Source organism: Sciurus carolinensis, chromosome 3 (assembly GCF_902686445.1).
Source record: "Sciurus carolinensis chromosome 3, mSciCar1.2, whole genome shotgun sequence".
NCBI lineage: Eukaryota > Metazoa > Chordata > Mammalia > Rodentia > Sciuridae > Sciurus > Sciurus carolinensis.
In genome coordinates this window covers 164925270-165056902 of record NC_062215.1, presented here as the reverse complement: position 1 = coordinate 165056902, position 131633 = coordinate 164925270, and the positions used below count along the sequence as shown (strand labels likewise).

Genomic DNA, 131633 nt, shown 5'->3' with positions numbered 1-131633 from the left:
TCCCCATTCCACAGATTTGTTCACAGTCCAATTCTCCACCTCCAGGCTTTGTGACGGTGAGAGGCAGAGGTTAGATGAGGCGGCTGGGAATGGGGGCAGAGGAGGGAGGAGTAGCAGGGACGGCAGGAGGGTTCTGGCTCAATGAACCTGGGAGGAGACAGGGGTTTCATTTGAGCAAAATACCCCAAATGGAGACCTGGGGACATCCCAGGACTCAACTTCGGGGGGCTTCCAGGGGGCCTCTTCACAGGACAGGGACCCCCAAGCTAAGCTGCATTTGCCCCTTCCTACCATTTGTGGGTCCCAGACTCCATCTGCTGCCATTCATAAATGACATGACCCTCGAACTCTTAGCATTCTCCAGAGAGACCCCAGCCTCCCCCTACTCTCAGGAGACACCCCCTCACCATCCTCCCCAGTCCAGAAACCTGCCTCTGGTGTGGACCAGGGGATGAGCCAGTGTGGGACAGACATGGGCGGGAAGGGACAAGGAAGGGGAGGCCGGGCTGGGCCAGGCCTGGCTAGTGAGCGAGCAGCGGTGACAAACGGGCTGTGCGGGGGTGAGGGGCGGGGGGCGGACGGCGGCTGATTTATCTGGGTTATTTATGCCGCGGACGAGGCAGGAGAAGCGGTTAATGAGAGTCCCGGCGAAAGGGGGTGGGGAGGCCGGGACGTGATCTGAGAGGACTGAAGAGGGTTAGCGTCCCACCGCCAGGCCCTGCCCCCACTGTCACCAGTACTTTTTACACCCCCACCCAGTCCTCTGGAGGCCAGCACAGCACAGCACCCTTTCCTGTGTCTTGTACCAACACCCTCCATCCCTGTGCAGTTACTCCCACTCTGAGACCAGGGGACCCAGGACTGCGGCAGACCCGCTCCAAGTTGGGGGGTGGGGGGGTTCTCTGAGGAACTGAGGTGGGGGCCAGGCAAGGGAAGGGCAGGAAGAAGAAAGATGACAAATCCTGGCTGGCCAGAAACTCACAAAATCTGTGGGGCCTGTGGGGAGGGCCAGGGTGGCAGAGGCCGGCTTGGGAGGTGGTGGGCAGCCCGCAGCCTCAGAGCTAAGGTGGAGAGCAGGCACCAGGCACCAGGGCACTGATCTGGTGTCAGCCCGGAGCCACGATGGGGGCCCGAGTGGCAGAGAGGCTGGGGGGGTGGGTGGCACAGGCTGGTCAGAGAGCAGCAGCGAGAGCTGGGAAGGAGGGGAGAAGATCCAGAGGAGGAGGGGAGAGGGCTTTGCAGCAGGGAAAGCTGCTGGGAGTAGATAAGGCAGCACAGCAGCAGGAGGGATTAAAGCTCCGAGGGGCATGGGGGGGCGGCGTGGGAGGAGGCGGGAGGCAGGAGAGGGCTGAGGGCAAGACACCAGGGCCAAGGAGATGAGTAGGAAAATGCGAGCTGTGAGGGGGTAGGATTTAATCAGGGGCCACAAGATGACCATTAACTGGAAAAGAAGTGACTTTTGATCATCCATTCTGGGGAGAAAGACTCGTGCCCCTGATGGAGCCCCCACACTAGGAACAGCAGAGTTAAGAACTGAGGGATGCAATGCTGAGGCTAGGGTGCTGGAAATTAGGGTGGGGTAGGGGTGAGGGGATGAGGCAGAGGCTGGCCCTGGGAGCCCTGGAGCGGCGAGTTGGAGACTGAGGGCACATAGCGCCTCCTTGAGGCAACTGATGGAACATGGGAGGGCCACAGGAGATGATCAAGGATGCCAGTCCACTGGCCTGGCATGGAGACCCCATCATGCCCAGGCTGTGGCAGGGACCAGAGTTTCAGAAGGGGCTTCTTTGTGGGGAGAGGTATAAGCTCGGAAGGAGGGTGGGCATCTTCTCAGGGTGGGCCTTGAAGTCCCTTACCCCCCCCCCCAGAAGGGTGTTTGGGGCAGGTGAGACCCCTGCTCCCTTCAGACCGGAGTGCAGGGCAGTTCAGAGGTGGTCTGGGTGGTGAAAGGGAGCCTGGGGGAAGAGGAGGGGTTGGGGGAGGGAGCGGGGGTGGCAGGCGGGGCTGGGTAATTGCATGTTTGCCAGTTCTCCGTCTCTGCACACGAGGGAGCGTGTGTTGGTGGGTGTAGATTCGCTTTGAAGAGTGTCTGTTGGCAGAGGTGTCGGTATGTCTGTCTCGGGGGTCTGGACTCTTCTTGGCCCCCCGCCCCGCTTTGTGTTTTGGGGAGTGAGGCTGTGGGCACACCCAGCTGTGCTCTGTGCTGATGCGGCAGATGTGGCGGGGCCCCAGCTGTGCCTGCTTCCCGGAGAGGGGGAGGGGGCTGCAATCTGCTCCCCCGATAATGACTGCTAAGTGCCAGAGGGAGGGGATCGAGATGGAGGTGGGACAGGGTCCCTAGACAGCCCCACCAAAGGGACAGGAGGGAGATGAAGGTGTTGCCCCACCCCACCCCACCCTGCCCAGCTTCCCCCCAGTTTGTTCTTGGCTCATCCTCTTCCCCTCCGCTGGCTCCTGAAGCCCATCCAAATTTCTCTCCACACTCAGTCCCTGTCCCCAGCTCTCTTCCCCTGTCGCCCCATCCAGCTTGGTGCCAGGGACCCACCCCCTTCCCCGGCCCCCATCTTGCTCCCCCTCGCTGATTTTACAGAATAATCTTTTTATGGAAACCAAAAAAGCGCTAATGGCAGGAGCGCACCCCTCCCCCGCATCCCTCCCCGTTCACCCCCCACTTCCCACCCCAGTTCCCTTGTTTCTCTCTTCTCGAACCCTCTTGGGGCCAGCACCCTTTTATTCCTACAGGGCCAATGAAGGTTGGGTGCTGGGTCCCAGAGGGGGTGGACAAGGGGGTACTCCCACCTCTTGGGCCCTGAGTGGCCCCCTAATAGATGCACGAGGCTTTAGGCCCATCCCACCACAGAAAAGGGCTGCAAGGGGGTACATTACAATACCTCCCCTTAGACACCCCCCTGCATACTCTCGGCCTGGGGGCGGCAGCCTCAGCTTCACTAGCATCCCCGTTTCAAACACTGACCTGTTCCCCTTCCAGTACCTCTACCCACCATGTCCCCACCCCCACTGGGTCTAGAAGGGGGGTCCCGGGGGCCAGGGCCTGACACAGACTTATTGGATTTCACGGTGTTTTGCTGAGAAAATAATTAAATTATCATATTTATGATGGAGCTGCCATGGCCTCTGCCAACCACTCGGAACAGAAGGGTCAGGACAGGGCGGGGGTGGAGAAGGAAGGACCCAGAGCCTGGCCCCACAGCCCAGCCCTCTCCCAGCCCTTCCTCAGGGAGATGACCCCAGGCAGAGTGGCCTCTGCAGTTCCCTGAAGGCAAAGAGATGATTGAAGGTCTGGGCTGGAGGCAAGGACCAAAGGAAGCAGGGAAGGGGGCTGAGTAAGTTAGGTCACAGGTCAGGACTGCTAAACCCGGTCATTTCCCAGGGCTCTCACGGGCGAAGGAGCCTGAAGGGGTTGGGTTGGGACACCTCAGCACAGCTCCTGTGCAGCTTCCTCAGTCCCCACCTATGGAGTTATGAAAAGCTAGGCTGTCCCCGATACTGGTGCTGATAACAAGGCCCCAGCACCCTGCCGCCTGCCATCCAAGCCTGCTGCCAGGACCCCCTCCTCCCTCCCACCCACACCCTGCCCCCCCCATTCTTTTTGGGTAATTAGATTCCTCTCAATTAGCAGATTACGATCATTACCAGCTCATCTGGCAACTAAGCTCTGCACCCACAGCTGGGGAAAGGGGGGCACTGAGAGGGGCACATGGGGGTCATGGGCAAACATGAGATGGTGCGAGAGCAGGGCTGAGACCTGCCAAAGGGCAGTACCAGGCTGGCAGGAAGTGGCCAGAGCTCCTCCCAGAACAGGACACCTCTCCCTGCACTTCCAGAGAGAACATGATTGGCTCAGGCCTGCTCTGCCTGCCCTGCCTGCCAGGGGAGTAGGAGACAGAGACACTAAGCCTCAGGCGGGGGCAAACCTCCCTACATCTCACCAAAAGCCAGGCTGGGAGCAGATGGGGCTGGCAAAGCAGAAAAACAGGCCAGGGCCGGGCTCTGCAGGAGCTGAGGAGAGCGGGCTGCTGGGTGATCGGCCTCCAGGCCTGTGGACCCCAGCTCTTATGCCCAGCTGAAATCCTTCACCCTTCCCCTGAATCCTACATTTGGAGCCTAAGCCAGGCCCAGTGAGAAGCAGGGGCAAAGGTGGGGGCCAGCAGACAGGGGAGGCTGGAGGCCCTTCCTCCAGAGCAGGACCAGAGGCTGAGGCAGTGGGAGGGGGAGATTTACCAGGGCTCCAGATTCATTATTCATGAGCCCGCAGCAACGACTCCAATTTAAATGCTAATGTGGGGGGGCCTGACTCAGCTGCCCACCTTCTGCCCCCACCCCCAGCCCAGGCACAAGTGGAGTCTACGCAGGCTCCAAGGTTCACTGGGGTTTATTTGGGAGTGGAGAGGGAGACCCAGCCACCCACACTGCCCCAGCAGGTGAAGATCCTGCCAGGCTTCATCTGGTCCTTTCTGGATAGGGACTAGCTAAGCAGGCAGCAGCCTCCAGGGAGCAGGAAGGAGTCGGGGCCCTTCTGCAGCCCCGTCAGAGGTTAGAGGATGATCTCGTTGGTGAAACTGCGGCTCAATTCCTTGTGTGGCAGAACAATCGAGTTCAGGATGAGCACCTCGGCGGGGATCCGGACACGGCAGCCTGCAGCAGGGGTGAGGGCACCAGGGGGAGGCCATGGGAGAAGAGAAAGGGGCAGGGAGCTGGGGCTCAAGGCCATCTGGGAGGGATCCCTCCCTGCCCATCTGTGTGGTCCTGGCCCAATGCCCCCAGAAACTCACACAGGGCCTGGCGCCCAGCAGGCACTTGGTAAATGTTTGCTAAAGGAGGCACACATGCATGCGCACACACGCATAGGAAGGAATATTCCCATGACCTATGGCATCATCCGTGGTGCTTCTCGAAGCCCCAGGCCCCAGTAAGTCATACCCAGGATGGTGATAGCAGGCAGCAGCTTGCCATCTTTGAAGAGGCTCTCGCTGTCCATGCGGGCTCGGGGGTCGTTGGGATTGGGGTCATTGGGGGTCCCCTCCACACGAGCCCAGCGACCGACAGTGCTCCCCCAGCCCACGATACTGTGCAGAACACACGTGTGCTCCTGCCAAACAGGATGGTGCGAGGTGAGCAGGCTGGGAGGCAGGAACTGGAGGGTGTGAGAGGGAGAGCCCAGTGGCTCACCCTTCTCTGCTTTGGGGGGATACCTGAGTCCACCCCTCAGCCTCCTGGGTACCACACACTGCTGTAGGACCTGGTGCCTACCTGCAACGTGGCTCCATGGAGGACAATGCTCTCTCGGAGCCGCACGCCTTCACCCACAGTCACCCCCTTCCCGATGGAGACATTGGGGCCGAGCTGTGGAAAGAAGCACATAGCATGGGTCCTGAGAGAACCTACAGGGGCCCACATCCAATCCCATCCTAGAACAGAGGAGGTGGAGGCAACCTGCTCAAGGACACACTATGGGATCAGCAGGAGAGGGGCACCCTGCCCCCCAACCCAAACCCACAGCTACCTTCCTCTCTCTGGGGCTGGCCCACCACTCACCACAGCTGACGGGGCCACTTTAGCAGTGGGGTGGATGTAAACGTTTCCTAGAAGCAGAAGAGAGGACCTGGGGGCAAATACCCCAAACCTTATCTGGATGGGAAGGGGCAGGTACTGAGACTAACCTCTGGACCTGAGGTCAGGAGTGGAGGCAACAGGGGACAGGGAGGGGCAAAGGTTAACAACTGGGGCTGGGTGGGTACCTCGGATTCTTGGACCCCCTGGTGTATGCTTGGCCAGTCGTTCTGGGTGAGTGATCTGGTATCGGCCCAGATAGAGGCGGGAGGCATAGAGGGCTGAGCTAGAGGCCACAGAGGGGAGGAGCTCAGGGGCCAGCAGGGCCACCACCCCAAAGTCTCAAAACCACCCCTTTCTCTCGTTCCCAGCCTCCAGATCTGAGGCCCAGACACCCTACCCGGCATACCCTGCGGACTTGATCTGACTCCAGATACCATCAGTGAGGTGCACATAGATCTGGCCCTGTCCAGCCAGGGCTGAGAACACATCCTGCTCCAAACGGATGGTCCCTGCCCCAGGCCAAGAGCCTGGAGAGTCCTCCCTGGCAGAGAAAGGATGCTGACATCAGTCCCCCAGCTGAGCCTAGAGGTGGGCCAATGTGTCTTTCCCAGAAGAAAATGGAGGGACTCCCATCACCTTTCCAAGCCCCTCTCCAGGTCCGGTGGGGTCCTCTGCAAAGCGTGCTTATGTTCAGGCAGCTGTCTCACCCGCCCTAGACTGGCTGCTCTTGCAGAGGAGCCCCTGGCATAGACCCGCTTCCTCTCTCTACCCCATGTCTAGAAGGATTCCCCCGAATTTTCACATCCTCCTCCCCACTCACCCCTCCTTTCACCCTCCCCTCACAGGATGGACTGAAACACAGGCAGACTCACCCCAGAGCAAGGCAGCTGGTGAGGGCAGAGACAGTCACAGAGAGAGAGGGAGAAAGAGATGGTAGATGCCAGCTCAGAGACAGAGAGGCCAGGAGAGATGGAGAGAAGCAGAGACACAGTGCGGTGAGAAATAGCTATGAGCAAATGATGTGAGATGGGAGGTAGCAGTAAAGACGGGGGACCCTAGAAGGAAACAGCTTTTAGGCAAGGAGGGTACCCTGGGATTGGTAGGCTCTGGGATACTGCATTCCAAGGAGAGCCAGCCTGAGAATATACATGCACATATGTGTGCTTGTATGTTTGTGTGTCTGCACTGGAGCACACGTGGGCCTGAATGTGTTGCCATTTGCTCTGAAAGGTGTCTCTGGGACACTCAGCACTTGAGAGAAATGGACCAGAAGGGGAGCGGGCAGGTGGTGACAGAAGAGGAAGTAGGATGGATAAGGAAGAGGGACAGAATGAGGTTAGAAGGGGAGGGACTCGGAGGGAGGTTTGGCTGGAGGTGACAAGTGGGAAAGGGAGAAGGGAGGAAGAGGGTGAGCAGGATGAGATGGAGCCTGAGAGCCTGGCATGTGCCAGAGGTCTGTGACTCGGGTACTTGGGGTTACAGGGCGATGGGGCCTCACAGTTGCCCATCCTGCTGATTACGCTGGAAGACGTCCCGAAGAGGCTTCAGGGCTTCCGGGGAAAAGAGATAGATGCCACAGTTGATGATGTCACTAATAAATGTGCTGGGTTTCTCCACATAGTGCAGGACCTAAGGACAGTAAGGGCAGGGTCCAGTAGTGGAGAGGACTGCTGCTCAGCATGATCCCTAAGGCCCTCTCATCTGCAGGCCCTCCTCCCTGCTGCCAGAGTGGACTTGCTAACATGCAGCATGCATCCTGCTCCCACCTGGCTTTACACCCGCGATGACTGTCCTTCACCTTCACCTTCAAGATAAATTTGAACTCCAGGCCTTTCCCTGCTCCACCCTCCCCGCCTCCTAGAGCTTTAGGACCACAGCTCCATGCCATTGCATGTCTGCCCTGGGATGCTCTTTCCAGCTCTTCCTCTGGAAAAAACACCTTCAGAAATGCAGTTGACATTGTCAGTCCCTCCATGAGTCCTCTCCTGCCAGTCCCGGAGTTAGTTATTCAGGCCTCACCCCAACCACAACTCTCTGGTGGCACTGTGCCTTCTCCACAGATTGACCTGGACTCTGTCTTTCCCACTGGACTGAGGGTTCCTGAGAGGCAGGGACTGTGCCTTTTGGTTCTGTTTCTCTCACACCTGGCTGGTGCCTGGCACAAAACTAGGTGACATGCTATAGTGTATGTTCATATGCATGTTTCACATTAAAACAAGTTCAAGGGCTGGGGCTGGGGCTCCGTGGTAGAGCGCTAGACTGGGTTTGAGTCTCAGCATGACATATAAATAAGTAAAATATAGGTCCATTGACAACTAAGAAAATACTAATATATAAAAATAATATAATATAAAAATAACAATAATACGGTCAAATAAAAGGGGTGTGTGAAAGTGAAGCTCAGGGGCAGAGAGATTCATAAACAGGGCTCTTTGCCTGGCTGACTATCTCTCACCTCCTTAGAGGTGGAGCCACCACACTGTTCCCTGCCTCTGCCTTTGCACACACCATTCCCTCTGCCTGCAATGCCTTCCTGTGTCTTCCTTCACCTGGACAAATCGAACTCAGCTCACGCCTTGCTTCTTCCAGGCAGCCCTCCTCACCTCCCACCCAGGTAAGACTCAGTAGGGCCCCTTTTTGTGCTCCTCAGCACCTCGTGCAAACATTGATTTCAGCATGGCACCCATGGTAAGTAACTGTCACCCCTTCCCCCTAGCCAGCCTCTCTGAAAGGGATACAAGATGATTAGTCAGGGGACTGCCCATTGTTTGGAAAGATTGGGGCCTGCCTCACAGTGATCTAGCATCCTCTAGAGTCAGGAGTAGACACCACCCAGCCCCTTCTCTGCTCTCACCTCATGTGTCTGTGGATTCTCAACGATGCAGCCATAGTTGAGGGACTGTGTTCTGTTAGCCTGGAAGACAAACACATCCCAGACAGTGACCTGCTGCTCCAGAGGGGCCAGGGCTGTTTTCTTATTCTTTCTTTCCTTCACCTAAAGCCCTGGCACGCAGCTCCACCACTGACAGGCCTTCAGCAGGGTGAGAGCTGACAGCTGCCCTCCCCCTCCCTGTTTCTGAGCAGCCAAAGGGCCCAGGGTCACCCGTGATACCTTCATTACTGCTGGGACAGTACACCTCCCTCCCAACACACATTCCCATTTCAACTGCTGGGACTGCCCCTGCCTCCCCAACATCCTCTGGCCCTACCAGCTCCCTCACCGTGGTGCCAAGGAGTAAGAAAGGGTGGCGCTCGCATCTGTGAGCATCCAACATAGCACTCAAGGGGAAGTCAGAGCAGACGTCAGCGTTGAGCACGAAGAATGCTTCAGGGCCTCCAGCCAGGATCTGGTCCCGAAAATGGTAGAGACCACCCCCTGTGCCCAAGGGGGCAAATTCCTGAAGGTACCTATTCCCAGGGACCCCAAAGCCAGTTCAGTGATATCTGAGAAGACATATACCATGACCCAGGAAAGCTAATCTCCCCGCCACCCCCAGCTCCTGGGAGTACCCCTCCCCACAGAGAAACTCCATATATCAGAGATTCAGAGATGCCCACATAAGAAGCCTTCTAGCGTGTGATGGTGAACTCTGGCAAATACCAACTCAACCCACTCTCCAAACTCAGCGACCCAGAGTACCCCTTCTGCGTGTACAAACACCTGACTGGAAGGTTGAATTCCTGTTGGGCAGCTTCTAGGAACTGGGTAAGGGCCTCATCAGGCTGGTAGAAGCCAATGAGCAGAATCTCCTGCATCCCAGGGACCTGAGGACAAGGCAAGAGGTGGGAGAGAGAACAGCTGAGAGGAGGGACTGCTGGGGAAACCCCTGGTGCTAGTCCAGAAGTCCAGAGACCACAGTTTCAGCTTCAGCTGGAGGTCCCTGGGCAATCACTTTACCACTCTTTTCTGTCTTCTCCTCTGTACAATGAGGAAGTTAGAGGAAGTTTCAGTTCAGATCTCTCACTCCTTTACAATCCCACACACACCTGAACTGGACTCACTCTTGGAAAGATTTTGCCTGTCAAGCTAATGCGAAGGATAATCCATTCACCACCACCCCCTTTTTATTATCTGTTAGTCTAAACTTGACATCAGCGTGAGTTAAGGGTACCATTTATCAAAGATCAGCATTGAACTAGGCACTTTACAGCTTTGCCACCCCACAACAGTCTAATCTCTATTTTACAGATAAGGAAACTGTTAAGATCAGAGAGGGTACAAAGCTTGCTTGCTCCAGGTCAGGTCTTACAGCAGAGACTAGATTTCAACCAAAACCTTGCCTGTATCAATACTAAAATAAAGAAATGAGCTCTGTGGTGAGCAAGGTGATAAATTCTGTGCTTTGTCATCATTAAGGGACCCTATGTTATGACTTTAAATTGTCTGTAAGATCCCTGTCTGATCTCACACTCCAAACTTTAAAAATAGGTGTGAAATCTGAGCAGAAGAGGCCAGATGAGAGACTAGAGTAGGAAAAAACAGGGCAGCTACACTGTATAACTTGAGGGGACACCTTTCACATTCTTCCCTGGTGGGAAAAATTTATGGTTGGGAAAGGGGGAAATACAGCACAAGGGAGATCAGCAGGCAGAGTGGTGGGAAAGGGGAGCTTATGTGGTTACCTGGGCACAGGCCTCAATATGGTGCTGGATCATAGGGACCCCAGCCACAGGAAACAATGGTTTGGGCACCTCAAAAGACAAAGGCCTGAACCGAGTTCCTGGGAGAGCAGAGAGAACATTTCAGCCTCCTGCCCGGCTCTGTCCCACCCACCAACCACTCCAGCCCAACCCCCTCCCCACAGGCCCCTGGCTCCTCACCCTTTTGAGGGCCTCCAATCAGGATCACAGCTTTCAGCATGATGGTGAGTGCTACCTAAATCTCAAACCCCAACAGACAAATCAGGTCCCTTTCTCACACCCCAAGTAAACCCAAAACAAAATAGCAACACTTAGTTCCCTCCCAGGATGTAAACCCAAAGTTCAGCTTAGTCCCTTCCTGGACACATCTCACAAATGCCACCTAGATTCCAGGGGGCCTTGAAACTTCACAGTGATTCCTCACAAATTCTGAAATCCACATCTCACAATTTGATCTCTAAAAGATTTCCTTTTGGCTATGAACAAACTATGCAAACTCAGAAACTCATCAGATCTCCTTCTCAGACCCCAAACTTTAAAATACTGAAAACTCCATCCCAATGATTCTCAAATTGTTGTATGCTCATTTCAGATGTTCAGCCCTAAGTCCCAACAGCGCACCGTGAATACTGAGTCACAAACCCTGAGTGGGACTGATATTTAACTTCAATCCTAAGCATGAACCCCAAGTACTGATCCAACACTGACCTGCATTTGATGAACCCCCAATACTAGCAAAAAACATGAATCCTAAAACTAACCTCTATATGCTGAAACCCAAATCAAAAGACAAGTTTTCTTGGCATCACAAACACTGAACCTACTAGCCCCCAGAGTCCCAATATAGACGACTGGTGCTGAATCTCTGGATTTGGAGGACTGACTGCTGACCCTCTGAACTCCACAACCGACTATGTTCAATAAACCTAGCTTCTCGTAGCTAGGGGTTGTGAGATCAACATAGGCGCCGACTGCAGAGAGCCCGCCAGGACCTCCGAGCCGGCGCTCGGCCTAGTCCCCTGTCCCAACCCTTCGCGCCACCCCTCCACCAGCTCCCTTTACCACTAGCTCCCTTTATTTCAGCTCTGTCGCCCGCTACTGCTTGCTCCTTCCGTGCACGTGTCTTCTCGCAACTCGCGAGAACTCCTTCCCAGGGCCTGCCGGGAATTGTAGTTTTGTAGATCCCTCCCCTTTCTAACTTTGTGGGATGGAAGGACAGCGGTGGTAGAAGTCGGGGGTGTAGCCAAGGGATCGAGGGGCGGCCTAAATGAGAAGGAGGAGGGGACCTGAGAAGCAGAGACTGGAACCTAAGATTGGGACCCGAGCTATCCCAGAATGGACCCAGGAACTGCGGCCAAAGTGGAGAACTACGGGAAGTGGGACTGGAGACCACCGAAGGTGCCACCTGTCTTGGATGGGGCGGGACCAGACTGCAAGCAGCCACGAGAGGGTGGGGCTTGAGCCAAGCCAAAGAAGGGAGGGCGGAGTCACAGCTCCACTGCGGGTCCCGCTGGGAAGTCCTATGGTGAGAGAAATTCTATTTCGGGTTTTCTTTCGGTAAAATGAGGCATGGACTAAGCACTCTCCAAACTTCCGTTTGACTCCAATATTTTGTGACCTTGACCTGTAGTTCTGGAATAAGTGTGAGGGCGGGGACAGAGGAAGGGAATGGCGACGCTGAAGAACAGAATAGACACGGAGGGTCAGGGAGCAGCTTTATTAAGCAGGAAGAGGAGGGCTGTCGGTCCCCACCCACCCCTAGGCTTGGAGCCAGGGCGAAAGGTCTGAGGGTCCCTTTCAGGCCACGTCCACGCGAGCGAAGCTCTGGTCCATGCCCAGGCTGTTCTCCACGTACACTTCGTACTTGCCGCTGTCCTGAGGCGTGGCCCGGCGAATGGTCAGAGTCGTGGTAGTGGTACCGATCTCGAAGAACACCCTGGGGAAGGAGTGGAGAGGGGAGGACGGAGCTGCGGGTCAGTTTACAGGAGCACTGGGTCCGGCTAATTAGCCAACTCTGTTCTTTGCCTCCCAGTTCCTCGCCCTCATCCCTCTCCCGCCCAGTTTCTGGGCACAGTTCCGCCCAGATTTCAGCCCCAGCCTTGTCCGCAGGTCCTGGCCCTTGCCTGTCGTCCTCCTCGATGTCCTCCCCGTCCTTGGTCCAACCCACGTCCGGCGGAGGCTCTCCCATGATCTCCGCGGTCAGCGTTACTGTGGTGCCTTTGCGCGCTTTAGTGTTGCCGGGTCCCTTTTGAACCTTAGCCGGGACTAGAGGAAGGGAGGGGAACGCGACCCGGTGAGGGACCTGGAGGTGAGCTGGAACCGTGGCATCACCTCTCAGCTAATCCCAGCTCTAAATACGAGGCACATTTTTTTTTTTAACAAGATGCATTTACACTCGCAGTGACATAGAACAAATCGTTAGTCTCTGGTTTCATCTTCTTAGCTGTTAAACGGAACTTATCCCTGAACCTCCTACTCCAAAGGGGCTGAAGAGAGATCAAAAGAGATACAGCGGGTGGAAATGCAGGAATGTTCACATATATCCTGGTGCCTTAGAGACAGCTCTGAGTGGTGTAAGTTGCCCAGGTTCTGGAGCCAGAAAACCCGCTCTGACCTTGTCTCTCCCTCTGCCTTGCCCTGTGACCTTGGGGTCTTGGAGTCCTGTGATCAAAGCCCACAACTGACTTCTTAGCCTGGGTGGGGCCGGATTCGGGTAGGGAAAGATGTCCCCTGCCAGCGCGGTGATGCGAACCAGACTGATGAACTCGCCAGAGCCCTATCCAGATTCTGCTAGGCCCGGCAACTAATGCACGGGGGCTGGACCTGGCTGCAGGCACCCGCGGGGTGGAGCTGTTTGAGCCCTGGCTTGGCGCTGGGGTCGCGTACCTTCCACAAGGATGCGCGCCGAGTCCGAGCACTGGCCGAAAGGGTTGGTTACGTTGATACTATACTGGCCCAGGTCTGCCAGTTCGCCGTCGCGCACCACCAGTGCCACAACGTCAGGGTCCTCGAACACGTAGCGGTACTTGGGCCCATCGCGCAGCTCCTTGCCGTCCTTGCTCCAGCGGATGAACGGGTCGGGGAAAGCCGAAATGCGGCAAGTCAACTTGGCCGCGCTGCCCTCAATCAGCACCACGTCCTTCAGTGGCTCCAGCACCCGCGGCGGCCCCTTCTCGCGCAACTCCTTCCTGGACCTACCCGCGGGCAGCGTCAGCACCCAAAGCTACCAGGACATGGTTCCCACCCTGCTCCAGCCCAGTCCTCCCTCCAACTGTCTTCTGCCCACCCCCTTGACCCACCAGACCCATGAACTGGGAAATGGGAGTAGGTAGGAAGGGATTGGTCCCAGAACTGTTACCCGGATAAAATGATCCCCTTTTGCCAGTCATCTGGCTGCATCTCAGTAAGTACTCTTCCTTAAACCCAGTGACCCTGGTGATGTCCTCAAGGACACACCCCAACCTCCCAATTCAGGAAGTTCCAGGGATACCCTTCACCTGTGGCCACCTCACCTGTGGCCCCGGTAAGAGGCCTGGATTCGAATGGCAGCGCTCTGAACCTGCGGGTCGTTAATATCCAGGGTACATCCTGGAGGTGGGGCTGCTGGTTTTTTGGCAGGAGCTGCTTTGGACATCTGGTGAGTGGACAACAAACGTGGGGTCTGGACTGAGTCAGAAGCTCTTCAGCCCTTTTCCTGCCTGATCTAAACATCCTAGGGAACGGGAATGTCTGAGGCTTCTGTGAGGAGTGCACTCACCCTGGAGGGGTTGACTTCGGGACTTCAGGCGACTGGCTGATTGCAGGTGACCCAGAGCCCTTCCGATGGCACAGTAAGGGTGCAGGCAGGTAATCAGCCCCAGGCCCTGGTTTTATACATTGCTATCTTCCTTGCCTTGTTTGGGGTGATTACCTCAAGCCCCCTGGGACCCCAGCCCCCGCCCCTTGACCCATGCAGGCTCCTTATATAGCCTGAGGATGCCTGGGATGCTGGCTCAGCTGCTGGTACAGGCCCAGGAGGGGAAACTTGAGCGGCTCTGGGGTACACTATACGTCAGCGCCTGAACAGCTGGACAGCTGGATGCTGCCCCATCCCTCCCAGGACTGGGGTATCCATCCCACTCCCTAGAGGACCAGACATGGTCCCTAGCCAGAAAGAGACTCAGTTCACTGCTGGAGAATTTTACACTCAGTTGAGCTTCTAGGTAGTCACACATGTGCTTCCAGGGATGGTAGATTAAGGGGGTGCAAGTGTTTGTGTGGGTATCCCGGAATGAAGCCAGAATAGTCTCGGACTTGGTGGTTCATACACCAGTCATGATAGAGCTAAATGACTGTCAAGACCAATTGTGAAAGGCCTTACACCCACCCTTACCCCAGGAGTCTGCGGTAGTCATTTCTGCACTGTGCCCCCTGGTGGTAAACGGAGGTAAACTCGGAGGGAACAGGAATGATTTTTGAGAACAGCCTCTCCCATGACATTGCCATCTCTAATCACTCCCCTGGATATGACAAGGTAGGGTTTGGCTGATCTGTGCTGTCCCTGGAGATTAGCACTACTACTGAGTCCCCAACCCTAGGTCTGCCACATCCTTTTGGGGCATAAACTAGTGTACAGTTTCACCGGACCATCTGGGGTAAAGGGGTTCACTTAAACTCCTCAGGGGCATACCTAGAGTTCAGTCTGCCAGTCCAAGTCCCCAGGTAGGAGCACTGCTTCTGTTAATTGTTAACTATCTAACCAGGTGTGGAACATTGTCCCTTTCTTTTTTTTAATTTTATTTTTGCAGCGCTGGGGATCGAACCCAGGGCTTCACACATGCTAGGCAAGGGCTCTACCACTGAACTACACATCCAGCCCACACTGTCACGTTTTGATCAGAACAATTTTGACACAGCTCTACTGACATAAATTACCTTTGCTTCTCCGGGTTTGGAATAAACAGTTCACATGCCATTTCCAATGGAGATGGGAAAGGAACTCCAGATCAGAAGGGGGACGGAAAAGAAATTTTACCATTTATCAAGATATGAGTTCAGGCACCTCATTTTTATACAAAACATTTGCAGCATGTAGGAGATTGGAGATTCTCACAGGCAAACTGTATATCTTTGTTGCTAAAATGACAGGTAGGCAAGATGTCTCTCTCATCCTTTCCAAATGGCTTTAACATCCAGTTAGTTTATGATGATGGGGCTCGTCTCTTCCCTGTGGTCCTGGGAAGCCACAGAAACTGGGCTGGGCTGGGCAAAGGGCAATTTGAATGAGCCAAGGAGCCCTTGAACTCAATAGCATGACAGTGCCAGCTCTCTCTGCTCATGGTTGGAGGCTTTGCTCCTTTTACTTTGCCAAGAACAGAGTTTTCAAGATGTGGGGGAACCATCCTTGTAGACACGAGGCAGCCTGGCTTCATTCTCTCTCACTCATTCCAAGGCAGGGCAGCCCTGTTCTAGGATCCAGTAACCATTCTGTGGCATTGCAGGTGAGTGGCCAGAGTCAGGGTGCCATAGCAGACAGACTGACTTGCCACGAGGACTAGAAGGTCCAGGCTGATGTGTCAAGCACTCACAGCTACTCCATGCATTCTGATCAGCCTGAGCCTGAGGGAGTCACACAGCCTCCTCTTGTCAGTCTTCAGGATGAAACCCCACTACCCCAGGGGACAGGACTGGAGTGGGCTAGTTCATTCCAGAGCCCAGCATTCCTCAAGTTATGATGAGGGAACAATGAGCAGAGGTGGGGTTACCAGAATCTGGTTAGAGTTTGTTGGTGGGGGGTTCAGTAGGTTCACCAGCTTTCTAGAAACCATGGGTTGTGAAGACTGCAGTTTCCCCTCCCTCTAGGAATAAGGAGGGGTAAGGAACCTTGAGGATCAGGGGACAGGGTAGGCGGTCCCAAGGTATGAGCCAATGTACCCTTGAATGTGTCTTCAGTGGCCCAGAGAAGGCCAAATGCCCCTGCTGAGGATTCAGTCCCCACCAACCAGCCCTCCCCAAGAGACCACACATAGGTCCTGCTGCTTGCTGTTTTTATTTTCCTTGTGACAGACAGACAGAGAGCTGCACAGACAGCTGGATGGCTGGGGGAATGGTCAGGACAACATGGGCAATAGGGATTGGATGGAAGGGAAAACTTCATAAAAGTCAATAAATAAATAAATATGAATAGGAAAGGCAAAGGCCATGGAGGGACAGTGGGGACATCCTTGGGCCAGCATAGAGTGCCCAGAGCCACATCCACTGGGACAGGAGGACAGCTTGCATGGCCACTTGCCTGGAGCTCTCAGCATTTTTCTTCTCTGCTTCTGGGGATGCCACTGCTTGGCCTGTCTCTCCCCTCCTCCCCCTGAGCTTGCTGTCCTCTCCTCCTATCTTACTGCCTTCTCTCACACTCTGGCTCAGGCTCTCTGGTACTGTCTCTGTGTCCTGTCCCTGCCTCACTGACACTCCCAGCCCATGTCCCTGACACCTGGGCCCCTTCCTCTTCCTCCTCTCCAGCTGCTCACCCTCCTGGGTTCTCCCTGAGATGCAACGTGCCTCCCACCCCCAGAACCTTCTAGAATCTCCCTGCCTATCCTTCAGTGTCTTCCTCTTCACTTCCTCATTCCCTTCTTGTCCCTCTTCCTGTTCCTATCCCTGCCCAATGGGTCTCCTGCTCTGGCTCTGGCTGGGGGGGCATCAGGCCGAAGCCCTGGAGCCTCTATCCCTGCAGGTCCATGAGGTAATAGCCCGGCCAGATGTTGCTGCTGGTGGTATCCGAAGCCCTGGGCCCACCCGGTTCAGCATGGGCCCTGGAATGTCCCTCGACATTGTTGGGAACCCCGAGTTGAAGCCCACGGCCGGGCTGTGGTCCATGCTGCTAGGGGCTGCCAGGGTAGGAGCGGAGCAGCACCTTGTGGTTGGTGGCGGCCTCAGCCCTGCGGCGCCGCTGCTCTCCCAGGAACTCCTTGAGCCGATTGGTGGTAAAGGTGAGCGTCTGGCGGCGCAGCTTCATCAGATAGGCATCCTGCAGCCATGGGTGCGCCAGGCAGTCCTGCAGGGAGGGCCGGCTCCTGCCAGGCCAAGTCAGGGACAGTGAGCCAGAAGTGATGATTCCTCATACCTGAGGGCTCTATCCTCCCCCAGATCCACATTCCAATCCTGAGTCCACCACCATGTGTGTGATATTGGGCAATTCTAGGGCTCAGTTTCCCAGTCTCTGGAATGTGATTGGTGATTCTGCCCCTTGAAGGGCTGTTATGAGCTTTAAATGAGGATAATGTAACCACCCCGAAGTAGAAGCAGGAATATATTGTTAAGGCAGTGGAGAAGTTGGGGGGGTCTTTGGCCAGGTGGGTCCAGGGCAGTCCACAGCCAGGGGCAGGTAAGGCTGAGGGGGTTGCCAGGTAAGGGGGCCCACTCACCAGGGATGTACTGAGAGGACCTTTCGCAAGAAGAGGGTGGCACTCTGGGATGTGTTGGGGTACAGCTGGAAGGCATCAAAACGGCCCCCCACAATCCGAGCCTCTGTTTCTTGGGGGTCTGGCTCATAGAATGGGGAGTGTCCACTGAGCCTATTGTAGAAGACAGTTAAGTTGAAATAGCCCCAAATCTGCCACTCACGGGTTTTCCACCTTAGTGGACTGAGGGTCAACTCCCAGGCCTGGGGGACATTTACGTGGGGATGCTGGGGTCATAGTACTAAAGTGCACCTGGGTATGTTCCAGGGAGGCAGGGCAGAAGGAAAAGATCTAGGCAGAAAGAGGGCAAAAGGGGCTGGAGCAGGGCCAGGGGAACTCACATGATGTAGGTGAGCACACCTGCTCCCCAGATGTCCGTGGCAGAGCCAATAGGTTCTCCCTTCACCATCTCAGGAGCTAGAGAAGACAGAGGCCAAGCTGACCCAGCTTCCCAATGGCAGGGGAGCAGGGATATAGGCAGGGAGGTTCCTGGGGGTTTGAGGAGCAGGACAATGCTCAGGTCAACAGACTATGGGTACAATCATAATGCCTTAGAGACCAGCAGATAGGACAGAAGTCGAGGCAGCTCCCAGGAGAGATATGGGCCATCTGAGGAATTAGCCTGGGCACTGAATGATGAAGGTCCCCAGAACTCCAGAGGAGCTGAGAAGTAGGGTCATTTAACTCCCCTGGATCAGCTCTGAGGTAGGACTCCCATTCACAAAGTCAGTGAGCAACACCAAGATTAAAAGCCTTTGAAACCAACCTGGTTGGCTCTAATCCCAGGCCTGCCCCTTAGCTATGGGACTCTGGGTGATTTACTAAACCCATCTGACTCTCCATTGTCTGGTCTGTAAAGTGGGGCTTGTAGTAAAGCTCTAAGGAATAGAGATGATAAACATCAAACATTTAGGAGGTAGCTAAATGACAGCTGGTGTTCCTTATTTATATAAAATAATAATTGATTCTTCTGTCTTTCCAGTCTTAGCAAATCTCGCCTTTATCATTTATAACTGATTGGACAAATACTTAACTTCAGCATGTTTCCTCATCTGAATATTTTGGCAAACTCCAGGGCTATTGTAAAGATCCACTTAAAAAATCCATGTAGAGAACTTAGTTCATTGCTTGCATACAGTAAGCGCACAATCAATGGTACATATGTATGTGAAGTGGGGTGAGCCCTGGAGGCTACATCTTTGGCAGTACCCTACAACCCCCATCACCCCTGCCCCTGGCTGGTAGCTGGTCTCCTTACCCATGAACTCCAGCGTGCCTGTGCGGTGTCCAAGGGGTCGCAGGGCCTGGGGGTTGTAGGGTTGGGCACTGCCAAAGTCCACAATCTTGAGGGTATTGTCAGGGGCCAGCAGCAGGTTGTCCGGCTTGATGTCCAGGTGTAGCACATGGCGGCCGTGGAGATAGTCCAGGCCTTGTAGCAGCTGTACCACATAGGTAGCCACGTCGTCTTCAGAATACCGGAACCTGGGGTGGCAGAGGCCAAGCAGATGATCTCCCAGTCCAACCTCCCCCACTCTCGCCCCCTGCTGCCCCAGAAGGTCTGGCTACCTGTCACTGAGCCCACAGAGGAGCTCCCGGTTGCCGCAGCTCTCAGCAATGAGTACAAGGTACCGAGGGGTGATGTAGGCCTCGTGCAGGGACATGAGCCGTTCATGGTGCAGCGTCCGCAGCACTTCGTATTCCTGCAGGACTTGCCGTTTGCCCTCGGCTGCGTATGGCACAATCTTGGCCACAAACGTCCGGCCTGTGGCATTCTCCCGGCATGCTCGCACAACACCAAAGCGGCCCCTGTGTGTGTAGGGGGACACCACAGTTTCAGGGGGCACACTCCCATTGTGAGGGCTAAGAGGGGAAGCAGGGACCCTGGGGACAAGAATGCAGTGGTTCCACCATGGGCTCTAGACTTCAGTTCTGGGAACATCCCACCTCTGCACACCTGGCTCTCTACCCTAGACAGGTCCCATAAGCTCTCCAACCTCAGCTTCCCTCCGGCCTGTGGGATAGGTGACGACTGTAGGGCAGTGCCTCCCTCTAGAGTTGTGAGGATCGACAGCACGTGGCTATCATGCTCAGGACAGTGCCTGGCACCTCTGAACTCAAACTTAATTTTGCGTTTTGCAGCGCTGGGAATTAAACCTGGGGCCTCGCACATGCTGGGCAAGTGCTCTACCACTGAGCCACATCCCCAGCCCTGAACTCCACAGTTCTAAGGAACTTCCCCCAAGGCTGGCCAGGACAGTCTGCTCTGCTCTCCCAGGCCCTGTGTTCCCTACATCCCACCCTCTCCCACCTCTGCCCCCTTCCCTTCCCTGCTTGCCTGGCTTTCTCTTCCAGGAAGGTGTAGGGTTTCTGAGGGAGGCCCTGTCGCAGAGTAGTGCCCTCTGGGGTGGGGGACCTGGGGGAGCCACCCCCAGAGGAGCTGGCCACCCCTTTGCCTGGGCTAAGACTCTGCCCGGTCACCTTGGTGCGCTCAGGAGGGGGCTCGGGGGCTGGGGGCTCAGGGGCTGGGGGTGCAGACACAAAGGAAGTCACCATATACAAGGGAGTGGAGGAAGACGCTGGCTTAACCCCTTGAGGGGTGGAGGCTGGACTCCCAGTCGCAGTGTCAGGAACAAAAGACTTGGGCTCACTTGGGGTGACATGGGCACTGGGTGGGGTGGGCTCTGGTTGCTGAGTGGCCTGCAGGCCCCTGTGCTTTCGTGGGGGGGTTTGGGGTGGTGGACCCACAGCTTTGAGTGATGACCAGGCCTCGCTGGGGTGTGTGAGAGGGGATGAGGGGCTGAGAGAGGCTGACTGGGAAGCTGGGGGAACTGGGGTCAGGGTCAGTGAGGTAGGAGAGTCAGGAGGCTGGGTCCTGGCTGGCCCTGAGGTAACAGGGGTGTCTTGGTGAGCAGCAGATGACCGAGCTGAAGAATCTAAGATGAGACAAAGAAAATCATCACCATGTGTCCTGGGGGCAAAACCATGGTGCTCCAAGGAGGGGCAGACCCTGGACTCAGGCTCTCCTTCCTTCTCCTGCCCACCTGCCACCCCCCTCCATCCACTGACCTTGAGTGCCCCGGATGAGGACCTTCTCGGAAGGGTTGCTGAAGGGGCCCTGCCCAGCACGATTGGCACAGGCCACACGGAACCTCACAGTTACACCAATGGGCAGGTGTGTCACGTTGTAGTAACAATCAGGGATGCCTGAGCTCACGGGGTGCCAGGTAGACTCCCCTATGGGCAGCACAGGGGTGGGTCTAAGGCCTCAGAAGGGGAGGCCCAAGCTCTCAATATAGTCTGAGAAGGACCTGGGAAGGGAACTCTGTCCAAGCAGGACACTTGCCTTCCCAGGGTCCACCTGCCACTTCCTCCCCTCACCATCCTGTCTCGTCCCTCACCATCCACCCGCCGCTCCAGTGTGTACGTGCAAGGAGCCCGGCTGTCTCCTGGCTTCCACAGCACCAGCGCCGTGTCCTGATAGGTCTGGGGCACCTCGGGAGGAGCTAGTTTTCCTGGGACACCTGGTAAAAGGGAGAGAGGCCCAGTGATGCCCCAGCTAAGGGCCTATTAAGCCCTGGCCCACTGTCCCCATCAACTCCCTGGGGCCCTGCCCCAGACTCACGAGCCACAGCCACAGTACAGGAGCTGGTGATGCTGCCTAGGACGTTGGTGGCTGAGCACTCATATAGCCCGGCATGTCGCTTGCCTGCCCGGGGGATGCTCAGCAGCTGCCTTCCATCTTTGCAGGACACAATGACCACCGAAGGCTCCGATCGCAGGGACTGTTTGTCTGGGGCCGGGAGGAGCAGGAGGGGCTGCTGAGTGAGGCAGCATGTGGAGACCCCTCTCCCGTGCCCCTCCCTTGAACCTTGCTCACTCCAAAGTCTGGCACCTCCCATCTCCTGCACTTGGGTCACTCATAATCTCCATAATTATGGGCAGTCCCCATAATCTCCATACCTTTCATCCAGGAGATGCGGGGAGCAGGACAGGCAGCTGGCAGGCAGAGCAGGGTAGCTGCCTCCCCCTCCAGCAGCACCTGGTCCTTGAGTTTGATGTGGAAGACTGGGGGGAAGTCTAGAGGGAGAGCAAAGACAGCCAGTGTACGCAGGACCCTGGCCACTTACTGCTGAGGGAGGGGTGCGTGCATGGGTGTGAGCCCCGAGTGCTGCTGGCATGGAGCGGAGTGAAAGGCTGTCTCCTTCCAGCCAGATGTGGGGAGTGGAAGCTCGCTCCACGCCTGAGCACTTTCTTTGGGACAAGCATCACTTTCCCTAGGCCCTCAGCATGTATAGACTATCTTTTCCTTGCAATGGTTTTTGAAGATGCTTGGGACATACCTCATATTCATAAATCACTTAGCGTAGGGTCTGGCACTAAGTACTCTATAAGCATTTGTCAGATAAAATGAAAGCAAATATTGAAAATATTAACAGTTAAGATTCTGCAATGCCCACTCCCTCTGGGCACCACAGATAAGTGAGAAGGGAAGGGAAAGTAGGTAGTGACCCGAGCTGAGACTGAACATAGATTCTGCAATAAGAATGTACAGTCTCAAAAGACCTGAAGTCAACACAGATCATGAGCAGCCCCTGGAAGTGCGCCAGACTCCTAGACCTTCCACTTACTCCTTCAGGTCAACTAAGCAAGAAGAACTTTTGAAATGGCAAGAGACAGTATCTTAGCCAGGCATGGAAGCACAAGCCTAAAAGATCACAAGTTTGAGGTCAGCCTAGGCAACTTAATGCCTCAAAACAAAAAATAAAAAGTGCTGGGGATGTGGCTCAGTGCTAGAGCACCCCTAGGTTCAATCCCTAGTACCCCTCACATACACATAAAAGAGTATCTATATGACCTTGGGTAGCCATTTACACTCTCTGAAACTCCATTTCATATCTGTAAATTGAGGAAAATAATACCAAGCTCAGAGGGTTCTTGTGAGAATTAAAAGAGGCCTACCAAGTGCTAGCATGTGTCTAGCATGAAATAAGTGATCACAGACATTTTGTTGTGGTATTACTATTATCTTGGTAATATGTCCAGTAAAAGAGCCAGAAGCAGAACCAGAAAAACAGGCTGTTTCAGCAAAGCAGAGAAGCTGCTTTACCATGGACTGGTGACCTTGCCCCTAATTCTCCATTTTTCTACAGCTCTCAACACATGGCTGCCCCTCTTTGTCCCCCTTCCATTGGCAGAAGGCGCATCTATGAGGAAAAGCAGGCTTCAGGGCTTTTTGCTGGGGAGAGGGCCTGGACATGCACTGACTTGCTTCTTGCCCCTCTGTCCTGGGGTAGGGAGAGAGGTTTTTTCCACCTAGGTCACCCTACCTGGAAAAGGGTCACCCTTGCCTGGGGCCAGGATCTTTGCTCCAGTGCAGTTGGCCTGTGACTACTTAGTGCCATGAGAAGTTGGGTTTGTGATCCCTGGAATTTCCCTTTAGAAAACTTCCAATCTGGTTCTGACCACAGGGGATTGCAGGGAGGATTTTTTTCACCAGGGCAGAGAGACCCATGGGAGCCCCAGAGGCTGCCTGTCTGAAGAACCAGGAGGGAGTATGAGTGGGGATGAGTGGGCAGGAGAGGAATACTCAGTGGGAATGGATGGCCAGGACAGCAGCATGCTCTCCCCCCACTGCCTGTACCCATTGTTCCCCTCTGAGGCTGCAAAGTAATGTGAACATAGTTTCTTCAATGGCTACCTCCAGACCAAGTGGGCAGGAGGAGAGGTGAAAGGTGACCTGGGCCAGCTCTGCCAGCCCTACCACCATTCCCCCAGGGCCAGCCCTGGTTGGTGAAGTGGACATGGGACAGGCTTCTTCCTACAGGGAGAGGATGAGATCAGGGGACACTGCTCGGCAGGAAATCAGCTGTACAAGCAAAACTGAGAGAGAGGGAGGCCCCAGGTGGGAAGGGATCAGCTGTCCCTAGTCCTCTCTGCTGGATGTTTTCCTTCCTTCCCCCTCCTTTTCCACCCTCCCCGCAACAACTGGCCTCCCTCCCTCCCCTTCACTCACTACAGGCTGGGCACATTCCCCTCAGGCCTAGCTGAGGCCAGGCTAGGGCCATTCTGAGAAGTTCAACAAGGAACTGGGCAAGAATGGAGCTGGTGGCTTATAAAGATCATGTAGACTTGTTTGGTGGTCGGCTCCTGTCTTTTCTGCTGGTCTGGAACACCTAGCATCCCAAAGCCTCTGCTTGCAGTCCTTGAGTAAAGACCCTTTTCCAGGTAGGGTGACCTAGGTGGAAAAAGCCTCTCTCCCTACCCCAGGACAGAGGGGCAAGAAGCAAGTCAGTACATGCCCAGGCCCCCTCTTCCCAACAAAAAGCCCTGAAGCCCGCTTTTCCTCATAGATGTGCCTTCTGCCAATGGAAGGGGGACAAAGAGGGGCAGCCATGTGTTCGGAGCTGTAGAAAAATGGAGAATTGGGGGCACAGTTCAGGCTGGGAGACAAAGTGTGTTTTTGGGTGTACACTCAAGTATACACACTTGAAGGTGGCCATGGGGGCAGGGGAGCTCAGTCAGGAGCTCAGATTCCTTCAAAACAATACCCAGGTACAGAAACTTTCTAGAGTCTTCCATGAGACAAGAGGCCAAAGAAAAGCCTGAATCCAGTGCCCCGAAACCACTCTGAGCCCTGGCTGCAGAGGGTCACACAGTCCAAATTCTGGCTGCTCCACTTACTAGCTCTGCCACTTGGAAAAACTACTTAGCATCACATCACTAAGCCTGTTTCCTCACCTGTAAAATAGGATGATGACAATAATTGTTCCTAAACAATGCTGCAGCACCGAATGAGACAGCGGTTGTAAAGTGCTTAATAGGACACTTGGCTTTGCTAATTAATGGCAGCTGTTGCTATGATTATCCTTGCTGTTTTCCTGACTCTAGGCCCCTTCCTGGCTGCCCAGACTCCCCACCTCCCACCCAGCTAGGCTGCTCCCTGGGAAGGGAGGTGCTCACCCAGCAGGCCTCTCTTACCTGACTCACTGGGCACATACTGGTGACCCAAGTCCTCTTGGACACTGGCAGAAAGGTTTGGCTGTGATAAGCCCTTGTCCTTCCGCAGCCGTGAGAAGCCCCAGCGGAGCCGGCTTCGGCTTTCCCCTGGAGCTGCGCAGACCCAGACCCAAGAGTGTTTGTTTACCCAGCCAGTACCAGCTGGCTCCAGCCTCCCTGCACCCCTCAGCCCGGAGAAAGAGAACAGAGCACCTACCCCCTGTCCTGCTCCCATGCCAGTCTCTGCCTCTCAGCCTCCCCCTCCTCCAGCACTGTCAATTCCACCCTCAGGCCTCCAGCACCTCTGTAGCCTCTTTCTGGTGTGTCCTCAGTCCTCTCCTCCTAGAGATTCTTTCCGCACACCCTGTCCTTTCGATCTTGGAACCTGGCCCCTCAGCCTAGCCCCTCCTCACCTGAGGAGCCCGACGTGGCACTGGCCTCAGAGCCCAGAGACTCAGCAGAAGGAGTGGTGGCACCAGCCTGAGAGGCCAGTTGGTTGTGTGGGATACCAAGGCGTCGCAGACTCTCGCCTTCAGATGTGGCTCTGCGCAGCCGTCCGAACAGTGGCGTGCTGCGGCCCGAGGCGCCCCCGGAGTCCTCGCTGCTGCCGCTGCGCTGCAACCGGCTCGATAGGCGCTCCAGGGTGGAGCTGAGCCTCCTGCGCACCGCCAGCACCGGGGAGCCCCGCGCTGAGCTACCGCCTTCTGAGCTCTCCCCGTCTCCTCCTCGAGTCTCCCAGGCCGGGTGGCGCTGTGAGGGCGGAGTCCGCCGCAGCTTCTGGGACAATGACAGCGAGAGCCGGCGGACGAGGCCCGGCTCCCCGACAGCCCTCAGGTCCTGCACTGAGCGCGAGCGCTCTGGCCGTCTCACCAGTTCCAGCGGGGTTCCCGCCGGGCTGGGCCGGTACATGCCGTCCTCGTCCTCCGCCCCGCGGAAGGGGCCACGCTCCTCTGAGCGCGAGCGGCTCAGCATCCGCAGGCCCCGCGACAGGGGTGATTCCCGGCTGCGCTTGAACTTGGCTTCGAACACCGCCTCTGACTCGAGGTTCTCGATGCTGCTGCTAAGGCTGCTGCCTGGCCTGGGGGGTACCGTGGGGACCCTGGCTTTCTCAGCTAGCACTGGGGGAGCCCTGGGTGAAGGCAAGCGCTTCTCTTGGACTCCTGGAGGCGGGGAGGCCACCCTGGCGAACACAGCCGCGTGGGGCTTGGGCTCTGTTGAGGGCGCTGGGGGGCTTTGTAAGGGCTGGGAGTGACCAGACAGCTGGAGCGACTGCATGATCTGGGCATAGGGTGTGAGGGGCAGCGCTGGGGTCTGCAGAGCCACGGAGGGCTGTGCCTGCCTGGGGGCTCGGGCTGGTTCTGGCGTGGGCTCTGGGGCCTTCTCTGGGGTAGGCTGGGGTGCGGAGGGCTGGGGAGAACCACTGGGCCTAGCAGTAGAAGGTTCCTTAGGTTTGGCGATACTAGGTTTGGGGACACTGGGACGCACGGGGCTGGGCGGCTGGGCCTCGCTGAGGGCAGACAAAGAGGGAGACTCCTGTAGCCTGCGGGCCCCAAGCCTGGCTACAGGGATTTCGAGCGGTGCCCCTGCACGGCGGTGCCGACCCCGAGGCTCCGCCTCGCCCTGCGAGAAGCTGCTGCTCTTTTGCAGGCCCCTTGTCTCGGGTGGGGGCTGGTGGTGTGGCGCTGCCTCGCTGGAGGCAGCCCGCGCCATTCGGGGGTCACGTGCACGGCCTCCCAGGCTCTCCAGCAGGGGGCCCCTGAGGCCGCTGACCTTGCCATCCTCTGGACCTCCTCTCAGCAACCGCTGGCGCAGTGCCTGCAGCCTCTGGGCATACTCGCCCTCGCCCAGGCCTCCCCGGGCCAGGCGGGTGGCTCCCGGGCTGGGGCTCCTGCGCTGCGGCAGCTCCACAGATGCCGCCTTGTGCAGGCCCCGGCCCGGCTCCCGCGGCCCAGTCCGGGGCAGGGCACTCTCAGCGGAGCTACCCCTGCGGAGCTCTCCCCGCCTGGGACTGGACCCAGCTGGGGGCTCCTGGCCTGGAGAGGGGAGGGCCTGAGGGCTGGGAGCTTCCTGGTCCTGAGAGGGAGCCCTTCCTTGATCTTGCCAATCCATGGGAGTGGCAGCACCAGCCTCTGAGGTTCCCAGGGCCTCATCCTCAGTGGGAATGTCGGTGAGGGACACCCGGGAGCCAGAGAACTCAGGCTGCAGGGGGCGTGGAACAGAGGGCAACTCCTCCAGTTCTTCCTCTTCAGAGTCCGAGGAGGATGAGAGCCCCCCACTGGGGGGTGTTCTTCTGGGCATGGCCACCCACACCCTCTCTGGGGGTGCCCGCAGCAACTCCGGGATGGGGCGCAGCACCAGGTGGCATTTGTAACTGATCTGGGAGCGCTGGAGACAGGGTGCTAGAGTCAGGCCTGAGGGGTCCTGAGGCAGGACTGCCACCCCTCTGGCCCACCTCAGCCCTGGAAAAGGAGGCCTAGACAGGTAGAGGGGCAGGGGCATGAGGAAAGCCAGAACTAAGACAATAAAAGGCACAAACACAGAGGAGCAGGAGGTGAGGGCACACCATGGAAAAAAGACCAGGTGAGAGAAAATTAGAAGGTGAAAGAACAAAGGCAGGGAAAAAGACAGGGTTGAGCCAAACTCACCTGCCACCTCCGACGGGACAGGAAGAGCTTCAGGTGATCTGTGCTCACCTCTGCACCCTTTGCCTGTGTCTGCAAACCCAGGAAAGAGGGCCTGAGGGTCAGCTCTCTGTCAACCTAGACCCTCGAGGCTTGGCAATGGAGAGACGAAGTCCACTGGGGGTGGGAAGGCATGGAGCAGGCAACACTGAGTCTGGGCTCCTGGGAGTCCTCTTCCCTTCTCATCAATCAGGACAACTACCATAGTCAGGCCACACACCTGTGGAAAACTCCCTGAATCTAAGGGGACAGGCAGAAAACAGGTGGCTTCCTGGGACGGCTTCTGAGCTGATACTAGGCCTCAAGGTCCTCTCCTGGTACACTGGCAGCCTGGGGAGGCTGTGGTCTTAGGTCCCCTGGCTGGCCCCTAGTTCCCCATCTGTTTCCATGTAACCCCACATTCCAGGCATCTGGAGATGTGGACTAGACCAAGACAGAAGCTTCCCTTGGGCACCCACACCCACGTGGCTCTTATTTCCAATCTGAGGGAGAAGGCTGTTACCTCAAGGACCGCTAGCAGAATGACCTAAGTCCAGCTGACCCAGCATAGCAAGCACTCAAGGGAGTTTATTCACTGAGTTCTTTCTGGACTCAGTGGCTGTACCCCCACCTTTGTGCCTAGCACTGTACTCTGGGGTGCTGAGGTTTGAAGATGAATGAGAATCCTGTCCTCACGGAGAGTATAATGAGAGGCTGAGTCTACAGGTCACCCACCCACCACAGTGTGGGGACCAGTGCAGGACAGAGGTGTACAAACAGAAGTGAGGAAGACCATGGTGATCTCTAGCATCAGACAGAACCCTGAAGAGGACCCCTGGGGTAGAGGCAGGTTCAAGACCTATAGAGTCCATAATATCCCAACTTGCCGGGCGTGGTGGTGCACACCTGTAATCTCAGGGGCTCACGAGGCTGAGACAGGAGGATTGCAAGTTCAAAGCTAGCCTTAGCAATGGTGAGGTGCTAAGCAACTCAGTGAGACCCTGTCTCTAAATAAAATACAAAATAGGGCTGGGGATGTGGCTCAGTGTTAAAGTGGTAAAGTGCCCCTGAGTTCAATCCCCAATACCAAAAAAAAAAAAAATCCCAACTTGATCACTTAATTGGGGCTCAATTTCCTTATCAACGAAATGGGAACTATGCCTTCCTCTGCAGAGCTATTGTAAGGCTAATAGATCATGTGTATATAAATGATAGCATAGTTACTGCATAAGTAGATGATCAATAAATTGAGCTGTTATTAGCGTCTTCTTTCCCTCTCCCACCACCACCTGGCAGGACTAGACTCACTTTGAACCAAGGATGTTCTAGAGTTTCCTCTGCAGTAGGTCTCCTGTAAAGGAATGAGGATTAAGTAGGGATATTTTTATTCATTCATTCACTCATTCAGACAGGTAATAAACGTTTGAGAAAACAGGGCCTCTAAGGAGCTGGGGGTTGCATGTCTAAGGGCAGCGGCTTAATAGGACTAGGCAGGAGGCATTTGGGGTCTTGTACTCACATCTGGTCCTGCACCAGCACTTTGATGAGGAAGCCCCGGGCCTCCCTGCTCAAGCTCAAGAATGTGGTCTCTTCAAAGGCCACATTGTAGTTTCGGATGTTCATCAACGTAGTCCGATCATTCTCTCCAACAAATGGGGAGATTCCCGTCAGACTGCAGGGGGAGAGGAGTGTTGTAAGAGGAGGGCAGGGTCCTGGGGCTAAGGTAGAAGTGAAGCGGAATGCAGGGGACCAGGGACAGGTGGAGGCCCAAGGTTGTGGGGATGGCATAGCCAAAGCTTTCAGACTCTTGCCTGTCCTGCTCTGACTACAACCCCCTGGAAGGACAGGAGACAGTCCTGCCTTGGGACCTGGTAACTTGGGCTTTAGAGGATCAGTTCTGTCCCACCTCCAGTATGGCCTATGAGATGAGGCATCTGTGTGAAGGGAGCCCCACCCCTTCTAGTTCATGTTCTGGACACTCAGAACCAAGCAGTTCTTGCCAAAATGGCACTGAGCCATACTGGACCACCTCTTATGGAGGGGTGTGACAGTGGACAGAGTTGGACGTGCAGACCAAGGCATCCAAGTTCATGCACTTGAGGCCCCTTGAAGAGCAGGAAGATATGGGAGAAAAGGGGAGGGCTGCAGCCTTACAAACGTTAGGGGTAGGCCTACCAGGAGACCATTAGGAAGCTGGAGAGGGTCCTTACCAAAGGAAGGCAATGACGCCCACAGGCCTGTGGGAAGAGAGTGGACAGGTGAGAGGACAGCCCACCTCCTGCTGGAAGTGAGCAGTTCTCTGTTACCTTAACTCTGAGACATGTCCTCCCTAGGAATACCATGCTGGATAAATAGGCACAGTAGTGTCTCCTTCAGGGAGGCCCCTGAACCTAGTGGTTCAAAAGGCTTATGGCAGGGCTGATCTAGGATGCCCAGAGACGTCTGGGGACCAATGAGAGCATGTCTGTCTCACTGGGGTGGCCCCAATCCCAGGGGAGCAGGAAGCCAAGCACTACAAGGCTCCTACATGGGCAAGAGGCCCTGTGAACACTGCCATCAGGCAACTGTCAGAGAATGCTCATAATGCTCCTCTTTGCCAGTGAGCTAAGTCCCCAACACAGCCCACCCAGTGGCCAAGAATGCCAGCATTACCAGATGTCAGTGACTCCAGACACAGGGCTCTGGTTAACGATCTCGGGGGCCACAAACTCAGGCGTGCCATACTGACAATACTGGGGCTCTCCTGGAGTCACCTCCTGGGCATTCCCAAAATCACAGATGCGCACCTGCTCTTCGCCCTCTGCGCCATCCCACACCAGCAGGTTCTCAGGCTATGACACAAGCAAGGTATGAGAGCTGAGTAAAGAAGGACACTACCTCCTGGTCCCACAGGACTACCTGCTCTCCCCTCTCAACCTCACCTTGACATCGAGGTGCAGCACCTGGCTCTGGTGCAGGTAGCATATTCCCTCTAGTACCTGCCGCATATAGGCCCGGATCTGTAGAAACAGGAAGCCCAGAGTCCGTGGGAGTAGGGTGGGGAGCTATGCTTGATCACCACCAGGCCTGGGAAGAGACCTTCAGACAGCTCACGGAGGGGGTTGAAACACATGTTTGGGGTTGCTAAGACCTAGGGTAATCATGTATGGCTATACAAGTTGGGAACAACACAATTATTGGGGACAGTCATTTACATTATGAATTTCAGAGCTGTGTGGTGTACAGTATGTTCAGCTATGTACCTCAGGACAGCCATGAGACTGGCAGAGTCTAGGTGGGGCTACCTCTGAGACATGACTGGGGAATGCGTATGCGAGGAAGACCAGATCAACACTGTTAGAGGTTGCAGCGGGTCTGCTGAGATCAGAGGACAAAGCAAGTCCCAAAGAGATAGGAGTGTGGTCCCCCAGGGTGGGGAGTTCTGCTGCCTGCCTAACAGTGCTCTCCACCACCCTTGGTCTCCTCTTGGGCAGAAGTGGCATGCGGGCACCCTCCCCCCATTTGTTCTCAGAGCTCAGGCGGGTGAAGGCTGGTGCCCAACCTGGCCCTTGCCACCCCCTGCCCTCACCTCAGACTCACACACGGTGGGTTTCCTGGCCATCCTCTCCAGCAGCTCCTCTGTGCAGCTATGTCCTGGATCAAGGAGAACAGTGACCAGTGCAGACTGCCTGACCCAGCCCGAGATCAGCATGCCTTAGCTCCGTACAGGCTTCTCCTTCCCCTTGAAGCATATCTGATACCAGTCAGGGACTGTCTTCACCCTTTCCACATCATGTGGCTGCACAGATGGGACAACTCACTCGCTATAGGACCTCGGGCAAGTCACTTACCCTCTCTGAGTCTAGGTTCCCTCAGATTAAAATGTGAATCACATTTCCTCCCCTGCCCACCTGATGAAGTATTTATAGGGATCAAATCATAACAGAATCTTGTTGACTGTGGAAGGAACTTCTTGATGCTATTTGTTAATGATCCAGAGATCTACAAATCTGCTGAGATTTATATTTGAACAGCCTGGGAGACTGGTGATTAGGTCATGGTCACCCTGCTATAGGAAAGCCAAACCAAGCCAACCATCCAGCATCCTTAATTCAATGTGCCTTTGTTTAAATATACCTTTTATGAAAAGATAACATCTATTTTTTTTTTAATGACAACAGTCTCCCAAATAAAGCCAGGCACTGTTGCTCATCTGAAGTAGGGTCCTTCAAATGTGAAGTTACACTGTATGGCTTTTTTTTTTCCCCCTAGCACTGGAATTGATAATTTTTTGAAAGAGGATCTCACTAAGTTTCCCAGGCTGGCCTTGAGTTTGTGGTCCTCCTCCTTCAGCCTCCAGAGTTGCTGGGATTATAGGTGCATGCCACCCAGCTACTATATAGCATTTTGTGATTAAAAAACATATGCCATTTGTTAGCTGCATGACCTTGGGCCAGTTATTTAATCTCTTCATACCTGTTTCATCATCCATAAAAATGGGGATAATAAAATCCCATAAGGTAGGTATACATGAGACTTACATAGGTTGATAAATTGCAAAATTCACAAAACACCGCCAGACACATATTAAATGATATGTAAGACTAAGCTTAAAAAAAGTCTGGTTTTCACAGAAGTCACCATACTTATTCCTCCCAATTGTCAACAGGTCCACTTTTTAAACAATAATCCAGGCATGGGTACCCTCCACTCCCCAGCCCATTCCAGGATACAGCTCAGTGACAATGACCAGTCCCCGGCGCCTCTCGAAGGCCTCGTGGAAGTAGAGGATGCAGTCATGCTGAAGCCGGGCCAGCAGCTGGGCTTCTCGCCGGGCTGATGCCTTGGGCTTTGCCTGACTGGGGATGAACTTGGCTGCAAACTCCAGGCCAGAGCTGCGCTCCACCACACGCCGCAGGTAGGAGAAGGCACCCCTGGTTGACACAAGGAGAGTGGCAGGTCTCAGCTGTCAGTATAGCCCTGACTATCTACCCTCTTCCAGCCCTTGGACCCAGCAGCCTCTCTTGTCCCCCTCCCCCATATTGGTACTTCCCAGTCCCGTACCTGCCAATCTCCTGGTGAATGTCATAAAAGTCACTGAGTCTCCTTCCTCGATGTTCTCCATCCTCCCCGACCCCCTCAACCTCCATAGCTGTCTGAGCTGTGAAGGAGACAGGTGTCCTGCGGTTAGGTGAGGAGGGCATAAAAGGGACAATGGTAGAGACTGGGACCAGTGGAGCAAATGAAGGAGACAGAAGAGGAGCAAGAATGTTGGGGCCTAAGGTGGGAAGCTGGGGCTGGAGGATTTGGTGGTCAGGAGTAAAGGGCAGGACGGGACTTACATCACATTCCTAGAAGTAGGCACCTGGCCCTTCTCCCCAGGAACTGCAGCTCACCTGAGTGCACAGCCAACTCTGCTTTGCAGGAGACTTCCCCTGCCAGGTTCCGGGCAGTGCAGGTGTAGACACCCCCATCCTGGGCCCCCGTGCTGAGCACCACCAAGGAGCACTCATTCTCCTCATACACAAAGCTCACGTGGCTGCTTTCAGCCAACAGCACCTCGTCCTGCAAAGGTGGGTGTCATTTCAAGCCTGGGCCTGGCCTCACCTCCCCCTGGCACCCAGCTTTATCTCCATACTAGAGACCCAGTTTCATCTTGACCTGTGAGCCAGGAGCCCAATCACCAGTCTGCATCTTCATACCAGTGGTCTTGCTCCCCCAGGACCCAGAGTCAGCTTCTCTCTTAGCTCAGCTAACAGACCTGCACCCTTTGGTCAGTCACCTGGGTCCCACTTCCTCCTCCTAACCACATCTCTGCCCAGACTCCTTGCTCCTAAGGCCTCCCAAACCCCTCAGTCTCCCAGGGAATCCCTTCTCCATCTGCTGGGTTCTGGCCAGATGGTTTCACTCGCTCTGCTGAGGACTGTATCACCCACTGACCTTGTACCATGTGATGTCTGGGAGCGGTTTCCCCTCAACCACCACAGCAAAGCGAGCGGTTTCCCCGGCCCCCACCTCCACATCCTCCATGATGGACTCAAACCGAGGAGCCTCTGAAACACAGGAACAGGCCAGTGGAAGGGCAGGAGCTGCACATCCTCAAAGGTCCTGCCTCCTCAGCCCTTCTCCTAATCCCCATCAGCAACCTGCTTCTCAAAATGCCAGGCCCTGGTCTCCCAGGTCAACCACCCCTCAAAACACTGAGTTCCTTGCCTGGACCAACTGTCTTCCCTGTAAATCCAAACATAATGATTTCCAAATCTCTATAAAACTGTCACAGGTGCAGGCTTGGTTTGTTTGGCCCTCAGTGTTCATTTGCTAGCTTTGAAATTAGGAGATTTTTCACACATAAAAGAAATCTGGATTTCTCGTCTCTTGAAAAATCAGAACTGGCCACCCTGAGCCACTTCCCTTCTTGTATTAACCAGCAAGCAAGGTGTGGCTCAGTGCTGCCCCCTGTGGGCGATCGCCCTTCTCACAGTCCCACCAGACAACTGCTCAGGAATGACATTGCCTTTTCCCCCTCATTTTTCTGTGGTAATTTTTCCCCCCCTCTTTATTCTGTGGCACTGGGGATTGAGCTAGATGCTAGATAAGCACTCTGTCAATGAGTTACATTTCCGGCCCTTTTTATTTTTGTTTTGAGACAGGGCCTCTCTAAATTGCCCAGGCTGGCCTTGAACCTGGGATCCTCCTGCCTCAGCCTTCTGAGTAGCTGAGATGAAAGGCATATACCACCATGCCTGTCAACATTGCTTTATCTTGAAGTTTTTCCATCTGAATCTTATTTAAATGTTTAGGGGACTTTCTGCCATCTGGAAGATAGCAAGATAACCCTCAAATATAAACCAGACAGTCTAGAAGCTAACTTTCAACTCAGTTCTCCCACAGGTGACTATGATTCTTTCCTCCACATGTATTGTGTGAACCTGCAAAGCCACTTCTAATTCTCATGAATTAAATACATTTTTGCATTAGATACATTTGTGAAGAAGCCTATGATTTCCAGATGCTCTGTCCTGAGCATGTTTGAGGATCTTGGCTTTAAGAAGAGTGGGAATGATTGGGATCCCAGAGAAGAGCAGGGTAGCCAGGTATGGACACCACCCACCACAGAGACCCACGTGGCTTTATGCAGACAGCAGGGGGGTCTGTTTGAGGAAGGGGGATCAGCTGCTGTGGTGCAGCAGATGTGGAGGAAAGGGGCTAGCATTCCACTTGCCCTGCCTGGCTGGGGTGGGGAGGTGGAGCCCAATGGAATGGGGGTGCCGATGCAAACCCCAGGCCCATTTTAGCCCCGCTGGCCGGGACACAGTCTCATTCACTGTTCTGGCCAAACTGGGCTGCAGGACTCTTGGAGCCAGGGCCTGTCTAAGCCCAAAACCTAGGGCTGTATCTGGGAAGGAAGATGGCACTGTTGAGGGACAAAGCAGGGACCGAGCAGGAAGTGCTGATGGGTGTGGGTGAGCAAGGGGCAAGACTTTCCAAAGGGGGCTCCCAGGAATCTGTGGCCCCGCTGCATCCACTCTTTCCACCTCTCAGCTAGGAGGGTTCTTCGGACCTACCGCTTTCCCTTCCTTCTAGGTATCTGGTCCCCAGATGGGCCAGGTGGGGGCGCAGTCTCTCAAGGTCAAAGCACCAGAAAGTTTCAGGTGAATGTCAGTGATTGTTTTAAAGCACTGGAAAATGTCCATTTGCCTATAGATGGCCTGTGCTAACTAACATGTCACTTCCTTTGCTTTTGACTGGAATTATATCACTCAGCAGGTAGCACTGTTCGGCTCATGTGGATCTGAAGTTCTGAGTGGCAGTTACAGATGTCTGGAGTTAATTATCAAACCGGAAAACAGAACAATTACTACTTAATGCATGCTACAGCTTAAGAGGCTACATCCTTAAAGGAGAAATTATAGAAAGGGGCCTTGCTGTGAAGGTTGGGAGGCCCTGTCAAACAACCTTGTGCAAAAAGGCAGCCAGGAGCCTCAGAGATGGGAGTCAGGCGATAAGCTGCACTCAGCGGCTTTTGTTTGTTTTTATCAACTCAGTCTTCCCATTCTTGTTATAGCTGAGATCTCTTTCCTGTTACATTTAGAATAGGAGCCGGGAACACTCACAGGCTTTGGAGTCTGACATCCACACTTGAACCCAGCTCCTGCATTTACCAGGTAGTGTGACCTTGGGCCAGGTTAGTTAGCACTCTTTGAGCCTCAGTTTCCTCATCTGTGAACTGGGGATAATAACCAACCCCATTGCACAAGCTTGTTATACATATTAAAAGAGGTAATATGTGTAAAACACTAAATACCAATCCTGGCACATGCTAGGTGCCCAATCAGTATTTTATTAGTATTATTACTGCTATTATTACTACTACTGATGTTCTTACTACCATTAGATGTGCAAGTCTGAGAGGGAGGACATGGGATGTGATCCCCACCAGGGGCAGGTGGGTGTGCTTCAGAGGGAGGAATGGGAAGAATGCCTGTTGTCACCCACCTGCCAGCTCCAGTGTGACCGAGCAGGCTTGCGTGCCATGGCGGTTGCGGGCAGTGCAGGTGAGTGACCCCACATCCCGGCGGCTCACCCGGCAGATCCGAAGACAGTATTGGTCATCATCCGGCTGGCTGAGCTCATACACACCTGTCCGTGCCTCCAGGAGGGCCCCTCGGCAGCTAAGGGACACATGACAGGAGGTCCTCCTAGGCCAGGCTGGGGCTGGGCTATTGCATGTGCGGAATGGATGAGCAGGCGGGGAGTCCTACCTCCTCCAGACGACCTGGGCCTCCACATGGTTGAAGGTGATGGTGACGTGAGCGGGCTGTCCCTCTACCACATACACGATGTCTGGTTTGTCCAGCACAGCAGGGGCCTCCTCCAGGGGTGGGCCTAGGAGAAGGAGAGCACAGGTTCCGTACTGGGCTGATGCTGAGACCTCAACGCCCACCGCTCCTCTCCCACCCCCAATCATCACCTGAGTTGATGAGGAAGCTGAGGCTCAGAGAGGTTTAGTCTACTGTCCAGGGAACACATCCAGGAAGCAGCAGAGCCAGGGCTAGACTGCAGCTTGTCTGACCCCAGAGCCTTAGCTTTGTCCCTTTGCCATGCTGTCACTGATGGGCCAGGATCCCACTCAGTCACAGTGTTCCTCCCATGGTTATCCAGTCTACACCAGCCCCTTAGCCTCCACCACAGGGCCCCTCACCCCTGCCCTTGGGAGTACCCTGCTCACCACGCTCCAGCAGCTGCGTGGGCTCTGAGGGGGCTGAGGGCTTGCTGCTGCTCTTGCCGGTGGTGCTGAGGACCCGGAAGACATGCTGGAGCCCCTTCCGCAGCCCTGTGGCCACCCACCTGGGCTCCCGCAGACCTGTGGCCAGTGCTGTCCACTGGTCTGAGCCCAGCACCTGGTGCTGCACCGTGTACGTCAGACAGTCTGGGTCTGGAGGGGAGGCAGTTGCTAGAGGCTGATGTCGCAAGGACACTGTGCCTCCTCATCCAGCCTGCTCAGGACCCTGGAGCTCATCACTGGTCTTCTCTGAGCACATGCCTCAGCTCCCCCTGAGGTTTCCGGCCCGCCTCCCTCTGCTCTTGCTTACTCACTGCCTGGGCCAGCCTTAAAGTCAATAAGCTACCAGTTGTCAGCCCCGTCAGATGTGGATGAAGGGGGCTAGCATTCCACTTGCCCTGGACTTGTATCCCAAATCCTTGCTACCTGAGGTAAGGAAACTGACCAGGAAGAGATCCTGGACAAGGGCAAGAGGGACCATCCACAGGATCATGACCCAGGCACCCAGTCCCTCTGAGAAGGGCAAGGATGTAGTGATGCCCCACGCCTCCTCTCCTGAGCGAGGGCCTGGAGCCAGGGCCTCACCCACTGCGGGGAGAAGCAGCAGAGGCGCTCCTGCTTCACTCCCAGCACTCCAGCACTTCCGCCTCCCACCACACTCTGGAGGGCCTGGCTTCTTTGGTATCCCTGCCTGGGCCTTCCCTGCCTACCCCCATCCCCACCCAGAGCCCTGCACAGCCCTGACCCACCGATGGCCATGTCCAGACTCCTGGGGGGGTTCCATGTGAGCGTGACCATCCTCCCAGTCACAGCCACCACCTGTGGGGCACCATCCGGGGGACCTGGAACCACATCTGAAAGCCACAGGTTGGAGGCTCATGGGTCCTTTGGCCCAAGAGCATCACAGAATCACTGAGTTTCAGGGCATGAGTCTGGGGACCAGGGGCAGGAGCAAGGCCAGAAGGTTCCCAGGGAACCCAAGGGAAACTGGCGGAGGCCACTCCCTCCCTCAGTCCCCAGGTGGTGCTGGAGGTCCCACTATGGGTGCAGCTGCCAGGAGGGTGCCTTACCTGTGACATAGAGGTGTGCATAGCAGGCAGCTTTGCCCAGCTTGTTAGCAATGACACTCTTGTAGACGCCAGCATGCTGAGGTCCCACAGCAGGGAACACCAGGCGATGTACATCCCTGTCTGGTGGGGGAGGGACAGTGACATGTGGGCTAAGCTAGGAGGATGCTTCGAGGAATGAACCATGCCACCCCAGGCCTGGCCACTCATGCTACCCACTACAGGGAGGAGGCAAGTAGGGACAGACAGGGGAGGCAGAAGAAGTATGTCCTTCATGTGGCCGAAGCCAGCAGTGCTGGCCCTTCTTGCTGCTCCTCAGCACTTCATGCCCAGTAATTCTGCATCTTCCTCCCACACTGGGGCACCCTCTGGGGTCCTTACTCCTGTTGACTGCTTCCTCATTCCCTCACCTCTACAGGGTCACAACCTCCAGGTCAAAGCTCTGACACGGTTTTGCTCCTAGGCTCCTTGTCCAGTCCCCTCTTCTCCATCCGCAGGGCAGAGCCCCAGGAAAACCCTCCAGTCCAAACTCCCTTCCAGCCAGGTCCCCTGCTGCTCCTCCATGCCTTGACCCTGACAGACCATCAGGTCCCTGAACAGGCCACAGGAATTCCATCTCTATGTTTTTGCTCACAAAATTCCTCCCTCTTGGAATGTTCTCCTCTGACCGAAGGCTTTTCTTCTCCTTGAGACACAGTTCTAGTGAATGCAGCTCCACGAAGCCTACCCCGCCATGCCCTTGCCCTCTTCCCTGCGCCATGACACACTTTCTGTGGCACATGGCTGGGCGTGCATCACCAGGCACCAGGCCTACAGTGCTTTGCAGGGTTCTTCCTCTTTACTTCCACGAGCCACAGCTCCTATCCAGTCTGTCTCTTTAAAGATTGGGCTGCTTTTGTCCAGATCTGCTTGTCCTACCCAGAACCCAATGCTTCACATGCAGTAAGTACCAAATACAAGTTATATTATGAATTATAATAAGTCTTCTACTGGGTGTCTAGCCTATGCCAGGTACTTGACATGTTTTTCCCATCCTAATACTTTCAACAACTCTATGAAATTATCCCACTTACTAATGAGGTCAGAGACATTAATTGACTTGCCCAAGGTCACACAGCTAATAAGTGATGAAGCCATGGCTTGAACTTAGTTTCATCTCTTCCAAAGCTCTTTCCTTACACTCTGCTCCCTGAATGTTAAGGAGGCTGTCTCTGGCTAGGACACAGAGAGGAGGAGGCCTGCACTATCCTCCTTCATGTCAGGAATGTCCCCAAACACCCCTCCCTTCTCTTAGTGGTTATCTCTGCATAGAACAGTCACCCACTCATTTATCTCTGCTGACACTATTTATAAGGGAAGCAAAGCCAGAAGCTGCTAGTGACCCCAGATTCAGGCAGAAGCAGAGATGCAAGCTCAGATCCTGAGACAGACACCCACCCACCCACCGACTCAAAGCAGATGGGGAGATAGGGAGGCCTGTGGCTGAGCCATAAGAGCCACAGGAGGGGAACTGAGTGGAAAGGCCAGAGCCACAGCTGTGGCACTGGAGATGGGGTAAGGGTGGAGTCAAGAGAGTGGGACATGGTGATTGGGAGCATCCTTTAGGAGATGGGCACAAGTCAGGCAGTCCTTACTTGTCTTTGAGCAAGTCTCTGTACCTTTGAAAGCCTCAGTTTTCCCATCTATAAACAGGGCTAATAGTGCCTGCCTTGCAAGCCTGGGACAAGGTAAGATCATACACATCAGGTCTTTAGAACTCAGAAAGTACTTAGTAAGAGGACTTTGCTCACTTGTGACTGTAGGAGGAATCCATCAAGGGTGACAGTATGGGCACAATTTAAGGAGGCAGGCGGACCTCACATGAGAATCAGGATCCTTCAAGGATGGAATGGAAGTGCTCCCTTGGGAAAATATCTCAAGCCTAGAGGACACCAATTCAACAGGGCCCTCTGTTTCCCCTACCTCCTCTGCCTTGCTTGCTATTTGTTAATAAACCAGGACCAAGCCTCCCTTTCCTGCCAGATGCTGCCCACCCCGGCCCTTTCTCTGAAACTTCACAGGAAGCATGTGCTTTGTCAACGGTGAGGAGCGTGGCCACAAGGGTGCAGCTGGTGAGGTGGAGCAGCTGCCTGCCACATGCTGTCTGCCCAGCATGGCCCTTAGTGCTTTACACTAAGAACTGATATAATTCTCGTAGCAACCCAATTACAGAGGAGGAGACTGAGGCACAGATGGGTTTGACAATGTGCTGGTCAGCAGCAGGCTGTACCGCCTGTCGCAAGTGCTAACAGGGCTGACTGTTAGGGGGTGACTCAACAGATGGACACTGTGTGGGATCAAGAAGGGACACAATGACCTCACAGCCCTGGGGGCCCCCTTTGCCAGAGACTACATCACTGGTGGAGCTAGAAAAGGGAAGGCCCTGAGGGAGGGTGGGTTGAAAGGAGGGCCCTGCAAGCCAAGAGGGTGCCACAAGGGTCCCTTCCTGGACACGTACACTGTGTCATGCGCCGGTCATCACTGCTTTGGATGCGGTGGCCATTGTGGAACCAGCTGATGGTGGGATAGGGCAGACCGGTCACCTGGCACTCTAGCATGGCCTCCTTGGCCAGTCCCACTTCCAGGTCCTGCAGTGGCCGCAGGAAGTCAGGAATGGACAGCCGCTCCAGCTCGCCCTGTTCTGGCTCCTCAGGGATGGACGGCATCTTCTCCAGCTTTGAGCTGTAAGAACCACAGGGTTGCCCACAGGTACAGGGCTCTCCCCCCAGTGCAGGGTGGGGGCTCCTCAGAGGCAGCGCCAGGAGCACTGACAGCACTGGAGCCCCGGGGGTACCTGGGGCCTGAGGCGGCTGTCCGAGGCTCCTCTACATACAGCTGGGCTGAGCAGTTAGCCTGGCCGTGGGTGTTGGTCGCACTAACTGCATAGAGCCCTTCGTCCTCGCTGCCCACGTGGGCAATGTGCAGTGAGTGCAGCCCTCCATCCTGCCGCAGCCGCACGTTCTCACTCTCCTCCACCTGGCGACCTGGGGGTGGGAAGGGCAAGCGTGCAGAGCAGGTATAGCAGCAGCCCTGCCTTCTGTATACACTCCATCCTGCTCTGGGCCCTTGGGATCTCCCAATATCTGCATAGCAAGGGGGCTGCATACCAAAATGAGTCCAGATAACAGACGGTGGTGGGGTGCCGCTGATCTTGCAGTCGAAGCGGGCAGCACGGCCCTCTAGCACCTCCACGTCTTCCAGCAGTCGGGTGAACAAGGGTGCCAGTGAGGGCCGCACGGTCAGCCGGGCGCTGCAGGTCAGTTCATCTGAAGGGGAGAGGCAGCATTAGGCCATTGAAGGCCACAGAGGCCAAGGCACCTCACCTCTTTAGGGAACCTGGGCAGAGCCCTACAGAAGTTCTGGGTACAAGGCTGGGGGTGAGGCAGTGGGCAGAGATCCATTTGCCAGGCTTTCTCAGGAGGGTAGAGGTCAGCAAGGATGGGCAGCAGGCTGTTATGGCAGGTTGGGGACTCCATAAAAGCCAGAGCCTGGTCCAGTGTTCCCTCTTACCTCACTCTGCCCATGAAGGATGAAGCAGTTGGGTTGTGAGAGGTCCTAAAAAGCAAGCCCACTGCCTCTCCAACTTCCCCCACTCTCAGAACTCTCACCCCACACTACCTCCCACCTGTCCCATGCCCAGCAGATGCCCCTGGCCCCACTCTACACCCCAGTATAGAATCTTCTGGAAGAGAGTTAACAGTCCCTACACTGACCTGATGCTGCCTCCTGCTTGCTAAGACCCTCCCACTTCACTTTACAGGACGGTGTGAGGTGAGCCTACACCTCACTCACAACCCGATGAGGCAGGTGCCATCATCTCTGCTCTTCACATGAGCTGGGGACCAGGTCGGAGAGGACATCAATAACACGACCACTGGCATTTATTAGGTGCCCCCAAGACAGCACAGTGCTGTTCTTCACATCCTCCTCCTCGGAAGTAGGTCTTAGCATGATCCCTTTTTACAGATGAATAGCCTAAAGTTCAAACAGAGGAAGTGGCTTGTCCAAAGACATACGGTTGGGAACTTGCAGGACAAGAATGGGAGCACAAGTCTGGATCTGCTCACTCGTCTCAGTGGACACAGGAGTCACCCTTTCTGTGCCAGATACTATTTGAACTGTCACTGTTTTGAGTCCTGTACTATCTCCCACCCACCACACTTCCCCCAGGCATTTTATTTTGTTTCCTAGGCATTTTATTTTGCGCCGAGCTCTCTCCCCTCCACCTCTCACCCCCAGGTCTGGTGCCCACAGCAGCCCTAGGGCCTGAGCAAGTTACCTTTGGCTGTGCTGAGCTTGCAAGTGTAGACTCCACTGTCGTCCTCATGAACAGAGGTGAGCAGCAGCTTGCATTTGCGGCCATCGAAATGCATCTTGCATTTGAGCAGTGCAGGCTGCAGTAGGCGGCCACGGCACAGCCAGTCCACCTCCACGTCAGCAGGACCTGCCACCAGGCACTCAAACAGCGCCATCTCCCCGGCCCCCACGTTCACGTCCTGCAGTGGGGCCAGCACGGCCAGGGACCGGCTTTCAGGGTGTGCTGGGGGGAAGGTAGCCACAGGGGGCACACACAGAGCAGAGACACACGGGGTGAGGGAGACAGACACACACACGCACACAGAGAGACAGACACAGAGAGAGAGATGCATTTTGTTCCTCTGGAGACAGGGAAAGTCCGCCCACCCAGCCAGGACAGCAAGGAGCTCCTAGACCTGGCCTTCAGATGGCCCCCCAAGTTGGCCCAGGGAGGGGAAAGTCATGAAAGGCAAGAGGGAACTGAGAAGGGGGATCAAAAGGGCATGTGGTGGCGGTGACGGCGGCAGAAAAGAAGACACGGCACACCAGCTGGCCACAAACCGGACTTTATTTGACCTAAGAAATAGTGTTTCCAGATACCTCCACCCCAACAAATGGCCCTGCTCCTGTGCGAAGCCTGGCTGACTCCCCCATTCCCAGACAGAGCACCCCACCCTGACTGTGAAGGAGGGAGTCCCCACTGGGCCCTACACCTGCTAGGGTCAGGGCTCAGCCCCAGGGTCTCTGGCTTTTGGTCTCTTATGGAATAGAAAGTGTTGTGCCATTGAAATCCATTTCTGGAATGGTTAATGCCCGGCCCTGCTCCCAGTGAGTCCCCTGTCAACAACCCCTGCCCCTCTGGGCCCCTCCATCCTGTGGATGCCATGTCCTGTCCTCTCCTGTTCTGTCTCATCCCACTCCAGCTCAGAGGTATCTTTCCCTGACTGTCACAGACACACAGACAGACAAACAGATGGACAGACAGAGGCCTGTAGCAGCGTAGCACATGCATTCACTTGGTGGTCCTCATGGGACAAGTGTGGGAGGGCTTGATAATCCTCATGCCCCCCTTCCCAGCACTCAGTCCATTTAGGGGCCTCCTGACCTGCACAGCCACATGTTTACTTGGGGAGGGAGGGTCCCCAGGGGCCCAGCGGCTACCCCAGGGTGCTGCATTGGCTGGGGAGGGGAGGGGAGGCTGGGATGGGTCCGGGCCTGCAGGCCGGCTGGGTCTGTGGGCAGGAGGCAGTGAAACACAGCGAGGTCCGAGAGGTGCCTGAGACAGGGGCGCGGCTCGGAGGGTAGCGGCGGGGAGCGCAGGTGGCCCCCTGAGCTCACTCGCCTGTGTACAGACAAAAACCTCAGTCAGCAAGCGGCAGGTTAGTGCAGCACACACACGCGCACGCGCACACACACACACACACACACATGCACGCACAGGCGCACAGACCTGGCTAGGACCCTTCTAGCTATGGAGCTGCCTCTAACACTCTAGGGAGCACAGCTATGTTCAGCTCCCCCAAGGTCAGCCCAGGGGTGGGAGGACCAGTGGCTAGCCAGAGGCCAAGTCCCCAGGGTTCCTAGGCAGGCAGAGACCCTGAGCAGCCAGGGGAGAGGCATTCGCGGGCATCAGGAACACCCCAAAGCCTGCAGGATGTTGGGAGGAATCCAAAAAGAGAGGCACCAAGACATGGGTTAACACAGAGAAGCAAGGCAGCGCCAGAATCTGGAGAAGGAGCAGGCCAGGGTAGGGGGCGCTGAAGAATTTAGAACCAAACAGGTGGCAACCATAGGAATGAGAGGCACCAGGGAGGTGAGGCAGATAAGGCTGGCGGAGGGGCCATGAGTGGTAGGGTCTGGGGTCCAGTGGATGCCTGGGGGTGTGTCTTGGGACATTCCCAAAGATGGCCTCTGCCAGGGTATAAGGGACTGAGTCTTGTAGGGAGGAAGGACAATGGCTGAATAAGGAGTAGGGTGAGGTTGCTGGTCCTGAGCCATCACAGGACATGGTGAGGTGGGAGGCCAGGCAAACAGCAACCCAAGGGAAGGAAAACAGCAGCCTTCAGAGGGCAGCCTAGCTAGAACCTGTCACCCCACAGCCCACGAGGCCCCTGCCTTATGTCTCCAACTCTGGGGGCCCAGCCCCACTCTCCACATATCAGGGCTCTGCATGTCCTGGCACCCGAGGTCCCTGCGATGCACCATGGCCATTTCACACCAAGGGCCCCTCCGAACGGGTCCAGACACTAGATTCTCCCCTCAACCACAAGAGCTCCTACACAGTGATGGGGTAAGTAGGGAGAGCAAGGGGGAAGAGGAGAGCAGAGAGGGTGGGAGGGAGAGCCTGGGCAGAGCAGAGTGACCCAGGCTCAGAAGGGCACAGAGGGAGAGTGGTCAGCTGCAAGAAGCAGGTCTCTGGCTAATGCCCGGGGCTCTCATGATGGAAACTGGGCAAGGCAGAACTGTGTAGCAAGCTGAGAGTGGGACAATTTGCTGTGTGACCTTGGCCAAGTTGCTTCTTCTCTCTGAGCTTCAGTTTACTCCACTACAATATAAGTACTCAGACTAGGGTACCTCCACAGCCCTTTCAGTGTGGTATACTGTAGCTGAGATTGTGTGAAAGCTGTCAGCAGGTAGGGGACAGGACCAGGTCAGGCCTTCATCAGAGTGTGGGGCTCTCACCTCGGACCTCCAGGCGGGCCTCGCACTGCCGGGCGCCATATTCATTGACTGCTTTGCAGGTGTAGAAGCCAGCGTCACCTCGCTCAGCAGCCAGTATCCGCAGCCGACACAGCCCACCCTCGGCCTCCTCCGCAAAGCGCCTTTGGTCTGGGCGCACAGGCTGGCGGTTTCTTAGCCTGATATAGAGGTTACAACTTAATCGCAGAGCCCGGGGTCCTGACCTGCATGCTCAGCAAAGTGGGGCTGCAGAGTCAAACGTGGATCTTCTCCCCCATGCTATTCATCATTCCCTAAGTCTGTCCCACTGATCACAGACAGTGATCAGAGCTAAGTTTTCACCCTGATTCTACCTTCCCACCCGCTCCAAGAACTTTCAGACCATCTCAGACAAATGGCCAGGGGGTCCTCTCAGCCCTGAAAGAAGGCTGCCCACCCTTACCCCATCAGTTGATCTCTCCCTTCACCAAACCCACTTTACCTGGAGTAGAACCATGTGATTTAGTGGTTTATTGTTTTTGTTTTATTGCAATATTACAAATTGAACCCAGAGACTCACATTTGATAGGAAAGCAGTCTAGCACTGAGCTATATCCACAGTCCTTTCTTTTTTTTGGTACCAGGGGAATTGAACTCAAGGGTGCTTAACCACTGAGCCATATTCCCAGCCCTTTTTTATATTTTATTTAGAAACATTTAGAAATAGGTCTTGCTGAGTTGCTTAGGGCCTCGCTAAATTGCTGAGGCCACCTTCAAACTCTTGATCCTCCTGTCTTGGCCTCCCAAGCTGCTGGGATTACAGGCATGCACCACTGAGCCGAGCCCCAGTTCTTTCTTAAATTTTATTTTGAAGCAGAGTTTCTCTAAATTGCCAAGCCTGGCCTCAAACTTGAGATCCTCTTGCCTCAGCTTCCCAAGTAGCTGGGATTATAGGCGTGCACTAACACACTTGGCTCATTTAGCTCTTAATATTCCTTAAATTTCCCTGTGTCTTACTTTTATTTTTCTATAACAGAAAGATAGCTCTCCCACTTCCCAAAAGGGATACAAAAGAACTTACAATATTTTTAAAAATCACAGAGGAAACCAGCCAATCAATTAAAAATGAAAAAGAGAATTGAAAACCAATAGAAAAACATGCTGAGTAATGGCTGTTCCAAGCATCCCAGCTGAGACCCACATTTAACTCTGGGTCTGGGCAGTTCAGAAACAAATTGTAATGACTGGGTCCAGCACCAGGCTGGGAAGAGAATGACCCTCAAAAGTTACCCTGCCATTCACTGATGGGGTAAGGGTGGGCAGCCTTCTTTCAGGGCTGAGAGGACTCCCTAGCCCTTCGTCTCAAGTGGGAAGACAAGAAACCATTCATTATTGAAACCTCTCCCCACAAGGGAGAGCACCAGGACAAGGGGCAGGGTATGCTGGTGAGCGGTACTGCTGTACCCAGAACAAGACCTGGGGAAGGCCCCCAAGGTTCCGCTCCCTTTCTCCAAAGCCAGCTCGCTGGGCCCAGCTGGGGCTGGGGGCACTGCTGTGTGGTGTGTGTGGCTCCTACTTACCAGGAGACCACAGGCTTTGGTTCCCCCTGTACGCGGATGCTCATGATGACATCTTGTCCTTCTCTGACTGACTGGTCCATGAGGGAGACCTAAAGGGGAACCCCAAAGTGTCAGGGATGACAGGCGGAGCACAGCAGTGATTCCTGGGGAGCGGGAGATCCCGGACAGTGGCTCTTCCATACCAGTCTGACTGAGGCTGGCTAAGAAGGGTTAACAGGGCAAAGTTCCAGGTCCTCCTGTAGCCTAAGCATGACCCGAAGGGCAAGGGGGACACAAAGGGATGGAGGACCACAGGGACCTGGACACCAGCCTCAGAAATCTGACCTTGAACGTGGGGGGCGCCTTGGAGCCAGTGTCTGAAGAACGGCGGTTCTGGCTGGGACTGAGCTTCATGGTGGGGGTTCCAGGCCAAGTCTCCCCAGGCTCTGGGAACTCCTCTGGGGGACTCAGGTACTCCTCGTCAGAGGTGATGGGGCTGCTGAAAGGGGATGTGGACCCTCCTGGAAGAGAGACAGAGAGGATGCCAGGAGAGGGAGCGGCAGAGAGACAGCTGGCTGGAAATGTCCCAGAGCCTGGTTGAGGCCATTCCTGTGGGCCCTGCCCTGACTTTACTCCTGGTCTCTGCTGGCTTGCTGTGTGACCTTGCCCAGACACTTCCTCCCTCTGAGCTCCTGATTCCTCCTCTGCCATCTCTGCCTCAAGACTGAACCCCTGGGAAGGGGGTCATTGGAAATGGCCTAATGTAAAGGATTCAGCCAGCAGAGGGGCTGCTCCTGGGCCTTGCGAGAGACCCAGAATTCCACTGGAACAGGGAATCCATATCCTGGCATAGAGTAGGGACTCAAGCTACCAATCACATGCTCTAAAAGCAGGTGATATACACCTCTGGGACCCCAAAGCAGCAAAGCCAAGACACTTGCTTCTTAGGTGAGCTGGGCTTAGAGCAGAGGAACACACACCCCAGACAAGCTCCATTGACCTCAGTCCAGGGCCAATGAGGCGGCACTGTCCAGTCTGCCCTTCCCCCTCCCTTCTCAGCTTCCTGCCACAGAAATCCCAGGGGCACCTGTTAGCCCTAGCCCTAGAGCATGGGGACCCCAAATCTCTCAGGGGATGGGAAAGCAGAGTTAGAGAGATCCACAGAAAAGGGCAGCTCAGCCTGGGGAAGAGGAGGGGGACTTGAGTCTGCCTTGGGGGAGGGGTGTCCCCAGGGCCCTGACGCCCTCCCCCGCAACTGGCTGGGGGCCCAGCCTCACTGAGCTGGCTTCTACCCGACTGCCAAATACAGACATGAATCTGCCACAGCCCCCTGGCCCCTCCTCCTGGTTCCCCTACCCCAAGCCCCCAGTAGGGCTGTACCCCAACTCACCCTGAGACTGCGCACGGACCCCAGCCTGCACCTTTCCGAAGGCTCTGCCCTGGCACCAGGCCCTCCTGCTGCTTGCCCACTGCCCACCCTGCCTTGGCTCCCCAGGGAGCTGGATGAAGCCCAGCCTGCCCAGCCCCACTCACTAGGCAGACCCAGGGGAGGCCCAGCACTGAACGGGCCCTGGGGGAGGGGAAGGAGCCTGGAGGGGACAGAGGTGGGGGTAGCTAGTGAGAGGCTGGGTGGCTGTCAGGCAGGCTGGGCTGGGAAGGTGGTGGGCTGGGTAGGTGGCGCCTGCTGAGCACACAGGCAGCCTGGCCTGGAGTGGAGGGGGAGGAGAGGGAGGAGCAGAGCCAGCCCAGCTGAATTTAGCCGCCTGCTCATTCCCAGGCAGCAGTCTGCCTTTCCTCTCCTTACAGCTCTGGACACTGACAAGAGCAGAGCCCCTCCATGGGGCTGGACTCCAGGTATGGGGGCCTCTGTCCCCAGAGGAAGATGGGGGTGGGGCGGCACTGCACTGTGGCATTCAAGACCTTTGTATGATCCATTAATGTCCACAAGTCCATGAAAGGAGGTGCCGATGGCAATGGCCCTGTGCTGGCCCCTGCCTTGACCAAACCACCAGGCTCCCCAGCCTGAGGCTCCAATCAGCCTCAAATACTAAAGAGCCAAGCACACCCTACATTCTCTGGCATGGAGGATCAGAGAACTGTGAGATCTTTACCCTCCTTCCCAGAGATGCCCCTTCTCAATTTGAGGGGTTCCAGAGCCCCATGTTTGTTTCCCCAAGACAGCCATGGCAGATCTGACCCAGCAGCCACCCCAGGACCTAGGCCTGCACTCCACCCTCCCAGCAGGCTCTTTTGGGATACTTTTTGGCAACCTGCCTTTACCCATCAGCCTCACTGGGAACAAGGATGAGGACAGTGGGGGCTGCTTCCCCAATAACCCTCCTAACTAGCACCCCTTTGCATCTGGGTTGGGGAAGGGACTTGGAAACTGAGCCAGAGAGAAGGGGTTGCTGAGCAGGGGTCACATGTCCTTCTTCCTCCTCCTATCCCCTCACCCCCACCCAGGGCCACATTCCCAAGCTATGACCTGTGTTTCCCAGCATTGCCCATGAAGAAGGAGGGGGGCCACCATTCAGGCAGGCTGTCTTGAGGTAGGGTGTGGGAGGGAAGTCAGAATGGCACTTGGTGCTGAAGGTTTGGCTCCCAGCTGACACTCAGATCATGAGATCACAGGCACAGCCCCTGGAGGTCTGTCTCCCCTCCATGGAGTTGGGAGTCCTGCTCCAGGGTCACCACTCCGCTGGACAGTGCTGAGGTGCCTCCCAGGGAAGGAGAGGGAGATTTATGCTGGAATGGCAAGGTTTTCAGGGGCTTCAGCGGCCCCTGGTGGTCACTGGGGGAATAGTGCCAGGGGGCATCCAGCCAGAGTGAGCTCCACTCCTTCAGCCTCTCTGAGAGAGAGACAGTCAGTGTGGCCCAGGCAGGAGGCTCAGGCACCAGAGAAGCAGAACTAAGCCTTTTTGAGACAAGAGAGCGGTCTCTCCCTGACATACCCCCAAACTGCATGTCCAAGGAGACTGATGGAGGATCCTGGGGCTCCACACCAGGTTCTGGTACCAGATGTTACTGGCCCTATGGTCAAAATCACCTTTGTGACTAGTCCCTAACATTCCAGTCCCGCTCTACCTACAAGCCCAGCTCTCACTGTGGGAGACATAGTTACACTAGCCAGAAAGTGGGGAGTGGGTGCTCCCCACAAACCTCAGAGACATATACTCACCATGCCACAGAAGAATCACCCCTTCACATTTGCCTTCCACCCCTGTGCTGACCCTATGCCCAGATCTGCTCTTTCAACACAACCTCTGGGTCAAATATTTCATGAAAACACTGGTGTTGGGTAAACTGCAAATAAAGGAACTGCCCCTCCCCAGACCAGAGCATCCTGCTGGTCCCGACAACCCAACTGTTTCCAATGTCCTCTGCTATACAGTCTCACCACAGAGATAGCTGCAACCACCACTGCCAGTATCCAGCACATGAAAGGCATCACATAAGGCCCTTTATCTCAGAATGATCCTGAGCCACCCACACCAGGACTACCTGGGGTCTTGTTTTGAAATAAACTCTTGGGTCTTGCCCAGCCTACAAAATTAGACTTCCTGAAATGGGAGGTCAGGAAATCACATTTTTCAAAAACACCCCAGGTGATTATTATGCACATGAAAGTGTAGGGACCACTGCCAATCCTCATGGGAGGAGGACAACCCTAGGAGGTAGTTTCACTAAGTCCCCACACACTTGGCCATCCAACTTCAGAGCAGGGGTTTGAATAGATGAGGTCTGACTCCACAGCCCGTGTACTTCCCACTGTACCAGCTGGCCTCTCATCTTAAGCCAGTTTTCTCTTTCTTTTTCTTTCTCTTTCTCTCTCTCTCTCTCTTTCTCTCTCGCAGTGCTTTATTAATTAATTAATTTATTTATTTTAATTGAACCCAGGGCCACTTAACCACTGAGCCCATCCCTAGCCCTTTTTATTTTTTATTTTGAGACAGGGTCTTGCTAAGTTGTAGAGGCTGGCTTTGAGCTTCAGATCCTCCTGCCTCAGCCTCCTGAGTCATTAGGAACATAGGCATGCACCATTGCACCCAGGTTGGCAGTCGGTTCCAAAGTTTACTGTGCACTGGAATCACCTGGAGGGTTCCTTAGACCATGGGCTGCTGGGAACCAGCCCCAGTTTTGAATTCAGTAGATCTGGTCTGGGGCCTATGGTCTGCATTTCTTAATGCATTCCCAAAGGGATGTTGATGCTGCTGGTTTGGGGACTATACTTTGAGAACTCTGCCATCCCAACTGCCACTCTTAGGCTGAGTCTCATTACACCCTGCAGCTGTATGTCCTGCCTAACCTCTGTATTACCCAGGTTGCTCCCAGGGCTTGGAGTCTCTTGGGCTCTCTGTCCCCCACTGTTGCCTGACACTTAGTCCTCAAGCTCTACATAGCCCCTAGCTGTCCAGGAGTGCCTCCCAGTGTGACTGCAAGGGCTAAGGAGTGCAGAAGGCATGGTCATGTCCTCAGGTGCCTTTGGCTGGTAGCAAAGACAAGTCAGATACACAGATGACTAGAATAGCAAGCAGGAAAGAATGACGAGGTGGCAAGAGGGGAGCAGATAAGAGGACAGACAGCTGGTGATGACTTTTGGCTTAGGGAAAAAGAGGTAACTGAGAGAAGAGGTGGTACTGAATTAAGAGCTTGGTTTAAGCAGGGAGAAGGGAAAAGCAGACCATGAAGGTAAACCTGCTTGAACAAATGCTCAGAGGAAAAAGTACAGGCACAGAGGCCAGTAGCTCAACTGATGACAGATGACAGTCGAAGGACAAAAGGTGGGCATCACGTCATGAAAGCAGGTACCTTTGCTACCTCCTGCCTCTCTCAGGCATCTTTAGGCCTCTGCCCTCTTGGGCCCTAAGGATCCAGAAGGTGGATGCCAGCTTAAAGCATGTGGCCTTTACTCTGAAGGCCAAGAGAAGCTCCCTATGATTTTTGAGGAGCTTCTCTTGGCCATCTTTGGAAATGATGGCCAGCATTTTGCTGTGGCCTGGCCCTTCAAACCCTGTCCTCTACCTGTAGGTTCTCCACGGGTGATCTCCTTCTCCTTCCTCCTCCTCTTTTTTTTTTTTTTTTTTTCTTTTTTTGCACTAGGGATTGAACCCAGGGTGCTCTACCACTTCCCAGCACGTTTTTATTTTTCATTTTGAGATAGGCTCATTACTAACTTACCCAGGCTGACCATGAACTTATGATCCTCTGCCTCAGTCTCCTGAGTCACTGGGATTACAGGTATGTGCCATTACACCTGGTCTCTGTGGGCATTTCTTGAAATAGCTGCTATAGTGATCCCACCACAGGAAAGTGAGAAGAAAGGAAGGCATGGGCTGACAAGAGGTGGAATTTCCAGAGGGTGCTGACATGACTGTCTCTCCCAGACAAGAAGAAGGGTTAGGCTGAGGCTGTTTCAGGTTTGGTTTAAAGCGTATGAAGCACTGGCGGAAATTTCACATGGTCAGCCTGACCTAGCCAGGCTGAATTTCTCACATATGATTACGTTGGGTTGCTCCAGGTTAGATGAAGAGTTTGCACCCAGGGTAAATTGGGTTTCTGCTCTTGTGACAGGCTGGGAGTGATAAGCTCCATTCTAGGTAAGTGCCTTGGGGAGTTGGCCCATGGGGCACAACTGGCAGACAGGAACCGGGAGGAGAGGCCGAGTCTGGTTGAATGAATCATGCCATCCTGCTTTTTCAGGTGTTGTCCAGACCCCCATCCTCATGGACAACAGGGGTCATGTGGCTTTCCAAGATCCCTTCCATCTACAGCCACTGTCATCACCAGGGAGACCCTGCAACCATGCAGCAATGGCCAGGGACCTGGGGCAGCAGAAGAGGGGTGTAAAATTTGGTGGTATGATGTGATTCCTTGTCTTTTACATTCATGGCTGCCAATAAACAGCCTCTTTTCTGTTGTGATAGTGCTGATCATGAGCAGGACCAGAAGAAGCCTTGACAAGCCACATCTCCAGTACAAACATCTGCAGCCAACTCGTCCTCATCACACAGCTTCACAAGTCTTATGGAGTATGTAGCCCAGATGAGAGAGATGCCATGAAGGTCAAGGGAAGAGGCCTTGGGCTCAAATACATGAGACCTGTGCCTGAGGGGAGGGCCGTGGGCTGTGGAATGGGGCCGTGGAATGGAGGCTGGGGCGGGTGGAGCCCCCGTGACCTCCTTCCTCCTGACTTGCACCAGAAAGGCCTCATGTCCAAGCCCACAGTGGGGCAGAGCCAGGTATGCTCTCTCTAGGCGTGAGAGGAAACAGAATCACAGCCTTGATGGAGGCAGGGAATGAACTGAGGAAGTAGAGGAAACCTCCAATCGACCCACCCACAGAGGCCCGAGCAGTCCCCTCCCCACAAGTTTTAACCCTGAACCTCTTCAGAGTAACAGGAAAGGGGGCAGGACAGTGTAGTGGTTAGGTGTGTCTACTTGGGAGACCCTGAGAAGGCACCTCAAAGCATGCCTCAAGCCTCCAACTGGACCTATGCTCCTAGGATTCAGTATCTAATAAGGATACTGAAACTATCGAAATGCATACAGTAAAAATGCAATGGTTATGAAAAATCCAGTTCCAGCTGGAGGAGTGGCCCAGTGGCAGAACACTTGCCTAGCATGCGTGAGACCCTGGGTTCAATCTCTAGCACCCCACCCCCAACAAAAAATTCAGTTCCTCAGTTGTACTAGCCGAATTTCAAATGTTCAACAACCACATGAGGCTAGTGGTTACCACACTGGACAGATACAGAACACTTCCACTATCATGAGAAGGCCTATTGATCAGCACTGGTCTAAAGCAACTTGTGATAGCTTTCCCAGTCTCAGTTTCCTCATCTATAACCTGGGCATAATAATAGAACCTACCTCACAGGGATGAACTGAATATGATTACCCAATCAACTGTGCTCAGTAAATGCTAATTAGTGCTATTATTTTTTAAAAACATTTTGGGTTTTTTTTAGTTGTAGGTGGACACAATACCTTTATCTTATTTTTATGAGGTATTGAGGATCGAACCCAGGGCCTCATGCCTGCTAGGTGAGCACTCTACTACTGAGCCACAACCCCAGCCTGAGTGCTATTATTTTTTTATCTGCTATTCATACTAAATTTATTCATGTGGATTATTTGTACTGTAAGTCTCTTAGAATTTATAACACTCCCAGGCAGACCGTTTAAGCCAATAAAGGCTGCTGGCCTGGTACTAGCTCTGTCATTAAGGTCTCCATAGGTCTGTCTTTCCATCTGTAAAATGGAAATATCACCACCTGTTATGGGTCCCTTCAAGGGATATATATATATGGTACAGTGTAGATTAAGGAAATAGACATAAAAGGATTTGGAAAAAGTACATGAACTCTCTAAACAGAGATGGAGCACCTGGCACTGGTGGTACGCAATAAATTCTCATGTACTAGATGTAGCAGCAGCAGAGAAGGCTTCACTTCAGTTAAGCACACTTCTGACACTCACAAGCCACCCTTCCCCATTCACTCCCTAGCTTCAGACAGTTATTCAGTGGGTGGGAGGGACCCGGGGCTGGGGATGGGTTGCATTTTCTAGTTGCCCATTCCCTGGTTACCACGGTTCCTAAACAGGAATCAAAATCTGTGGGCTCTCGAAAGCAGGCCCTACTGGGGTGGGCACCCCAGGAGCACACTGGGCAGTCAGCCCTTGTTTCCATGGTATTGGGAGTGGGGGTGGGGAGGTAGTAAGAAAGGACAGTGGCTCTATACAGGCCTCTTCCCACAAGACACTACCCACTCTCTCCCTCCACCTGCTCCCCACACCCCCACAGCTGGACACTGTCCCTAGACCCAACCACTGCCTAGAGACTCCAGGCCTGGGACCCCCTCCCTTGCCAAATGTCTGTGCCACCTCTGGTTCCACCCACTCCAGCCGCTCTCTGGGTCCAGTGGCTCCCATCCAGCTACTCTGGACCAAACAGTGCCTTGTAGGGTAAGAAAATCAGTTTGCTTCATTACAACCACCGCTGAGTCTGGACCAGCATGCCAGCCCCTGGGTCCAAGGGCCCTGGAGCCAGCCTGACTTATGGGGGCTGCTCACAATGCCTAGTGTAACCAACTGATGTGATGAAGGTTTTCTGGCTCCCCAGGGCAGAAGAGGCACAAAGATGCTGTGACAGTCTGAGGACGCAGAGGCTGGAAAATAGGGATGGTCCAGGGGTTAGTAGGCCTTGCAAAGGCAGAGGTGGAGTCCCCAAGACACAGACAGTCTGAAGAAAGGGGCAGGAAAGAGTAAGGTGTTCCCCGGGCCCTCGTGGAAAGCTGAGTTCGTGTGCACAACGCCATCCCTGAACGCTAACAACTAACATTTGTCTACAGCTTTACAGTTCATAAAGCTCGTTCGCACATTTGCTTTCATCCGTGAGGATGGTATAATTATCTCTGGTTTACAAATGAGGAAACTGAAGCTCGGGGAGATTCAATGTGGCAAACACAGAACTCCCTGTCAAGTGCTGACAGCTGCCGTGCCCCAAGCTGCCTTCTCAACCTTAAAAGGCTCCCAAATGGCTCTGAGCCTGTATTGGGGCACCCCCCCACCCCACCCCTTGCCAAATCTCAGCCCAAGCCAGGTATTGACTGGAGTCCTGGAGCCAGGCCTGGGGCCCTAAGGGGAATAGGGGAGTGAGTCAGAGGCCAGATCCCAGAGGTGATGGGAGGACGGAAGCGCACAGTGGAGCGATGGGTATGATTCAGCGAGGTGGAAGGGGTGAGGAGAGGGAGTGAGCCTTGAACAAGGCTCCTGGGAGGGACATGGAGGTGAAGGAAGATGAAGACTCCCTGCTCCACAAAGTCATACGGTGCCATCAAAGGACCTAACATGGCATAGGGGCAGAGCCAGACCCCACCAAGAGTTCCTGCATTGTGAAAGTGCTAACGCCCTGGGACAGGGCACACGGGCTGTCGTCTGGTGTCCTACAGCACCAAGTGGAAGAAAGGCAAAGAACAGTGCGTGCTGTTCCCCCTCCTGGCCTCCTGGCATGTCCTGCCCCTCCCTCTGCAGTCTAAATCCCGCCTCCTCCAGGTCCTCCAGTCTTAGTGCAGATATCCCAGAACACTGACCACTGCTAGACTCTTCTCCAAACTGGATTCATCTGCGCATAGCTGCCCTCCAGCCTAGGTCCTCTGAGCTAGGTTTGAACACCCAATGGTAATCCCCTTGATTACAGGTTGAGTCTCTGCCTTTCCCTTCTGTAACGCACCCTGCCACCCTCTCTTCTTTCTGCCCCACTACCCAGGGTCGGCACACTGTCAGGTCCAGCCACTTGGATGAGCGGGACTCACCATACACACTGATGCCAATCCAGCCCTGCCTGAACCAGAAAGAAATGGGACTGAAACCCAAAGGAAGTAGTCTGACACCAAGTGAGGGCTTCGATAAAAATAGAAAAGAAGGCAGCCTCCGTACTGCCATCCTGAAGGTGCTCTCAGTTGCACCTTCTTTAAGGCTTGGGGTTCAACAGGATGCGGGGGGCACTTGAAAGCCTCTCTTTTACAGGGGTGGGGTTTTCCTATAGAAAAAAAATAACCTCAAAAGCTCCTAGTAGATCTTAAGCCCTCTGAGCTGAGAGATTCTTTTTCTCAGACTCAAAGACAATTTGCCTTCCCCACAGGACCCTGTTCAGGGAAGTGATAGGAAGATAGTGGTTAGAGGATGTCTGAGGGCGCATGTCACTGACTTCATGAATTGACCAGCCTGGGGTGTGCTTTGGGAATTTGATCCTTGCCCTGAAGACAGGAGCATTTTAAATGCCCTCTCCAGGGAGGCCTGCAGAGAAGGGACTGTGTAGAATGACTGAGAGCCGGAGCTCTCTCAATTGCAAGTGGGAAGGGAGTCTGGGCCCATGGCCTCACATACACTGGGAAGGGTCACAGCTCACTCCCACCCACCCCTAGGCTTGACGGGCTTCCTACCAGGTCTCACAGTCAGTGAGGCAGCACAGCTGGCCTGGCCCAGCTCGTTGATGGCCGTGGCCATATAGCTCCCGGCGTCGGCCACCTGGGCCTCCCTGAGCAGCAGAGTGTGCCTCTCGCCCTCAGCCCGGATGAGAAGGCGGCCTTCACTGCGCAGCGTGGACCCATCCTTGATCCAGGACACTGTGGAGAAGCAGTGAGAACCAGCTTGCCACGGCACAGGGGCTCACTGGGGAAACCTCACCCTACCTCTCCCACACAGGACTCAAACCACTCCTTTTCCTGCCCGTGGGGAATTCTGAGGAGTCTGCCCTTACTCCAGAAGCCCAGGCTTGGCCCATTTCTCTGTAGGGGGTCCTAAGCCATCTCCCTGAAGATGGGCAGCCCCATGCGGTGGATAACTCCTCTCCTCCCACCCACTCCCTCAGAGGATTCTAGGGGAAGTTCCCCATCCCTGTCCCACATGCTCCCCACCTCAAGCCCTGCAGCTTACCTTGGGGTGGGGGGTTGGCGGTGATGATACACTTAAGCAGCACATCAGCCCCTGGGGCTACCACCGTGTTCTGCAGGGGAATCTCAAACACCGGGGCCTCCAGGGGCTCTTCTCCAGCGGACACATAAGAGTCATCTGAAGACTCTGCAGACACAGGGGTGACAAGATGAGGGGACCATGATCCCTGGGGGAATGACTCAGGGAGAAAGTGTGATGGCAGCCCTGCATCTTAGAAAGTACCAAAACCCAGAGTTTAGGGCTTCTGGAAGGGGTTAAGGGGCCAAGGGTCTCTTTCCTGAATGAATGTCCTAAGAGAGAAAAGAAAAATTCAGAAGGAAGGCTCTCCACCGGGACAAGGCAGCTGAGACCACAGTTAGTACTGGTTTCTGGAGGAAGATGGAGATGCGCTGTGATAGGTATCTTTTTTTTTTCCTTTAATGTAAAAATAAAAAAGGTTTATTTAGCACACAGTTTTGGAAGCTGAAGGTCCAAGATTGGCAGCTTCAACTCTTCAACCTCTGGTAAGATCCCCTCCCCTGCTGGCTTTATTACAACTTGGCAGAGAAACAAAAAGGAAACCAGCTGTATGCAGAAAAGTTTAAACACATGGGGTGGTCTTACTTTTTTTTTTTTTTTTTTTTTGACAGTGATAAGTATTTTTTTTTTTAAAGGTGACAGGTATCTTCACAAGAACTGTTCATCACTGGGTGCAGTGGTGCACGCCTATAATCCCAGAAGCTTGGGAGGCTGAGACAGGAGGATGGTGAGTTCAAAGCCAGTCTCAACGAGGATGAGGTGCTAAGCAACTCAGTGAGATCCTGTCTCTAAATAAAATACAAAATAGGGCTGGAGATGTGGCTCAGTGGTCGAGTGACCCTGAGTTCAATCCCCGGTACCAAACAAAAAAGAACTATTCATCACATGTGCCACAGCAGACTCTGTGCAAGGCACTCCAAGGGGACACAGAATATACAAGGTTGAAACAGAGGACAAGCTAACAGCAACCCAAGACCCAAGCAGCAACTATAGCTGCAAAAGGTAACGTGGGAAATTGTCATATTTCTGAGGGCACCATATTACACAGAGGGAGCAGTAGGGGAATTGGATGGGCCTCTGAGGGTCAGCCTCCATTCCTCCTTCCTCAGACAGTAACACTGCACTCACTCATTGAGTACTGATGGGTACTGGAATACAACAGGAAATAAGACATAGTCCCTGCTTACAGGAAACTCATACACACAGAGACTCCCCTGTCATGGTTCTCTCTGGGTATTTTCCAACTCTGACATTCTATGAACTAGATAAAGGACAATGTAGGCAGCTAAAACGGCAGTGAGGATCCTAATTTTGCAGTTTTCTACCTATATCATCTTGAGCAAATGAGATAATCTCTGAGTCTCAGTTATGTTATCTGGAAGATGGAGGAATAACATGCAATACTCTACAGAGCTGGCAAACAGACTAAATGAAATAACATCCTTATGAGTCTAGTTAACACAACACCTGGGACATAGCAGGTATATAATAATGGTTGTCAGTAGGATGATAGACTAGAACCTAATCATCTCTAAAGATTGTGAGGTGGTAATACTTAAATGCAAAATAACTTTGATGAAGAAAAATACAGGGTGGTAAATACAGTGAGAAAGATACTGGCAAGGTCTCCTAGGCACAGTGTTGAAAAGCAGTGAGGAGTGGGAGCAAGTCAAGGATGGCTTCCCCAAGTTGTGGTTCAGGATGGGCAGGGTTAGAGGCAGCAGCACCTGTCCCTGATGTTGCTCGTCACCCCAGGAATGCAGGAAGACAACACAGACAGGTATGTGTAGGGTCTAGTTCAGCAATCCAGGATCTGAGTATGGGAGAGAGGAGGCTAGAAAGAGGAGGCTAGGTCAGAACTAAGTGGCCACAGGTGGGTTGTGGAAGGTGCTGGGATGGGAAGGGCAGAGTAAAGGGTTTATTAACCCAATGCTTGCCTGTAACCACCTACTCTTTTACCCCACAGAGGGATGGAGGTTTCTGGGGGTTGCTTAGGTTCCCACCAGTGCCTCCTCCCATTGTGGGTCCTTGATCCAACAACCTAGAAGGTCACTGGACCTTAGGGAACCTATGGCAGGTATGTGGGCACTAGCCTTTGCTCACTCCTCAGCTCACTCAGGCTCCCATCCAAACACACTCACACTCCAGCTCACCAACGGCAGGACCTTCACATTCCTTCACTCCAGCCAGAGCGTGTGTCAGTGTGTTCTCTGACAAACAGTACCCTCATAGCAACCTGCCATTCCCAAGCAAGGCCCTCACTACTGCCAGGCAGTCTTGTTGCCCCCAAATCCCCACCCAGCCAGGTCTGGGCAACTGTCAACCCTTTCTGCAACCTTACCGAGTTCAGGAGAGGTGGGCCGGACCCTGCGACCTTTGCCCTGGCTTCGGCCCCCTCTTCGGTCCCAAGGCCCCCAGGGACCATCCTCCTCTGGTCCTCTACGCAGCCTCTTCTCGGCCTCAGGCCCTGCCCTGTTCTTCTCCAAGGTTTGGGGCACAGTAGCGCCCTCCAGGCCTGGTGTGGCCCAAGGCAGGAAGCGCACTGCCTGCGCTGGGGGCTCCCTCTTCCGACCGGAGGAGGCTTTCGTCCTGGCCTCTGGGAGATCGGCATTGGAGGGTGGCACAGGGCTTCTGCACTCCTGTATGGCTCTGCCCCTGGTCAGCGGGAACTGATCCCGACGCCTAACCTCCTGCTGCGGGCCTTCCCCAGGCTCAGTCCTGCCCACAGGCCCACGGCTTCTGGGCCTCCCAGGTTCTTCTATGGATCTGCCCACAATGCTTGGAGGGGTTGGCTGGGTGGCGGCGGGGCTCACAGCCCGTGGGGTCTTGGGGGTAGAGGGCCGGGAGAAGAGTGGGGGTTCGCCAGGCTCTCGAGGGGATGGGGCACGCTGCAGCGTGGCACGTAGGGACTCGTGTGAGCGCACCAGCTCCTCTCGCGACGTGGAGCGGCGTATGCGGCCCAGCTCCTGAGCAAAGCGCAGCTCGAGGTCAGAGGCGGGACTGCGCTGTCGTGTGCGCTCGTCCAGCGAGGCTGCTTTCTGCTGAAACAGGCGGCGCCGCTCTGCCACACTGCCCCGCGGTGCCTGCAGCTCCTCCTGAGAGGCCCCGGGCGTGCCCCACGCTGTGCCGCCTTCGGACTTGGGTTGTTCCAGCGAGCGGGCCTTGCGCAAGGGGACCCAGGGCCGCAGGGGCGCCGGGGGTGAGTCGCTGCGCTCCAGGCTGCGCCGTCGCTCCTCAAAGAACTGCAACTTGTCCAGGATGCGGGAGCCGGCTCTTACCAGCCTCGGTGAGCGGCCCAGCGCCGACAAGCGGCCTGAGGCCTCACTCAGTGGCGTCTGGGGCCGGGACTCTGTCGTACCCGCCAGCGAGGGCCCCGACGACTTGGACTTTTTCCCTCGTTTCTCTTCGGCGGTGGTGTCCTCAGGTAGCGCTGGTTCCTGAGTGCGCCGATGGGGCGATGTGGGGGTGGCTGGGGGTTGGGCGCTGGGTCCCGGTGGAGCCCTCTTACCCACCCGAGGGGACGGTGGTGGGAGCAGCGCGGACTTGGAGGGAGGCGGAGGGGCAGGGCGAGGACGCGGGGCTTCACTGGCCGGCAGAGGCTGAAGGTCAGTTTCCTCCCTGTGCAGTCCGCTTGGAGGGATGCTGCTGCAGAGCCAAGACCAAAAGGGGTAAAGGATTCAGGGAGCCTCCCCTCCTAGACTCTCAGCTTGTGACAAGGATTGGGCGGTGGGACATGCTGGGCAGGCTTGGGGGTGACATGGGCCAGATTCTCCTGCCCCCCACCCCCTGGAGGAGGGCACAGCCAGAGCAGGTGCTGGGGAGAGGCCAGCGGCTCATGCACCAGAAGACTGGGCTAGTGGCTGGGTCCAGGTACAGACTCAACCCCAGGGGCTCTGGCCAGCCCCCTCCCCCCAGGCCTGGAAGCTGGGAACAGCAGGAACAGAACTGAGCATGGGAGAGAAAAGAATGAGGCTCAGGACCCAAAGATGAAGTGGTGAAGGAAGACAGGAGGATTGGATGGGAAGGGGCCCTCTGAGAATGCAGCCTCCCACTCATTCCTGCCCTCAGCTGGCCCACAGCCCAGCCCAGCCTCAGAAAGATGGCCCCTAGAAGAAGGGCACTGGCCTTGTGTACCAGACACAAGACTTTATAGGACACTGCCCCATCCCTGTGATGACCTAGCTCATCCCTGTGATGACCTGTGTAGACCTGGCCCATCCCTAACACCACCACCAGTAGGGCACAGCAGGCAGCAGCTGGATCCTGGGTACCCCTGGGAAAGGTACTTTGAGTCCTTAGAAATCCTTCTGAAAAGCACTGAAGTTCCCTCCAAAGGGTATACCCAGAAATAACTACCCAGTGGGCCTGAACAGGGAGTGTGCAAGATGAGGAGAGAAGGAGCCCATCGACCCAGAATACCCCCTCATCTAACAGAACTTTGCTGCCCAAGAGATAGGTCTCAGTTTCCCCCATCTGGACTCTTGGTGGTGGGGAATGTCAAACATAAAGATTGACAAGACAAGGACTCTGAGATCTATTCCATACCTGACACATTAGCAAGAGCTTGGAAACATATAAAATGGCTTACTGAATACTTACTATGTGCCAGGCATGTACGAAGTGCTTCAAATACATTGTCATTTAATCCTCCCAACCCTTTGAGACAAGAACTGATATCACCCCCATCTACAGATGAAAAACTGAGGCTTCAGACAGATTAAGTGCCTCCCAAGGTGACATAGCTAGGAAATAGGGTGCTATGGTTGAAACCTAGGTGAATCTGACTTCTAAGTCCTTGTTCCTTTCAGCTGTCTGGGTTTCTAGAGACACAAAAGGGAAGAGAAATAGGATAGTACCAGCCAGGGGTTCTAGGAGTGCCTCAGTGGAAAGATGTTTTAAAAGACCACTTTGGTCAGTCACCCACATTGCAAGACCCACCCCTGGCTGGGGGCAGGGAGAGACAGAGGTAATCTTGAGAATCCCAGGAGGGAGAAAAGCCTCAGCCAGCCACCTGCAGGGAGGCGTAGTCTACTCTGGGGGAGGGGTAGCAGAGTCCCTGAGGGATGGCCTCTGAGAACTGGGTGAGGCCTGCAGAGAAACTGGGGACAGCAAAAGAGGATTCTTGCCGGCAGCTCCAAGAGCTCCAGGCCAGACTCTACCAGACAACACTAAGGAAATGGGTTCCTCCGAAGTTGCCATAGCAACTCCAGGCTCTGGCTGGGGCCTGGGAAAGGCAAGAAAGGAGAGGCAGTACAGGGTTCAGGAGCACCAAGGAGATTCGCCAAAGGAGCCCCTGTTCCAGACCCAGGCCTCTCTTCTGCCCACCACTAGCCACTCAACCACCTCTGAATCAGCCCCCACCCCTTCTTTCTGCTCCATTAAGGTACCTCCCCCATACCCATACCCATCACAAATCAGGCCCCCTCTCAGCTCCCCAAATGCCCCCCATTACCTCTACCATCAGCCACTCCCCTCTTCTGCTATAGCACTCCCTCCAGTATCTGCCAGCCCCCAGATCTCCAAAAATGGCTCCAGTGCTTCACTCCAATCTCTCTCCACAGGTTACCACCCCCTACCAGGACAACCTTGGATCCCACCCTTGGATGTTTCCCACAAGATAATCACCTGCCCCCTGCGCTGTCACTCGGGTCCTCCACTCCACCCCAGCCTGCTGTCTCTAGCCCCTCCCTCTCCCAGCGCCCCGGCCTCCCCACAGCCCACGTTCTCCTTCTTCTGCAGGCCCCTCGCCCCATTTGCCCCTGACCACCTTGCGTTCTCTTCTCTCGCCTGGGTGCTCGCTTGCTCCCCTGCTCTTCCCTGCTCTCCCGGGAGCTGCTGTGCGGAAAGGTTCTGTTCCTCCCAGAAAAAGGCCCACATGGGAACAGGAATGTGCAGAGAGATGAAAAGGCAGCAGCTGCTGAGACAGCAGGCACGGAGGGGGCCCGGGGGGGGGGGGGGGTAGATCCTGGGGACAACTGGAGCCTGAATGGGCGAGGCAGTAGAGGGCCCCTGACAAACTGGAGCTCTTGGAGGACACAAGGAAGGGACAGAGGGGTCCATAAGACCGTGGAGACGGCACAGTGGGCCAGGACAGGTGGGAGCAGAAGGACGTGGGAGGTGATGGCCAAAAAGGAGGGAATGGTGTGGGAAGAGTGTAGCTGAGGCCAGCAGTGGGGTGGAGGGGGTTTGCACAGAGATGGATGGGGCAGGGGCGATGGGGTGGAGGCTGATGGAGCAGTGACGGGCAGTGCAGGACAGCATGTGAGATGGGACAATGCGGGCCCAGGTGAGGCCATTACTTACACGTGGATGGAGAGCGCCCGTCCTCTGTACAGACTGAACGCGCTGCCATACAGGTCACTGGCCACCGAAAGGCTATCCTCTGACCCCCAGCTTGCGCCCACCAGATTAGCTCGCGATGCCCGCACCAGCGGCTCCACCCCCAGGTGCCGTGGCCCGGCCCCGGTTGCCTGTGCTTGCCTTGGGCTGCCTGGGAGGCGGCGGGTGCCACCCCCACTGCCCGCTTCCTGTTCCAGGACCGTCTGCCCGCTGCCCCACCAGCTCACTTGCTCCTCTGAGGTGCCTGTCACGGAGGTCGGGGGTGTGTCCAGGGAGGTGCCCACGAGAGTGTCAGAGCCCCCTATAGAACGGAGCACAGTGAGACCTAGGCGCCCCTTGTGGGAAACCCGCCTGCCTGCTCTCAGAGCACCCAGAGCTCACCCGTGGGGGTGCTGAAGGCCCCGTCATCCCGAAGCTCCAGGCGCTGGGTCCCCTGCACATCGCTGATGTCATCCTCAGCAGTCTCTGAGTCTGGAGAAGAAGGGGGTCTGTGTGGGCAGGGCCCTCCTCCCTCCGCCTCCAGCTCTTGCCTATGTCGCCTCCTGCCTCCCCCATAGCAGGCTCCATCTTACCACAGGTAGGGCTTCCAGGACCCAGTCTTCTCTCTTGCTTCTCATCTCCCTGCCCAGCTTCCCACACTAGTGCCCTGGCTCCATCTCTGGCTACTCACCCTTGCCTCCATGGGGCCCTCAAAACTGCCAGCCTCCCTGCCACCCAGTTAATGGCTTACGAGAGCCTCATCCCCTCCCCCTCCTCTCCCTGTTGGTAACAGCTTAAGTCCTGTGTGGTGCCCAAAATAACAAGGCCTAGGTTCCAAGGCTCTAAAGTCTGGATTCCAGTTCCCCAGGAACAAAGGGGAGTCACCTCAGAGTCCTGTCAGGGCACTCGACCAGCTGCAGGGCCAGCCTGTCCTGCACCCTAAACCAGCTGGAAGGCATCAGGGTACACAGCTGAGGCAGGGTGAGGAGAGGCCAGGGCTGGGCAGGGTAGAGGGGGAATTGGGGGTAGGGCAGAAGCCAGCTTCCTACCGTAACTTTGCTTTCTGCAGGAGCGGAAAACTTCGCTTCCATAGGAGCAGCAGGAGAGAGATGTGGACAGACAGTTATCAGAGTGTTTGTGGGGTGGGGCATGGAGGACAGGGAGGACAGAAGGGGCACAAGGGTCCCCAGTACCCTGTGGGGATGGGTGAGGGAGGAGGACACCAGATGTGTCCAGCATGGGGAGCCCACCCCCATGTGCTGGGCTGGTTGTCCCAACTGATCCAGTGGTTTTGGGACCCTGGACACTTCCTGTTGTGCCTACTGGCCATACTCACACCTGTTTATGCCCAGTGCAGTCACAGGCCTGGGCCTTCAAATATTAGGGGTCGTCCTACCCTCTACCACAGAATTTGTACTATGCTTTAACTCTTCTTTACAAAAGAAGCACATCTGTCTGCATTGGGCTGTGACAGGCACCTTCCTCAAGAACCCTCTCTTCTACTGGTGAGTAGTTCTTAAAAATGCCCAGAAGTTGGGTTAGAAACAAAGATTCCTGGGCATATTTTTAACTTTCCTAGAGTCTATCAGGTTCTGTGCCTCAGTTTCCCTCTGGGTGCCATGACAAGCAGGAGCCGTGTGCTGGTTGCCATAGCATGGTAATATGCTCCTCCTCACTTGGTCTCAGATGGAGAACAGGGAGCCCAGGCCCATGGTAGGGTGTGCTGGTAAGCCCCCTCCCCATCGCTAGATCCTCTCTCAGCTTCAGGGCCCAGGGGCCCTTCTTGGGTGGGTGGGTAGATGAATGGGGGGGTGGGGTGTCCCACATCTTATGGGCTATCTTCAGGGCCTTGATGCCTCATGAAGGGACATGGATCAAGAGGAGCGGGCATGGGCTAGAGCAGTCCACGCACCATGGGTAAGTCGGCCAAAGGCCCGGCGAGAATGGCCGGTTTTCTGAAAGAGAAAAGCCAGAATGAGTTGTTGGGGGGAAGCTTGCTCCTGAGTCCCTATACCTCCCATCCCAACCTGCTGTATCAGGCAGAAATGCATACTAGGTCCAGTGTGTGTGTTGGGGGGTGGGGGGGCGCATAGCTTGCGGTAGAGAATATATCCACTCTGCCTTCCTCCAGGCCACCCAGCTTGGCTCAAGAGCAGGGTAGGAAGGTGAGGGAACAGAAAGGCTGTAGGTCCCACACTGGGACTCCCTGCTGGACAGAGGCTCATAGCCTGGGGCCAGATAGAGAAGAGATGTGGTAGCCAGGATGGTTGAAGAGAAGATGGAGGGGGTGCGCTTGAATGATGGAAGAAGGAGGGCCAAGGACACAGATTCATGCTGGGGAAAAGGACAGATACCTGGGAAAGGTGTCAAGAGGGCGGGGGAGGGGGATGAGGGGGCAAAGAGTAAGGTTCCCCAAAGGGCCAGAGCCTGAGGAATGCAGGAAGGAGGCCCGGGTACGCGAAGGGCAGGGCAGGGCTTGGGGGAATTTAGAGCTCAGCGCAGATCCGTTTGCGTTTCTTTCGGGAGCTTCAGAAGATGGAAGGCTCCAGAGTGGGCAGCAGGGGAAAACCAGACCAGGGTCGGGGACTGGGGTTGGATAGAGGCGCCAGAGATGGCGAAGCAAGTGGACCCCTCGCGCCGAAGCTGCAGCTGTGGCCTCCCCGGGTGGTCGCGGGGACTGGGGACTACAGGGGTTTCTGCCCTTCAGCGCGGGGAGGGGCCTGAGCGCTCCGGACTAGGGCCGGGGCGCCCCCCGGGACTCCCCCCAGGAGCACCCGGTCCGCCACCCTCCGCGAGGCTGGGGTGGGGCCGGCGCCGCTCCAGCGCCCCCTCCCCGGGGCCCAGCCGCGGTGACCCGCCCTCCCTCCGGGGCGCCCAGCCCTTCCTGCCCCCTCCCGGCGCTGCCCGCCCCCGGAGCCCTCACCTGGAAACGCTTCTTCACCCACAGCTTCTTCATGGCGGGGGAGGGGGCCGGGCCGGCGGCCGGGCGAGGAGGGGACGGCGGGGGCGGGGCGGAGTCGGAGGCGGGGCCGGGGGCGAGCGGGGGAGCGGGCGGGAGCCGGCGCGGGTGGCGGAAGGAGCCGCCGGGCCTCCCGAGCCCTGGTGGGGGTAAGGCGAAGGCGGCGGCGGCGCCCAGTGCCCGCCCTCCCCCGCCAGCCTGCACCCCACCTGGCGCCCCTGCCCTTTCCTGCCCCTCTGCGTCTCCTGGGGCGGCCCCCACCTGCCTCCCCGGACGCCCACCGGACAGCTCCCGACGCTGACAGCCCGCACTCCCCCCGCATCTGCCTCCCGGGCCCTGGGCACATGGGGAAACTGAGGCACAGAAAGGGCGGGTGCAGCGGCCGCTTGCTCAGGCCACTCTCACTGGCAGCCCAAAGCGGCCTCTAGGCCGTCCGTCCCCACCCTCCTCCCGCCCGGCGGCCCTGGAAGGTCAATAGCATCTCCACTCGCTCATTCCGCAAACATGCGCACACGCAGACCGTGCCAGGCAGTACCCAATTCACCGCAGGACACAGTGCCGGGTGGAGGCGCCTAGGTCATACGCAGGGCAAGGGTTTTTGGGCATGGGGGCTCCCTGCTGACGGGGACCCAGGCTACAAAACGCCTAGGATCCTCAGGACAGCCGCAGATGGTTTCCTCTCTTTGCCTTGAATTTCTTGATGCCTTCCCCACACGTGTACACACACATACATGCTAAGATGTCCAGAGGAACTACTAGTGTTCACAGAATCAACCTATGTTCTCACAGGTGGGCACACTCACCGGATGTTTCTTTGGGCCGGGCTGAGGGTTGAACCCAGAGCCTCCATGTTAGGCAAGGTCTCTACCACTGACCTACATCCTCAGCCCTCGCCAGATTTTTTATTTGTATGTTCCCCTCACTGGCCTCCCCACCCATCACCCCATTCCGCACCATGAACACTTGGCATAAACTGAGTTCTATTTACCATTCCCCAATAATCATGGGAACTAGGTTTCTTTAATATTTACCAAGTGCCTGGCACTTTACAAATGTTACCCCAACTTAAAGCAACCCGGAGAGTTTCAAGCCCTTAGGAGCATTGCCAGTCCCACTTCACTGACAAACCACTGAGGCTCAGAGAAGTCCTATGGCTTAGCCAGAGCCACACAGGTTCTGAGACTGCAAGTCTTCAGATTGAAATTCTCATCCCACCATGTTAAGTGGTGCCAATCCTGGTTTCTCAGGATTTAGTGAGAATAAAATAATTTAATAATAATTTAAAATAAAATAATTTAATAATTACTTAATTTATAAGTAATTATTATAACACATATTGCATTCTTGGTCTGAACTTGGCATTGTGCTAAGCACTTTGTACGAAAAAACTCATCCAATCCTCACAATAGGGAATGAGACTGAGGCAGAGATGTTTGCCCAAGCTCACACAGTCAGGATAGAGGGGGCCAGGATTCTATGACAGGTGATTGACCATTATGCCACAAAGCATCACATGCTGATTGGTCAGTGTGTCCTGTAAACTTATTGCTTTAAAGCCTGGGTACTGAAATAAAGACAGAGTCAGACCAATGAGTTTTGTTCAATCTGCACAATATTTGGGGTGGGACAAGCATCTCAAAGTGAGCTGCTGACAATAGCACTTCCCATATTTCAGTTTCTATTTGGCCCCTGAAGTTATTTGAGTTTGCAGCACCCCCTTTTTTAAAGTTTAAGGTCAGACCTTGTACATTCTGGGTATATACAGGTGTTCTTGTGTCCCAGACTATCAGTGACAAATGTTGCAAGTACAGATCCATACACAGGGACCATGAGAGGGCATGGGTGTGTGTCCAAACTACTTCCAGCCAAAGGACCCTGGACACCCCCAGATGTCCCACTCACAGATGGGGTAGCTGAGATGGGAGAGGGGGTAACTTGAGACCCTGTTCCCCAGGAGAATCCGAGGGGCTGGCACATTCCATAGCAAAAATAACCAATGGGCAGCGGGCGTGAGTGACGGGACAGCTGGGCCTAGGAGGGACCGGGAGATTCTGTGCTCCTGCCCTGGACCTGTGTTGCTGAAGTGCTGGTCTGGGACATGCTCTCAGAGTGGGCCTCCGCTGTTGGCCCCAGATCGCCCCATTTTTCCTTCCCTCCAGGGCTGGCAGCTGTGCTCTCCTGCCATTTCCTCAAACTCAGGTTTCCCATTTCCTTGCTGCCAGCATTTCCCCTTAGCCAGAGAAAATCCAAGTCCTGTACCATACCTGGTCTCTTAAGCAGACACTCCTTTGAGTCACAGGCACCCACCGTCCTCCCCTCTACCTCCCTTTCCCAACTCAGTTAAGTTTCTCCCTCTTTTCCCTCCCTTACTAAGTACCCTGCTCTGTATTCCTGACACACTATATAATTTACTTATTTACCATATTTATTACATACTGTCTGTCTCTCCTCTCTAGAAAGTAACCTCCAGGAGGACACGAATGTTAGTCTTTTCCCCTTCACTCATGTATTCCAAGCACCTAATACAGTAACTGGCATAGAAGAGGCACTCAATGAACATGGGAGTAGATGGCAGAACTGCAGAGGTGGGGAGGGGATGAGAAGTGCTAGGGAAGGGGAGAATGAATCTTCTAAAATAGCTCCCTTCATCCAGTCTTCCCCACTTCTCTGTCCTGACCCAGATCCTTTTCCAAGAAACAGTTGGAGAAGTGACCACCCCCCTGATTCTACCCAGAGCTTCCTGGAAGGCCCTGCTTTGATCAGCAAAGTGTCTCCTGCAAGGGCTTTGACTCACTGCTCCTCTCTGCTCTTTTCTTGCTTCCTTCCCAGGCCATCTTTCTGCTCCCACTCTGGTCCCTCCTCTCTCTGATTGGCACTTGGCATTGATGGACAGTGACACTCTCCATACTCATTTTCAGCTCCATACTACTTTTCTCCTGGGATTTTATCTTGTCACTTCCAATTTCAGAAAAAAAAGATGAAATCGTAAAATATTTCTCATCATGGGTTCTGGTGCGCTCCCTATCTTTCCCTCACCTCAACTCACTCTCTCTTCCTGTCTCTAATTTTGCCCTTCATACCTTCAAGTCTCCAGAATGGTTCATTACCATCTGTTGGCCTTATGATTGACACCAGAGTCCCCCACACTCTGTGCAAAACTCTAGTTAACATACAGGTGAGCATCCTTCGCTTGCCCCTCCTCTCAACTGTGCCCTCTCCCTCTGACCCCCTTACAAAGAGGCTTCCCTCTGCAGCCATGCAGGCCCCAACCTTTGATGGTAGCACTTGCTCTAGTCCCTTGATTTACATGTGGCTCCTCAGCTTCTACAGGTGGGAACCTGGTGTTTTGAAAGAAAAGAATGCCTGCCTAGGCTAGAAACCAGGCCAGGGGTAGACTGCGATGTTGACAGGAGAAAGATGGTCATGTTGACAAATCTAGATGTAGCCTTCCCACACCTCTCTCTCTGTGAATAGGCAGTGTGGACCCAGACCTAGAGATCCAGTTTTCAGACCCAGCCCTACCCCCCTTAGTCATGTGACGTGACCTTGGGTAAATTTTCTCGTTGAACCCCAGTTGTTTTTATGTCTATCAGTCATAATAGTAACCTGGGGTTTGGAAGATTAAATAATTAAATGAGATAGAGTGTCTTACACATTAAAGGACTTTATAAACATCCTGCATTTTTGCTATCTTTACCTCCTATTTTTTCATTTCTATATCCCAAAATCCTATCACTACCACCCTAGTTTCGCCCATCCTCCAAACTCCCCAGCCTGCAACCCACTTGTCTTCTCAAGGACCCAGCCTCCCAGAGCCTTGCCAATACCCATTCATCCTGAGCCATGCCAGGAGCCTTAGCATCGCCCTGTCTTGCTGGGCCAAAGAGCAATCCCAGCCAGGAAACTGCCTCCTTTCCTCTGCAGCCAGGTCCTTGCTTGGCTTCCTCGAGTACCCTGAATCCTGCTGTTGATTCCAACCGAGAAAGTTTTCCATGAGTCTCAGCTTAGATACTTGTGCAGCTGCCTCTGTTCAAGAGCTGTCACTGGGAAGGGACTGGTGGCGGGTGGGCAATAGAAGGAAGTAGAAGCCAGATTCATCCAGTGAATCTCCAAACATCAGGAAAGCAAAGCCCCTCCCTTCCCTAAATGGTGGGAAAAGGGTATAATTGTTAACCACCTGGTTCTTTGCAGTGGGACAGAACGAGGCTTCCACTTGTTGTGCTATCCTCTGTAAAACCCGGACATGTTCTCATATGTGACATGCTGCAGCCCAATCCTTTTCTGATTCTAACATGACTGTCAAAGGCCCCAAATCCAGCACCCGGGGTCTTTTCCTCACGCAAGATCTTCAAGCCTGCTGTTCACCAGAGCATCCCAGACTAGAGACTGTCCCCAGCCTCTGTCCACGGCTCAGCTCTGCCCACCAAGCCACCCAGATTATAAAGTACTTAGAGGGACCAGGCAAACTAGGAGGCTCCCATATTAAGAAAAATGCCAGACCAATAATGTATCAGATACTCCTCAAACACTGAACAGCTCACTCTTGCTCTTTCTCTCCCTCTCTCTCCCCCTTCAGAACTTTTTTAGGTAGTAAAAAGCCTCCAGAGCCAAAACCAAGAGTACCAGGCTCTTAGTTCTGAGATGGGATGGCCATACTTAGCTGCACGTCTTAGGCAGATCTCCCTCCCCTCTGGTCCACAATGTCCTCACCTGTAAAAGGAAGTGTTTGGAGCTGAAGTTCTCTGTGGACCTGTCCAACATTAAACAAATATTATGACCCTACGCTTTCTCTGCCCTTCCTTCCCCTTACCTCTCCCTCCCTACACCTGTTCTCGCTAACGTACTATCTTACCCTTTGATTTATGTTGTTTTCAGCACCCTTTGCTCTTGAGGGGACCAGAGTTAAGTAAGTCTATTCCTTCCCCAGCTCATAATGTGCTCCATCCCATCACCCCAGGCTGGAGAAGCCTGTATCTGACCAGTGGCTAAGCCAATCAGGAGAAGTTAACCTTAGCCTTCTCTTGCTCAGGTCTGGCCACAGAGATCATGAGGAATCAGTAGTTGGAGACCCTGGGAGGTGAGCAGGGTAAAGTTGGGGAGAGGAGGTGCTAAGAGCTCTGTTTCCCAACTAGGCTGCACCCTGAGCCTTCTTTTTCCTCTAGCTACTCAGGTCTTCCCTTCATCCCTGGGTCTCCTCCCAGGTCCCAAGGAGTGGACCCTATAGGACACTACCCAACTGGATTGAGACGTTCTTCTTACAAATGCCTGAAACAGTGACACCTCCCTCCAGTTGCTTGCTATCCCCCAAATTCTACTTCCTCAGAACTGTTTTCTACCGAAGGCTCTGTCTTTGGCCAGAAGAACCATTTAGCTAACTCAGGGACTGAGGAAATAAAAAGGGAAGTTCAAAAATGGATCCAAGGAGAATCAACCCTGGTCTGGCATCCCTACCAGCTTCAGCAGAACCATAAGTACAGGGTCCAGGCTCCTATCCTCCCCTTCTGCCTCAGACCACCAGCCTGGAACTGTACCTCCCACAAAGGCAGGGGTCTGAGCCTGCCCAGAGGATCCTCCTTCCATGTCCTCCCAAATTCGCTCTGGAATGGCAGCAGACATGGCCCACAGGTTTTCCACACGACCTGTACATGCCCCTTTCCCATATCTATCTGTATGTACCATCACACAGAGTCCACAACTCCACAGCCTGCACAGGTGTTACACACATATGCATGCGTGTGGATTCTCAAGTCACCCTGGCTCTGCCTCCTGATGTCCCACACCCTTTTGCCCTGCCTGGTGCTGATCATACCAGCCCTGCCACAGCAGTGGCCCACCCACTCCACAGAGCTGCCTGACCAGGGGAACTGGCCCCTCCTTCAGACAGGCGCACACCTATAAAGAACTCGTGGCCTGCTTCCTAAGTCTGTTACTGGAGCTGAAGAAAAGGATTTCTCCCTGGAGGCTTCTCTCTACAGAAGGGCTAGGAGGGGTTCCACTACAGAATTCCCCAAAAGGCCTGTGTGGGTCTCAAGCTGGGCTCACCAACTGCTGACCCTTGACCTCTGACCTTCCAGTGGGGAGCCTCTCTACCTTGACACCCTTTCCCTGCATTTCACTCTCCATCTGCACTTCTGGGCCTGCGCAGCTGAGAAGCCTGAGCACCTGGGAAGAAGGCGGACGAGCCGCTACCTGGCCCACGTGGCCTGGGCAACCCTTCTCTACCTTCCCTGCCCCCAGCCCGCCAGGCTTGGCCCCACCTCCCCATTACCTCCGACCTCCAGCACAGTGAGGACAGCCTCGCAGGAGGCCCGGCCCCGCGCGTTCTGGGCCCTGCAGCTGTACACGCCGGCGTCCTGCGCCCCGCAGCTCCGCAGCCACAGGCAGCTGGGCTCGGGAACCGGCGCGGGCAGGAGCTGCCCATCCCGGAACCAGCTGAGGCTGGGCTGGGGCGTCCCGCTCACCACCACCCGCAGCCGCACGTCGCCGCCCGCACACACCGCCGCGTTCTTCAGGGGTCGCAGGAAGACTGGAGCCCCAGCCCCGGCCCCGGCCGCCGGGGCCCCTCCGCCGGCCCCCACTTTGGCCCTCTTCGGGGGCACCCCAGGGCTGGGGGGTGCCCTCGTGCCCACGTCCTCGCCTCGCGTGCCCCGGGCTTTCTGCATGGCCTCTGTGAGCTGGGCTTGGGGGGCGCTGGAACTGAGCGGCCACGGGGCACCGGGGGGATGGTGACCTGGGAGACGAGTCCTGGGGGGCCGGCGGCCTGCCTTCCTGCTGCCTGCCCGCCTTCGGCCTGTGCTACCCAGAAGGTCACCAGGGCGGCCGCGGTTGCGCCTCGGGGGCTATTTTTAGGCCCCCCGGCTCGGGTTGCGTTGCGAGGGAACTGTAGAGGGAGGGGGCAGCAAAGGAGGGGACTTGGACTCCACCGGCTTCTTCTCTCCCTCCAGGAGCCCCCACTGCTAGTCCACCAGCTCTGGCTTAAATGAATCCCTGGGGATTGGTTCCAGGCCCCCTCTCCCATGGGGTGCCTGTCCCCCTACCACCCCAGCCCCAGGCAGGGGAATCAAGTTACCCCTGGGCTCAATCCCATTTCCCTTCCTCCCTCCTCTCAGGTCCCTGAGCCCCAGCCTCACAAGGCTGGTGACTGGAGGAAAGGAAGAGGAAAGGTCTTCATGAGACTGCAGAGGTGACTGGAGAGGCCACCTCCACCTCCCAAGTGGAGGGAGCAGACTGCCAGAAGGAAGGACCAGTGGCCACCCAGAACCTCCATTACAGCTGGCCAACAGTAAGACCAGGAGCCTGGCAGATGGATGGATTGGGTCTCCCAGCTGGTCCTGCCCTTACACACTGGGTGACACCAAACCTCTCTCAACCTCCAAGTCCTCATCTGTACTAATAGTTGGATAGGGTTGCAACAGGCAGAAAAGAGTGGGAAGGACATTGCAGGCAGAGGGACAGCATGAACAAAATGAGAGCATGATGAAAGAGGATGAGTTCTGAATCAGAAAGTTTTGGAGGGATTGATTGACCATGGTGCTTTGGGAGTAGAAGAAAGGGAGGTGGAGCTTGCCATTCACAAGGCTTTGGTCGCTAAAGTCTCTATTCTGAGGGCAGGGGGCACAGAGTTCTAAGCAGGTAGTGAGGGGGACAGAGCTGTGTTTTAGGAGAATGCCTTTGGCAGCCACAGTGTGTGGACCAGGGATGGTGGCTAACTAGAGCAATAGTCTTCCAAGGAAGTGCGAATTCTCAGGCTGCATCCCAAGAGACCTGGTTCAGTGGAGAGGCTTGGAGGGCCTAGGAATCTGCCCATCTAACAAAAGACCCAGCTGACTCTCATGTGTCTAAGGGTTGCACTCTGAGAAACATCAAGACAAGACATTATGACTTTTTAAAAGTCCAGAGTAGCCAGGAACAATCATGTAATCCCAGTGACTTTGGGAGGCTGATGCAGGAGAATTTCAAGTTCCAATCTAGGCTCAGTAACTTAGCAAGACCCTGTGTGTGTGTGTGTGTGTGTCTCTCTGTCTCTCTCTCTCTCTCTCTCTCTCACACACACACACACACAGAGCTTCCCTAGTTTTAATCGATGACACCCCAAAATAAGAAATAAAAATTTCTGATGGGGGTTGGGGGTATAACTCAGTGGTGGAGCACTCACTTAGCGTTCACAAGGCCCTGGGTTTAATCCTCAGCACTGCAAAGAAATACATAAAATAAAAATCCAGAGGAGGCTTTTGTGCTCAACCAGTTCTATAACTGGACTGTGGTGTCAGTCACATGAACCTACAGAAGTGGTAAAATTGCATCGAACTAAATGTCCATGTGCACGTGTATACACACATACACCCTAAGAGTGTGTGTAAAACTGGTAAACCTAACGAAGGTGGATGGACTATACCAATGTGACCTTCCTGGTTGTGATACTGCACGATCATACGAGGTGTCACCATCAGGCAAACCAGGTGAAGGGCACATAGGATCTCACTATGTTATTTCTGACAACTGCATGTGAATCAACAATTTCTCAAAATCAAAAAGTTCAAAAATAGTCAGTGAGAGACCCACACCTGACCTTGAGCCCTGTGGGATGAAGTCAGAGAGGGACTGAAAGAATCCATGAGTCATTTGGAGATGAGGAGAGGCACTGTAGCCCTTACTTCCTCATTCCCACCTTCATTCTAGAATGCTGAAGTCAAAGCCGCACAGTACAGCAGAAACAATTTAAATACTGAATTATATCCATAGAGATTAAGAGCCTTGAGGAATAATTTTTCTTGTAGTTTGCATATATTAAAGATTACTCTTTGTGTTGGGTTTTGACAAATGCATGGAGTCATGCATTCACTACCTCAGGACCATACAGAGCAGTTCCCCCACCCTAAATATTGCTTGTGCATCCTCTTTGTAGTCAACCACACCCCCTCCACCATCCCCAGGCAACCACTGATGATGAATTGAACTTTACAATGTAAATTGAATTCTAAAAAGGTAAAAATGTGGGAGAAAGCATTGCAAACAGAACATCAAGAACAAAGGAATAGAGACTGTTTTTTAAAAACTAATTAAACCTGAAGCTTCTTAACTCCATGCCTTAACAATTGTCTGAAATGCTGTGGGTAACCTGTGAGTCTTGGCCAATTGGTCAGCTGGTCAAATAAGCAGACCGGGTGATCTTGAGCATCTCTAAGCCTCGGTTTCCTTATCTGTAAAATGAGGGTAGCCTATCTCGGAATTTGTTTATGCATTCAGCAATCATTTTTGAGTTCCTACTGTGTGTATGGAGCTGGGAACATACCAGTGAACAAATCAAACAAGGATTCCTTTCCCCAGGGTTGCTTATAGTCCACAAAAGACATTCAACAGCCATAAAGAGATTGTGAAGATCGTGAGAAGGAGATAAGTATTTTGGGAGATAAGTACTTGGGGTGGAAATATGAGGTGGGCTTGTTATTTTCAAATAAGGTGGGTGGAGTTGGCCACAGGAACATCGGAGCTAATGTTGAAGGGGGAAGCAAGCAAATGGTACAGACATCAGGGAAGGACAGCTTCAGGCTAGGTAAGAATATGTCACAGGGGCTCCCAGAAGAGCCAGCAGGCCAGCAAGGCTAGAGGGAGTGAGGGCAGAGTGGAGGGAACTGGATCAGACACCTGGCAGGTGCCAGATGGCCTAGCATCTTGCAGGCCATGGTGTTTTCATTCTTAGTGAAATGAGAAATCATCTCAGTGTTTTGACCAGAAAATGACATGATCTTACATGGTTGTGATGGCATTCAAATATTATATGAAATAGTAAAATGAATATTAACTATTTAAAGGAGCCTGGTACAGAGGCCAGAACATGACTTGTCTCCTGCCTTCCTGTGTCCCTCGCTGGGGCATGCACTCAAGGGTCTGTGGGCCTGGGTAGGGAGGGTGCAGACCCTCGTGTGCCACTGGTGCCCTCTCCTGGAGGAGCCCACAAAAACCGCGACAGCTGGAAGCGGTCAGGCTCTGGCCCAGCCTGCCACCCAGAAGCAGCTGGCTTCAAGGCACTTGTCTGTCCCTCAGCAGGGGCCCCACAGTGCCCTGCAGCCTGGCGCCAGGCTGGGTGTGTGTGCTGCCAGTAAGCCCTGGCTTTCCATCTCAAGTCTGTGGTGTCATGGAAAGATATCTGGGCTCCAGAAGCCAAGGAGCCCAGGGCCTGGTCCTTCTTTGCTGCAGAATGCTGTGTGACCTTGGTAGGTCACTCCACTTCTCTGAGCTATGAGGTGCTAACTCTCTGTTGTAAATGTGTACCACGTGTCTAACAAGGGGGAGTATCTCAATATGCATTCATTGAATCAGTGAGTGAAGTTGGGGCCATCAGTCCTTCCTGGTGAATATTTAATTTAAATTAAAAAAAAAAAAAAAGTGGTGTGTATTCATTGAAGAAGTATTTAAACATTTAACGAATGCCCACTATGCACTAAGCACTCTTCTGGGTACTACGGATATAGCAGTGAATAAGGTAGGTAAAATCCCTACTCATAGGTCACTAGCAACTTAGGTGTTGAAGCAGAGGTCATAGATGCATTTCTCCTTGTACCCTGGGTCAGCTTGCAGTGAGTCAGAGGAAGGGATGAATAGGGCCTCAAGGAGCAGGGCTCAAGGGCAGCCAGAGTGGACAGCGGACAGAGGGTAGGAAATTGTCCACAGGGCCCTGGGTTTTTGGAACAAGGACCTATCCATTTCCACTGTCCTTCCTGCTCCCCCATCAGAGGGGATCAGAGCTGGCCTGGGCCTGGTTCTTTGGTTTCAGTGGGAAATTAACTGGCCAGTCCTCTGTGAGTCCTCTTCTCTCCACATTCAGAGTCTTGAGATGACCCCAGAGCCTTCCAAAGAGCCGGGAAAGGTTTTGCCAGGGAGACGAAGGGGTGTGTGCGGAAGGGGCAGGGGTACACTGTCGTCTGGTGGTGTGCACACAACCCCCGTGAGAACCAAGCCTTCTTTGGTTTCTTTACCCATTCCCTGGCTCCCAGGGAGCCGGGGGGAGGGGAGTGCAGGCCTGGAAGGCTCTACTCAGAAAATGTTTCCCCCCGGAGAGTCAGAGGGTGGCACTGGCTCCCTCCTGAGGACAGGTGGGTAGCAGTTACAGAAGACAGGTGTGCCCAGAAGTAAGGGCTTCCTCCTGATGGAAGGGCAAATAGGGAGTTCTCTGACACTGTGGATAGGCAGGCAGAGGACCAACTCACTGCCTATCAAAGAAGCAGAGGCAAGACTAGAAAGCGAATTTCTGTACTGGGAGGGTTGTTGTCCAGGGAACTTCTGAGATCTGACTCTGAGAGTCTGAGATCCTTCCCTCCCTCCCCACTAGTGACTAGTCTGTACCCAAGTGTTTTTTTGAGCATGGGGGCTGCCTCCAAAACCTTCCCTGACCTATGTGTCCCTTTATCATTGGCGGGACAGTTGAGTGTACATAACTCATTCAGGGAAAGAAGGAGCAAGGTTCTAGAAACTTCTCCAAATTCCCTCCCCTTGTTATCCACCAGGGCCCAGCCCCACCGGAGGTTCCCTCACAGAGAGGTCAGCTGCGATTCCAGGACCCCCACAGGTTCAGGGATAAGAAGCCCCTAGCCCATCCCTCTTCTTCTGTTCCAATGTGAAGACACGCATTTCTGGCTCCATGTTTCTTGACAGCTATGGAGTTTTTCTGAAGACTGGTTGCGGCCTACAGGGCCTACAGGGCCCACCCCATTTGAGTACCAGGGGAAAGGAAATGACCAAGTCACCTGTGGCAGTTGTGGGGACCTGTAGTGGAACCCCAGCTCCTCCTGTCAAAAGGGGCCTCCTGTGAACGAGGATTGCCTCAAAGCAGGGGAGAAAAGCAGGGTCTCCAGAAAGGGTTTTAGAAGTTTCTGGAAAAATCAGTTTGGAACCACAGAGTAGGGAACTTAAGACTCATTAAGTTATTTCACCTATAGATGGTCTTGAGTTTATCATCTTTTTGATCTTTCTCCTCTTGCCATCTCCTTTAAAAGATAGTCCCTTAAAGTTGGAGGAGCAACATAAAGCCTGAGATCTACATGAATCCATCAAGTTTCCTAAATCTTTGATCCACCTGGAATATGTTATTTGGAAGGAGTGAAAAAAGAAGCAGGCTTCATGTCTCCCCCAACACCCTGCTACTCATTTTCCTCAAACTTTATATTGATCTATTAAGCCTTCCCCTTATATTGATTAATTAAGACTGCCTTAACATATACTAGAGTCCCATATGTTTATGGGTCTTAACACTTAAACACTCTGCTTTATTCTCTTACTATTTGTATATTTTGTCTTTGTTAAAAATCTTTTTAAATTATCCTAGCCCCACAATACATTTCAATGTTTTATTCCATGATTTCCTTTTTTTCCCATATGTCCTATATTCTCCCCTCCCATCTTCCCTGATTCCTCCAAAATGTCCCTTTGTTATTTTTTAATTGAAATTGCATTGCACTGAAATTATAGATGAAAGTGTGATGAACTGACATTTTTAGAATATCCAACCTTCTTATCCAAGCACCTGGACCCTGTGCATAAAATGGCCTTAGAAAGGGTTAATGAAGAGGCTAGAAGCTTTTTTGGGGAAGGGACCAAAAGCATCCTCCTTCAGAGTCAGTGTGTAGGGAGCTGTGACTTCCTTCCAAGAAGACAGTGGTATCTCCCACCCTCACCTGTGCAGGAAGGGTAGCGGGTGGAGGGAGCAGTTCAGGAATTGCGACCTACCAGGATATATTTTTGGTTCGCCATCAAGAGCCCCTTGTTAGCGTCCCTGCTCCCTGCTCCACATGCCACACATATACACAGAGTTGGAAGGCCCAGGGGCCAGTCTGGCTGGGCAGGAAGATGGTACAGTCCATCTCAGGGTAATGGGTGGTGTGACAGGGCCCTAGACCCCCTGCCCCAGGAGACCAGATAGGACAGCAGGGAACATGGTGGCTTGTGCTTATGTCTTTATTGTTTCAGTTCAGAGCCCCTGCAGCAGGAGGGGCAGGCGTGGGGAGGTGGCGCCCTCCTGCCAGCCTGAGCCCTCTCTGCCTCTTTCCTCTCCTCTCCTCTCTAGCATCTCACCCTCTCTCTCCTTCCGCATCTCCTGCTCCCACATCCAGCACCTTCGGGGGTTCCCTCTTGCAGCCCCTGCTTCCTGAGCCCACCCTGGGCTAGGGAAAGGGAAGGCAGGGAGCATGGCCAGGCTCAGGCCCTCGGACTCCACAGGGGCTAGTACCCTGGTCTCTGCCTAGCTTGCTAACAAGGCTGTCCTTTCTCTCTCTGACCCAGGCTGAGGGATGGGGGTCCATGGGGCTCTGTCCTGACACTTTGGGGTCCATATGCCCTGCTCTGGGGCCATTTCCAAAGCAGAGGCTAGAGCCTGAGGTCACAGAGGTGAGAGGGTAGGGTCACTGCTCCAGCTGGTTCCATTCGACCCTAGGGCCAGGCTCACCCACTTCCAACAGCTAGGACTCATGATGGGGTCCACAGAGGCAGCTGGGGTTCTCCCTGGGGCTGGGCGGGATGGGAACCAGGAGGGGTGGCCAGTGAGGAAGGGTCAGAGGCTGTGAGGGAGAAAGGTGGCTGGGTGTGGCTCCCAGGATGGAAGGAGACTGGCTTCAGGAGGAGGTGAGGAGGGGGCCAGGATGTTGTCTGAGGGACTCTGGCTTTAGAGCACCTCATGCTGCTGCTGTGTAGCCTCACTGACGACCTAGGCAGAAAAAGAAGCCCAGTTCAGCTCACGTCTGACCAAGAGGAGTCTCAGCCCCATGCACCCCACCACTGTGCGGCTACTGCTTGCCCCCAGTCGGGGTCCTGGACCAGCTCAGCTGGTAGAAGATACCTGGCTGGCAGTCCCCCAGTACCCCCCCCCAGTCTCCATCAAGAATGAGGAGCCAGAGAATCCACTCACCTCCCCATCCCTGGTCTCAATGGTCTTGATCATCACTGTCTTCTTGGTGTGCACCTCAGAACCCCTTTGTTCAGGGCTGGTTTCTGTAATAGATCCACCTCACACTCAGCCTGATCAAGCCCAGACCTGGGCTGGGCCAGGCTGGTCTCCTACCTCTGGCCACAGCACCCAAAGTCCTGCGAGACTCCCCAAGATGAGCTTTTTACTTCTAGACATTAGCACCTGTCCTTAAGTTCAGCACCCAGAAGGTGACCCTACAAATCTTGGGGACAAGTCTCACAGTTGAGACGCTCTTAGGAGTCAACAGATTGTACCACGCAAGCTGGTTTTGGAGGGTTGGGGACCTCTGAGGCCCAGGCTGCCACATTCATGTTCCCAATGACTCCTAGCTTCCTCTCCACCCTGGACTCCAAGAAAACCCTACATGAGCTTGTGTCCTGGGTCTCTCCTCCTCCAAGACCATTAGAATTCCCAAAGCCCAGTCTGGAGGCACCCTTTTGGAGGACCCAGCCCTCTTTAGGACAAGATGAGCAGTTTGATGTCTTAATGAGAGTGAGTCAGAACAGGACTCAGTCATGATACATCACGCTGAATCACTGCCCTGCTGGGTCTCAGTTTCCTCACTGTGAAATGATGATAATGATACTTTTTCTATTGTGGCTACAGAGCTATTGATTTGAAAAGGCATTACGTGATTTTTAAATGCAAGACTGAGACTTGTCTGTATAAACAACTAACTGAAAAGTGAGGTTCTGAGTTTTATAGGGAGGGTCAAATTTGGGTCCTTGGTATCATGATTTGGTGTTCCTAAGTCTCCTTAGCAAGCAACTAGCCTGTGATGAACGTTTTAACTCCGTGGAGCGGGGCGTGTATTTTTTCCTGATGGAAATGAACATCGAAGATATAAGAGGTTTGATCTAGGAAAGGAGAAGCTGCCAAGGACTCCAACTTGCTTTCCTAATGTATCATTAGAGCGTGTTTTTCTGCTCGCTGGGGTTAGAAAGCCATTCGATCTGCATATTACTGATGTCAGGATGGCAGAATGCCTTAAGAGCTCGTTCTTTTCATTGTTTTGGCTTTGCTAGATTTGGCTTCATTTTTTCAAACATGAATCCAACATCTTTCTCCAGTAAACTGGAGGTGCTCAATAAACAGAGAGCACTTGGCAGACAGACATGGGCAGTGAATTCCTTCTGGCTGGAGGGTGAGACACCCCTGGTACTTCCAGAGTTTGGGATTCAGGACAGAGACAGTTTCCCGAGGCTGAATTCTTCAGAAAGTGCAAGGGACATGGTCAATATAATACAAGACAACCTGGTCCAATAACCGCCCCCGTCTCTCGCAGACAGTACTTCATCTGCTTCTACCTAAACACTCTCCACCTATCCTGGGCAGGCCTCTTTCTTTCCCTGGCCTGGCTCCAGCCCCAGGGTTTCAACCTCCCCTCCTGGTGGGCTTGGGCAGTATCCAAGCTGGACTCCTGCCCCTGTGTCCCTACCTCCACCTCCTACCACACACTCACCTCGGAAGTTGAGAGCCGAGAAGGTCTGGATAGGGAGATTGATCCTGAAAGGAGAGAGACCAAGTCCCCAAAGGATTAAGGACACTCTCATTCTCCTCCCATCTCTCCTTGCAGCCACCCATCAAGGCACACCCCGACCTTCCTTAAACACCATCCTCAGCTGTCCCAGGTCCACTGATCCCAGCCCTCCCACCGCCCACACGGGGTCCAAAACCAAACTCTAGCTGTCCCAGGAACTGTCCCTTCTAGAAAGATCACCCATTCCGACCCTGACCTGCTAGCATGACACCCCACCCCTCTGCACCCTCCAGTTCACCAGCATTTCCTACTTGCTCCTTCCACTGAAGGAGGTATAAAGAGAAGCTGTGACATCACTGTGTGTGCCCACCCTCCAGACAGGCCAGTTCCAGGAGCTGACCATTTATGCCTGCTGCTGGGAAGAGGCAACGCAGCTAGCTACCTTAAAAGGTCATCTGCGGCGACATTACTGTATAAAACCTGAAACCTCTCTTTATGTATAAGTCCATATCTAAACATGTTTGCCATTTTTTTTAACTTCACATATTATTTTTATGAGTATTACTGGGTACCATTTTTTGGAAGTAATTGACCTGTTTTAAATTAAAGCTGAATTTCTATACGATGTAATGGACAGATCACGAGTGTACAATTCAGAATGTTGATTAATGTCTATATCCATGTAGCCACCAGTCCAACTGCAGATATGGAACATCTATCACCCCAAGGACTCCCTCATGTCCCTCCCAGTTGAATATTGTTTTCTGGATCTAGAGGGCGGTTGCTTCCAGCACATCCTCTGAGCCTTTTCTTTCGAGCATGTGCATGTGTGCTTGTGTGCATGCGTACGTGTGCACACTCGTTTCTTCGGCCCTTCTTTTAGCCTACCCATGTGCAAGGCTTTCTGTCTTTTCCTCTGTCTCATTTGTCTCCATCTGCCCCCTCCCTTTCGTCCTCAATTCCCTGTTCTGCTTTCATCTCTCCCTTGACTGGCAGTAATATTTTATTACTGATTGCGAAAGATGATTTTATGCTGCTTGGTTCTTAATTCTAAAGGTGGATAAGGGAATACTTACATTTCTCTTTTTATAAAAGCTGTTAATTACATCACTTTTTACCCTGGCGACCTCGATTAGTTCTCTGCAATGAGCAGAAAGGTGGCCTCATGTATAAATTTACTTCCAGGTCTTATTGAGGGGATCTGGAGCTCCCTGGGGGCAGAACTGGGTTCTCCACAGCAACCTGCCCCGGCCTCTGCCTTGCTCCTCACCGGCTCTCCTCGCCCTCCAGCAGCTTCCGGTAGGTGGCAATCTCCACATCCAGGGCCATCTTCACATTGAGTAGGTCCTGGTACTCGCGCAGGTGGCGGGCCATCTCATCCTTGAGGTGCCGGATCTCCTCCTCCAGGCGTGCGATGTTGTCCTGGTAGCCGCTGGCCTCGCTGGCAAAGCGGTCCTCCAGCTCTCGCATCTGTCTCATCAGGGAATCGTTCTGCAGGGGTGAGGAGAGCCCAGGTCAAGGGCAAGCTCAGAGTATGTTCAGGAAGGAGGACACTAGGGTCCAGGTTGGAAAGAGACACAGACTTGGTGCTGGGCAGTAACTCCAGATAGTCATGTTCAGGAGTTGTCAAAGGCTTCTTAGCCAGGGAACCCTGAACTCAAATGAAGTCTTACATGGACAGTCATTGAATAAGTCACCCCTACACAGGGAGATGCCCCTAGGAACCATTTGAATCCTCAGTGTCCAATTGGGGATCCACCCATCTGGTTTTACCCCTGCTGTAGACTTGAGGAGATAGAGGCCCAGAGAGGGTCTATAGTAGGTCATGGTCACAAAGCAAGGGTGTGAGCTATAGAAAAGGGCTGGGTTTGTGAAAGTAGGCGGAGACTCACAGTGCCTTTGAGGGCATCTATCTCGCAGGTGTAGGACTGGATCTGGTGTCGGTATTCCATCATCTCCTGCTTGGCTTGGCGCAGTGCATCATTGTTCTTGTTGGCTGCCTGGGTCAGGTCGGACACCTGAGGGCAGAGAGAGGGTCCCTGAGACAAGCAGGAGCAAGATGCAAATAGGGTGGGCAAGGAAGCATGTCACTCTGGGTTCACCCTCCTTCATGGATGTGGCTACAAGCAGCACCTCCAAACTGGGATTGAGGGGACAGAGGTGCCTGAGTCCCCAGACCACGCCACCCACCTTGGACTTGTACCACTCTTCAGCTTCAGAGATGTTCTTAGCCGCGATGGTCTCGTACTGAGCCCGGATGTCCCTGAGGGCAGCTGTGAGGTCTGGCTTGGACATGTCCATCTCCACCTGGACCTGCTGTTCCTGAAGCTGGGCCTGCAGCTCACGGATCTCCTGCAGGTTGTGGTTGGGCTTCAGTCCCCCAGAGCACCCTGGCACCCCCATTCCCAGCTGCTTTCACCAAGGCCCAAGGACCCTGAGTACCTCTTCGTGTACTTTCTTAAGGAACGCAATTTCTTCGTTGAGAGATTCAATTCTGCGCTCCAGGTCAATGCGGGCTAGAGTGGCTGCATCTACATCCTGGAAGAGGTCAAGCAACAAGGGTCAGTGATAGCCCAGGTGGGGCAGAGGGACACCCAGGAGAGATAGAAATGGGAAGACTGTTGGATGACCAAAGAGGGCTTACCGCTCTGAAGGCAGCCAGATTGTTCTCTGCTTCTTCTTTCAGCTGGATCTCTTCCTGCAGCCTGACCAAGACAGACAGAAGGACAGACAGTTACAGGGATAGAGTTGGCAGTACTGAAAGATCAGGGAGTGGATTCAGGACAGAGGGAGAAGGCCTGGCTGATGGGTAGAAACAAGAGGCCCAGAAAGGGAGTGGCAGAGGCCCCGCCTACCCAGGGAGGGGACAGGAAGTGGCCCAATCTCTGTCCTGTAGTCACACCCTTGAAGTCTATGTTCCCCCAGACTGTGACCTCCCTGGGGTTAGAAACTGTGTCTATTTTATTCACCTCTGGGTTCCTGGTTCTCAGTCCAAGCCTGGCCCATGTAACTGCTTGATTAATATTTGTGACTTTGGTGGCAGGAGGGTGACTACTCACTTGGAATATCAGAAGCAAGACCCATGAATATACTCAGCCTTTTCATACTGGACGTTAGTAGAGCCTACTAGCTAGTGCTCCGGACCTTTTCCAGAACCAGGGCCTCCTGCTCACTCTCCCCTCTACTTCAGCTTAACCTTGTGATGCCACAGCCTCAGGGAGGCCCGGGAGTCAAGCTCCCCTCTCTCTGCGCCTCCCCTCCCCAGGGCCTCATCACAGTTGAGCTGAGCTGCCCAGCTTTCCCTCCCACCAACCTCCCCTTCGACTCCCTGTTCTCCAGCCCTTCCTCAGCCATCTCTGCCCCACCACTCCAGCAGCTTAAGATTCCTTTTTAAGGCAGCTGCCCGCAGGGTACCAGGCCTCCGTGGTCTCAGATTTCTCCCCCTTGATCTATCTCCCCCAAGAACTGCTGTGCAGAGGGGGAGCACATGCGAGAGACCTGGGGCTTAAGGGGATACAGGGGCTGACCCTCTGTAGGCATTAGGTGGAAGCGGGTCCCTGGCCCAGAAAAGAGTGTGCTGACAGCGGAGCCCTGCCCGGGAAAGAGGGTCTGGGGCCGCTGGGCCCTCACTTGGCTTTGAGCCGCTGCAGGTCGTCGATCAGATTGTCGCGCTCGACGTCGACGCGGGCTCGCTGGTTGGTGAGCACTTCCACCTGGCGCCGCAGCTCGCGCAGCTCCTCCTCGTAGAGCTCGGCCACTCGCGTCGGCTCGCGGCCTTTGAGCCGGTTCACCTCGGCGGCGAGTGCGGCGTTCTGCTGCTCCAGGAAGCGCACCTTCTCGATGTAGTTGGCGAAGCGGTCATTGAGTTCCTGCAGCTCCACCTTCTCGTTGGTGCGTGTGGTCAGGAACTCCTGGTTCACCGCGTCGGCCAGCGAGAAGTCCAGCAGCTCGCCCGCGCCATAGGAGGGCGCGCGGGTCGCCCCCAGCCGGCTGGCCCGCAGCGACCCCAGGCCCCCGGCCCCGCCCGACGTGCGCGACACCTGGTACACGCGGGATGTCACCGAGCTCGAGGAGCCCTTGGTGCCGAAGCCTGCGCGAGGGAACACCGGCGAGCTCAGCGGGGAGCCGAGCGAGAAGCCGGGGGCCCCGCCGAAGGTGCGGCGGTAGGAGGACACGCGCTGGCTGGACGAGTAGGCCTGGCTCATGGTGGCGGCGCGGGCGAGACTGGGTCGGCGTACGGAGGAGGCAGCGGGCGGACAGCCGGCTGGAGAGTGGATGCGGTGAGGGGAGACGGAGCCCCTAGCCGTCCGCACTATTTGTAGCCATCCTGACATCAGCCCCCGCCGCCCCTCCCCTGACAGCTGCAGGATCCCGCTGTCCTGCCAGGAAAGGGCGGTCGCTGGCCTTGGGGGCGGGGAGGCCAGCTCCCCCGAAGAGGCCTGCGCCCCCGAGCCGTGCGTATGAGGGGTAGAGTAGCGTCGCAGACAGAGAGGCCTGCCAACCGCTTCAGCAGGATGACTCGCTCTTGCTCTTCTGCAACCCCAGGCGGGCCCCTTGCAGCCCCTAGGTGCCCGCCTTTGCCTAGGGCTGGTGATGGGGAGAACAAGCATTTAGTTTGAGGCTCCCCTTTTTACTCCAAGGAGAAACTTTAGGTCATTTGAATGAACAAGGCCTCTACCTAAGAAAGGTCCCAAATCACTTATTTCTAAAGATTCTCTGGAGCTTGCAGAGGTTTGGAAGGATTCAGGCAAACACCAAGAGTTCACCAGCCAAACAGAGGGGGTCTCTAGGCAAGCAAGGAAAGTAGGAGGGTGCCTGGCCAGAGCTGACCTGCCCATGTATGTCCCCTGGCACCTGGGCTCTAGCTCTGAGCCTCGGTTTCCCTCTGGACTCCTCTAGGCCCTCCCCTTCCCCCCCTACAGGGGAGGGCAGGGCCTCAAGTTTGTAACCAGCAAGATGATTTCCACAAGTCTGCTGAGCTCTCGATTTCCAGTTGCTCTGTAGTCACACTTCCACACCGCACCAACTTTGCCTGGCTCCTGCCCCTCATCCCCCTCACCTCCTCTCTGATTCATCCCCCTACTCACACCACCCACACCCACTCACACCAGGGGTTTGTGTTTTGTCAGGAGCCCTGTGTCAACCCAGCCATCTCCCTGGCAGCAGCAGCTGCCAACCCGAAATACCAGAGCTGGTATTTATAGAGGAGAATGCATGGGCCCGGGAACAAGGTGCGGGAGAGGAGTTCTGGGGGTGGGGGCCAGGCACCTGAGGAGCTTCAGGTCTCAGAAAGTTGAGGAAAGCCAGGATTGACAAGCCCCAGTCACATCCCACCCTTATGATATCCAGGCCCCCAACAGGAATGAAGTCTCAGAGAGGGCTTGCCAGTTCCTCCACATCTCCCTCAGCACATGCCACTCCCTGACCCCCTCAAGAGCATCCATAGTTCTCCATCCACTGGCTGTGTTTCCCCACCTCCACCTCCTAGACTCAGGCCTCTCTTAAGCTTGTTCATTCTGGAATGTAGACCCGGGAAACAGAACCCTAGATTAGGAGTCCATAGCTGGTCCTACCATCTATCTACCATGGCTGGCCCTGCCATCTCCAGTAGCAATAGTTACTAGAAGGTTCATCCTTCACCTCCCAGAGCCCCAGGATCCTCAGCTATAGAGCGGGACTGGTCAACCTTGCCATGCCTAACCTATCCCATAGGGGTTAAGAGGCCCAGACAACAATAATGCACATTGCAATGATATTAGCAATACCTTACAGGAATTGGCCACCTACTGTGGACCACTCTGCTGAGCACTTCACTCCTGTGACCTCCAGTTTTCCAGCAACCTCCCAAAGTAGGAACTAATACCTTTCTCACTTCATTGCTCAGGAGGCTGAGGGGCCGTGCTTTGGCCCCAGGTTGGGTATGAATTTGCCAGGTAAACTATAAAGGGCTTTGTAACTGCTGTCTTTTTAAAGCCCTCTCACATTAAGTGTCTAATTTTTATCCACGAGACAAGATTACGAGGTGGATGGGAGTTCCAGATTTCTTATCCAGCCTTCAAATCAGTGCAAGCTGTTGTGTTGTGGTTATTTCTGTGTCTCAGCTCCCAAACTAGACTGCATGCTCCTGGAGGATTTTGGAGGCTGCGTGGATACTTAACACATCCCAGGCAGCACCATCCGTTGTCCTTGTCATTCAAAGTAGCCTGCAAGCTTTTCTTGCCCATCCCTTTATTTTGATGGCAAATGCTGCACCTCCTTCCCACCTCCCACCCCCACCCCCACCCCAAAGACCAGATATGTAACTCTGATCCCAGTCTGTCCTATTATTGCATCCCTTTGACTGTAGTGATTGGCTCAAGAGGTGGGCCCTTGGCCTGAGCAGAGCCAATCAGAGACCATCCCTGGAATTTAGAAATAGAACTGGGTTTTCTAAATTGGAACCTGGGACAGTGGAGGTTTCCTGCCCCCCTGGGGGGAGTAAGGAGAGACAGAGGTCAATGTGCAGGAGGCAGAGATACCTGGAGAGGAGAAGCAGGGCTGGGCAGGTAGTCAGCAATTCCAGCACCTGGGGGTCTGCTTCCTGTGCTGGACTGTCCCTGGACTTCACAGCTCCTATGTCCTTCCTGACTTTAGGCTACTAAACTCTTCCTTTTCTCATCTAAGGTCCTCGGTGTTGGTTTTGGTCACTTACAGCCCAAAGAACTCGACTAATCTGCTGTGGGAGACTGCACACCCATTTCTATGATGTTACCGAGGACATTTCTGGGACTTCTGTCAGCACACAGTCTCCAGACCACATAAGGAAATCTGCTTTCAGACCAGCCTGAGGCCTCAGTTCCTTGGTGAAATGAGGCAGAAAACAAATAAATAAATTCCGCCATCTACTCTCTAGTCAAAATCAACAACCACCAGACTTGGCTCTGAACCACTTGGGACTGTTTCCAAAATTTAATTCCACCCCTGTGGATTTGCTACCATGGAGGGCAGCAAAACAACACCCTGGGGCTCTGAAGGCAGGTGAAAGAGGAGCACTCCAAAACATGCTCCGCGTTGGGCAGCACCGCTGGAGTAAGAGTTCAGCCTCCCCAGTGGGCTACCGAGAGAGAACTAAGCACACTAAATCGCCATTTATCTGGTTGGATGGTGTACATGGCACAAAATGCACGGACAGGTATGAAGTCGAAAGTAGGACTCTTTCCCATTTTTGACACCCAGCCACCCCATATCCCTTCTCAGAGACAACCCGTCTTAGGGGTCTGTTGTCTCCTTTCAGAGAGGCTGCCGTATACCAGCATACCTGTGTATATGGAACCCTCCCTTTTAAAACATACTTTACATATGTTCTTTTTTTAAATACATTTTTTAGTTGTAGGCGGACACAATACCCTTATTTCACTTTTATGTGGTGCCAAGGATCAAACCCAGGACCTCACACGTGCTAGGCAAGCACGCTACCACTGAGCCACGACCCCAGCCCTATATACTGTTCTGAGTCAAGCTTCTTTCAATGACATATTTGTTAGAGATTGTTCAAGTTTTGTACATTGACAGCTAACTTATTTCTTTATCATGGTAAAAAAAATACAAAAAATAAAATTGGCCATTTTAGCCATTTTTAAGTGTACAGTTCAGTGGCATTAAGTACATTTATAGTGTGGAGCACTCTTTATCATTAGCCACCTGTAGAACTTCTTGGTCTTTCCAACTGGAACTCCATAACCATTAAAAATAACTCCCCATCTCCCCTTTTCTCCACCCTGGTTATCATTGTCAAAAAGTAAACTGAGGCACAAAATGTTTTTGAAGAGTGATTCATGAATTTAGCAGCTCTAAATCAGAAGCAGTACAGGAGCTCCGTGGGGGAATGGGAGGGGGTATTTATTGGACAGATCTAAAAGGAAAACTAAGAAAATCTTTGGTTACAATTGTATGGTTGCTTTATTTTTTTTTCTCCAATGTTATATATAGTTATATAAGTTTGTTGGTTGCTTCTAATTTATTGAGCTTAAATTGTTTTCCTTTAGTATACATATTTATAAGAAATATAGATATTTACTTATGTTTGCAAATCAAGCAAGAATTAGGCTTTTATGAGAGCTAAATGTTTTGTTTTGTTTTGTTTTGTTTTGTTTGTTTGTTTGTTTTTCAGTACTGGGGATCAAACTCAGGCTAAATGTTTTTTTTTAAATAACTTTTTGTGTTTATTATGTGGTGCTGAGGATCGAACCCAGTGCCTCGCATGTGCCAGGCAAGTGCTTTACCACTGAACCACAATCCCAGCCCCAGCTAAATGGTTTTGAAGACAACACCAGTTCAAGTTCAGAACAACCCAATTCAAAAAATGGACAAAGATTTTGAATAGACATTAATACAAAGAAGGTGTAAAGATGACCAATAAGCACATGAGAAGATGTTCAACATGGCTGATCATTAAGGAAATGCAAATGAAAGCCACAATGAAGTACCATTTCATATCATTAGGATGGCTATTATAAAACAAACAACTAGTGTTGGGAGGCATGTGAAGAAATTGGAACTCTTGGTAGAAATATAAAATGGTGCAAACACTGTGGAAAACAAATAGCAGTTCCTTAAAAAATGAACACAACATTACCATATGATATAGTAATTCCACTTCTGGGCATATGCAGTAAAGAATTGAAAGCAGAGATTTTAACAGATATTTGTATACAATTCATATCAGCATTTGTCACAATTACCAAAAGATGGAATCAACCCAAATATTCATCAATAGATGAATGGCTAAACAGAATATGATATTACATACAATGGACTATCATTCACCCTTGAAAAATCAAAGGATTCTATAGGGCTGATGGTGCATGCCTGTAATCCCAGCTACTGGGGAGGCTGAGGCAGGAGGATTGCAAATTCAAGGCCAACCTGAGCAACTTAGTGAGACACTGTCTCAAAGTAAAAAAATAAAAAGGGTTGGAATATAGATTAGTTATAGCGGTCCCTGGGTTGAATCCCCAGTACCACAACAAAAAAAAAAAAAAAAAAGGGTGGTGGTGGGGATGGATTTTGATACATGCTATAATACAGATGAGCCTTGAAAATATTATGCTAAGTGCAATAAGCCAGTCACAAGAGGACAAATATATGATTCTATTTATATGAAGTACCTAGAGTAATCAGATACTTAGAGAAAGAAAGTTGAATGATGGCATTATCTTAGGATCTCAGATATGAGATAGTGCTGATTCTTCCCATGGTGTTCTCTCCCTCCACTGAATGACACTCCACCCGTCTTAGCCTGTTTTCCGTACTATAACAAAATACCCAAGACTGGGTACTTTATAAAGGAAAGAGGTTTGTGTAGCTCACAGTTCTGAAGGTTTGAGAGCATGGTACCACTATCTGTTTGGTTTTGGTGATGCTTGTATGGTGGATAGCATCCAATGGTGGGAGCACATACAGAAGAAATCACATGGCAGGACAGGAAGCCAAAGAGTGATTCAGAGTCAATCTTACTCTTAAAACCACTCACTCTTGTGGAAACTAACTGGGGTTCCACAGGAACTACCTTCATCACTTCTGAGGGCAGGGCCCCAAGGACCTAACTATCTCCTACTAGACCCCACCTCTTAAAGATTCCACCACTTCTTAACATCGCCACACCAGGAACCAAGCTTCCCACACATGAACCCTTGGGGGACAAAGCATATCCAGACCTTAGCACTGTCTCCAAGGACATACTTTGAGCTTTTCTGCAGGGTCTACACTCCTCTTTCTGCTTCCCAACCGAGGATCTCATGCTTCTATCCTGAGCTAGATTGGGCCAGGAGGTAGCCATTGTAAAAGGGAGCCTTGGGAATAGGCTGGGGTGTATTCTCTCGTCACCAGCGTTAGCCATAGCTGGAGGGAGGGTCAGAGACACAAGTATGGGCGGGGCATGGAGTGGTCAACCAGAGGCTAAGAGATGGGTGCTCATCCTCAGGGTTCAAGAACCTGCCATCTGTGTGACCCAGGCAAGTCCCTTTCCTCTCTGGTCCTGGGATGACCTCTGTGGGACAGGGGACCAGGCCAGCTCATCTCTGGGGTACCCTTGACTCTGACATCCTGAGTCTCTGGGCCCCAGCATGGGGGAGGGGGTCACCTCCTGATGCCTCTCTGCCCAAATCCACCTCCCTCCAGCAGCCCCTTCCAGGATGCCCCATCCACCTTCTCCCTGCAGCAGCTGCGAAACCTGCAGTCTGCTGAGGCCCAGTGACTGTAAAAGGGAAGGAATGTCCAGAGGCAATTGTTTCTTTCTGATATCACCCTGGGAGGAGGGAGGCTGGAGAGTTGGGGGCCCAGCCGGGATGATGTCAAGATTCTCCCTGAAACTCATCTGTCTCCTGCCGCACCGCCTCCTCTTCCCCGGGCTCCGCCAGCAAACCTGCCACTCCACTCGCCACCATCTGCCACCCTCCACATCTGATTGGCTTAAGACCTTCAGACTTAGCCCCCTGCTCCCGACTTTCCCCACCTCCTGCCCCCAGATCATTTCCTGGGCCCCTTCCTTTATGGCACCCCCACCCCAATTCTCACAACCCCCTCCTCCTCTCACCCTCTTCACCCCCTCTGCCCTGACTCCAGCCCCTTCCTGCCCCCCCAGCTCCTTTTACAGACATGGAGCCTAGCGTGTTTTCTGCCAAAGTAGGAGAAGTCTCCAGCTAATCTCACCTCCACCCCAGCCCCCAACTTCTACCAAATAAGACATGGCTGGCAGTGAAGGAGGTTGGGAGGAGGGGCCTGAGCCTCAAGGGCAGGAGCTCTGGGGATGAGGAAGGTGAAAGTGCTTCATGGACCATCAGTGCCATGTAAATATAAGAGAAGCCGGGAGGGAGGACAGGACAGAAGGTTGGAGGAAGGACAGGGGACTTTGCTAGCATTAGGGAAGGGACTGGAAGGTTTTTTGTTGCATTGGGAGCATGTGGTTAGGAACTGGAGGTCAGGGGAACAGGAGAACCCCATCCTGGGCCAGTTCTGGGATGAATTGTGTGACCCCGGACTGGTCACTAACCCTCTCTGGATCTCGTTTCTCCTTGCTTACTGTGAATGGCCCATTCACCTTTCCCTGTTCTGACCCTAAGGAGAGGAGTGAGAGCTGATTTCTTTTTGTAGTTTCGGGGCCTCCTCTGGACAGCCTAATCTGAAGTCTCTGTGCTCCCCCCGTAAAGCAGGACCCAGATTGTGAGCACACTCCCCAGGACAAAACCAGTGCCACCACATATTGGTGAGATGTGGCTACACCAGCCAGCAGAACGGGAATCCACACCCTCCTTGGACACAGCCCTTCTCCTGTCCCAGGCCCTCCTTTCTTCCTTCTCCCCAGGCCCTTACTGTCTCGGCGGCTGGTCCTCTCCAACCAAACCAATGCACCCCTACTCCCTGCCAGCTCTCAGTCTCTGCTGGATGTCCCTGAACCTCTCTGCTCATGCCCCTGATCTCCAAATCCTACTTAGGCCTGAGCCTTGCCCGAAGAGACAGACCAGAGTAGAGAAGCCCCGTCCCCAACATAGCCACCCCCCCAAGATGGAAAGGAGGAAACTCTTAGACCAGCCAGGGGCATCGGGGTCTGAGGGCAGAAGAGGAAAGGGGATGCAGAACCCCTGTGGGAGGGAATCAGAAAGCATGGAGAGTTATGTGGCAGACTCAGAGAACAGGGAGCACTCCTGGCAAGAGGTTGCGCGGCCCCTTCCGCCAGGCCCAGACTCACAGCCTGGGAAGCCCTATGGTTCAACTCTGATGACAATTTATTTTTATTTTCATTTATTGATTTGTATTTTGCTGTGCTGGGGACAGAACTCAGGGCCTCAATTGCCAGGCAAACCCCCTACCACTGAGCCACACCTGCGACACTCTTCACACCTTAACCTGGGTAGAGACAAGATGAGCAGCTTCACACCTTCCCTGGAGCACACGGTGGGGCTCTTGGGACATCAATCAGCTCCCTCTTCTGCTTGATTCATCCCCATTCCTTTCGTCTCTCCTCATAGGCTTTTTTGGTTTCAGGCCCTCCTGTTTGGTCATAGTCCTGCTGTCCTGGGCCCTTTCCAGGTTTCCTACATCCCTCTGAGGCTGTAGAGTGCTTTAAACAGGGCCTGAACAGGCTGGCAATGACCTCACAGGGCCACTATGCACGGCTGCTATTTATAGCCTTATGGATCATCCTCCTCTTCCTCCAACCAGCTGAGTCACAGTCAGCTTGGGGTCCACTTGGATCTCAGGGCCTTCTCTGATCCACCAGACCATAGGCCACCATAGCACTGTGAACTGTTCTTGCTGGTGGATAGGAAATTTTATTCATCAAATCATCTAAACACACAATGAAAGTGACCATTGGGTTCCAGAGGACACCCCTTCTTGGGGCCTTACTGTTAAGTATTCTTATAACCTCAGCCCTTTATGCTATCTTCTCACACCTGCTGGATAGTTAGTCAGTGACCTTAATTCCATTCAACTCTGCAGAGGGTTGGGGAGGAATTGGGGAAGCAGCTCATGGGCTGCTGCCCAGGTTCAAAGCCTGGATCAGCCACTCCTGGGTTAGTTTCTTCATCTCTCTGAGCCTCAGTTTACTCATCTGTAAAATGATAATAATAGCATAGGGTATTGGGAAGAGTAAATGAGAAACCTCTGTGAAGCATTTAGCCAGTTCCTGGCACGCAGGAAGCACTCATTAAAGGCCAGCTGAAACTAATATTTTATCCCCTTTTCACTAAAAAGGGAACTGGTTCCAGGAGGTCCAGGGACAGATGTGAGTCCGTGCTTAAGGTCAGCAGGTATGCGGCCAAGATTCAGAGCCAGGATTGCCTAACTCCAAAGTTCTTGCTCTTCCAATGTCACTTATTAAGCACTTGCTGTATACCAGGTGCTGTATGATGGTCAGCTGCCATATAAAATCACTGTGTCTCCGATCCTCACTATATTGTGAAACCATGAAGCAACTACCCTTATTATCCCCCCTTTCCTGCTGTGGACACTAGTTTCAGAGAGGTGAGGGAAATGCCCTAAGGTACACAGCAAGTAAAAAACAAAGCCTAGATTTGAACCCTAGTTTGTGGCCCCTGGAAGGCCTGCTTGTTTGTCTGTGTGGGTTCTCAGGTCTCAGCATAGATGGACTTGGCAGGCCCAGTCCAGGTTCTTCCCTTTTAAACTTAGCCCTACTAAGGAATCGCCACAGGAAAACCCTTTGTCCAGTGTCAGATCCCTCCCCACATTCTGTCCTGCTCCTCTCCCTACCCAGCTGCCCTCCACAGAGGGCCTGGGTATGGAGGGGAAGTCGCAGGGAGTCAGGGCCCATTGGCAGAAGAATCAGCCTTCATCCCACAGGAGGGGGCACTGAAAATATCTCATCTGGGGACTAAAGAAACCAATAGGTTCTCTCCGCCCTGTGCCACCCATAGGTCAGCCCGATGCCGCAGTTGCCCCAAGGACTGGAGAGGCTCCCCCTGAGTGCACCCTGGCCCCAGACTGCCCCCACCAGGCCTCATCCACACATGGCTCCTGCAGAGGCTGCCTAGAGACCTAGGACTGGGGGCCAGGATTGATCCTGAGCCCAGAAGTTGGAAAGAGACTCTGGGGTCCACTGCCAGCTGCTGGGGATTCCCACCGCCCCAGCTCCTGAGTGCCAGAGACACCAAGAGATGTCCCTGAGCCACTCCCTTCCCAGTGAAAGATCCCCAGAGGTACAATTTGCTGAAACTTCACTGGAGTTTCTTCTCCCACGCAGGAGGTCGAAACCCATACCCCAACCATCCCAGAACCCTCCTGACGCCCCCTCCTGATTGCACCTCAAAGAGATGGGGCAGGTTCTCCCCTCTACCATCCCCCAGGCTCCCAGCCACCCTGGGTACCAGAATAGACTACTGACCGCCTGCCCTTGGGACCGGGAGGGGCCACAGCCGTTGCTGCCACTCAGGCTAGGGGAGGGGTTGGGAGGAGGAGGGGCAGGGGGGAGCTGGGACTGTGGCAGGGCACGTGCAGGTCCCTGGCAGATTCCGGCTTCTCCTTCCGTTGTGCTGAGCTCCCCACCAACACCCTGCACGCAGCAGTGCCCACCCCTCACTTCCCAGCCAGGACAAGGCTTGGGGCTCCAGACAACATCTCAGCATGGGGCTGAGGCTGCACCCCAGCCTCTCCCTCTGTCCTCTCGGATTACTCCTCTTCTCTGGATCCCTGCCCCCTCCACCCTTTTATATGAGGATAGCTTTGTGTGTTGACCCCCACATTCCAGCCTCACTGGGGTCAGGAGGGCTTCCGGCCTGGTGTGGGAGCCCCACCCCCACCCTTAGGTCCCAGGCGGCTCCGCTAGGCCTTCCAGCCGCGGGCCCTTTGCAGTTCCCTTCTTGGACACCTCCCCCAGCCCCAGGCCAGATTTAGCTCCTTTAATCTTCCCTGAAATCCAATCTGGCCATTTCCTGAGCACACACTGCACTTCCCAAATGGCCTGTCCCTGGGGAGGGGCCTGGCAGGATGGCCCAGCATTCCCTAGACTGAAGCTCTCCCCATCCTGGGCCCTCCCACTGTGCTTCTCTTCTTCTCACCCCTAGGGGGCCCCAGGGAGCGTGGCTGTGCCAGCCTCTGACTCCACACTTCCCAGGCTCTGCCTGGAGTACCCTCACTGCTACAGTGCATTTCTTCCGGGGACTCTCCCCTCACAGGGCCAACAGCTCCAGTCTAATGATCCCCCAATTCTTCCTTTCTCAGAGCCCACAGTGGTTCAGAGCCCAGGATAGAATCCCACTACCTGATCCCTCAGCCCAGCTATTCTTTCTAGCTGTGTGGCTTTGGGCAAGCGGCTTCCCTCTCTGTGCCTCCATGTTCTCACCAGTAAATGGGAGCCATCACCGTGCATTCCTTAGAGGGGCGCTGGAAGGAAGAGTTGAGTGACTGTGTAAAGTGCTTAGAGCAATTCTGGGTACATAGTAAGTGCTATTTAAATGATAGATGAAAATCATCATTTCCTGCCTTGTATTGCTAAGACCTTATTTTCTCCAACTTAAGACACCATGAATTGTGAGACACTTCATTTATTTAATAACATCATTTCAAGGGGGAAACAACATTAACACATGAAATGTACAAATTGTAAGTCATCTTCCGATTTCAGAATGTGTAAATTGTTCGATAACAATAATGTATGTGCAGCCTTTGCTTCTCTCTGCCTCCATCCAGAGAGCCCTTTTTCAGTTTCCCATACATTCATTATTTATGGTCAGTGCCTAAGGGCTAGGATTCAAGTCCTCACTCCCTTTTAGTGAAGTGACCTTAGATAAGTTCTTCGACTTTTATAAGCCTTGGGTTTTCCTAAACAGCCAAAGTAACTCACCACAACTGTAGTGAACATTAAACAAGATTATATACATTATATATGTCACCATATTGAATATTCAACACACAAGAGCTATTCTTATTGTGATGATTTTGAAACGTTTGTTGAATTGAATCACAGCTTTCCAAAGACGCAGGAGGTGGTGATCTGATATTTCATGGTCCAGGTGCCCTCCAGTGGTCATAAGGAGAAGCTGCAGGCTTCCTGATGACTGGGGGTGCCCTTCCTTAGCTGATCCAAGAAGTAATTCAGATATGCCCCTACTCCCCTGGCAGAACAGGCTTACTCAACCCTGCTGGAATTCTGCATGTTATCTTTCCTCCTTTGGAGGCCTTAAGGGGCTTCTAACTCCGCAGGATAAGAACTGGGGGCAGAGCTCTAGAGAGAAGGCCTGGGCTGTCTCTCAGAGCTCGTGGACCAGGACCCCATGCAGGAGGTAGGATGGCAGAATGCTGTCAGCTGAGCACCAGTCTTCCTTGGGCTCAAACACTGTGTTCTGTCTGTGAAAGACCCCTCTTGCAACTCGCCTCCAAAAATCTAGCACAGGATGAGGTTAGTCCATTCAAGAGTCTGCTCTGTGCTTCAGCAGATTCGTCATCTGTTCACCCATGCACTTCTTCCTTCTTTCCTTTCTATGTTTATCCATTCATCAATACTTATTGAACATTGGCTGTGTACCAAGCTTCACGTCCTAAGTGTTGGGGTTAAAAAAGATCAATTTAACACAGACACAAACACAGTCACTAAGAGTTGTTCACAATGTCCCAGACACCACATGCAGAGCTAATCCTTGAAGTGTTTACAGCTTCTCTGGGTGACTGAGGGGGAGGCAGAAGCAGAGAAGCGAACAATGGATTCCAGCTGCCTGATTTCCCCTGATGAAATGTGTCCTAGTCTGGCTAGGTTGGGGGGCTGACCACCTTCTCCAGGGCCTCCTTGCTCATCTGAGAAATCTTTCCTCATCTCAAACAGCAATTAGACTACCAGTTCCTGTGGCATGGAAATTCCTGATCTCTCCTCCCCACCCTTGCCCCTACACAGGGCCCAGAGCTGGGAGTCAAGGTCAAGGGATGTGTTTTTAACCCACACTTGCAATGAAGGTCCTGGCTAGGAATTTTACTCACCACGACTTGGCATCTGAATGCAGCTCACTGGTCGTCTCGAGCCAACTCCCCATTATCCAGGATTGAAGTGAAGGAGACTCACTTTAGAGTTGTTGCCTTAGAAGGTGACTGAAGGTGCCCAGTAGGGGGAGCAATTGCTGGTGAGCATCCACTATTGGTGTGGGCATTGTTCCTGGGAGCCCGGTGCCTCATGGGGCTCCCATTGTTTCTCCTTCCCTTCCTGATCAAACTCCTTAGATGTTCTCCCCATGCGCTTCTTTGGGGCTCCCTCACTGGCTTCCAATTGTCCCATTTCCTTCCCAACTGCAGTAGCACAGGCTGTTGGTGCCCTGCTGGGTCCTCTCAACCTCTAGACCTGTACTGACCAGTAACAATATAATGGGAGCCACACATATTTTTCTCAATGTTCTAGAAGTCACATTTTTAAAATGTACAAGAAACAGGTGAAATTTATTGTAATGACATAGTATACTTAACCCCATTTATCTAAAATATTATCTTTCAACATGTGATCAATATTTTAAAGTGGAGATGTTGCACACATTTTGCTTATAATCCAGTTCGTACATGATTTGGCACCTCTCGAGGTGCTGAACGTGCTGCAGCATTTCAGTGGCCACATGTGGCTGCCGTACTGGACAGCACAGTTCTAGAGGCTTCGTTCTCTACTTGGCACGTGCAATTCATCATCTCATCCCTGTGTGTCCCCTCTCCTCAGGGAAATCAGAAGCCCCTTTGGGGCAGAGTCCTTGTTGCACTCATCTGTTTATCCCCTATGACACCTAAAAACTGGGCCCCGCGCTCAGGCGGCCCTCAAAGCGTATGTGCTGATGGGAGTGAACATCGGGCATTGATTTTTGTGGTTCAGTTATGGCTATAAATGGTGTTTTATAGATCGTTTCTATAGAAGCACCCTGTTGTAATATTAGCAGAAACAAGCAGCCGGGGTTGTCAGCAGAGGCAGAGGCCTCAGGGCAGATGAGGCTCCCTGAACCAGGCAGGGGAAATCCTACCAGACAAGATACCATTTCTCTGACTTAAGAGCCTGTCATTACCACAGCGTGCTCCTCCATGCAACCCCATCTCCATTAGACTGCGGGCTCGGGCCTTGTCAGGGTGCATTATACAAAGGATGTGTCTCCTGCTTCCCACCATGGGGCTGGGAGCTCCTCAGGGCCAAAAGGGAGTTATTCGGGTCAACCAGAGCCTGGCCCACAGCAGATGCCCAAGGCACGCTTGTCAGATGACTGAATGAATGGATGTCGGGGGCCAGTGAAGACTCTCATTCATGTATTCATGCACCAGAAAGCCTTGCCGGGTACTTGCTGCTCAGGCCGGGCTGTGCTCTGGATCCAGCAGTGAGCAAGGCAGGCATGCCCTTGTAGAGCTCATGTTCTGGTGGGAGAAACAGACCATAAGCAAGTCAGTGCATGGGAATAAAATAATGACCACGCTGGCCGGCAGGAAGGAAAGGAAGGGCCCCCTAGAGAACAAGGGAGAACTTCTTCAAGCAGAGAGGATGACTTTGTGTGTAGCCCCCGGGAATGCAGGAGTCCCCTCCCCAGGTCAGGAGTTGCGGTTGAGTCATTGGCCACAACATGCTAGCCTGAGGCTGGCCGTGTTGTGAGGATGTCACTGTTTCAAATTGGCCTGATGATGTCATAATGGGTTCTGGGGGATGGAATGAAGACCTTGCAAGTTGGGGCAGAGGGACACTTGTGTCCACCCTGGACAGACATAGCTGGTCCTGGCTTCAGGAGGAGGTAAGCAGGTCACCACGGCACTCAGCCTGTCTGCCATGCCCATTCTCAACTGCTGGCTTTCTGGCTACTGGTAACTGGGCCTGTTTCTTGTTCTGTGCTCAGTGGGGGTGCCCCAGCCCATGAAGACATGGCTGCCTCCTGGAGAGCCGGCCAGTGAGCATGCGCCATGTTAGGCCTTCTGGGGGACTAAAGAGATGAACGAGATATGATCCTCATCCTCAATCTGCCAACAAACTGGACCTGACATAAGTGAGCTAACAGAATGATACACAGCATCATCCCAGCTAACTGTGGAGGAGCCGTGTGCTGAGCTTCTACGTAATTGGTCCTAACAATCCTGCTTGGTTCCCCAGCTTCAGCCTGCTGCCCAGCAACGAGGCAGCCCACCCAGCCACACAACTGTTTGTGGGAATCTAGATTAATCTTTCTCAGGTAGTCTGGGGATGGAAAAATTATTTGCAGTGCCTGCAGAGCACCCCGGCCAGGCACAGCGGCGCACACCTGTAATCCTAGAGACTTGGGAGGCTGAGGCAGGAGGATTGTGAGTTCAAAACCAGCCTCAGTGACTTAACAAGGACCTAAGTAACTCAGTGAGACCCCATCTCTAAATAAACATAAAAATAAGACATAAAAAGGGTTGGGGGTGTGGTTCTGTGGTTAAGCCCCCATGGATTCAATCCCTGGTACAAAAAAAAAAAAAAAAAAAAAAATTGCAGATTCCTGGGCCTATATTCAAATCTTCCAAATCAGAATCTTCAGGTATGGGGCTATTGAGTCTTCATTTTAAAAAGCACTCCCAGGAATTTAAACCCTGAGTACTGCCCTAGAGTTGAAGCACCCACCATGTCTATTGGTGTGGGTCAGTTTCTCTGTTTGAGATGGGTATTGGCTCTTGATATTTTTATTGCTGATGAAAAGCTATGATTCATAGGCTGTTGGTGGCCAGCTGTGAGCCTGGAAGGAGTCAGAGACCACTAAGAACAGAAGCCCCCATCTTTTCCACCCATCTATAAAATGCTTACCTGAGCAGACACTGTTTAAAGGCCATTAAAATACCAGACACAGAATAACCCAGTCCCTGGAACTTTATAGACATATTTACTCAAACCCAAGTGCTTGCAGAGAGTAAATAAAAGGGAAGCAAAATGAGTAAGCACCCCTAGAAATAAAAACTAAAGGTAAACAGCCCTGCTCACTAAAATAAACAGGACAAATCCAGTGAGGATTAAATGACCTCTAGCCAAGACAGGCTTGGAGCCAGAAATGCCCAATCTTGGCTCCCAGAGGAAGGAGAGGTGAACGCCTGCCCCTGCCTCCTGGAGGGAGCACCCCAGGAGCCTGGTTCCTTGGAAATCAGGGCCAGGTCATGAGGGGTAGACCCTAGCCTTGGGTGGTAGGAGTGTTCCCAGACCTTCCCAGCAGCCAGCCCCAGAGCCCAAAATTCCAAAGATTAAAAATTAAGTGTGTCCTAAACCCAGGCATGGTGGTGCCCACCTGTAATGCCAACTACTCAGGAGGCTGAGGCAGGAGGATCACAAGTTTGAGGCCAGCCTCAGCAACCTAACAAGACTGTGTCTCAAATAAAAGGGCTGGGAGATAAAGCTCAGTGGTAAAGTACTTGCCTATATGTGTGAGGCCCTGGGTCCAATCCCCAGTACTACTAAGTAAATAAGTAAAGATTAAGTAAGTCCTAAGAGGCCTATATTAATATGCAAATTTTCTAGCGTATATTATCCCAAGTTACTATTATTTGCCTTTTATTTTATTTAATTTTATACCAGGGATTGAACTCAGGGGCACTTAACCACTCAGCCACAACCTCAGTCCTTTTTTGTATTTTATTTAGAGACAGGGTCTCGCCAAGTTGCTTAGGGCCTTGCTGAGTTGCTGAGGCTGGCTTTGAACTCACAATCCTCCTGCCTCAGCCTCCCAAACCACTGGCATTACAGGGGCGTGCCACCATTCCCAACGTTACTTGTCATTTATTCAGTAACTTTAGTAAACATTTATTAAGCAACTACTTTATGTCAGATCCTGTGCCCTTTACTAAAGGTACAGATGAGTAAGTAAAAAATACAATAAACACCACCAACACAAAACAAAACAAAACCAGAGTAAGAGTAAGACACAGCTCTGCCCTCAAAGTTCTCACAGGTTAATATGAGACAGGACCATGAGAGTTCACACTAGCTACCACGTGTTGCTCACTTACTGCTGGACAATTCAATGATAAGCACCCTACAGGCATTATCTTATTTAACCCTGACAGCATTTTGAGGTTATTATTGTTATCTTCCCCCATATTTCAGATGAGGAAACTGAGGCTCAAAGTCTGGTGTAATGGTAAATGTTTAACTACTAGCTCTCTAGGAAAAAAAAAAAAAAAAAAAAAAAAAAAACCTACTTTGTAGTGTTTGCCAATCTCCCGGGTCCGTTTCAAATTTTCCACCTGTTGTCACTGGATGTGGGGAAGGAAAGAGAAAAGTGTGGGCTGGCCCAGCACACCACGGCAAACACGGACCACGGCAAACACGGACCACGGCAAACACGGACCACGGCAAATAAGCGGAGGAGGGCTGAGGGGCAGCTGGGTGGCGGAGCGCTTGCTAGCACGTGCGAGGGCCTCGGTGCCATCCCCGGCACCGCTAAATAAATAAATAAATGCAGGAGCCAGGATTTGACCCAGGTGCGTTTGATCTCAAGTTCCTGCTTATTACCACTTTGTAATATGGTCAATAACCGCATGAAGGTGTCGGCATTCGGGAGGAATACTGCTTAAAACCTTTGTGAAGTGCCACTTTTACAATGCTCCATAAAACTTCAAGGTCAGTAGTCAGCATTTCCTATACCTTTCTGTTTGCATCACCTAAGAAGTAATTAGTTTTCTTTTAAGGGTCATTCAAAAAAACCTTTTGATCTGACATAATTGTATATTCACTCAAGGTTTCGAAAAAAGTACCAAGGTCCCGTGTGCCTTTCCCTTGGTTTCCCACAACCAGAGAAAATATATAACAGCGACATAAAACCACAACCAGGACAGTGACATTGACAAAATGTCTGTGCACATACTTTTAGGCTACTTTTTCCAGGATTGCCAGGTTTAGCAAGTAAAATTACAAAACATTCAATTAATTGTGTGTGTGTGTGTGTGTGTGTGTGTGTGTGTTTTAGCACAAGTATGCCCTGTGCAATATCTGGAATATATTTAGACTAAAAAAAACTCCACAACTCTTTGTTTATCTTAAATTCTAATTTAACTGGGCACCCTGTATTTTATCTGGCAGTCTGTCCCATCTGGCATGTTGGGGTTTGAATCCAGGGCCTTACCCCCAACACTGAGCTACACCCCCAGTCTCTGGAAACCCTATTGTATCACATACAGTCATACAGAACTATTGCCACAATTATGCTCTTTGTATAATCCCTTAAGAGTCACAGCCACCTCTCCCCCATTCTCTCTATGTGTGCAGCCACTAAACTGTTCTCCATCTCCATAATTTGTCATTTTTTTCACTCAATAATGCCTATGAGGTCACCATGAGATCCAATTGTTGCTTTTTTGTTTGTTCCTTTTTATTGCTGCATAGTATTCCAAGGAGGTCTCTTTCATAAAGAACAATTATTTTAAAAAACATGCAAAGACACATGCACACACATCTCTTCCTTATAGCACTACTTTGGTCTTCTGAATCCCAAATCACCCTTGACAATTATGTGACAAATTACTACTTAAATGTGACATATATATCATATCCACTCACACTGATATATAGAACCAATTGCTGTATTAACTCAGGCATTTACACTTTAATATTTGTTAAACCAAAAACATAAATGAATAATGGTAGCATTGTAAACACCAGCTTTACAATGAAGGAAATAATGATTCTTACAAACATTTTGGGTCCTACAATAATTCTTTGATCTTCCATGCCTACCTTGTGCCCAATATCTTCCCCTTATCCAGAGGAGACTCCTTGCCTTCCAAATTTGTTTCTATGCATTTATATATCCTTTTATATAAAATCTGGAAATTTAATTCCTTGTGTGAATTTTACATAAATGTGCTTGCCCTATGAACATTCTAGAAATTGATTTCTGCCTCAGCTTTCTGAGTTGCTGGGATTACAGGTGTTTGCCACTGCACCTGGCTTCTTTCTGGTTTCTTAGTGGATGTTTTTAAAAAATCAAGAATGGAGGTTCAATTTATCAAATGCTTACTTTTACTTTCTAAATTATGCACTTTGGCGATGTATGACTTTCCCAAGTGAGCATGTACTCTTTTGTGATCAGAACATTAAAGATTCTTTTTTAAGTCTCCTTCCTTTATGTAGTTATCCCTTGTTATCTATGGGGGTTTGGATCCAGGACCTCCAGTGGAATCCCACATCCAAGGATGCTTAAGTCCCTCACGTAAAAGGGTGTAGTATTTGCATATATACTATGCCCAACCCCCTATATACTTTAAATCATCTCTCCACTACTTATAATACCTAATACAATACAAATGCTATGTAAATAGTTGTTAAATTGTATTGTTTAGGAAGCAATGACAAGGAAAAAAGGCTGTACATGTTTAGTACAGGTACTACTTTTTTTAACCAAATATCTGTGGTTAGTTGAGTCCAAAGGGCAAATTCACTGACCTGGAGGCCTGACTGAAGATATTAGCCCTGTAGGGCTCTTCTCACTGTCTTCCTGGAATGTGGCCCTTCTCTAGAAGTCAGCCTCTAGCTTCTAAGTAAAGAATGTTCTTTTACTCTCTTAACGTGTGTGGTGGGGGCTAGGGAGATAGCTCAGTCGGTAGAGTGCTTGCCTTGTAAGCACAAGGCCCTGGGTTCCAGCACCCAAAAAAAACCAAAAAAACAAAACAAACAAACAAAAAAAAACATGTGTGGTGGCATGGGCCTCTAATTCCAGTCATTTGGGAGCCTGAGGCAGGAGGATTGTGATTTTTGAGCCCAAACTGGGCAGCATAGTGAAACCCTGTCTCAAAAAGAATGTTTTCCCCATGTCCCACTCAGCACAGAACTTTATACAGAATGGTATTCCAATTAGCGGTTAGGGAATCCCAAGATTTTTTTTTTTCTTTCTTCGGAATTGGGGAATGAACCCAGGGCTTCACATGTACTAGGAAAGCACTCTTCCACTGAGCTATATCCCCCACCTTTTTAAATGCTTGTTTTGAGACAGGGTTTCGCTAAGTTGTACAAGCTGGCCTCACCCTCCTGCCTCAGACTCCCAAGTAATGGGGATTATACACATGCAGCCATGGGAGGAAATCGTGTAAACTTAACACATCACCTAGCATGTGTCTTCTTGAAAGGCCCCCTTCAATATTTACTCGCTTGAAGTGAGAGTGGAAGGACCTTTCCAACCTCTCCCTGCCCCCTCACCATCACTCCCATCTAAGTATGTAAATGTCAGACTGAGCCATGGACCTGTGATCCCCAAATGTTGACCACACCCCTTATGCCTGGGTCTTGTTTTAAACCTTGGGTCCACCAAAGTCCTGATCTGAATCCACAGCCAGGCAGGCGCATGGGTTTTTAAATTGCTACTCACTACTTTTGAGGTGGAAATATTGGAATTGCCTCCAAGAATATATGGAGTTTTGTTTTTTGTTTTTGTATCATTTTGGTAAGTGCTAAGAACACAGATATCAGAGTCAAAACCCCAGGTCCGCCCAAATAGTCTTGTGATCTTGGGCAAGTCATTAACGTATGTGCCCCTCCAGGGCCTCCCTTATAACATTTACTAAGGTGAACAGAAAAGGCCGAGAAAAGACCTGAAAAGCTCTAGCAGTTGTTTCAGGCCTCTGCAATCAAACCGATGGAGTCCAAACTCCACCTCTGCATTTGCTACGTGGGACAGATTGTTCCTTTCCGTATTTTGTTAGTTGATGTACAAAACGGGAACAGTAAAAGTCCTAGGTTGACAGGGCAGCTATGAAGATGAATCGAGATAACACGGTAAGCTTTATCACAAAGCTAGAGCTCATCAGGAGCCTGTGCATTAGCCATGCTGCTTTTGTTATCACTAGGATGGCGGTGGCGAGAGAGAGCACTTTATATTGCTGGCGGGGGCGAGTATCCCACCCACTCAGCGGAAGGTGGTGAAAAGAGCCGGCAGGTTAACGGCTGTCCTAGGACCTCCGCGGCGCCAGAGGGCACTAGCCTCGGCGGCGGGCTGGTCGCTGCGGCGCGTTGGGCAGGTAGAGGGCGAGGTCCGTTGGGAGGCGGGGCAAACCACGAGGCAGGGGTGGGGCCAGGGAGCGGCCCTGCGAGGGGCGGAGCACACAGTGCGAGCCGAGGCCGGACTAAGGGCGGGGACCGAGTCTGGGCGAGGCCTGACGAGGGGCGGGGCGGAGGCCGTGGTGAAGGCGGGGCCTGGGCACGGCCAGGAGAGGGGAGGAGTGATAACGCGGCCTGACGAGGGGCGGGGCGGAGGCCGCGGTGGGGGCGGGGCCTGGGCACGGCCGGGAGAGGGGAGGAGCGATAACGCAGCCTGACGAGGGGCGGGGCGGGGGCGGCCCGAGGCCGGGGCCAGGTGAGCGGACCTGACGGTGGGGCTATGCAGGTAGGTGGCTGCCGCCCGCCGGCTTATGTTTTGATTCCAGACCCGGCCTGGAGCCCATAAAGGCCTAAGCTTAGCGCGGCGCTGAGATGAGGGCAGGCCTGACCTAAAGCGAAACCGAAACCCTGCTGCGGGTCAGCGGGCCTCGCTGGAGTTGGAGGGGGTGTCCTGTGACTAATTAGTTGTGGGAGGAGGTGAGGTATTTGGTTCCGGCTTGGGGTCATGCGCTTGGTGCAGACCGTTTCAGATTTAGGGGCTCTCTCGGGAGCTCGGCGTACTGCTACAAATCAGAATTTCTTGGCTAGGAGGGGAGCTGGGGTGGGACTTAGGGGCCGGGCCAAAGCTCGGACTAGGGTGCTGGCCTTCTGGAATAGCTGGCCCGGAGCGCGGCTAGGTGGTGGTCCTTTGGCGGGAGAACGAAGCTTTCTTTCAGCCCCGAGAGGTTTAACCCGGCATCTGGGACTGCCCTTGGGAAGAGGGGCAGAAGCAGAGATCCGAGCCATAGAGCGGTAGCTAATGGGGGTGGGCATGGCGGGGGGAGTCCTCCGGGCTCGTGTAAGAGATAGGAGCCCCAGACCTGGTAGGACCCTGAGCGCCCCTCTCCCCTAGGTGGCCATGAATGGCAAGGCCCGCAAGGAGGCGGTGCAGGTTGCGGCCCGGGAGCTCCTCAAGTTCGTGAACCGGAGTCCCTCTCCTTTCCATGGTAAGTAACCGGGGCAAGGGAGAGTAAGGGTGGATGTGCCCCCCCGCCCCGTCACCGACCTCCCCCCCCCCCCCCCCCCCCCGCCACCGACTTCCATTGCCGTGAGAGGGTCCTTTTCCTACAGTTGTGGCTGAGTGCCGCAGCCGCCTCCTCCAGGCTGGCTTCCATGAACTCAAGGAGACAGAGAGCTGGGATATCAAGCCCGAGAGCAAGGTACTAGGGTTGAGAACTGATGGGTAGATCCCTAGCTGAGTCTCAAAGTCCTGTGTGACCTCTGGCCAGCAATTCACACCCCTCTTTTTCATCCTTCTCCAGTACTTCCTGACCAGGAATTCCTCTACCATCATTGCTTTTGCTGTGGGGGGCCAGTATGTTCCTGGCAATGGCTTCAGCCTCATTGGGGCCCACACGGACAGTCCCTGCCTCCGGGTAAGGAGCTAGGGGTGTACTGGGGTGAGGGGAGGTTACAGGAGCCCTGTGGGGACAAAAGAAAGCCAGGAGGCACAAATTGGGAAGCGGGGGCTTTATCCCTTGGAGCAGAAGAAAATGTAGAACTGTTTTGCCCTTCCTCCACACTTTGGCCCTTCATCTGACGCTGATATTTTCTCTGTATTTCCTCTGTATTGTCTCATGTCCAAATCTTGTCATTCAGCCTTCTCTGACTTCCTCCCCGTCTTCATGGTCAGGTGAAACGCCGGTCTCGTCGTAGCCAGGTGGGCTTCCAGCAGGTTGGTGTAGAGACTTATGGTGGTGGAATCTGGAGCACCTGGTTTGACCGTGACCTGACCTTGGCTGGGCGTGTCATTTTCAAGGTGGGAACCAGAGTTGGGAACTGGGGAGGAACTGGGTTTCAGCTGCCTGAAGACTGAAAATCGCATTCCTTCGGGTACTAGAGGAGAGCCCTCTGGGGAAGAGGGGTAGGGGTAACCCAGAAGATCACTATGGTTAGTCTGGGTGAAGTGAGAAGCTTGACCAACCAAGAGTGGTAGACGCTCTGGGCTGACTTGGCCTGTGTGCCACAGTGCCCCATCTCAGGTCGGCTGGAGCAGCGGCTGGTGCACGTGGACCGGCCTATTCTTCGCATCCCACACCTGGCCATCCATCTGCAGCGAAACGTCAATGAGAACTTTGGGCCTAACACAGAGACACACTTGTGAGACTGGAGCAGGGGACTGTTGTGGCAGGGAGGGATGGGGCATAGCACCAGGTAACAGAGGACCCCAGAGGAACCTGGGAGACCCATGCTTAATGGCCATAGTCAAGTTCCACTCTTGGGACCCTTGATGTTCAAGGGTCCTCACAGCTCTGCCATTTGGGAAGTGGGCTGGATATTGAAGGGCAAGGGCACTTCCCCATGAGGAAATGCCCAAGTTTATGGGTACTCCACGCTGCCATGCCCTCTAGCCCTCTTCATGCTGCCCTCTCATACCTCTCTCTACAGAGTCCCCATTCTTGCCACAGTAGTACAGGAGGAGCTGGAGAAGGGGACTCCTGAGCCAGGGACTCTCAGTGCTACTGTAAGAGGGCTCCCTTGCTCCTGGTGGGGGTGCACAGAAGGGGAACCAATCAGTCCCCTGAGAAGGGGCAAGGAGAGGAAGAACAGACCCTTCTAATGTCTTCTGTCCTGCAGGATGAGCGGCACCACTCAGTCCTCATGTCCCTGCTCTGTGCCCAGCTAGGGCTAAGCCCTGAGGACATCTTGGAGATGGAGCTCTGCCTGGCAGACACCCAGCCTGGGGTGAGGAATAGCTACAGGAACTTGTGGGTGGGGACCTCCAGGATTCCAGCCAGCCCTAGTGTGTCCCCTGAAGCTCTCATCCTTCCACCAGCTCCTCAGTTACTCTCATATCTGTTTTCCCAATAGACACCACCCCCTCTGCTTCCACTGGTTCTCAGATAGGCAAGTTCCCCCCATCAGATTTGCCTCCTAGGGCTATCTGTGGGATGGGGACTCTGGGAATCAGACTTTCATAGATTTCTGGGAATCTCTGCTACAGGTGATCCTGTCTTCTTAGACCCACACTGGCTTTGAACCTCTAGGGGCAAGAGGCCTAGAGGAGGTGGCCACCTGTTCTCTGCCTCCCAGTTGCTGGCAGTAGGAGATTGCTAAGTCTTTGGACATTTTGTCCTGCCAGAATGTGTACTGAACTTGTTTGTCAGCTGGAACCTCTTTTTTACTTCCTTGGATTGTTTTTCTTTTTTTTTTTTTAAGAGAGGACCAGTTTTTCCTTGTCCTACTGGAAGAGGTCAGGCAGTACAGACCTCCCTAAGCAAGGGTCAGGGAGTAGTTGCACAAGAATCTGAGAAGGCTGGCTGAGCTCAGGCCCTCAAGAGCAGAAGCTCGGGAGTCAGGGTGAAGACTGAGGTCAGCTGCCTGTCCTGTCTGTCTAGGTCCTGGGTGGAGCCTATGATGAGTTCATCTTTGCCCCTCGGCTGGACAATCTGCACAGCTGCTTCTGTGCCCTGCAGGTGAGGAGCTGGGGCATCCCAGACACTCACTCTCCAGGAGAGTTGGTGGGGTTGGTCTTGCGCTCCAACAGGTAGTGAGAGAGGGCCCTGACTGTGCCTCAGTCTGCTGAGGTAGACCACAAGGAGGGGCCCAAATGCTGCACCCCTGGTCGCACTACCCATGGCCTCTGTCCTTGCATTGGCCTGGGGCCAGGGACTGAGGTAAGAGGAGCTACATAAATATCTATTCAGGGTACCATGGTATCTTTCCCAACTCGGTTTATGCTGCTTTTCTTCAAGTTAATAACTGTTCTCAAGAGAAAGGCCTTACCTCTGTGCCAGGCGGTGTCAGCCATCTCCCTCCACTTCCTCAGCCCTGTTGCTGGCTTCAGCCTGCTCAGCCTTCTCCTCTTTACTTAGGACCTCAGGGCGGCAGTCTCTCCTCCTACTGGTCAACTTCGTGTTACCTGTCTTCTTTCCATTCCATTCAGGCCTCTTTCTTTCCTCTTGTTCTCACTCCTCCCTCTGCCCTATTTAGTCCTTCTTTCCCTGCCCATCCTGTAACTGGAGACCGGAGCCAGACCTGGGGCCTGCATCTGCTTCTGCAGCCAGCCAGCTGGGATCATGGTCACCTCTCTGGACTTTAGTCTGTCAACTGAGGCCAAGCAATTTACATGATTTCCACGTGTTTTGATTTACCATGATTCTTAGCTCCTCCTCTCCACCTTCCACATCCTCTTCTTGCCTTTTGTGGGGGAAGGTGTGGGAGCACCCCGATGATGATTTCTCCATCCTGGTTGGAAAGTTTGCCACCACTCCCTCTGATAGGCCCTCGGAGAGGAGGCCGGTGGGAGCCCGACCCATTTCCCTGAGAGGGAACATGGACACAAGGGAGTATGGCCCCCAAAATGCTGTGGGCTAAGTTGTGGAAGGAGTCGCAAGAATGGTGCACTTGTTTTTTTGCCCATCCAGGCCTTGATTGATTCCTGTGCAGCCCCTTCCTCCCTGGCCATGGAACCCCACGTGCGCATGATCACGCTCTATGACAATGAAGAGGTGTGTGCAGAGCTTGGGAAAGGGCCCCTCCGTGGAGTCTTTAGCAGTCACCTTGTGCCATACACCTGCCTACCCTGAGCCAGAGCTATTCTAGAGACCTCAGAAGTTGGGGGCAAGGTTGCCTGTGATTCCTTAGCACTTGGTATCCCCTACTGGCTCAGCAGACATCTGCTTCTTCCAATGTGACCCCATCTCCCACATCTCTCTGTGCCATTTGGCAAGCTCATTCCTCAGCTGGGCTTATTCTGCCCTATTCATCCTTGCAGCCCAAGGATTCAGTAATTAATAGGTCCTTTGATGCCTGTGTGTGTTAGGCTCAATCAGAGATGCTGTAATAGAACTTGACAGGGAGATAATTCTCCCTTACGTAACTGCCCAGGTCAGTGTTAGCACTTCAGGTCTCTGCCATCCTGAACACCTGGCTTCTGTGTGTTTAAGTTAAACACACAGACATTAAGTTAGCAGGGAAGGAGGAAGGGGCAGAGGAGGAGTGGATGCCTGTGCCCTCCAAGGTGGGCATTCATCACTGTTTATGTGTATGGAACTAGTGTGGCCATATTTAGCTGGAAGGAAGGCTGGGAAGGTCATCTGTAACTGGGTAGTTAGGTGTTAGTTACAACTTGGGTGTTCTGTTATAAAATAAAATTATAGACGGCAGTCTCTGTCACTTGCAGTATGCTGGGGTGCCTCTGCTGAGCCCCAGAGGTGTTGGGGGAGAGAGGAGAGGTCAGTACAGAGAACCCATCAATTTCTATCCTAGAAATGACTGGAAATTAGTTTGACCCCAGCCCATTGTCAGGAGTTCAGTAATGACCCACAGTTGGGGATGTTGCTAAGCACACCCTCATCTCACCTGGTGACTCAAGAGGTCCTAGACCAATGTGGACGCTGGACTTATGCTGGCCACCTGGCCACCTGGCTCAGGCCGTGTCCAGAGCCCCACCCTGTGTCTCCAGGTAGGCTCAGAGAGTGCCCAGGGAGCCCAGTCTCTGCTGACAGAACTAGTGCTGCGTCGGATCTCAGCCTCACCCCAGCACCTGACGGCCTTTGAGGAAGCCATTCCCAAGTCCTACGTGATCAGTGCAGACATGGTCCACGCTGTGCACCCCAACTACATGTGAGTCTCCTGTACCTGATGGTCCTTACACAGCCAGAGCCCAGGGAGAACCCACCTTCGGGCTCAGCCCCTGGATACCCTCTTCTCCCTCCCCTTCCTCATCCTCATTCTGCCTGGAGGTGCTTCAAGACTTGGTCAAAGTCATGTGATGCCTAACCCAGGTGTGTTGAATAGGCTTTATTACAAACTCATTTCCATCTGTTGCTAGAGGCTGCATGGTATGCTGTGTTTAGAATGACTCTGAGATCTTACTGAGCTGAGACAAAAAGAGTGCTGTGATCTCTTAGTACAGTCTGCCGCGGGAGGGGTGGTAGGTGTTGACAGGCCCACTGCTGTGTGCCATCTGGCTCTTAATTGCTTCTTACAGGGACAAGCATGAGGAGAACCACCGGCCTTTATTCCACAAGGTAAGATGCTCTCTTCTTAGAGTTGTGGACCCCTGACTGGCACTGGGCCCCATCTCATTCCTTCTGATCCTACCACCATCTCTGCCTCCGCCTTGACTCTTCCCCAGGGCCCTGTGATCAAGGTGAACAGCAAGCAACGCTACGCCTCCAATGCAGTTTCAGAGGCCCTGATCCGAGAGGTGGCCAGCAGTGTTGGGGTGCCCCTGCAGGTAAGGGCACACCCTGCCTGGGAACGTGTGATGGAGGGAACAGAGTAGGGACACAAACCATTGGGCCCCCAATGAACAGGGATCTTGGTACATGGCTTTTGGTGGAGGGTATCCCACTATGTGGAAGAATGGGAGTTTTGGATGCTGACAATGTTGGCTTTGCTGTGCTGCTAGCTGTGTGAACTTGGACTGGTCTCCTAGGCTGTCCTAGTCTCAGTTTCCACATCTATAAAATGGGGGTGATAATGATGCCTACTTTGTTAGATTTTTCTGAGGCTTAAAAGTACAGTGTGCTTCTGGCACACTGTGGATTCATCCTGCCTTTTTCACATACAGCATCCTCATTTCCCACTTCTCTCTTGTATACCTTTACTCTTCCCCATTGGGATGCTCAGGGCTGGGGAGCCTGAGACCCTAACTACTCATTTCCCTCTTGCCTTGAATCACCCATCTAGTCTTTTTTTCTCAGAACATGCACGTGTGTGCGTATGTGTGTATGCACATTTATTTCTATATTTTTTAATCTTTGTGTCAGGGACTAAGCTCACAGCAGTCCAGTGACAAATACAGCAAGCAAGTTTCAATGGAGTCAGGAGAAGGACCCTGGCATTCTGACTCCCAGCCCAGTGCTCTTTCTGCTGCAGTGCTGCTCTTTCCCACCCTGTCCCATGTAGAGCCATGTGGTTCCATTCTCAGGAAGGTCTTTTAAAGGAAGTGATGTCCAGCTACTGGGAAAGGCAGCTCTGAGCAGATCTAGAGGAAGAGCATCCCAGGCAGAGGGAGTTGGAAGACCACAGGGGACAAAAATGAGCCTCATCTAGTAAGAGGAGAGAAAGCCAGGGTGAGAGCAGGCGGCGCGGGGAGAAGCCCACCTAGACCAGTCATGCAGGGCTTCAGGAACTACGAAAGGGCATGCCTTATTCTAAGGCAGTGCAAAGACCCTGGGGGATTTTCCATTGTAGCTTATGCAAAAACAGGACATAAATACTTTACCAATAGAAACAAGAAAATAACTAGTATTGAATACCCAGAGATTTGTATGTATTCTGCCAGTTGTTTTTCTATACATAAACTAACATACATTTAAAAAATTAAATTGTATTGGATATATATTTGTTGCTACCTCTTTTCACTCCATTATCTCTACCTTCCATTTCAGTAATTTTTGTTTCAACGAATTTGTTCCTCATAATATTCTTTACAACTCTTTGGCCCACCCTGGTATCCAGTTCAGGACCAGACATTGTATCTGACTGATATGTCACTTAAATATTTTCTGATTTAGCACAGCCTCCCTTGCTCCCCCTCATTAAAACAAGTAACATGGGCTTGTTGAAGAAACCAGGCTGAACATCTCATATAGTGTCTCACTTTCGGGATTCGTCGTTGTCTTCATGTTGTCCTGCTTGCACCTCTGGACCCTGAATTCCTATAAACTGGAATTTATATCTAAAGGCTTAATGACATCAAGACATCATGGCTGTGTCTCTTTCATATTGTACCTCACACATAATGGTGACAGGGTTTCTTTTCCTTTTATGACTATCAGAATCATGAATTTTCATTGATTTATTGTGATCCAGTCCACTATAATTATATTTGATGCTCAAATTGTCATAACTCTGACCAGCAGAAGCCTTTTCAGTGTAACTCCTGTGCACATCTGACATGACTCTTGAAAGTTTCCTTGCTTTTTGACACAAGAAATTTTAGACTCAGAGTTCAGTAGTAGAGTACATGCTTAGCATACATGTGGCCCTGGGTTCAATCTCCAGCACATACACACAAAACAAAATGTGAAATAATAGGCTTATCTTGTTCATTTAGCTCCCCAGACTTAGTAGCTTTGGGTGAATGATGGTATTAGAGGCCATGGTCTGGCATGCACCTAGAGTTCATTGTTCATTGGATGGAGGAAGGGAGACAGTTTTTTCTTTTCTTTCTTCGTCGTCGTTGTTGTTTATATTAATGATTGAACCCAAAGGTGCTTTACCACTGAACTACATCTCCAGTCCATTTTTATTTTTTATTTTGAGACAAGATCTTGCTAGGTTGCTGAGGCTGGCTTTGAACTTGCAGTCTTCCTGCCTCAGCCTTCCAAATCGCTGGGATGACAATATGTCACCATACACAGCAAGGAGATAGTTCTTGGGGATCACATCCATGAAAATCGTTAGAAAATATGTATGTATTTTAAAAATCATGAGTTAACACTGTAATTTATTTTTTATTTATTTATTTTTGTACTGGGGATTAAACTCAGGGGCACTTCACCACCTAGCCACATCCCCAGCCCTATTTCGTATTTTATTTACAGATAGGCTCTCACTGAGTTGCTTAGCACCTCGCTTATTTATAATTCTGTTCTCTCTTACACTGAAAATCCTTTTTGTTTGTTTGAAACTTGTTCTCCCTATGTTGCCCAGGCTGGTCTCAAATTCATGGGCTCAAGCAATCCTTCTGCTTCAGCCTCCTGAGTAGCTGGGACCACAGGCATGCACCTGACGTGCCTGGCTAGAAGTCTTTTCCCCCTTGCAGTGATGGGATCCAACCCAGGCCCTCAGGCACACTAGGTGTGAGCTCTACTACTGAGTACATTGCCAGCCTTCTGAAAATGTTGGCGTATCTAACATTGTATTATGATTTCCTTATTTTTTTCTTTTTTAACATACATAGATAAAATAGTTTCAGAATGCCAGTAGCAGTATTTTTTAAATGCTAAAACTACGGAGTGATTTTTCTTTGTGTGTGCGTGGAGGGGATGATAAGCATGCGTGTGACAAGGATAGGTGATTTTAAAGTCCCCTGCCTGCTATGTGGGGAATGGATTATGGAAGGTGAGGTGATGGTAGCTGAAGTGAGGGTGGTGGCAGTGCAAATGGAATGGGACCAATTCAGAACAGCTTGTCCTCTGGGGTCTGCCATTCAGTGCCGACTTTGTGATTCACACTGGTAACGTTCATACTCCAAGGGGTAGAACTGGACCATCTCTCAGGCCCTTCCAAGGAACCCCGAAGTTCTAAGGTTGTCGCGCTCCCTGCCCGCAGTGAGACACGACACCTGGTTCTTTTCAGCCCTTTTATTGCGCGCACCCCCATCCTCTCAGTTCTTCCTTTGTTCCTCCTTTGAGGAACTTACACTCCAATATATACAGTACTTGTAACCAATCAGCATTTTCGCACGAGGGGAGAGCATTAACATATACAGGCAGCAAAGGCAGGCATATAGTGGACCTGCACTGTCCATCAGGGAGCTCAGCCAATCCCTGGAACTTCCTCAAAATAATGTCAGTTGTTTATGCAAAAGTTAACTGCTCTGGCTCACTGCCAGGCGCCATCTTAGCCTTGCCACACCTAGGGCCAGGGGTCCGGCCGAAACCCCGACATAAGGTGGCTTTCTCCTTGGCCTTAGTGAGCATACACTGCACGTGGCTCATGACCTGTCCTCCTCTCTCCAGGACTTCATGGTCCGGAATGACTCCCCCTGTGGTACCACCATTGGCCCTATCTTGGCTTCTCGGCTGGGGCTGCGGGTGCTGGACTTAGGCAGCCCCCAGCTGGCCATGCACTCCATCCGCGAGACCGCCTGCACCACAGGAGTGCTCCAGACCCTCACCCTCTTTAAGGTGACTCCCACCCTCAAGGTCTCTGGGCTCCTTTCTCCTCTAGTACCTGAATTGGTTTGCTGGGGCACCAGCACTAAGTGCTGGCCTAGGTGATAGGTGACATGGTGCTACCATGTGGGGAAATAGTGTCCTCGTTCTTCTCAGGGCTCAAGGACCCTGACCAGTCCCTGAAGAACACAAGGGGATGGAGAGGGGCTGAGGGATGAGGAGGGGCAGCTTTAAGCATGGTGAGGCCTCTGTGCTTCTTGCTAGGGCCCATGTTGTCAGGAGGTGAGGGTGGGGCCCCTCCATCTGGTGCCTCACTAATTTCAGATCCCATGTTGCCTCTTGTAGGGCTTCTTTGAGCTGTTTTCCACTCTGAGCCGTAAACTTGTAGTGGATTGAAGGCTCTTGGCAAGACTTCTCTTCTACCCCTTTGTACCAGAAAGGGAAAATCTCAGATGAGTTAAAGCTGGATTATTAAAATGGATTTTTCACTCAGACTGTGTTGTGGTTATTCGGAGACTGTAGGGGTGTGGATTGAGCCTGACTTGGACCTCTAGGACCCGGGCAGAGGGGGAGCCTGGGATGCAGGTAGAGGAGGCCATGGCTCCCAGGATCTGCTAACAGTCCTTTAAAAACCTCTTTTTTCTATCTTAGGCACATGCCTGAAGTGGGTGAAGGCCAGTGGGTCACAATCAGAGGGTCACTTCTCTCACCCCAGCCCTCCCTTCCCCTGGGCAGTGGCTTTAGTGCTCTCTCCTTTCATTCCCAGAGTAGTCTGCCCTCTAAGGTCTCTGATGAGCATTAGTCCTCTTCTGAGCTGCCCTGGGCTGCCTAGGCTGTTTTCCTTTCTCCCCAACCCTTCCCAGGAACTGCAAGGAGAAGGGCACAGTCCATGTTTATCCTCCTCTTCTTAGTCCCTGTTATCATTTAACAGCCTATTATCAGGAAAAGAGACTGTCATCAAAGAATTAAGTCAAAGTCTGCTTATAAGCCAACCTCCCTTCTGTCTCCCAAATATATGTGCTAATTTGTGTTCTTCTGATTTTTTGTTACTTATAAAAATTTCTATATAGCTGGGCATGATGGTGCACACCTATAATCCCAGCAGCTCAGGAGGCTGAGATAGGAAGATCTTGAGTTCAAAGCCAGCCTCAGCAACTTAAGAGAGGCCCTAAGCAACTCAGCAAGACCCTGTCTCTAATAAAATACAAAAAGCTGAGGATATGGCTCAGTAGTGAAGTAACCCTGGGTTCAGTCCCTGGTATAAAAAAAAAAAAAAATTCTATACAAATATGACCACTTAAGCTTTCTAAAATAATATGGTGTGGAGATATCTTCATATGAATACATATATGTTAGTTTTTTTGCCACTGTGACAGAATACCTAAGAAAAATGAAAGATTTATCTTGGCTCATGGTTTCAATAGTTGCAGTCTCTCCTCTGCTGGCTCCACTGTCTTGGACCTGGGGTGAGGCGGAATGCCCTGGCAGAGAAGGGTGTGGCAGGAGAGCTAAAGGCTGCTCATCTATCATGGCAGCGAGGAAACCAAGGAAGGGTCCTGGAACAAAATATAGCCTTTAAAGACAGGCTGCCAGTGACCTGCTTCCTGCAACTGGGCCCCACCTCCCAACAGCATAGTCAGCTGTGAACTCAATAGACTAATCCATTGGGGGGTCAGTGCCCTCATGAGCCGATCACTTCCCAAAGCCCCACCTCTGAACACCGCTGCCTTGACGGCAAGCCCTCAGCATGTGAACCTTCGGGTGTATTTCAGATCCAAACCATAGTAACATGAATTAATTTAGCAATGGTGAAAAAACAAATCCACCTAAAGTTCCCTCAGTAAAACCAATTCCACGAATGCTATGAAACACCATTAGTGTATAGCTGTTGAGACGTGCTTAACTTGAAGAGATCACAGTCACATTGCTGAGTAGAAAAGGTGATTGCAGAACTATCCGTAGAGCATGTTGTGATTTGTGCAAAACCCACTGACCCACAAAACGTACTTTGGAAATATGCAAATATACATGTAGATATATAGGAAAAAAGCCTGAGAAAATGCACAAGAAACTTCAGGATGATTTTCTGCGTTGGGAGTGACAAAGGGGCCTTACTGTTTTGTAGTGATTTTCTTTTGTACAGTAGAATGTGTTCAAATATATGAAATAAAATTTTTATATTAAATCAATACCCTTGTAATTGCTGCTCCATATTGTTTTGTACAGATGTGCTGTTATTTCTTCAGTTCCTTAATGGACATTTTTTTCTTCATTTGTTGATAATTCTAAACAATCCTGGGATGATTATTGTACACTTAGCTTTCTTTTTCCCCTTGAGATAAAAGGGACTTAAGGAATCAAGGTATGCATATTTAAAATATTGATAACTATTGTAATTTTCCCTGAGAACTTGGAATCCTGGAATGAAGAGTCAGCCCCAACAATTAGGCTCAGCCCCCAGGCCTGAATTTCCCATTTACAAGGGGCTTTACACTTCTCGATGCACCTTCATACTGAGCTTTTGGGATTCTCACAGATTTTTTTTGAGGTTAGGATTTGGCCATAGCATATTCAACCTACTTAAGGAATTCCAAGATGTTGACATTTGTAAAACAGGCTCAGGGACCCACCATGCTTGCCTTTTCCATCCCCCCAGCTACTTCCAAGGACAGCTAAACCCTACTTTGGACCCGTCGTATTCATTCATACCTAGTTTGGTTAGATTGGATAACCTCAGGCAGACATGCATATCTATCTCCGCATAATAAGTTTTCTCTTCCATCCAGCAATAATATTTGCGGAGACCTGGGCACATTCCATCCTCAATTGAATTATCCTTAATAAATAATGATGAAACAATTTTTATTTAAATAAAAAAGAATATTTTCAACCAGCAGACACTAAAGGATATCCTAAAGGTCAGAAGGTTTTTGACCCTCCACGTGAAGAAATCAGTCCACCTTGTGCTTAGGTAAGTTAAGGATATATATCACAATTGCTAGGAAAGTCTCTAAAATAATTTTAAAAACTATATAGCTTCTGTTATTGTTTAAATTGTGTCCCGTCGACCAAAGATGTTGAAATCCTAGTATGTGTCAATGCCAACCTTATTTGGAAACAAGTTCTTTGCAAATGATCAAGTTCAGATAGCATCATCGGGGTGGGCCCTAATCCAATATGAATGTGTCCTTATGAAAAGGAGAAATTTGGATACAGACATGCATAGAGGGAAGATGTGAGGACACGTGGATAATGCCATGTAAAAACGGGAGTGGCGTGATGCAGTTCAAACTAAGCAATGCCAAAGATTACTGGTGACCCATCGCCCTCAGAAGCAGAGGCAAGGGAGCGTGTGCTCCCAAGTTCAGAGGGAGCCTGGCCCTCTGACATTTTGATTTTCTACTTCTAACCCCCATCACTGTGAGACAATAAATTTCAGTTGTTTTAAGCGCCCATTTTCCTAGTACTTAGTCTAGCAGCCTAAGAAACTAATACTCCTTCAAATTAATCGAGTGCAAAAATGGAATAATAAAAAATAATCAGTCCATTCTGCAACTTCGAATGGTTCAGCAAAACCATAAGCACGTATATGTGTGTGCAATATAAATAAAGTAAAATTTATTGACTCAAGTTGAAAAGTACTGACTCTGGGTGGAGACACTATGGGTGTTCATTTTACTCTTTCAAATTTTTTTCTATGGTTGAACATTTTTTACAAATTCAAAGCAGAAAAGAGAAGAAATGAGAAAAAATGGGTTAAGCAAGAGAAAACACTTAATAAAATGATCAACTGAGACCCAAATATATCTAGTTATACATTAAGGTGGACTAATTATTTATCCATAAAGCTGCTATTTAAAAAAAGAATAGGTAGGCCAGACACAGGTGACCCATCCCTGTAATTCCAGCAACTTTGGCAGATGAGGTAGGAGAATTGAAAGTTCAAGGCTTGGCAATTTAGTGAAACCCTGTCTCAAAAATAAAAAATAAAAAGTATTGGGAATATTGCTCAGTAGGAAAGGTGTCCCTGGATTCAATACCCAGTTAAAAAAATAGGTGAACTAAATATTTCAGTTAAAATACAAATGTCAAACTGAATATTTAAAAAATTACATCTGTTTATAAGAGATACACCCAAACCAAAAAGGTTGACAAACGTTATTATAGATTTGATTGATAAGTTTCTGAATGTCATGAATTTCATATAGCAAACCTATCAGCTTTTAATCTACTTTTTATCAACCTACTGCTTTGGAAATATCTCCATACTGTTGCATGTGGAAATATTTTTTTCTCTTTTTATTACTGGATTTCCTCCTGCGAATATACCACAATTTGTTTAGCCATTCTCTTTACTGATAGGATTTGAGTTGTTTCTAATGCCTGGATATTATGAATAAAGCACCTATAAACATTCTTTTTTTTTTTTTTTTTTGGCGGTGCTAGGGATTGAACCCATGGCCTTATGAGGCAAGCACTCTACCAACTGAGCTATATCCCCAGCCCCCCTATAAACATTCTTATAAAGATATTTATGGGAAATTTTTTTATTACTCTTAGATATGTATCTAGAAGTGAAATCACCAGATCATAGGGTAGATGTGTGTTTATCTTTCCAACTACTACACAGTTTTACAAAGTGACTATGCCATTTCATGCACCCAGCAAAAACATCAGAGTTCCAATTAGTTTACATCCTTACAAACACTTTGTATTGTCATTTAAAAAAAATTTAGCCATTCTGTTGGGTTCATAGGAGTAATTCATTTTGGTTTTTAATAGGGGTATGTGTGTGCATGTGCATGTGTGTATGTATATTGCTGGGAATGGAACCTGGGGTCTCAGGCAAGCTAGGCATGCACTTTACCACTGAACTACATCCCCAGTCCAAAAGGCATTTTCTTGATGAGTAATGTTGAGCCCTTTGGATGTTCTTGTATGTGAAGCTGCCATTCAAACATGTTGCCTATTTTTATAGGATTGTTCATCCTGTTCTTATAGATTTTTATGCTGAATATACACATACAAAAGACTTGTATTTTGAAAGAATATGTATGTACCTGTGTATTCAGGATACAAGTCCTTTGTTAAGCATATAAATAGCAAGCATTGTCTCCCAGTAGTGGTTACTGTTTTTTTAAGACATTTATAAATTTCATTGAGGTATAATTTGCACACAATAAATTATACCCATTTAAAGTGTACAATTCTATGAATTTTGACAAATATATACACCTTGGAAATCACCACATATTCAAGATACATAATCTTCCCATCACCCCCAAAAGTTTCCTTGTACCCATTTATAATTAATTAACCTCTCTCTCTTCCCCTATCCTCTAAGCAACCATTGACTTGCTTTCTATCACTATAGACTAGTGGGTATTTTCTAGAATTTTATATGCACAGAATTGTGCACTATGTGCTTTTTGTGATTATTTTCCTTAACTTATTAACATGGAGAATTATGCTAACAGTTTTAAATTTTTTTATTTATTTGTTTTTATGTGATTATTAGTGCATCATAGTTATACATAATAGTGGGATTCACTTTGACATATTCCTAAATGCAGCTAACATAAATAGCTCCTTTTCAATCCCCAGTACTTCTCCTTTCCCTTCCCACTTCCCTCCCCCGGATTTCCTTCCTCTATTGATTTCCTTCTACTTGTTTATTTATTTTTAATTGGTGCATTAAAGTTGTACATAAAACGAAATTCATTTTGTTATATTCATAAGCATACATAACATAATTCGGTGAATTTCATTCTGCAGTTCCTCCGCTTTCCCTTTCCTCCTCCCTCCTCTTTGATCTTCTTCCTGTACTACTTTCTGTTTTCATGAGATTCCCTTTTTTTCAATTCCTTATTTCTCTCTAACTTCTACGTATAAGAGAAAACATTCAATCTTTGACTTTCTGAGTCTGGCTATATTCACTTAGCATGATGTTCCCCAGTTCCAAAACAATTTATCAGCAAATGACATAATTCCATTCTCCTTTATGACTGAGTAAAACTCCATTGTGTATATATAACACGTTTTATTTATCTATTTTGGATAGGGACTGTTGCTAGGGAATTCAGATGGATAGTGTTAATGGTGATAAGACTTTGGGGTAGCAGAGATCAGGTTGCAGAATTTTATCATTAGAGTTTACGATGTACGCCTGGGTCGTGAGTACTTTTCCTCTTCTTTCTGCCTTTAGTGACCTAAAATGATTTTTGGAGGATGTACAGAAAGATTGGAACATGGGCAACTGCTCTTATCCTCTGGGGGTGATACCGCCGTTTACCGGTGACGAGTTCTGCTTCTTCTAATGTTGAAGATTAAGCACTAGAGAAGCACGCCAAGGCAAGCATATTAAGCAGGTTTATTTAAAGGGAATAATACAGACTTCTCCCGGCAGGGAGAAGGGGGCCATGGCTGATGTTCTAAAGTCCCAAGAAGTGAGCACACCCTGCATCTTTTATAGGTTAAAGTCTCTTTTGTTCTCCAGTTCTTTCCCCCCTTATCTCTCCTTCCTGCCTTCGTGACTAGGCCCGGTTTTGCATAAGTGAGAAGCCAAGGGCAGGGGGAGGGCCAAGGTGATTCAGGCGGGTAAGGGCCAGGGGGCATTAATTAGCAGCTCCTTGTTAAAGGAGTCCTTGATAAAGGCAGGTAAATTTGGTAATCAATGGGCTCCGGAGATCTTTGATATTCCATTCTTCCGGGGGCAGTCTCCAACTTCCAAAGGCAGATGGCTTCATGGCTTCATTTCCTTGAATTGACCCGATTTTCTATTTCTACACTAACTACCTGTCCTTAATTCTGGCTTCATTCCCCCCTTTAGCTATAGGAACTCCTAACTGCTTTAAGGAAAAGGGGGCGTCGGTCGTTCTGGCTGCTTCGAAGCTGAAAGGGGGCAGCGAGGGGTAAAGCAGTTTGGAGTTCCTTTTTTAAAAATCGGGTCAATCGAGGGGTCCAAGGTAGAAGTCTGGTTGGGGAAGAGCAGGTTGTAAAGTCATCTGGGGGTGGGTGCTTCTATGATAGAAGAACAAAAAGACATGAGTACTGAAATGAGATTAGTACAAAGTAAATGTTGCAGCATCTGGAACATGCCACTGAGTATCATGAAGATGACAGAAGTCAATCTTTCACCAGGCGGGTGGAAGAATTGAGAAATTGTTCCCATAACTAGGCCTAGCAAAGACTGGAAAGGACAAGGCCTTTATTTGGGAACTTTAACATTGTCCAGGTTATCAGGAATGTAAACACAACATTTAACTCTTAATGTCATAGATGTCCCAAAAAAAAACATAGTTAAGCTATACTTAATGTCATCTGATTTTTGTAAAATATCCCTTTATTGGTATAACCTGTGTTTAGTAGAGAGCTCTATACTTCTGTTACTTAGGGATAGCTAATCATATGAGCAAACATAGGTTAAGTCTACCTGTGTAGCTTAGGAAGGTCTGCAGGCCTTAAACTGACTAAAAACTTCTGACTCTGGCAGTTTCTCTTGATAGTTATCAGGCACATTTGCTGAAGAATCTTTCTTTCATTTGTAGCTTCCAGTCTTTATTCTAGTGGGCTAATACAAGTGTACATCTTAAGTTACATTTAACTATTATTTCTTTTAAATGCCCAAGAATGATTATATTTTGGTTTTCACTGTTTTGCTGGGTGTCTAAGATCAAGCTGGTCAAATTGACCTGATTCCTGTCTTGTTAAAGAGTCAGCTGAGTTCCCACAGGGGCCACTTGTAGAGAACTTAAGAGCAGCTTCTTAGCTCCACCAGTGCCATTGGTTAGGTGGGGTCTCCTTGATGAGGTGACTTCCTTTGGAAGCATTAAGGGATGTCTCCCTTTTTCCATGACCCTCCTTTGCAGCAGATGCACTGAGTGATTTTTCATCCTCTAGTCTCAACAATCTCCTTGATCAGGAGGTTGTGTGACCCAGAGTTGCAGCACTCCTTAGAGAAGTCCTCTTGTTCGTGGGTTCAGGCTGACTGAGGGCAAAAGTTCCAAATACTGGCCAATCTTGCCTTCTGTATTTAATTCCAATCTCTAAGTTTGATCTTAACCATCCAGCAAGCCAGTCTCACCAGTCATAAAGTAAGAGTACTGGGCTTTAACTTCAATGTCCATAACTTTACAGTTATTTACCCTTTTATCTAACTGGAGTCTGCATTAGAACTGGAAGTTACCACTATCTGTTCTGGTATCTATTACCACTATCTGTTAGGTGATGGCTTATTATCATGTTACCTAGGTTGCGTGTTCTTGAAGCACCTACTTCTGTAAAACATTAACAGGTAACAGTTTTACAAAATGAAATTAGCAAGAGTAAAAATATATTCAGCTTGTATAATAGCTATCTTGAATTTTGACTAAGAACCACATTATATTCCCTATTTGAGATCACACTACTTTTCAACAAGAATCAATCTTTTGACTATAACTTTAAATAAGCTGAAGTCTGACTAACAAATAAATAAGCTGGAGTCACTCTAACATGCAGTAAGGTGGGAGGCAGAGCCTTATCTCAGGTAAGGTGTGGCTCTTTACAGATCTTAAGTGTTCTAATTCTGATGTTGATCTTTGCTTCTTCCTTAAATATCATTAAGTAGCTTACATATACTGTTTCCTGAGTCTATATAAACTTTATCATTAACATAATTTAGCATTGTATCTAAAACATGAATCAAAGAAAGGCTGAGAGAGCTTTTAACTTTCCTTTTGTGTGTCAAAGTGGCAAAATATTTTCATGTTTCACAAAATTAACCTTTAAACAAGCCAGGCTCTAATGTTTAGAAATACATCTACATTTGAAATTCTTTATCTCAGTATAAAAAGTAACAAATTTTACATATACCCTATTGATAACAGGTCCTATGATAGAACATTAAATGATAGAAATTAATCCCCAATAAAATTTACTCTTTATAAGCTTAAAATTACCATTACAGACAAGTTTAACCTGGAGAATAGCAGCTTGATAAATTCCCTGCTTTAAAACTTGTATACCTGAAAAATATGAATACATTTAATATACAACTAGTGACCGCTTCACAATTACCTTGACACTTTTTTCTTACCAAATTTAGTTTTTTAAGAAAAATGTAGACTCTGTAACACAGTACAATACTTTAACAGTTGTTTAACCATAATTGTATACACCCCAATTTTTAAGACTAATTGTTCTAAAGAATAAAACTTAATAGACACAAAGTTAAGAGTAAATTAGTGTTTCTAAGAAATCCTTGCCATTTTACCATATAGATTAAACTTTGGTTTATATCAGAACATTAGTATTTCACCTTAGGAAAAACCTTAAATAGCTTTAGCTGTCTCACATACATACAACCAACTTAGTTACACGCAAACTTGTTGAAACTTGCCCTTTACGTACACAGACTTTCTTAGCACTTACTTAGACCCTCATGTATTTCATCACACAAGCACTTTCTTACCCAGAAACATTTCCTTTTTCCTTTTACTAAATATATTTCCATACCCAGAACCTTTTATTTTCTCTTTCCTATTTGTTGACCCCTTTTTGTTCACATTCTGAAACAACTCTTATGAAATTTCTGAATTTAGATAAATTACTCTATTTTAATAAGATTAAATATTTTGTTGTTTATAGTACTCTAATTGAAACACAGTTGAAACTTTTGGGACCCTTTGTACATAGAATTGCACTTGTTAGGACATAACTCTTAGTAACCTTGTTTTTAGTTTAGTGATGACACAAAGCAAGTTTAAACCCTTTTATTTACTAACCTATGAAAACACCAATAATGTTTGAGTATGATACCCCATGGAATTTAAGGAGTTAAGAGTACTTGATGTTATTTAACAATTAGCATTTTAACTTTGAAAATTAATCAGATGTCTCTACAAACACATTTGAATAATCCCATATATGTTAACTCTAATTCACTTATTTTGTAAAAACCAAGAAATCAGACAAGTGTCCTGAACAGTATTTGCTGTCTCTTTCCTGTTGAAGAAAAGTTTTAGAAACAATTGACATTAGACATTTTATTAACATCAATATTTTATTAGCTTGACCACCTAGAGACTTGCGAGTTATTTTCAAAGACATTTTACTTTCATTAGTTTACCCAATTTGAATTGAACCTTTAAATCATGTGAATTAAAAGTATTTGGATCCATTTTTAAATTTTAATTTTAGGAGCGCTCAGTTTTGATACAGACAACACCAGACAGCACGACATACAAATAACACAAAATCAAAGGCCTTGTAACTTTATAGGTGAATCTCCATTGCAATGTAACAGATGTTCAAAAGCTGTAGTTGAATAAAAAAATAGAACTTATCAAAAAAATCATGAGCTCAAAAAATATATAGAATTAAAAAAAAAACAAGAGTCCTGGAAAAATGATACGGCCGTTAATTACTTTAGTAAGGCACCATAAAATTTACTTTTGCTGGAGTTTAAGTAAGGCTCTTTTTTACCTTTTTTTTTCTTGGGTTTGAGACCGGTCTCCTACTGAGCCTTTGGGCTTCTTTTATTTACATTTCAATGTAAGCCTTGACTGAGATCTGGAAGGACCTAACAGATTTGAATAGAAACCTTGTGCCTAAGGCACTTTAGCCATCTCATCAGTACAGGTTGGATGTCAAAGAAAATTATGAGACCTTATTTTCCATTTCTTTTGAGAATGAAGCTACTTTGCTAAGTTCCTCACTGAGATATGCCATTGGTTATTGAGTTGCCTATGGCTGCCTATCCAGGATTTATTTTCCCCTTTTGTGACAAACAGGTTAAATCTTGCTTCATAGGTAAGCTGAGGACAGGAGCTTGAAGTAAGGCCCCTTCCTGGGGCAGAATATTGTGCTATGGTGGCTATTTCCTGTAGCATTGAACCTGTTGATGACATAATTAAGCTTTATTTTTTGAGATCTTTTAATTCCTATTAGCTAAGAAGTTTAGGAGTTCTGCAATGGCCTTTTGATATTCCTCCTGGGTGGAGGCACATAAAGTATGTACTTTACTTACTGGAGAACAATCACAGAATGTTTTATCTCTGAATTTTGTTAAGTCCTTAGCTAAGGTTTGTCCGGAACAGGTGAGGGCCATGTAAATCCTGAGGCAATACTGTCTAGGTTAGTTGAGCTATAGTATCTGGTTCCTCAAAGGCAAACAAATTGTTATTCAGAGTCTAGCATAAACAGGAAAAACCATCTTTTAAATCTAACTTAGTAAACCAAGCAGCAGTTGGAATCCAAGATAAAAGTGTATGAATTAAGAACTACAGGGTGGGGGAAATTACTGCTTCATTATTCTAAGGTCTTGGACTAGGCAGTTTGCTTTTTAACTCCTAAATGGGCAAATTGCATGGGCTATTGCAAGGCATTAAAAGTTTCTATCAGTTTGAATGATCTTTAATAAGTCCTTTTTCTTGCCTGTATGTTCCCTTTTCTTTTGATGTCTATTAAAAACAGAAGATGCAAGCTGGAGAAGATCATCTGAGGATTGATCAGGGCCACGTGCCAATTTTGAAATTTCCTCTAAATATTTGGGGCTGACTAAATGATAAATTTATACTTTAAAAGTAGGTGACCCTTTATGGATTCAGGATTCAGAGTGGTGTGCTTTCTTATTGCTTTCCTAAGTCTCCCCATGAAAATAGCAGGATTTTCGTGAAGGCTGCATAATAGTTTTTTATGCATCCTACTCATTATTTGAATCCCAGTTAGGATGGTTTCTGGGAACTGCCTGTACTCTAGATGGTTAATAGCATAATTTTCCAGGTGAAGTCAAATACCTGGCGTAAGTTTTGTAACATCTCAATATTTATTAGGATCCTCCAAAAGCCTCCTTAAATTTATTTTTGCCTATCTTAAGTTGGGAGGGTTCCCTCAATTTTCCTCCCTTAGTGGGCGATTCCTCAAGACTTTCTCCTCTCATGGTAGAGATTATTGCTGTCAAGCATGGTAACATATGAAAGGCACTTTTCATTTGCAATTTAGCAGTATGCAGGCTAGTGGTGAACCTGGCAATACTGTTGAGAGAGAAGCTCCCATCTAAGTGGAAGAAAAGAAAAATAGACCTCAGGCGCCCGTGCCGGAGACTATGTGCAGGGACGTCTCCCTAAGTTTGAGCTTCAATCCGGTCCAGAAAACCCGTCTCTCACCACCTGGCTTTGCCAAAGTATTTCTGGCCTCCTTTGGCAAAGTGCTGGGGCTCTAGTTTGCCCTGTGCTAGAGACCCTTGGAGGATTCAGACTTAAGGGCATTACTGCTTTCCTCCCTGCCACTATAAACTCCTAATTATGAAAAATGATGACAAAAGTAAAAAGTGTGCCTTTTGCCTATCTCCGGAGGGTGAGGGGACATCTATTGGTTGTTAGGTGTATAACACCCTTTGCTTGGAGGGTCTCACGGGAGGGGTTTTTAAATGCCTCCCTCTTGCAGCTTAAAGAGAACACCATGAGTACATTTAAGCATGGGAACAGTAATGGGGAGACTCTAGATGGACTAGTGAAGGCTAACTATGTGAACAAAGGGAACCTGGGCATTTTCATACTAATCATCCCAGGCCTTAATTCTACAGTCTGAATTCCTAATGTCTGACCGGCAAGGGAAGGGGAGCATCCAGGAGGGAGTGGATGTGCGGGAGTGTTGTGCACTGTATGGCCCATACGGAGGCAAAGGTGATTGGCGCTTTCCCTCAGTGCCACTGTCTACCGATCAGCCTGGATACCCTTCAGGGCTGTCGGGAGGGGGAGTCTGGAGAAGGAACCTTTGGGGTCCACCCGAGAGTAGCCCGGGCCGAGAACCCCGCAGTTGCTCCAACCCTTCCTCCACCTCCACGCATCCTGGGCAGATCAGGACTAGGGACACTGTGTACTTGCGGCAATTGCGCTCCGGGCCTGGACAGAAAAGTAGGAAACGGCTTCAGCAGAGCCCCAACATGCCTGCAGAGCAGGGAATTGGAAACTTGCCTGGGCCGGGAAACCTCTCACCCGAGTCTTAGGGATGGCGGCTGCACTAACTGCATTTAAGTAGCCGACGGGTGCCCATTTTGCCCTCCAAAAATAAAGAGACAGAAAGAAAGATGCACCTCAAACAGATGTGGGGTGTGTGGAGAGAGAAGCTTACTTACCTTGGCGTAAATCTCGGTGGGACCTCCAAATCTGATACCGCCGTTTACCGGTGACGAGTTCTGCTTCTTCTAATGTTGAAGATTAAGCACTAGAGAAGCACGCCAAGGCAAGCATATTAAGCAGGTTTATTTAAAGGGAATAATACAGACTTCTCCCGGCAGGGAGAAGGGGGCCATGGCTGATGTTCTAAAGTCCCAAGAAGTGAGCACACCCTGCATCTTTTATAGGTTAAAGTCTCTTTTGTTCTCCAGTTCTTTCCCCCCTTATCTCTCCTTCCTGCCTTCGTGACTAGGCCCGGTTTTGCATAAGTGAGAAGCCAAGGGCAGGGGGAGGGCCAAGGTGATTCAGGCGGGTAAGGGCCAGGGGGCATTAATTAGCAGCTCCTTGTTTGCAGTCCTTGATAAAGGCAGGTAAATTTGGTAATCAATGGGCTCCGGAGATCTTTGATATTCCATTCTTCCGGGGGCAGTCTCCAACTTCCAAAGGCAGATGGCTTCATGGCTTCATTTCCTTGAATTGACCCGATTTTCTATTTCTACACTAACTACCTGTCCTTAATTCTGGCTTCAGGGGTCTTCAAATGTTAGGTGTAATAGTAAACTGTTGAAGGTGTTCGTAGAAGACATTGTGGGTAACCTCCCGTACCCCTCATTTTCACCATTTCAGTGCACTCAGTCCCAATACCAACTGCACATATCTGTAGTTCTTTGCCTAAGGGTTGCCTTTTGTAGTTTTTCACTCTGGGGGCACTTGGAAGCGCTACAGAATATGTGCTCCCTACCCCAGGCCAGCTCTAACCAGTGACTGGCTAGACTTGGTCTGAATCTCCCAGCTCCCTCACATCCTGGGAGAGACAACTCTTGAGATGTGTGATTCACACTGACTCTCACAGTCTCTCCAGGAGAAAAGCTTCAGAGTTCAATCTGATAACACTTCCCTGTATTGTAGTAGAGCAAAATGGGAACTTTAGCAGTTTAAGAGCTGACAGGCCATGATTTTGCATGCTAACAAAGCAGCTCTGCATAGTGACATTTAACCATATAGACTTGCAGTGACTAACAGATACCTGTTAAAGATAACTGCAGTAGCAGAAGCAGGAAGCAAAGCAACTGGGACAGAACACTCTCCCTTTAGGCTTTGTGTTGTAAAAGTTCCTAAGCTGTATGAGCTAAGAGTCCCTAAGTTCTTGACAAGCTTGACCCATATAAGGAATGTACAATGTACCCTCCAATAGAATTGCACCAACTCTCTTGCCTTGATGTACCCAAAATTTGCTTATGTATAAAAGTAAAAGCCCCGCTGTGCTCACTCTGCTCAGGGCTCAGATTTTGGGAATTATCCCCTTGGGCCATGGTGCCACTAATAAAATGTTGTTTCAAAATCTCAGTGTCCTGACCCTCATTTTCCCCATTTCCCTACCAGTGTTTTCCTTTACTACCCAAATAAAATCCTTGTACTCACACTAGCTCTGCTTCTGAGAAGTAGACAAAGATGTCTGCTGTTCTATCACTATTCAACATTGTATTGAACTAAGGCAAGAAAAGGACTGAAAAAATGAAAGGGTTGGAAAGAAAGGAGAAAATTTTTCTTTTGATATGCCCTGTTATGTTGAAAACCCCAAAGATTTATTATTCAAATTAATAAGTTTATCAAGACAACTAACTGAAAAATCAATAGACAAAAACCAATGCTATTTCTATTGCAATGGATGGTTAGAAAATGAAATTTTTAAAAGGTTTGCTTCTACCAAGCATAAAAATTATCTGTGAATAAATATAAAAGATATGCAAGATCTCTGCAGCAAATATTAGGTCTAAATAATTTGAAAGGTAAGTTTTCTTCATGGATGTAAAATTCAACCTAAAAATATGAATTATCTTCCAAACTGATGTATGGATTCAATGCAATCCCAATAAAAATGTGAACAAGTTCTTTCTTTCTCTTTGCTTTTCCTTTTTTTGTGATTCACACATAAATATACATACACATAGATATGTATAATATATAATATGTGCATACATATATATGATACAGAGATATCAAGACACTTTGGAATAAGACAACTAACTGCCCAATCTTCTCTGAAAGCTTATTGCAAAGCTATAGTAATCAAGATAGTATATTATTGGTTCTAAGATATAACCTGACCAATAGAACAGAATAGAGATACATGAATATCTGATACTTGATTTATGAGAAAGTGGCAATTCAGGTAGTTCTTTGCACAAATGGCTATGAAAATTGGATATCAATATAGCAAAATGAAACTGATTAGGAACAGTAGCTCGTGCCTGTAATCCTAGTGACTTGGGAGACAGAGGCAGAAGAATCCCAAGTTCTAGGCCAGTCTGGGAAACTTAGTAAGACTCTGTCTCAAAATTAAAAAAAATAAAAAGACTAGGGATGTAGCTCAGTGGTAGAAGACCCCTGGGTTCATTCCCCTAGCACCACAAAACAATTTTATTAACCATGATAAGACACCATTACACACTCATCATTATAACTAAAAATTTTAAATCTGACCATACTAAGTGTTGTAAGAATGTGGGAAAATAGGAACTCTTAGACATCAGAGAGAGTAGACTGGCAAGAACTTGGTACATTAGTTTGGCATTACACCCATTCACCCAGGCATTCTACTGGAGGTATACATCCTTTATAAAGGCATTTGTATGTGCTTGCATGTGCATCCAGAAATATGTGCAAAAATGTTCATAGCAGCACTGTTTTTAACAGTTGCAAACTGGAAACAACCAAAGTGTCCATAATCAGTGCAGTGGACACT

General features: G+C 51.5%; 5 protein-coding genes across 18 annotated transcripts; 1 reads left to right on the top strand and 4 right to left on the bottom strand.

Annotated features, from left to right (window-relative positions):
• Nucleotides 1-4382: 4382 nt before the first annotated feature.
• On the bottom strand, nucleotides 4383-11334 carry Gmppa (GDP-mannose pyrophosphorylase A). Of its 5 annotated transcripts, none has more exons than XM_047544955.1 (14): nucleotides 11278-11334; nucleotides 10396-10456; nucleotides 10198-10295; nucleotides 9236-9339; nucleotides 8796-8982; nucleotides 8429-8488; nucleotides 7073-7203; nucleotides 6447-6461; nucleotides 5981-6115; nucleotides 5760-5857; nucleotides 5557-5603; nucleotides 5272-5364; nucleotides 4942-5110; nucleotides 4383-4656 (listed from the first exon to the last, which is right to left on the bottom strand). In XM_047544955.1, the coding sequence occupies exons 2-14, from the start codon at nucleotides 10433-10435 to the stop codon at nucleotides 4556-4558; spliced, it is 1278 nt and encodes a 425-aa protein (XP_047400911.1). In that variant the 5' UTR covers nucleotides 10436-10456; nucleotides 11278-11334; the 3' UTR covers nucleotides 4383-4555. The 5 variants fall into 5 exon arrangements, with proteins under 5 accessions (XP_047400911.1, XP_047400915.1, XP_047400912.1 ...); XM_047544959.1 differs by having other exon boundaries at nucleotides 10396-10450; nucleotides 11278-11319; XM_047544956.1 differs by lacking the exon at nucleotides 11278-11334 and adding an exon at nucleotides 10977-11266.
• A 593-nt stretch (nucleotides 11335-11927) lies between these two features.
• Spegnb (SPEG neighbor) lies at nucleotides 11928-14069 on the bottom strand. The gene is made up of 5 exons (XM_047547690.1): nucleotides 13973-14069; nucleotides 13728-13849; nucleotides 13102-13409; nucleotides 12339-12480; nucleotides 11928-12151 (listed from the first exon to the last, which is right to left on the bottom strand). Exons 2-5 carry the CDS (start codon nucleotides 13847-13849, stop codon nucleotides 12013-12015), a joined length of 711 nt encoding a protein of 236 aa, XP_047403646.1. The 5' UTR covers nucleotides 13973-14069; the 3' UTR covers nucleotides 11928-12012.
• A 2158-nt stretch (nucleotides 14070-16227) lies between these two features.
• Speg (striated muscle enriched protein kinase) lies at nucleotides 16228-72833 on the bottom strand. 8 transcript variants are annotated; one of them, XM_047543324.1, is made up of 43 exons: nucleotides 72206-72756; nucleotides 70648-70687; nucleotides 64028-64062; nucleotides 63381-63470; nucleotides 62964-63300; nucleotides 59002-60305; nucleotides 56625-56768; nucleotides 56132-56314; nucleotides 46534-46709; nucleotides 46210-46298; nucleotides 44654-44829; nucleotides 41955-42215; nucleotides 40783-40941; nucleotides 40470-40659; nucleotides 40134-40357; nucleotides 37640-37759; nucleotides 37319-37423; nucleotides 36516-36722; nucleotides 36049-36172; nucleotides 35783-35958; nucleotides 33227-33339; nucleotides 32683-32851; nucleotides 32351-32447; nucleotides 32020-32220; nucleotides 30876-30933; nucleotides 30229-30306; nucleotides 29960-30138; nucleotides 29518-29544; nucleotides 28827-28979; nucleotides 28616-28658; nucleotides 27293-27361; nucleotides 25061-27032; nucleotides 24630-24761; nucleotides 21612-21728; nucleotides 21274-21441; nucleotides 21050-21172; nucleotides 20718-20885; nucleotides 19987-20584; nucleotides 19218-19457; nucleotides 18910-19133; nucleotides 17993-18068; nucleotides 17616-17765; nucleotides 16228-17264 (listed from the first exon to the last, which is right to left on the bottom strand). In XM_047543324.1, exons 1-43 carry the CDS (start codon nucleotides 72597-72599, stop codon nucleotides 17072-17074), a joined length of 9882 nt encoding a protein of 3293 aa, XP_047399280.1. In that variant the 5' UTR covers nucleotides 72600-72756; the 3' UTR covers nucleotides 16228-17071. The 8 variants fall into 8 exon arrangements, with proteins under 8 accessions (XP_047399280.1, XP_047399285.1, XP_047399282.1 ...); XM_047543329.1 differs by having other exon boundaries at nucleotides 63141-63300; nucleotides 72206-72755; XM_047543326.1 differs by lacking the exons at nucleotides 70648-70687; nucleotides 72206-72756 and adding exons at nucleotides 64891-64933; nucleotides 65902-66351.
• Nucleotides 72834-78867: 6034 nt separating this feature from the next.
• Nucleotides 78868-85674, bottom strand: Des (desmin). The gene is made up of 9 exons (XM_047546227.1): nucleotides 85005-85674; nucleotides 84019-84079; nucleotides 83817-83912; nucleotides 83565-83726; nucleotides 83267-83392; nucleotides 82645-82865; nucleotides 81357-81400; nucleotides 79835-79917; nucleotides 78868-79633 (listed from the first exon to the last, which is right to left on the bottom strand). The coding sequence occupies exons 1-9, from the start codon at nucleotides 85577-85579 to the stop codon at nucleotides 79592-79594; spliced, it is 1410 nt and encodes a 469-aa protein (XP_047402183.1). The 5' UTR covers nucleotides 85580-85674; the 3' UTR covers nucleotides 78868-79591.
• Nucleotides 85675-106056: 20382 nt separating this feature from the next.
• Dnpep (aspartyl aminopeptidase) lies at nucleotides 106057-116224 on the top strand. Of its 3 annotated transcripts, none has more exons than XM_047546995.1 (15): nucleotides 106057-106180; nucleotides 106787-106880; nucleotides 107005-107093; nucleotides 107196-107309; nucleotides 107567-107692; nucleotides 107903-108033; nucleotides 108322-108397; nucleotides 108511-108618; nucleotides 109272-109349; nucleotides 110301-110384; nucleotides 111341-111501; nucleotides 111869-111908; nucleotides 112016-112117; nucleotides 115575-115742; nucleotides 116076-116224. In XM_047546995.1, the coding sequence occupies exons 1-15, from the start codon at nucleotides 106175-106177 to the stop codon at nucleotides 116124-116126; spliced, it is 1428 nt and encodes a 475-aa protein (XP_047402951.1). In that variant the 5' UTR covers nucleotides 106057-106174; the 3' UTR covers nucleotides 116127-116224. The 3 variants fall into 3 exon arrangements, with proteins under 3 accessions (XP_047402951.1, XP_047402953.1, XP_047402952.1); XM_047546997.1 differs by lacking the exon at nucleotides 106057-106180 and adding an exon at nucleotides 106261-106371; XM_047546996.1 differs by lacking the exon at nucleotides 106057-106180 and adding an exon at nucleotides 106510-106686.
• Nucleotides 116225-131633: the final 15409 nt, after the last annotated feature.

What these genes read in the sequence shown, in the direction of transcription:
- Gmppa (XM_047544955.1), bottom strand. Translation starts at nt 10,435, where the DNA reads ATGCTGAAAGCTGTGATCCTGATTGGAGGCCCTCAAAAGG. An exon ending in GAATTCAACCTTCCAGTCAG is followed by an intron (nt 8,983 to 9,235) that starts GTGTTTGTACAC and finishes CCCTGGGAATAG; the next exon opens with GTACCTTCAGGAATTTGCCC. An exon ending in AGAATCCACAGACACATGAG is followed by an intron (nt 7,204 to 8,428) that starts GTGAGAGCAGAG and finishes TACTGTCCTTAG; the next exon opens with GTCCTGCACTATGTGGAGAA.
- Spegnb (XM_047547690.1), bottom strand. Translation starts at nt 13,849, where the DNA reads ATGTCCAAAGCAGCTCCTGCCAAAAAACCAGCAGCCCCACCTCCAGGA. An exon ending in GCCTCTTACCGGGGCCACAG is followed by an intron (nt 13,410 to 13,727) that starts GTGAGGTGGCCA and finishes GCCCGCGGGTAG; the next exon opens with GTCCAGGAAGGAGTTGCGCG. An exon ending in GACATCGAGGAGGACGACAG is followed by an intron (nt 12,152 to 12,338) that starts GCAAGGGCCAGG and finishes CTCCTTCCCCAG; the next exon opens with GGTGTTCTTCGAGATCGGTA.
- Speg (XM_047543324.1), bottom strand. Translation starts at nt 72,599, where the DNA reads ATGCAGAAAGCCCGGGGCACGCGAGGCGAGGACGTGGGCACGAGGGCA. An exon ending in GGCCTTCAGCACCCCCACGG is followed by an intron (nt 63,301 to 63,380) that starts GTGAGCTCTGGG and finishes TCCGTTCTATAG; the next exon opens with GGGGCTCTGACACTCTCGTG. An exon ending in GGCCCGCCTGGAGGTCCGAG is followed by an intron (nt 42,216 to 44,653) that starts GTGAGAGCCCCA and finishes CCTTCCCCCCAG; the next exon opens with CACACCCTGAAAGCCGGTCC.
- Des (XM_047546227.1), bottom strand. Translation starts at nt 85,579, where the DNA reads ATGAGCCAGGCCTACTCGTCCAGCCAGCGCGTGTCCTCCTACCGCCGC. An exon ending in CTGGAGGGCGAGGAGAGCCG is followed by an intron (nt 81,401 to 82,644) that starts GTGAGGAGCAAG and finishes CTCTCCTTTCAG; the next exon opens with GATCAATCTCCCTATCCAGA. An exon ending in TTGAGACCAGGGATGGGGAG is followed by an intron (nt 79,634 to 79,834) that starts GTGAGTGGATTC and finishes TTTTCTGCCTAG; the next exon opens with GTCGTCAGTGAGGCTACACA.
- Dnpep (XM_047546995.1), top strand. An exon ending in GCTGTGCACCCCAACTACAT is followed by an intron (nt 111,502 to 111,868) that starts GTGAGTCTCCTG and finishes TGCTTCTTACAG; the next exon opens with GGACAAGCATGAGGAGAACC. An exon ending in AGACCCTCACCCTCTTTAAG is followed by an intron (nt 115,743 to 116,075) that starts GTGACTCCCACC and finishes TGCCTCTTGTAG; the next exon opens with GGCTTCTTTGAGCTGTTTTC.